Raw genomic sequence first — 144,179 nt, forward strand, 5'->3', positions numbered from 1 at the left:
AGATGGGACCAGAAAAGGAATTCCTTCCATCATATAAAAATCAAAACACCAAATGCATAAAATAAAGACAGAATATTAAAAGCAGTAAGGGATAAAGGTCAAGTAACATATAAAGGCAGACCTATCAGTATGACACCAGACTGTACACAAAAGACTATAAAAGACAGAGTATCGGGGAAGAGGTCATACAGACCCTAAGAGAACATAGAAGGCACGCCAGGCTACTATACCCAGCAAAACTATCAATTACCATAGATGGAGAAAGCAAGGATGTCCAAGACAAAAACCAAATTTACAATACATCTTTCCACACATCCAGCCCTACAAAGGATAATAGATGGAAAACTTCAACACAAGGGGAAAAACTATACCCTAGAAAAATCAAGAAAATAATCTTCTTTTAACAAACCAAAAAGAAGATAGCCATATAACCATAATTCCACCTCTAACAACAAAAATAACAGAAAGCAACCATCACTTTTCCTTAATATCTCTTAATATCAATGGACTCAATTTCTCAATAAAAAGGCCTAGGCTAAGAGACTGGATACATAAACAAAACCCACCATTTTGCATCATACAGGAAATGTACCTCAATGACAAAGCAGACACTATCTCAGTGTAAAAGAATAAAAAAAAAAAATTCTTTTCAAGCAAATGGTCCCAAAAAACAAGCTGGAGTAGCAATTCTAATATCAAAGGAAATTAACTTTCAACCAAAAGTTATCAACAAGGGAAAGGAGGAACACTTCATACTCATCAATGGAAAAATCTACTAAGATGAACTCAATTCTGAGCATCTATGCTCCAAATTCAAGGGCACTCACGTTCATAAAAGAAAATTTACTGAAGTTCAAAGCACACATTGTACCTGACACAAAAATAGTAGGAGACTTCAACATCCCACTCTCATCAATGGACAGATCCTGTAAACAAAAACTAAACAGAGACACAGTGAAACTAACAAAAATTATGAACAAAATGGATGTAAACAGATATTTATAGAATATTTCATCCTAAAACAGAAGAATATACCTTCTTCTCAGTGCTTCATGGTACCTTCTCCAAAAATGACCATATAATCAGTCAAAATACAGGCCTCAACAGATTCAAGATTAACATAATACCACCCATCCCATAGGATCACCATGGACTAAGGATGGTCTTCAATAACAACAAAAATAATAGAAAGCCCACATACACGTGGGAGCTGAACAACTCTCTACTCAATGATAACTTAGTCAGGGAAGAAATGAAGAAAGATATAAAACACTTCTTAGAATTCAATGAAAGTGAATGCACAACATATTCATACTTATGGGACACAATGAAATCTGTGCTAAGAGGAAAACTCATAGATGTGAGTGCCTCTAAAAATAAACTGGAGAGAGTATACACTAGCAGCTTGACAACACATCTGAAAGTTCTAGGATAAAGAGAAGCAAATACATCCAAGAAAAGTAGACAGCAAGAAATAATCAAACTCAGGGCTGAAATCAACCAAGTGGAAACAAAAAGAACTATACAAAGAATCAACAAAACCAAGAGCTAGTTCTTTGAGAAAATCAACAAGATAGATAAACACTTAGCCAGACTAACCAGAAGGCACAGAGACAATATCCAAATTAACAAACTCAGAAATGAAAGGGGAGCCATAGCAACAGAACCTGAGGAAATCCAAAATATAATCAGATCCTACTACAAAAGCCTATTCTCAACAAAACTGCAAAATCTGGATAAAATGGACAATTTTCTAGACAGATACCAAATACCTGAGTTAAATCTGGATGGTAAACCATGTAAAAAGTCCAATAACCCTTAAAGGAATAGAAGCAGTCATCAACAGTCTCCTGACCAAAAAATGACTAGAACCAGATGGGTTAAGTGCACAATTATATCAGACCTTCGAAGAAGACCTAATACCAATATTCTACAAACTATTCCACAAAATAAGAACGGAAGGGACTTTACCCAATTCGTTCTATGAAGCCACAATTACCCTTATACCAAAACATAGTGCAGTAGAAAATCTCAAGAGTCTATTAGGGTGATCCTAGTGAGGAAATATGGAGACTGAACAGGCCGTCTTCTATAACCAAGCAGCATTCAATGGTATTATTTGGATTCCAAGCCAATCAGAAAACCTTTGACCTAAAATTTACCCTTCCTGGAAGATGTGCTGGATCAATATGGGAATGGCCAACCAATAACTGCTTTTTTTGTTTGTTTGTTGTTTGTTTGTTTTTCACTGCATATTTCACCACATGGATGTCCCCACCCCTCAACCCACCTGACCTCTAAAGTACCAGGGGCCTCCAGGCTTCTGAGGGTTAGGTACATCTTCTCTGAATGAAGAGAGACCCAGAAATATCTACTGTAGGTAAGTTAGGGGCCTCATATCAGCTGGTGTATGCTGTCTGTTTGGTGGTCCAGTGTTTGAGAAATGTCTGGGGTCCAGATTAGTTAAGACTGCTGATCATCCTACAGGATCGCCCTACTCCTCAGCTTCTATCAGCCTTCCCTAATTGAATAACAGGGTTCAGCTGCTTCTGTCCATTGGTTGGGTGCAAACATCTGTCTCTGATTCTTTCAGCTACTTGTTGGGTCTTTCAGAGGGCAGTCATGATAGGTCAATTTTTGTGAGCAATCTATAGCCTCAGTCATAGTGTCAGGCCTTGGGACCTGTCCTTGAGCTGGATCCCATTTTGGGCCTGTTGCTGGACCTTCTTTTCCTCAAGCTCTTCTCCATTTCTATCTCTGTAATTCTTTCAGACAGGAACAATTATGGGTCAGAGATGTAACTATGGGATGGCAACCCCAACCCTCCCTTGATGTCCTGTCTTTCTGCTGAAGGTGGGTTGTAGAAGATCCCTCTCCATACTGTCCAGCATTTCATCTAAGGTCCCTCCATTTGAGTCCTGAGAGTCTCTTACCTCCCAGGTCTCTGGTGCAGTCTGGAGGTTCCAGGCCAACCTCATATTTCCTGAGGTTGCTGGTTTCCATTGTTTTTGCTGGCCCTCAGTGCTTTAGTCTTTTTCCCTCACCCAATACCAGATAAGATTACACACACACACACACACGCGCACACACACACACACACACTACCCCCCACTCTGCCCTCCGTCCACTTTACCTCCTAGGTTCCTCTATCCCTCCCTACTTGTGATTGCTTTCTTCTCTCTCCCAAGTGGGACTGAAGCATCCTCACTTGGGCACTTTAGCTTGTTGACCTTTTTTAATTCGGTGAACTGTACCTTGGGTATTCTGTAATTTTATGGGGGGTGGGGCTAATATCCACTTATTGGTGTGTACATACCATGCACATCCATTTGGGTCTGAGTTACCTCACACAGCATGGTATTTTCTAGTTCCATCCATTTGCTTGCAAAACTCAGAATGTTCTTGTTCTTAATAGCTGAGTGGTATTCCATTGTGTATATGAACCACATTTTCTGTATTCATTCTTTTGTTGTGGGACATCTAGATTGTTTCCAGCTTCTGGTTATCACAAATAAGACCACTATGAACATAGTGAAACAGCTGCCCCTGTGGCATGGTGAGGCCGAAGGCCTGGAAGCACTCATGAGGCAGGGAGTTTCAAGGAAACTCAACCTCCTGGAACCACAAATTCTCATAACCCGTATACTCATACCCTATCCCCACGTTAGTCTGGTGTATGGATCCCCATGCTCTCTTTTAGTATTATTTTATTATAAGTGCCTTTAAAGATTGAATTCTGACATAGGTAAGCCTCCACCAGTGTTCCAAAATCCTAGAAAATGCTTGAAGCCAACTAGCTTGGAATTCAGTAGGAACTCAGTAAGAAGGTTCTCTATTCAGTAACACTCAAATTTACTTCTAGTAGAGAAGGTGAAACTAGTTAGGCATTACAAAGAACAGAGCCAGAATAGCTCAGAGCTGGTCTGCAGAGTGTTTACTTGGGACAATAGCCATTCTTACCCAGACAAGCAAATTCACAATGGCCTAGCAAATAGGTGGGTTTACCATGAAAGAGTTAGGGAATCCCCCTGAGAGAGGTTTCTTCACTAGGCCCAAAGAAACAGCATAAATCAGGCATTTACTAAGAAGCCCTGGTGGTGGGCATAACAATAGACTAGCATTACACCTGGCTCCCTTCTTAGTGGTAAATAGCAGCAGCCTGGTCCCCACCTTTTTTGATGTATACATTCCTTTTGTATTGTGTCACTGTAACTCTCCTGGTTTCTTGTCACTATTCTGTATAAAAAGTTTGATGCTTGACTTGAAAAACTTACATTGAGATCCTACACAATCTCTTGTGACACATCTGTATGTCATTCATTTGCCGACTCCTTGTCCACCTGCAACTAGAGACCCGCTCTATGCAGACAGGGGCCAAAAAGGGTCTGTGGTAAGATCTATTTTCAATTATCTGAGGAACCTCCAGATTGATTTCCACCAGTTTGTAATCCCACCAGCAATGGAAGAGTGTTCCTCTTTCTCCAAATCCTCTCCACTATGTCTTGTCACCTGAGGTTTTGATCTTAGCCATTTTGATTGGTGTAAGGTGGAATCTCAGGGTTATTTTTTGATTTGTATTTCTCTGATTACTAAGGACTTTGGACATTTCTTTAGGTGCTTCTCAGACATTTGAGATTCCTCAGTTGTGAATTATTGGTTTAGTTCTATACCCCATTATTTGATTGGGTTGTTTGGTATTTTGTTGATTAATTTCCTGAGTTCTTTGTATATTTTGGATATTAGCTCTCCATAGGATGTGGGTTTAGTGAAGATTATTTTCTAATCTGTAGGATGCCAATTTGTCTTATTGACTATGGCCTTTGCCTTTCAGAAACTTTCCAGTTTCATGAGGTTCCATTCATTAATTCTTGATCTTAGAGCGTGAGCCATTGAAGTTGTGTTTATGAAATCTTCCCCGTGCTAATCAGTTCAAGGCTTTTTCCCACTTTCTCTTCTATTAGATTCAGTGTATCTGGCTTTATGTTGAGGTCTTTGATCAACTTGGACATGAGCTTTGTACAAGATGATAATTATTGATCAATTTTCATTCTTTTACATACAGACAGCCAGTTAGACCAGCACCATTCATTGAAGATGCTTTCTTTTTCCATTGTATATTTTTGGTGTCTTTGTCAAAGTTCAACTGACCATAATTGTGAGGTTTCATTTCTCAGTCTTCAATTCTATGGCATTGATCAACATGTCTGAATCTGTAACAACACCATGCAGTATTTATCACTATTGCTCTGTAGTAAAGCTTGAGGTCAGGGATGGTGATTCCCAGAGCTTTTCTTTTATTGCTAAGAATTGTTTCGCTATTCTGATTTTTTTGCTGTCCCAGATGAATTTTAGATTTGCTCTTTACATACATGTCTTTGAAGAATTGTGTTGGGATTTTGATGGGAACAGTATTGAGTCTATAGACTGCCTTTGGTGAAATGGCCATTTTACTATGTTAATTCTGCCAATCCGTGAGCATGGCAGATCTCTCCATTTTCTTAGACTTTTCTTTGATTTCTCTCTCGAGACACTTCAATTTATTGTCATATAGGCTTTTCACTTGTTTGGTTAGTGTTATCCCAAGATATTTTATATTGTGGCTATTTTGAAGGAAGTTGATTCTCTAATATCTTTCTCAGCCTACTTATCCTGTGTATAAAGGAAGGCTACAAACTTATTTGAGTTAATTTTATGTAAGATCACTTTGCTGAAGTTGTTTATCAGCTGAAGATGTTCTCTGATAGAATTTTTTGGGTTGCTTATGTATACTAGCATATCATCTGCAAATAGTGACATCTTTATTTCTTCTTTACCAATTTGAATTCCCTTGATTTCTCTTTGTTGACTTATTGTTCTAGCTAATATTTCAAGTACTACATTGAATAGATGGGGGAGAGTGGGCATCCTTGTCTTGTCTCTGATTTCAGTGGGATTGCTATAATATCCCTACATTCTATTTTATATTGACTGTTGGTTTGCAGAAAATTGCTTTTGTTATGTTTAGGTATGGACCTTCAATTCTTGACCTCTCCAAAACTTTTAACATGAAGTGGTGTTGTATTTTGTCATATGATTTTTCTGCATCTAAGGAGATGATCCTGTGATTTTTTTGTTTGAGTTTGTTTATATAGTGGATTATGTTAATGGATTTTCATATATTAAACAAACCTTGCATCCCTGGGATGAAGCCTAGTTGATCATGGTGAATGATAGTTTTGATGTGTTCTTTGATTTGGTTTGCAAGAATTTTATTGAGTATTTTTGCATTGATATCCATAAGCAAGATTAGTCTGAAGTTCTCTTTTTTGGTTGGGTACCTGTGTGGTTTAGGTTTCAGAGTAATTGTGGCTTCATAGAATGAGTTAGGTAGTGTTCCTTCTGTTTCTATTTTATGGAATATTTAGAGGAAAATTGGTATCAGGTCTTCCTTGAAAGTCTGGTAGAATTCTGCACGAAATCCATCTGGCCCTAGGCTTTTTTTTTTTTTTTTTTTGGTTGGGAGATTTTTAATGACTTCTTCTATTTCCTTGTGCAATATGGGCCTGTTTAGATAGTTGATCTGCTCTTGGTTTAACTTTGGTATGTGGCATCTGTCTAGAAAAGCATCCATTTCATCTAGATTTTTCTGGTTTTGTTGAGTATAGACTTTTATAATAGGATCTGATGATTTTTTTTGAATTTCCTGCATTTCTGTTGTTATGTCCCCCTTTTCATTTCTGATTTTATTAATTTGTATACTGCATCTTGGCAGTATCCTTTGGTTTGGTTGGCTAGGAGTTTATTTATCTTATTGATTCTCTCAAAGAACCAGCTTTTGGTTTTGCTGATTCTGTGTATTATTTTCTTTGTTTCTATTTGGTTGATTTAGGCCCTGAGTTTGACTATTTCCTTCCTTCTACACCTATTAGATATGGTTTTTGTTTGTTTGTTTGTTTGTTTGTTTGTTTTGTTTTTTGTTTTGTTGTTGTTGTTGTTGTTGTTGTTCTAGAGGTCTCAGGTGTGGTGTTAAATTGTTAATGTAATATCTCTCCAGTTTCTTTACCAGAGCACTTAGTGCTATGAAATTTCCTCTTAACACTGTTTTCACTGTGTCTCATTAGTTTGGGTATAATGTGTCAACATTTTCATCAAATTCCAGGAACTCTTCAATTTCTTTCTTTATTTCATACCTGACCAAGTTATCATTGAGTAAAATTGTTCAGTTTCCATGCATATGTGAAATTTCTGTAGTTTTTGCTTTTATTGAAGACCAGCCTTAGGCGATTTTGATCTAATAGAATTCATGGTGTTATTTCAAACTTATTTTATCTGTTGAGGGTTGTTTTGTGACCAATTATATTGTTGATTTGGAAAAGGCACCATGAGGTGCTGAGAAGTAGGTGTCTTCTTTTCTTTTAGGAAGAAATGTTCTGTAGATATCTGTTAAATCCATTTGGTTCATAACCTCTCTTAGATTTACTGTGTCTCTGTTTAGTTTCTGCTTCAATGACCTGTCCATTGGTGAGAGTGAGGTGTTGAAATTTCCCATTATTATTGTGTGGGGTTCGATGTGAGGTTGGGGACGTTTTCTTCTATGATTTTGTTGAAAACATTTTCAGGTCCCTTGAGCTGAGAATCTTCATTCTCCTCTATTCCAATTATCCTTAGATTTGGTCTTCATTGTGTCCTGTATTTCCTGGATGCTTTGTGTTAGGAGGTTTTTATGTTTTGAATTTTCTTTGATGGTTGTGTCAATCTCTTCTACTGAATCTTCTACACCTGAGATTTTTCTCTTCTATCTCTTGTATTCTGTTGATAATACATCTGTAATTCATGACCTCTTTCCTAGATTTTCCATTTCCATGTTTGCCTTCATTTGCATTTTCTTTATTGTTTCTACTTCCACTTGTAGGTCTTGGATTGCTTTATTGAATTCTTTCACCTGTTTTACTGTATTTCATTCAGTGAGTTAATGATATTCTCCTTAAAGGACTCTGTTATCTTCATGACATAGGATTTTAGGACAGATTCCTGATTTTCAGCTTTGTTGATATATTCAGGGCTTTATGTGGTGGGAGAATTGGGTTCTGATGATGCCCACATATTTTGGCTTCTGTTGAGTATGGTCTTACACTTGCTTTTCACCATCTGCACATGCCTGGGGTTTGTTGTTGTAAGTGACTGTATGGAGTCTGCCTCTTTTGTCCCTGGGTTGCTCCAGGTCTCCCAGTAGGCCTGAGACCTGGACTTTATCAGACCTCTTTTGAGGCCTTCCAACTGGGGGCTCATCACAGAGGCAGAGAAGCTATTGATCTGTTGCCCTGACTGCAGTAGAACTCCTAGGTTGCCTTCAGACTTTTGGTTCTTCAGTGGAGCTGTCCAAGCTCTTGTCTAACTTCCTTGAGTGCAGCTGATCCTTGACTGCTCTAAATGAAGTAGGTCCAACTGCTTTGAATGCAGTGGGTCCTCAAGGATGGATAAGGATATGGTGTCTTCACAGGAGCAGACCAACCAGGAGTCTGCCCCAGCAGAAATGACCAGGTGGAAGTGGTGGAAGTGATGGAAGGGGAGTGGTATTTGGGAGGGTGGAGGTTTTGGTGGGTGATGAGTCCCAAGTCTATCAGGCTCCCAGAAGCAGTTCCTCAACTTAGGGGTAAGGTGGGGGGTTCTTATTAACTGCTCTGAATGCAGCAGGTTCTCTAGGTTGAATAGGGCTATCCCAATAACTGGTCTTATTTGACGCCCACAGCATGTGAGGTATGGCATCCCTGACACTGCATATATGACTAAGAACCAGAGACTAGGTAGCACAGAGAGGCCTAGGATAGAAAAGAAACCAAAGTTAATAAAATAATTCCTAATGCTATTATTGCCTAGCCCAATTGTCACCAGAGATGCTTCCTCTAGCAGATGATGGGAGAAGATAAAGTGTTTGACAACCATACATTAAGCAGAGAGTCCAAATTGGAGATCTCCATCCAAACTTACCTTTTGAATCTTGGGGAATCCTGTAGAGGAGAGGGAGAAAGAATTGTAGGAGCCAGACATGTCAAGGACACGAGGATAAAACAGCCATAGAATGAGTTATGCAGGCTCATAGGGGCTTAGGGACTGAAGTGATAATCGCTGAGGCTGCATGTTCTTTGCTAGGTTCTCTGCATATATATTTTTCAGCTTGATACTTTTGTAGGACTCCTAACAGAGGGAGTGGGAGTGTCTCTGACTCTTTTACCCGATCTTGTAAAGATTTTCCTCCTACTGGGTTGTTTTGCCTAGCCCTGATATGAGGGTGTGCTCCTAGTCATGTTATATACTATTTGGTTGATATCCCTGGGAGGCCTGTGTTTATTTTTTATTTTTTTTTCATTGGCGGGGGGGGGGGGGGTGAGACAGGATTTCTTTTTATAGCCCTGGCTGTCCTGGAACTCAATCTGTAGACCATGCTGGCCTCAAACTCAGAAATCCACCTGCCTCTGACTCCCAAGTGCTGGGATTAAAGGCGTCTGCCACCACTGCCTGGCATGTTTATTTTTAAGGGAACCAGAGAGGGGGTGAGTCTAGAAAAGAGGAGGGTTTGTGGGGAAAGGTCTTGGAAGAGGGGAATACAGGGTAGAGTGCCAAACTGTGTTGAGGGTGTGTTGCATGAGAGAATTCAAAAATTGTAAGAGAATATTTCATAGCTTAAAAATATAGATAAATAGAAATAATTTCATAAAATATATGAAAACTCTCATCACTTCCTTTCTGGAGAACTAGAATAATACAATGCTCTTAATAAATACTTGAGATAAATGAAAATTGTTGTAGCAATTGGATCCCCAAGATCCAAGAGGAGATATTCAATTTGGGCTTTCTCCATCTAGAGACAAGGAACAACAGACAAATTAAGAATACTGAGATTCAGAGAAGTGATAATAATCTTTCCCAGGAAGGAGCCACTTAAATGGATATATACTACTAAATAAACAAACTCAAAATCATATATAGTATATATATATATATATAAATATATGTGTGTGTGTGTGTGTGGGAACATTGCACAAAGAGTGAACATTGCATTTATTTATTTAAGAATAATTTGATCTATTGATATTGATTTGGATGATTTCAGGACTGAAAGCTTTGTCACAGAGGCTGTCTCCTGTGTCTCTATATGTGCTGCACCTTTGGTGATCTAAATGTTGATTTGGCGAATAAAATGCATATATGAAAATTTGGTATTTGAATCCTAGGTGTAGATCCTGAAGTTCATTTACTGTTGAAGATAAAAGATAAACAGTATTAGAGATACTAACTCTCAGTAACTCACTCCTCTAATTCTGATAATTTTGTGATATATCTGGTATTTAGATCATTGAAATATAAAATATTTTTCTCTCTGTGTAGAAAGAGGAGAGAGAGAGAAAGAAAAAGAGAGAGAGAGAGAGAGATCAAAGAATTGAGTATTTACCTATAAATAGTTGCTGCCTTCTTTAAATGACATGATGCAGAACCTGCCCAAATTTTTCAGAATATTTTCTAGGAAGGGAGAAAGGGGATTTGTTTTCTTCAGAATCTGAAAAGACTGCATGATAGCGTTTAAATAATTCAGAGCAACTCCCTGACATACAAACCAGAAGGGAAAATATAAATATCTAAAATGAAATGCCATTAAAGATTTCATCTGCTTTCTTGGTTTAGATAATTCAATAATGACTAGAAGAGTCTCTGTCATGACAGTTTTCCATTTTGCAGTGGCATAAATCCCAATCCCACACATACTTGGATTTTTATAGGAATAAGAAGCACATTTATTCCAGAAGAGAGGCTAACTTGCTGTGTAGCCTTAACTTCAAGTCTTCTCCTGAGTCTCCATGTGAGCTGCTCTTTTAGCGAGCTCAGTGTGGGTTTGAAGAATATGTTTTTATTATAATTTGCATATATAAAATTTCAATCCTTGGAAAAGATTTCCTGAAGTTTATTCACTATTAAATGTAAAAGCTACATAAGTCCTTTTGAACATCAACTGTGTACTGCAGGACTGGAAAAATTAGTGTTTGTTTTTTTGTTTTTTGTTTTCAAAGGAAGATTGAAAGTAGAGGGAAGGATCATGTTGTATTCTTACTGGAAAGGAATAAAAACAATAATGGCCTAATAATAGGCTTCTATCAGAGCCTAAAGAAATAAGCTAAATAAATTATTTCAATGAGCATTTAAAATTAAACTGTAACACCTTGACTGTTACAATTACAAGACTGTACAGTTCCTCAAAAAACAGAAATAATGAATTTTGTATTATTTGTAACTATATGAAGGAACTGAACAGACTTAAATAAATGGTATAGGTATTTTCTAATTTCACTCCAGGGCTGAAATTAAATAATATACAAATAACATTTTTATGTCCCCTGGATATATGAATATTGAATTCTATATAATGGTGAACATTTGTGTGTATAGTGTTTTTTTTGCAGTGATCTTAAATTATTTTCTTATTACAATTTTCTTTCAGTGGCAATATATTGAATTTTTCTTAAGTAATAAACATAATGGCAAATTCCAAATGAGGTTGTGCACTGTAGCACACATCTAGGATTCTAGCTCTTGGGTGAAACAGACAAGGAGTGCATCCACACTTAGAATCTATACTTGCATATACAATCTCAAGCCAGCCAGAGATCTATTAAGATCCTTTGTCCTAAAAATAAATATATTTTAAGTTAATAAAAAATTCTAATATGTTGACAATATTATACAAGATATTTTAAAGATTTCTTTAATGTGTTCTTAGGTCCCCAATGGAGGAGCTAGAGAAAGGACCCAAGGAGCTGAAGGGATTTACAACTCCATAGGAGGAATAACAATATGAACCAAATCTCCATCCCAAATATGCCCCAGCAATGAAAATACTACTCAATTAATATGAATGCATGCTGTGCACCTAGATTGGGCAGATCTACCACTACACTACCATCTTCCACATCTATGAGACCCCTTAGAACTTTTGGTTTCTCCAGGCCATGTGCTTCAGCTCTGCTTTTCTTTTTCCTCCTCCTCTGCATCCTCTCTCTCTCCCATTTTCTCCTTCTCTCACCCAACCTTCTGCTCCACCTTCCCTTTATCAGCTCTCCTTTATTTTACAAATTAAGGTGTGAAGCAGGTTTACAGGAAATCACTTGAGTGCTGACTCATTCATTGTTTGAAGTCCCTCACAGGAGAATAGAATTAAGATCAAATATAATTAGCCCCAGGGCTATCCACCACAAACCTGACTCCCCTCAACTTCTAACCTGAATTGCTCTGCTTGATCTCAAACTAACTCTGGCAATTTGTTTTAATCTTCTGGCTCTGAAAGAATCTAGTGGGGAAACCCCCACCCAATTCCCGATTCGGCGTGCACCCAAGAATCACGAACAGACATCTTGTTGTAATTACATGAGGACATTTAATTACGGAGCTCAGGACCAACATGTATCCCACACAGGAGATAACGGATGTCGGCCACGAGGCTTGAAAGTTAGGGGGTTTTATGGGTTAAGGGGCTCAGGGGTGTGGAATTCAGCATAGCGACACACTATTGGCTTATTCAAACATTAACAGAAAGAACACAGGGCATCAGGACTTTGTTCCTGTGGGCTGGGGGCTTATCTTTGTTCACATAGCAACCAGTTGATGTATGACTTTTACCCGGCGCCAAGGGGCAATAGACAGAGGGGAGATTCTGGCCAGATGGTGTTGACTTAGATAATATAGCCCTGCTGGTCCTTGCATACCTTTTTATCTTTACAGTCAAGATGTTCTTAGGAATGCCTTAACAACAGCCCTGCTCTGGCATGCCTGGGGGCTGTTCTGCTTTGTTCTTAGTCCCAGGCCGGGGCCGTGGGCTCTTAAACTCACAAGTTACAATATTTTATTTTCCTTCAGCTCCTTCTCATTCTCTAGCTCCTTCTGTCCTCACCTGTGTTTAGTTGGTTCTCTCTGCAACCCATCTCTGTAAAACTGTCTCTGTAAAAACTGCCTCAGAACTCCATGAACTGAACTGCCACAAACTCCATTCCATTGCAGTACCTCTCAATTCACCAACTCAATTGAATTGACTGACTGAGAGATCTGGAGGCCTCTGCTGATCATATTAAAGGCATGTTGCACTATGCCTGAACCTAAACTTTACCTGAAACTTGCTTTATACAAGGTTAGCCTTGAACTCAGTGATCTCCTTGCCCCTGACTCCTGGTATTAAAGGTGTCTGTCTGTATTCTAGCCAGATCATACAGACCTAGAGGGTCTTTGGTTATGATCCGTTGCCTGAGCAGCCATATTTCTGGATTACAATTTGTCTAGAATGGACCAGACATTAGGAGGTAGCCCCATACCCAAGAGTATACTGATAGCAAAAATTAGAATCACTGAGTAAAGAAAAAAGAAAAAAGAAACCGGGTGTGGTGGTGTATGCCTTTAATCCCAGCACTCTGGAGGCAGAGGCAGGCAAATTTCTGAATTTGAGGCCAGCCTGGTATACAAAGTGAGTTCCAGGACAGCCAGGGCTATACAGAGAAACCCTGTCTCGAAAAACCAAAAAAGAAAAAGAAAAAGAAAAAAAAGACAACATTAATTGATAGAGGTCTTAAAAGATGGCACTTACTCTGAAAAAGAGAGGGGCAGGAGTAGAGGGTGAATATAATCAATAAATTATTAAAAATGAATTTAAATAAAAAATAAAAAGGACTTGAAGCTGAAAAGTTGATATGTTAGAGGTATGAGAGAACAGAATACTTGGAGTGAGGAGTAAGTATATTAATGTACACTGGATGCATATGTACAAATTTCAAAGAATAAACGGAAACATATTTGGCTATGACTGTAAACTGACATAGTCACTATAGAAATAAGTATGATTGTTTCTCCAAATACTAAAATATAGAATCCCTATGTAACCCAGCTATACCACTTCTAGGCAAATACCCCAAGATGCTCTATATTCTATGACAGAGACACTAGCATATTCTTGCTTACTATTGCTTTATTTGACAGTAGCAAAGGAATCAGCTTTGACATTATAAAAAGATGAATGAATAATGAAAACAGAGTAATATAAATAATACAATTTCAATCAGCCATAAAGAAAAATAAATATGAAAATAGTAGGAAAATATATGGATCTGGAAAATATCATACTAGGTGAACTAAGCTAAGCTCAAAAGGAGCAATAGTATATGATGCTTCTCATATACAAGTCCTAGTTCCTTCTTCCTTTCTTTTGTTCTTTCTTTTTCTTTTTCTTTTTCTTTTCTTTTCTTTTCTTTTCTTTGGTTTTTCGAGACAGGGTTTCTCTGTGTAGCCCTGGTTGTCCTGGAACTCACTCTGTAGACCAGGCTGGCCTCAAACTCAGAAATCCATCTTCCTCTGCCTCCTGAGAGCTGGGATTAAAGGCGTGCACCACCACGCCCAGCGTCAAGTCCTAGTTCCTAATTACATATGCATGTTCACATAGAAGTGAGTGTGGATAGAGATGGAAGGGGATCATTATAGGAGGTAGGGCTTTCTGGAGGAATAGGAGATATAGTAGATGATGCAGGCCAAGAATGTGGAAAGAGGAATAAATGAATAGGCAGAAAGGACAAAATGGTTCAAGGAGGGAGCACAGGGAAGAAATATGAAGAAAAGCAGAGATGGGAAATATCACTCTAAATTATTTTCTGAAAATAACACCAGAAAATCTCTGATTCTGTGTGCTCATATACTATATGAATTTCAATTTTGCATATTGAAATTATATATATATATATATATATATATATATATATATATATATATATATGATGAATATAATATATCAAAAGTGAAGTAGCAGCCTTGTGTCACTTCATGCTAAATCTTTTCAGCACATACTTTGTTTTCAGTTGTTACTATCAAAGTATATAAAAATAAAGTAGCTTTTAAGTTAAGACAAAGTGTTTTTTTTTTTCTTTTTTAAGGATGAAAAGTACAAATGATAAATGCCAATATACATCCATGAGGAAAAATTCTCCTAGGATACTGCACAGTAGGGTGATTCTGTAGAAAGCAACGGGGCACAGTTGTGTTTCCAAAATACTCAAATATTTCCACAACAAATATATTAGGATTTGTGTGTAGACATTCTGTGATGCAAACTTATTGCAATATGGCACTCTATTAGCATGTTTAATTTTGTATATTTGCCAGCTTTGAAAAGAAAAATATCATGCACAAAATACTATGTATATATAATCAAACCAGTAATAGTATGCATAAACAGTACATGCTTTGGCTTCAAATGGCAGAATTCTGAAATGAGTGTGAACAGTAAAACTCAGTGTCAGAAGAACAGCATGCTTGGGTACTGCAGCAGAAAATTTAGTTTTTGACCTTTCTGTTTCACAAAATGCTTATAGTATGTATGAGTTCCTGTTTCTATGTGTGGTATGTGTTTTTGTACATATGTGAATATGTGTGTTTGTACATGTATACATTTATATGCAGGTATGTGTGTGTGTGTTGTTATACGTGTATATGCATGTGTGGGGTATTTACATATGTGTATATGTTAATATATGTATTTGTCTGTGTGTAAGTATTATGTGTTCCTTTTTCTGTGTGAGTGTGTGTGTGGGGAGGTGAGGCTCTTTTTGATCTCTAAAGAACTGTTTTTTCTTACTCTGCTTTTAAGGTCCTTAAAAATCCCTCTCATTATCTTCAAAAAGTTCTCTCATTTATTATGTCTCCATCTCAAGGTCTGTTTGGTAGAAACTCTCCTCAACCTTGATGATTTTTTAAACTTATATGCTCACAGATTGTAGGTTTTGGCCATGTATAAGGGACATTTTTCTGTTTATCACAATTAAGCATTATAATATAGAAAAGATTAAGGCTTTTTTTTTCTACATAAAAAGTTTTACGAGTCTTTGATTGATGTGTCTTGAATTTGCCTAAATTTACAAAGCTGTATTTCAAAGCCAGGGGCAAGAAGTGGGAGTGGGTGGGTTGGGGAGCAGAGCAGGAGGAGGGTATAGGGAAATTTTGGGATAGCATTTAAAATGTAAATAAAGAAAATATTTAATAAAAAAGAAAGAAAAATTTATTAAATGAATGACTTACTATAGAAAGAAAGAAAGAAAGAAAGAAAGAAAGAAAGAAAGAAAGAAAGAAAGAAAGAAAGAAAGAGAAAGAAAGGAAGGAAGGAAGGAAGGAAGGAAGGAAGGAAGGAAGAAAGAAAGAAAGAAAGAAAGAAAGAAAGAAAGAAAGAAAGAAAGAAAGAAAGAAAGAAAGAAAGAAAGAAAGAACAATAGCCAAAACAAAACAAAATAACAAAAAACAACTGTATAGTGTTTGGATGTTTCAGGGTATTTCATTCTTAAATATAAAACTAGACATGAAGCACTTCACATATTTTGTTCCTTCAGCTTTAGAAAATGTTAAACCCTGTTCTACCTTTGAAGACAACTTCACTAACATGAACATAACCACACAAATACATTAGTAAAATAAGTTATTTTTTGTCGGTAAAAAATTTATTTGCAAATTTTAATTCAATACAATATATAGTACTTAGAATTTAAAATAAACCTTTGAAAAAAGAAAGTCGCATGTAGTATTTTTAAATTTAATCTGCATATCTCTAATCCTAGTTATGGCATGTCTATTTCAAAAATAAACTTACTTTCAAGATTTAGATATTATGTATATATAAATATCATATATTGACAATATGGTTCTAGTTTGAGTTAAATGGTTTACACAAGATTTTAAGGTAACTAAATTAAATGTTACTCACACATAAGTCTAATTTTTTACAAATGGTTATTAGATATTGTGAATGTGATTTTCACTCATATGGTATAACACTCAGGTAGCTGAGCAGTGAGTTTCAACTAAATGCAGTATTGTAATTCTCAAACTACTGATAAGCAAGATATCATTTGAAGGACAAAGTCCACAGTGAAAACACAATTTATAGAGCTATTTTACTAGTATCTTTTTCAAAATAACATAATTGTGATTGCTAAATAGTTTTGAGGCTCATGCAAAACCCAAGAAGAAGCTGAGTAGGAGGGCAACCCCACAGGGAGACCAGCAGTCTCAACTAAACCAGACCCCTGAGATCTCTCAGACACTGAGGCACAAATCAGGTGGCATACACTAAGTGGTTCAAAGCCTCCAACATATACAGCAGAAGATTGCCTGGTCTGGCCTCAGTGAGAAAAAAAGACTTGAAGTCCCATGGAGCGGGGAGATCTGGCTGGGTGTGGGGTCTAGGGATGGGAACATCCTCTTGGAGTCAGGGGAGAGGAGGAATGAGATGAGGAACTGTGGGAGTGTGGGCTGAGAGGGAAGTAATGGCTGGACAGTAAAACAAAAAAAGTGAAATATTAATTTGTATCAATGTTGTACAAAACATTTAAACAAAGAACGTTAATTTATATTACAGTGGCAGGAAAGATCATGAGGAACAAAGTTATCATCTTAACCAGGTTCATGACAAGATAAAATTGTGAAAAATAAGAAACAATATTCTGGTGACTAGGGGGAAATTATGTGACAGAAAAGCTGGTATTCTCAAATGCTAGTTGGTATGTTATATCTCAAGGTTTAGACAGTAATACCCAAATGTAATGGTTCAGATTAATTGTCAATTTGACAGGCTCTAGATGAAAGCAGAAGACAGTCTTCTAGTTATGTATGTACAAGAAGTTTGCAAATTACACTAATTGAATTGTGAAGGCTAGACACTCCATGTCACTTTCTTGTACCCAGAAGATACTAGCTAGATGTGGCTGGAACCAGAAATGCTCCATATTATCTGCATGTCACTAATGACTTATTATAATGCTTAAATTCATGACTCTCACTAGAGATTAAGATCCTGTTGGAACATGTAGAGGAGAAAATTATAGGACTTTACTAATTAATCTTGGCCCACAAAATTATTGTTTTGAATGATAAGTTCAATATTGTCCTTAGGCACCCTAAGAAGACAGATGCTTAGTTTAGACTTCATGCTTTGCTATTGTAAGGCAACATGATGTTGGTAGTGGAAATACACAGTGTCAAACCCATTTGAAGTCAATGACTGAAAGGGGGAAGGAAACAAATATTGGCACCATGCAGTACCTCTGAGAGCAGTTTTGGGGAGTCTCTGAGAAATGGGGTTGTGCTATGAAATTGGAGGTGGTTAAGGATTCAAGGCAGATAAATCTTCATAATTCAGTATAATTCCATTATAGGTTTTTCTAACTAATTTTTTTCAAGGAAAAAAAAAACTATATAGTTGGACAAAAGGTCAGAGGTTTGCATCAGAAAGGAGAGCAGTTGATTGGTGTTAGTTTAGCTTATCTTCTGGCTGCACTCATGAATAAGTAGACAACGGACAGATGAATCAGCAGTTAGTTCTTACTGCCTTTGCACAGGGCCTAATGTAGATGGTCAGTATCTGCTCCCAATCACCTGCACTTCAGGATATCCAGTCTCTTCTTCTGACCTTCACAACAGTTGGGCACACATACCATACATTTATATACACATACATGAAAATAAAAAGCAAGGTTGAAAAAACATGACTTAGTAGTCTTGTTTATTTCTTACTCAATTGCGGTTAGAAATGATCTTATCTGATAGTCTATTTCTTTTTCATCCTACATAACTAGTTGATACTGCAGGTATCTTTTGGTGCCCATGCGGGAGCATCTCACATTTGGGACTCAGGATAAAGGGAATGCAGGCATATAGTGGCACTTACTGTAAGTGCTCATTCTACAAAAATAATGGTTTTGTAGCTCCACATGCAGTATCTGTGAATTCTTTGCCCCAATATTATGATTTACTGTCTGTTAATTCCTCTTAATCAGAATAAAGTGTTTTGAAAATGAACTGAATATTATTATATTTATTCCTATGTTCTTCTGTCGTACTTGTATTCTGAGTTACTGTAGTGAATATAATTTTAACTAACTAATTATAAGAAAAAAAAGAGAGATCGAGTCATTCAGAATTAGTTTTGCCTTGATCATAACAATCTCTGAGTAAGTGACATCATGAATGAATATGTATTTTGACACAAGCACAGACTATTTGCCTCTGACAGACTCCAGGAACAATTGGCTGATGGAAAATTGGCATAGCTTAAGAGGGATGACAAAGTTTCTTCTAGAGTCAAAGTATGAGTGTGTGTGGATAAATGATCAGTGCATGTAAAGACTAACACTAAGGCCTGCTGCTCCTGGATCTTTATATATAGAGACTGCTGTCCTACATAGACCTTGTTCCCCAATGAGTTAATTTACCCCTACCCTCTCAATGTTGCATCTACAAAACTACTGAGATGCTAGGTTGTAGTGTTTTAGGTTAGAGAAATCTACCTGATAGCAGCTTCAATGAACAAAAACAAATGTTGATGCAAGTATGGTTGTTTTGTTAGTTTCTGGACTTCAGAAGAAGGAAGGGAGGGAGGAAGGAAAAAACAGAAGGGAACATGAGAAGAACATATTTGATGTGATAGTTTTGAAGATAAAATGGAGACATGGAAGCATCACTAATTAAAAATTATACTCCCTAAGTATTCATCTTTATTCCTATAGACAATTCTGTTCTGAGTCTTGCTCCAAGAAGCTGCTGTGTGCCATGGTTGATGTAGAAATTTAGAGCTGCCCAGTGTGCTGAGAACAGGAGATTATTGAATATTCTGTCCTAAAAGAGACATCTATACCATTCCTCCAAGGTTCAGGGAACATAAGAAAGAAGGACAGGTTGAAAAGAAGGTAAAAGATGGAGGATTGGAATGACATGACTGATACACTGCTAAACTCACGGAGACAGTGGCTCCCTGCAGCAAAACAACACAAGCCTGGGACCATCAACATCCATCATGGGTGGGAGAGGAGGTTATGAGGCCTAACTCCTCCTGAAGGAGTCATAGACAGTAAAGGTTGTGGAGCTGGGGAGGGCACATTACTTGCTACTGATGTGCATGCAGATGACTCTCATTAAATGCCAGTGAGAGAGAGAAAGGGCAGGGAGAGGAAGGAAGGAAGGAAGGAAGGAAGGAAGGAAGGAAGGAAGGAAGGAAGGAAGGAAGGAAAGAAGGAAAGAAGGAAAGAAGGAAAGAAGGAAGGAGGAAAGGAAGGAAAGAAGAAAATAAGGAAGATAAAAGACCATGAGAATTAAGTATTTGATGCAATAGTTTGGAAGATAAAAAGGAAAAATGGAAGGGACAGTAATTAGAAAATTACACATACACTCATACATACATACGTATATACATATAAACATATGGAATTGTTTTTAAATGGGGACAAATGGGGAAGAAGGAAAGAGTAAAAGGAGAAACAACTGGAATTTGGGGAAATTGGGAGATGGTGTGGAAACCAGATGCAGTGGAAAGTTCTGGAATCTATGAAGGTGTGATCCTAATGAGGACTCCCAGTAATGGGAGATAAGGAGCCTCAACTGGTCATCTCTAGTAGCATGGTGAGGCTTCCGTTGGAGGAATTAGGGTATATTTAATTGAATGGTTTGTCAAAGAGGTCCTATGCAAATCCCCAAACAACCCAGGCTGTTGCTATAACAAACCAACATCAGGCCCCATTGCTGAGGACAATAATCACACAACTAATCGAACATGGAGATGATGATCTATGCAGAGATTTCACCTCTAAGTTCTAGTTTCTTTAATACATAGAAGCACTCTGCAGGCTACTGACAGAGAAATATTGACATAAACTCAGCCATAAAACCTTTAACCTTTATCCTGCCTGCAAGATGTGGTTAAGAGCACTAACTGTTCTTCCAGAGTTTCTGAGTTCAATTCTCCACAACTCCATGATGGCTCACAAACATCTATAATGGGATCTGATACCCTCTTCTGATGTGTCTCAGGACAACTACAATGTGCTCAAATACATTAAATAAATGCTTTCTAAGACTGAGTTTCATGGTATAAAAACAATATGCTAGGGCAATGGTGGCATAGAACTTGTGGGAATAACCAACCAGTGTCTGATTTGGCATATATCCACTCCATGAGATATGAATTCATACAAGGCACTGCTTGAGTAACCAAGAACCAGATACTAGATAACCTGGAATGAGGATAAAACCAACTAATCTTTTACAAATTAATATAAGATGATTCTTAATGTTATTCGGCTACACTCACAGATCAAAGTTTTATCCAATTATCATCAGAATGGCTTCCTCTGGAGGGCATGAGAACAAATGCAGAGACCTCTAGCCAGACATTATGCAAGAGAAAGTCGAAATTACAGGTCTCTATCAAGACACTCCCTCAGGGAATCTGGCAGAAGAGGCAAAATGTTTGTAAGAGCAAGAGGGTGTGAAGGTCACCATGAGAAGAAGGCCCTCTGAACAAACTAAGCAAGGCATTCATGAACTTACAGAAATTGAAGCAGCAAGCACAAGGCCTACGTGGGTCTAGACCAGGTCCTCTGTGAATATATAATAGCTATTAGTTTAGTAATTTTATTTGACTTTTGACTTTGAGAATGAGTGAGTCTCTGATTTTGGGGGCTATTCCTGGGACTCTGTTCCTCCTGTTGGGTTGGAACTCTAGTAATGTAGCTTTGCTTCATATTATTATGTTTTATTTGTCAGTAAATCAGTTTATACTATATAAGAAAAAATCTATTTTAAATAAAGGAAAAATTATTCTTAAAGCTTTAAAATATTTTCCCAATTCTTTTCCGAAGAAATAATGATTATTTAGGTAACATGTTAGATAAAACAAGTCATAATTAAAGTTACAGGTTTGTTTTATAAACAACAGAAAATAAAAATATTATCCAACTTGCTTTTCTACTATTTTCAGATTTCTGTGATAATTTTGTATTCTGTTCCACTAACTTGTCTATCCTTTTAATTCCAGTCATGGTGCTGATTACTGTAGCTATCTTAAAATGTTTAAACTCAAAAACAACATGAATGAGTGTCTGGACAGGCAGGAATATCAATGGAATAGAATTGAGGACCCAGAAATGGACACACACACCCATGGTCACTTGATCTTTGACAAGAGTGCTAAACCAAGACAACATTTTCAACAAATGGTGCTGGTTCAACTGACAGTCAGCACGTAGAGGAATGCAAATGTATCAAGTCTTATCTGCTTGTACAAAGCTCAAGTCCTAGTGGTCAAGAACCCCTACATAAAACACATATACACCGAAACGAAGAGAATTAAAGAGGAGAAGAGGCTCAAATACATAGGCTCAGGGGAAGAATTCCTGAAGAGAATGCCAATGACTTATGCTCTAAGATCTAGAATTGATATGTGGGGCCTCATAAAATTGCAAAGCTTCTATAAGGCAAAGAATACTGTCAATAGGACAAAATGGCAAACAACAGATAGAAAAAGTTCTTTTCTAATCTTTCGTATGATAGAGGGCTAATATCCAGTATATACAAAGAACCCAAGAAATTAGACTCCAGACAATCAAATAGCCATATTACAAATGGGGGTACAGAGCTAAACAGAATTCTCAACTGAGCAATATTGAGTGGTCGAAAGGCACCTAAAGAAATGTTCAACATCCTTAGTCATTAGAGAAATATAAATCAAAACAACCCTGAGATTCCACCTCACACAGGACAGAATGGCTAAGATCAAAAATTCAGGTGACAGCAGATGCTGGTGAGGATGTGAAGAAAGAAGAACACTCCTCTAGTGTTGGTGGAATTGCAAGCTGGTACAACCACTCTGGAAATCTGTCTGTTGGTTTCTCAGAAAATTGGACATAGTATTAACTGAGAACCCAGCTATACCACTCCTGGGCATATACCCAAAACATGTTGCAACACATAACAAGGACACATGTTCCCCTATGTTCATAGCAGCCTTATTTATAATTGACAGAGCTGGAAAGAACCCGGATGTCTTTCAACAGAGGAATGGATAAAGAAGATGTGGTACATTCACACAATCGAGTACTACTCAGCTATTAAAAACAATGAGTTTATGAAATTCTTAGGCAAATGGATGGGACTATAAAATATCATCCTGAGTGAGGTATCCAAATCAAAAAAGAACATACATGGTATGCACTCACTGATAAGTGGATATTAGCCCAAAATCTCCGAATACCCAAGATATGATTCACAGATCACATGAAGCTCAAGAAGAAGGAGGACCAAAGTGTGGTCACTTCTTAGAAGGGGTAACAAAATAAATTCAGAGCAAATTTGGAGACAAAGTGTGGTGCAGAAACTGAAGGAAAGGCCATCCAAAGACTGTACCACCTGGGGATCCATCTCATATACAGTCACCAAATGCAGACACTATTGTGGATGCCAACAACTGCTTGCTGACAGGAGCCTGATATAGCTGTCTCCTCAGAGGCTCTGCCAAAAACTGACATATACCGTGCCAGATGCTTGGAGCCAGTTATTGAACTGATCACAGGGTCCTGAATAGAGTAGTTAGAGAAAGAAATGAAGGAACTGAAGGGGTTTGTAACCCCGTAGGAAGAATAACAATTTCAACCACCCAGAGCTCCCAGGGTCTAAACCACCAACCAAGCAGTACACATGGAGGGTCCCATGGCTTGAGCCATATATATATAAAACAGAGGATGGCATTGTAGGGCATCAATATGAGAAGAGACCCTTGGTCCCATGAAGGCTCGATGCCCCAGTTTTGGAAAATTCAAGGCCAGGGAGGTGAGAGTAGGTGGGTGTGTGGGTCTACACCCTCATAGAAGCAAGAGGAGAGGGGATGAGATAGGGGACTCCTAAAGGGGGATAACATTTGAAATGTAAATAAATTAAACATAAAAAAAACTTCAAAAAATGAGTCTCTACATCCTGATTATTTAAGAGAACACTATTTTCTTCCCTCGTGAAGATGTGCAACCAAACAAAGAAAATGATTTTTATTAAACATTGGAGTTATGACAAGTGTATCTCAACCACCAATATAATGCCATTTGGAAATGGATCGTTGGGTATAGTAATTAAGTCATGGGGGTAGAGTTCTTGTATGAGTATTAATACCCAGTAAAGTAAAGATATGAAGAAGATCATTCTGCTTTCTTCTTTGCCATCTATCAATAAAAACTATATTGTGCACTGAAGGATCTGCAGGCACTTTGTTCTTAGACTGAAGTTCTGGGAGTATTTGATATTCTTGATTAAAACATCATGTTGTAACATCTCATTTTAGCTTCCCAACCTGAATGCATTAACTTCTTTGAAAAATAACGGAAAAAAAACCACATACTAATGTATTTATACAACTTTTATTTTCTGTTTCGTAATGACGTATACATAGTACAAAATTATTAAATGTTGTGATTTGTTAAATAAGTTTGGTCTACACAATTGATTGTATTATTATGTATACTTTATACTTACAAAAATTGTGTTTATTTAAAAATTACTTTCTTTAGTCTTATCCTAGTTACATGCAAACAAGTTTCCAGGTTTAGCTGTTGCTTGGAAAGTATTATAATTATTCAAATCCCGTTAAGCCTGCTGAGCAGGTGACATCCAGGTTGCATTCATAGAACTAGTTAGCAGTTCTTTTGATGCATACAATGGAGAAATATTAGATAAGGAGTGTGAAAATTCTGTTTTAAAGAAAATAGGGAGTCAGGAAAGTAGAACCGTGGACCGGATATCAATTCCTCCTCAGGAATTCAAACTGATGGTGATCTTCATGACCAGCTGATTTGTATTGGTTCATCAAGAGTAACAGTTACATTTTTCAGGTCAATTGTTAGTATCTAAAAACAGAAAGTTAAAGTTTAAATTAATTGCTTAAGTGTAACTATGTTTTTCTTGTCATTCTTTTTTAACAAACACTATTTTAATCTCAGTCTATCTCTACATAAGATGTCGCTTCTCCTAATTTTCATGTTGGTATTCATATGTGCTCTTTGTTTTATATACTCAGGTAGGGTTGTTTTAGCCTACAATTCAGTTTATAGTTCAACATATCCAGGAATTCTGCATGGCTGGAACTTAAAGGCAGCTAGTAACACTCCCCTCATCATGTCATGTCACATCACAGATCACATCCTATTGGATCGTTTCACATTCTCACATAGTCTTCATATACTCTAGGACACAGACTCATGGAATGGAATGGTGCTGTCAACAGTGTACTGAGTCTTCCCATATCAGTAAACATCATCAAGATAAAGTCCCACAGATATGCCCACATGTGTCAAGTTGATTATAAAATAACATACACGTGTGTATATGTATACATTTCTTGGGATTACAGTTACCTATTTACTTAGTTTTTCCTTCTTCCTCCTTCCTAACTTATATACTCCTTTTGGCAATTTTTCAAATTCATGCCCTCTTTTCCCATTAGTTGTTTTTACTGACAAATATAATCTAAATACAGAAACAAAACCTTTTTATTCTGTATGCTATGATCTGTCTGTTTTCAGTGGTGACTGTTTAGTATTGGATAGTAACACATGTGACTTTGAAGTATGTATTTATGCATGAGATTTACAGACAGAGACTTATAAGGAATTGCCAATAGTTACTATTTTAAATGAAATACTTAATAAATCTTTGAAGTATTTTCCTCAGCATTGCAAAGGTTTAGAATTAGTGACTTCTTTTGAAAGACCATTTTTTAACATGATATAATTATCCTGAATAAACTTGTTATAACACTTCGGAATACCTCCTTTGACCCTGACCAACTATCATTAGGCACTTCAATTTTATACTGAAATCATGAGGCTTATTTACTATTGTTAACTATATATTAAGGAACATAAATGCATGTCATCTCTTTTTCAATGTGACTCAGAAAAGAGAAATACAATCCAATTTATTTTAAAGAGTGATTAATGGTGAATAAAACCTCCATCTTGGAAAACCAATTTGCCTTTAAAGGAAACAATTGGTTTTTCTTCTACCTCTGACAAAAATACTAAATCAGTATTATTTTTACTAAGAATTTTATAAGCCAGGACAATGTTTCCAAATAACATAGATTTGTAGGATTAAATAATTAACCCAAGAAAGGGCAATAAATATTTTAAACTACTTCCCTTACTCATTGCTGACATAATTAAAAAAAAGTAAAAAGAGTTTATCACTGAAAAAGTAGAAGACTAGATTCTAAGTTGAAGAGTAAATCTGACAGGCAGACTAGAAATTGACAGCACAGCTAGTGTTCAGACTCAAGTTGACGAGACCATGGCCCTGGTGAAGTTGAAAACTAACAGCTCGGGGTCCATTAGAACCTCAACTTGGCCAAAGCAGTCTTTCTTTCAAACTAAAGATAGACAACCTGTAACTCTGTGAATTAAGTTATTTAAACTGACTGTTTGATGACTAGCTCTGTCCAAACAAATTTAAATTTGAAAAGCATGTTTTTCTCATAGTTACAGACATGAACACATGACCATGCCTGGGGGAAACACAGGAAACAATTTCTTAAATATACATTATTATTAAGCCCAACCTTATTGGTCATGAATTCACAGAACTTAGATGAGAAGAAACTTAGAAGTTGCATTTGTGTATATATTTTCCAAATTTGGAGAAAGGCCCAAAATTATAGGAGAAAATACAGAGCCGTTGGGGCAGTGGTGCTGTTCTGACACAGAATTTTGATGCTTGGCTCAGAGTCCCTATTGTTTTTCCTGACAATATTCATTCACCTAAATGAAGTTACATTAATTTCCAAACAATTTCAGAGAATATTTATCTAAGGTATATGCAATGCTCAAATGTAAATCTTACTATTAAAAATAGTATTTGCGGAATTGTTCCAGGTGATAGCAATTTGGAATCTTGTGAAAGAGAAATTGTAAAATAGCTGCCATTAAATTATGTGTATAAAATGTTACTAAGGATATTAAAACATAAATAATTATGTAAGCATAACAAAATTAAATAACTGGCAAATCCCACAGGTTATTAGTAATTCTGTTTCTGTAGTCCTGGCAATGACCACGAGGAATCATGTAGATGTTTTTCAGAGGCATACGTAAGTAGAGCACATTTTTATGTCACTCACCTCCTTAGCTTCGTCTTGAGTAAATGAAAGCTGTTGTTCATTCCCACCATAAGTCAGATTAACCTGACTGATACTGGTTGTTCCTTTTCCCCATACATAGATACTTCCAAGTTTCATCTCACTTTTGTTTCTATATCCATCTTTCAATACAGTACTTGTTAAATTTTTCTATAAAGCCAAAGAAAAACAAGTAAAGTCTCCATTGAATATTCAAGTAAATAGACAGAAAATTCATAGCTGTGATCTAACATGAATCTCATTGGATAGCAAATAAGTTATTCAAGTATTTTATGTAATGTGCTTTATATACTGAATCGGGAGTAAAACTCCACACATTATTTAGTAAAATTTAATATAGAAGATATTACACACCTGATTTAAATTGAATTCTATCAAGGTATATTGATTTTTTTCATATGTGTCTGGAGAGAGAAAAAATGTAAGTCATTTTCTTTTCAAAGAACAGTAATAAATTATAGCATACTTATTTTTCTTCTCAGGTAAAAATGATATCATATTCTATTGATGAATTTCAGGATAAAGTCAAACATACACATAAAACAAATTTTAAAAGTTATATCCATGAATTTATCTAAAGACCATCTTGTCAAAATAATAATATAGCTAACACTTACTAATGACTTTCTATTGTATTTAATTATAATAACAGAAATAATAAAGGAGATGAACATTGCCATTATTATAATAATCACTATTATTAAGGCTATTCTCATTATACAGTGAGGAAATTTGCCACTAGACAAAATATGAAGAAACTTAAAAACACATTATTTTTCTTGTACCCATACAAGAACTGAGGATTTATAAGATGGCGAAAAAAGTTACAGTCATATATATATGATAGATACATGGACTGTCATAGCATAGAAAACCTGATGTTTTCCAATTCCTCATCTAATCACACAAGGAAAAATGTGCAAATTGTGGTCCAATTGTGTCATTACTTTTATGAAAATTAACTTGCTAAAAATTTTGCTGATTCCAAAACCGATATTATGCTATGAAAATTTTTTCTGTATATTCACATAGACATTTAGATTTTATTTATTTATGTATGCATGTATGGCTTCATATATGTATTTGTGTTTATGTATTTGTGAAAGGTGAGTTATTCCAACTGTTTTATGTTTTGGAGACAGCTTCTCTCACCAGTCTAGAGCTTGTTACATAGACCACAGACTACAATGTTTACACCTCACATGGAAGATAAGTTTCTCTCTAATTCCTCAGTCTAGGATTACAAGGGCATACTACCATTATTTGAGAAAAAACAAAACAACACAAAAAACATACAACAACAAAAAAAGCCACCTAGCGGTACAACTTCTTGCCACAGAAATCAGATTTTCCTGTTTTCAAGGCAAGCTCTTTACTAGTTGAGCTTTTCCCCAACTCTCAGAATATGTACTCTTAATAAAATCTTTAGGTGTATCTGATGGCAATGGAGAGCACATCATATGTAGTGAGAGGCTTAGCGCTTTAGTCTAGTTATTTATGCTGAGAAAGCATCATGAATACCATAAAAATAAATTTAGCTGTAAGATAGGTTTTCAAGTTAAGGTAAAAATAAAACAAACAACAAAACATAGAATGTTAAAAGGATAAGCAAAATCAATAGCAACACAGTGAGGAGTCTGAACTAATTTCTGGCTTTAGAGTATATTTCTGCATTCATTATGACACATGGAATATAGCTTACGTTGCTCATTGACCTATCAGGTCCATGCAAATGTCACTGTGTAGCTTCTTAGGTATCTAAACATCTTTATACTAAGAAAGAAAAATTAACTTTTAATTTTTAAACTTTTTATGTGTACTGTTTCCACCAATTATTATACTCCTTGAACATTAAATTATATGTCTAGCTTTATGTTCAACTTTTAAAGTACAATAGCTGACACAGTGTAATTTAAGAATATATGCGATCTTCAGCTCCAGACAGCCGGCCACCTTCCTGGTGAGAGCATGGGGGTCTGCCCGGCCTGAGAGGTTTGTGGCACAGGCGCCGGCGGGAGCCTTCTTGGCTCCAGGACTCCGCGGAGGGCAGGCTGCACGGGTGACCGTGTGGAATACAGAGTGCCAGCCGTTTCTAGGACGGGCGAGAGTCGCAGAGCTTCTGGGCGGCGCCATCTTCAGCTCCAGACAGCCGGCCACCTTCCTGGTGAGAGCACGGGGGTCTGCCTGGCCTGAGAGGTTTGTGGCACAGGCGCCGGCGGGAGCCTTCTTGGCTCCGGGACTCCGCGGAGGGCAGGCTGCACGGGTGACCGTGTGGAATACAGAGTGCCAGGCGTTTCTGGGACGGGCGAGAGTCGCAGAGCTTCTGGGCGGCACCATCTTCAGCTCCAGACAACCAGCCACCTTCCCGGCAAGAGCCACAGAGCTTCTGAGGCAGCGCCATCCTCAGCTCCAGACGGCCGGCCTCCTTCCGGACAAGAGCCACAGAGCTTCTCAGGCGGCGACATCTTCGACTCCAGACAACTGGCCACCTTCCTGGCCAAAGCAACACAGCTTCTGGGAAAGATCCTGTTTTGGGCCTTCACCTTCAGCCAGGAGGAGGTCCAAACACCAGATAACTGTACACCTTCCCTGAAAGAGGAGAGCTTGCCTACAGAGACTGCTCTGACCACTGAAACTCAGAGAAGAGAGCTTGTCTCCCACCCCTGCTGATAGAGGGTAACAAAATCAACAGAGGAACAATCTCTTAACAAAGACAACTATAACAACTAACTCCAGAGATTGCCAGATGGCGAAAGGTAAACGTAAGAATCCTACTAAAAGAAGCCAGGACCACTCACCATCATCAGAACCCAGAACGCCCACTTCGCCCAATCCAGGACACCCTAACACACCTGAAAAGGTAGACCTGGATTTAAAAGCATATCTCATGATGATGGTAGAGGACATAAAGAAGGAATTCAATAACTCACTTAAAGAAATACAGGAGAACACTGCTAAAGAGTTACAAGTCCTTAAAGAAAAACAGGAAAACACTGCTAAAGAGTTACAAGTCCTTAAAGAAAAACAGGAAAACACTGCTAAAGAGTTACAAGTCCTTAAAGAAAAACAGGAAAACACAGCCAAACAGGTAGAAGTCCTTATAGAAAAACAGGAAAACACATCCAAACAGGTGATGGAAATGAACAAAACCATACTAGACCTAAAAAGGGAAGTAGACACAATAAAGAAAACCCAAAGTGAGGCGACGCTGGAGATAGAAACCCTAGGAAAGAAATCTGGAACCATAGATGCCAGCATCAGCAACAGAATACAAGAGATGGAAGAGAGAATCTCAGGTGCAGAAGACTCCATAGAGAACATCGGCACAACAGTCAAAGAAAATACAAAATGCAAAAAGATCCTAACTCAAAACATCCAGGAAATCCAGGACACAATGAGAAGACCAAACCTACGGATAATAGGAGTGGATGAGAATGAAGATTTTCAACTCAAAGGACCAGCAAACATCTTCAACAAAATTATTGAAGAAAACTTCCCAAATCTAAAGAAAGAGATGCCCATGAACATACAAGAAGCCTACAGAACTCCAAATAGACTGGACCAGAAAAGAAATTCCTCCCGACACATAATAATCAGAACACCAAATGCACTAAATAAAGATAGAATACTAAAAGCAGTAAGGGAAAAAGGTCAAGTAATATATAAAGGCAAGCCTATCAGAATTACACCAGATTTTTCACCAGAGACTATGAAAGCCAGAAGAGCCTGGACAGATGTTATACAGACACTAAGAGAACACAAATGCCAGCCCAGGCTACTATACCCAGCCAAACTCTCAATTACCATAGATGGAGAAACCAAAGTATTCCACGACAAAACTAAATTCACCCATTATCTCTCCACGAATCCAGCCCTTCAAAGGATAATAACAGAAAAAAACCAATACAAGGACGGGAACCACGCCCTAGAAAAAACAAGAAGATAATCCCTCAACAAACCTAAAAGAAGACAGCCACAAGAACAGAATGCCAACTTTAACAACAAAAATAACAGGAAGCAACAATTACCTTTCCTTAATATCTCTTAATATCAATGGACTCAATTCCCCAATAAAAAGACATAGACTAACAGACTGGCTACACAAACAGGACCCAACATTCTGCTGCTTACAGGAAACCCATCTCAGGGAAAAAGACAGACACTACCTCAGAGTGAAAGGCTGGAAAACAATTTTCCAAGCAAATGGTCTGAAGAAACAGGCTGGAGTAGCCATTCTAATATCGGATAAAATCGACTTCCAACCCAAAGTTATCAAAAAAGACAAGGAGGGATACTTCATACTCATCAAAGGTAAAATCCTCCAAGAGGAACTCTCAATTCTGAATATCTACGCACCAAATGCAAGGGCAGCCACATTCATTAAAGACACTTTAGTAAAGCTCAAAGCACACATTGCACCTCACACAATAATAGTGGGAGACCTCAACACACCACTTTCATCAATGGACAGATCGTGGAAACAGAAACTAAACAGGGACACAGTGAAACTAACAGAAGTTATGAAACAAATGGACCTGACAGATATCTACAGAATATTTAATCCTAAAACAAAAGGATATAACTTCTTCTCAGCACCTCACGGGACCTTCTGCAAAATTGACCATATAATTGGTCACAAAATAGGCCTCAACAGATACAAAAATATTGAAATTGTCCCATGTATTCTATCAGACCACCATGGCCTAAGACTGATCTTCAATAACAACATTAAGAATGGAAAGCCAACATTCACGTGGAAACTGAACAACACTCTTCTCAATGATACCTTGGTCAAGGAAGGAATAAAGCAAGAAATTAAAGACTTTTTAGAGTTTAATGAAAATGAAGCCACAACGTACCCAAACCTTTGGGACACAATGAAAGCATTTCTAAGAGGGAAACTCATAGCTCTGAGTACCTCCAAGAAGAAACGGGAGAGAGCACATACTAGCAGCTTGACAACACATCTAAAAGCCCTAGAAAAAAAGGAAGCAAATTCACCCAAGAGGAGTAGACGGCAGGAAATAATCAAACTCAGGGGTGAATTTAACCAAGTGGAAACAAGAAGAACTATTCAAAGAATTAACCAAACGAGGAGTTGGTTCTTTGAGAAAATCAACAAGATAGATAAGCCCTTAGCTAGACTCACTAGAGGGCAAAGGGACAAAATCCTAATCAACAAAATCAGAAATGAAAAGGGAGACATAACAACAGATCCTGAAGAAATCCAAAACACCATCAGATCCTTCTACAAAAGCTTATACTCAACAAAACTGGAAAACCTGGACGAAATGGACAAATTTCTGGACAGATACCAGGTACCAAAGTTGAATCAGGATCAAGTTGACCTTCTAAACAGTCCCATATCCCCTAAAGAAATAGAAGCAGTTATTAATAGTCTCCCAGCCAAAAAAAGCCCAGGACCAGATGGGTTTAGTGCAGAGTTCTATCAGACCTTCAAAGAAGATCTAATTCCAGTTCTGCACAAACTATTTCACAAGATAGTAGAAGGTACTCTACCCAACTCATTTTATGAAGCCACTATTACTCTGATACCTAAACCACAGAAAGATCCAACAAAGATAGAGAACTTCAGACCAATTTCTCTAATGAATATCGATGCAAAAATCCTTAATAAAATTCTCGCTAACCGAATCCAAGAACACATTAAAGAAATCATCCATCCTGACCAAGTAGGTTTTATTCCAGGGATGCAGGGATGGTTTAATATACGAAAATCCATCAATGTAATCCATTATATAAACAAACTCAAAGACAAAAACCACATGATCATCTCGTTAGATGCAGAAAAAGCATTTGACAAGATCCAACACCCATTCATGATAAAAGTTTTGGAAAGATCAGGAATTCAAGGCCCATACCTAAACATAATAAAAGCAGTCTACAGCAAACCAGTAGCCAACATCAAAGTAAATGGAGAGAAGCTGGAAGCAATCCCACTAAAATCAGGGACTAGACAAGGTTGCCCACTTTCTCCCTACCTTTTCAACATAGTACTTGAAGTATTAGCCAGAGCAATTCGACAACAAAAGGAGATCAAGGGGATACAAATTGGAAAAGAGGAAGTCAAAATATCCCTTTTTGCAGATGATATGATAGTATATATAAGTGACCCTAAAAATTCCACCAGAGAACTCCTAAACCTGATAAACAGCTTTGGTGAAGTAGCTGGATATAAAATTAACTCAAACAAGTCAATGGCCTTTCTCTACACAAAGAATAAACAGGCTGAGAAAGAAATTAGGGAAACAACACCCTTCTCAATAGTCACAAATAATATAAAATATCTCGGCGTGACTCTAACTAAGGAAGTAAAAGATCTGTATGATAAAAACTTCAAGTCTCTGAAGAAAGAAATTAAAGAAGATCTCAGAAGATGAAAAGATCTCCCATGCTCATGGATTGGCAGGATCAACATTGTAAAAATGGCTATCTTGCCAAAAGCAATCTACAGATTCAATGCAATCCCCATCAAAATTCCAACTCAATTCTTCAACGAATTAGAAGGAGCAATTTGCAAATTCATCTGGAATAACAAAAAACCTAGGATAGCAAAAACTCTTCTCAAGGATAAAAGAACCTCTGGTGGAATCACCATGCCTGACCTAAAGCTTTACTACAGGGCAATTGTGATAAAAACTGCATGGTACTGGTATAGAGACAGACAAGTAGACCAATGGAATAGAATTGAAGACCCAGAAATGAACCCACACACCTATGGTCACTTGATCTTCGACAAGGGAGCTAAAACCATCCAGTGGAAGAAAGACAGCATTTTCAACAATTGGTGCTGGCACAACTGGTTGTTATCATGTAGAAGAATGCGAATCGATCCATACTTATCTCCTTGTACTAAGGTCAAATCTAAGTGGATCAAGGAACTTCACATAAAACCAGAGACACTGAAACTTATAGAGGAGAAAGTGGGGAAAAGCCTTGAAGATATGGGTACAGGGGAAAAATTCCTGAACAGAACAGCAATGGCTTGCTCTGTAAGATCGAGAATTGACAAATGGGACCTAATGAAACTCCAAAGTTTCTGCAAGGCAAAAGACACCGTCAATAAGACAAAAAGACCACCAACAGATTGGGAAAGGATCTTTACCTATCCTAAATCAGATAGGGGACTAATATCCAACATATATAAAGAACTCAAGAAGGTGGACTTCAGAAAATCAAATAACCCCATTAAAAAATGGGGCTCAGAACTGAACAAAGAATTCTCACCTGAGGAATACCGAATGGCAGAGAAGCACCTGAAAAAATGCTCAACATCCTTAATCATCAGGGAAATGCAAATCAAAACAACCCTGAGATTCCACCTCACACCAGTCAGAATGGCTAAGATCAAAAATTCAGGTGACAGCAGATGCTGGCGTGGATGTGGAGAAAGAGGAACACTCCTCCATTGTTGGTGGGATTGCAGGCTTGTACAACCACTATGGAAATCAGTCTGGCGGTTTCTCAGAAAACTGGATATAGTACTACCGGAGGATCCAGCAATACCTCTCCTGGGCATATATCCAGAAGATGCCCCAACTGGTAAGAAGGACACATGCTCCACTATGTTCATAGCAGCCTTATTTATAATAGCCAGAAGCTGGAAGGAACCCAGATGCCCCTCAACAGAGGAATGGATACAGAAAATGTGGTACATCTACACAATGGAGTACTACTCAGCTATTAAAAAGAATGAATTTATGAAATTCCTAGCCAAATGGATGGACCTGGAGGGCATCATCCTGAGTGAGGTAACACATTCACAAAGGAACTCACACAATATGTACTCACTGATAAGTGGATATTAGCCCAAAACCTAAGATACCCAAGATATAAGATACAATTTCCTAAACACATGAAACTCAAGAAAAATGAAGACTGAAGTGTGAACACTATGCCCCTCCTTAGAAGTGGGAACAAAACACCCTTGGAAGGAGTTACAGAGACAAAGTTTGGAGCTGAGATAAAAGGATGGACCATGTAGACACTAGCATATCCGGGGATCCATCCCATAATCAGCTTCCAAATGCTGACACCATTGCATACACTAGCAAGATTATGCTGAAAGGACCCTGATATAGCTGTCTCTTGTCAGAGTATGCCTGGGCCTAGCAAACATAGAAGTGGATGCTCACAGTCGGCTATTGGATGGATCACATGGCCCCCAATGAAGGAGCTAGAGAAAGTACCAAAGAAGCTAAAGGGATCCGCAACCCTATAGGTGGAACAACATTATGAACTAACCAGTACCCCGGAGCTCTTGACTCTAGCTGCATATGCATCAAAAGATGGCCTAGTCGGCCATCACTGGAAAGAGAGGCCCATTGGACACGCAAACTTTATATGCCCCAGTACAGGGGAACGCCAGGGCCATAAAAGGGGAGTGGGTGGGTAGGGGAGAGGGGGTGGGTGGCTATGGGGGACTTTTGGTATAGCATTGCAAATGTAAATGAGCGAAATACCTAATAAAAAATGGAAAAAAAAAGAATATATGCATACTGTCTATCTCTCGACTATCTCAACCTGACTTACCAGCTTCCCAATAATGACCCAGAAACTTACTATTATTTAATAAGCATAGGTCTTAAATGACTATCTCTCAGCTAACTTGTATTTCTTAAATTAACCCAACTACTCTATTCCACATCCTGTCCTGTAGCCTGTTACCACTGTCTTATGGAATCAGTCCCAGCACTGGTACCTTTCACCTTCATGTTCAGCTGAAGAAAAAAACCACACACACAAACATCAACACCTGATTCTTTCCCAGAGTTCCTATCTGTGACAAAAAGTTTTGCCTTTTCTCTCATGTCATGTTATAGGCAGTCAGATCATTATTAAAAAAATCAGAAGATCAAGGTGAAGAATATTTACAAAATACACAAGTGGATGATTATCCAAGGAAAAGAACAACACCAAGGCCTAGCCTGTATTCAACTCTCCTGAAGGTAAGAAATCAACATTTAAATAATACAAGAACAACCTTTACAAAAAACACAAGAAAAGATTATCTCAGAAGCTGTCATTTACATATATCTGAATGGAAGAATTACCTATCGACTCTCCATCATCCCAGAATAGAGTTCCTTTTGCTGTTTGGTTGTCATCTGCAGCTACGATGAGTTTCATGTATTTCTGTCGACTACAAGAAAAAATATAATTCTATGTTTTCAGAGGATATTTTATAATATGCAGTCATGTAAGAATATGAATTGTAATGGAAGTTAAGAAAACAAAAATCTAAATAGAAAATGGAGAAGTTTACTTCTGTAAAAGGAAAAAATGACTTGCAGAAAAGAAATTCATCCTAGTCAATGCGAAATATCTCAAAAGTCATTTAGCTTTAAGAGTTCAGCTACCACCATTAATCAGAAGTGGACTCATTCATAGTAATTGAAAACACTAGGTTTACAAATACACGTACTTTCATGCATCACTATTTCAATCGGTCTCTCCCTCCCATCCTCCAATGCTCTCTCTTCCTTCCATCCCTCTCTCATATACCAGGGTCAGACACATGTATGTCCAACATTCCACAACTGAGCTGTAGTCTCAGCCCGAGTAATACAATTTTTTAAATACATTCAATGTAAAGTTTCTTCACATTTCAATATATAAAATATTGAGTTATAATTGCATATGACTAATAATTAAAAGAATAACTATATAGTTCTAAGTTCATCCTTTTTAACTGATAATGTCTCTCAGCTTATGCCTACATAGGTCTATTTATTAATTAGACACAGATCACTATATAACAGTGTGTGAGAAATAACTTGGTTTGACAGCATCAAATTGTTAGAAAAGGCATTTCCTTAACAAACTATTCTTTTCTGCTTTAATATAATCACAGATACTGAAATACATCCTATTCTTAAGTTTCCTAACATATCCAGAATGTTACAGCTCAATTTTTCAGCAACTTCACATTCGAATTATAGGTGAGTATGGAAAAGCACAAATGTTTATATGCATATTAATATTTACTCAGACAAAATGAACTATATCTTATAAATATAAAAATCTGCTTAAATTGTATGCATAGTGGCATATTACTTTAATCTCATATTCCCAGAACTTGAGATACTGAGACAGGAACATCACAAATTCAATGTTCACTTCTACTACGAAGCAAAAATTCTGTCTTGGAAAAATAAAGTCTGATTGAGCCCAAAATTTACAAATATATATGAAAAATTATGTTAAAGTGTCTTACAGCTTATACTCTTCTACTTTGTAAATGTACTGGCAAAACTCCATATAACTTGAGACATTCAGAACAGAAACAAAAAATTCGTAGAAAAATAACCTCTCTCAGTGAAACTGAGAGTTCTTTAAGACACACACACACACACACACACACACACACACACACACACACACACACACACACACACATATATATATATATATATATATATATATATATATATATATATATGGAAAAATGTCTTAAGTAGTTAAGTGCTCTTTGTTCATGGCCTCTGGGATGCCGTCCTGTAGCTTTCCAGGAATTAGCCACAGTTGAGAGTTTGAAGCGAAATTAGAGTCATTCTTACATCGACCATGTCACAGAATTTACTCATGATTCTTGGAGATTGAACATATCAGTAGGAGTCCTTAAAAATTATAAAAGTAAATGGACCAGGCATTTTATTACATGATAAATAACAATAGTGAAATTCAAAACACTTATATATCTACCAGTCCCCACTCAGGGTAAGGCTAAAGGAGAATGGAATTGCACCTTTACCCATCAGGAACTATTATTAACTATATTGTTAATGGATATTAACCACAACCATTATTAATTGTTAATTGGCTTTATTGTTAATGGATATCTTTATTTCCACAAAGTATCAGTCAGAAAATACAGCACAGAATGGAAATGAGGAGGTAGAGGCAACGAAACAAAATGGGAATCAAAGGGAAGTCATCAAATAATAGGGACTCTGTAAGCTTCATAAACTCAAATGTCATTCAGTGACAAATCAATAAGATAAAATGTTGGGAGATGGGAGGATTATGCAATGGAGTCTTAACTGAATGAAAGTACACTGAAAAGGCTCCTTGCCATGTCGTTCCAAAACCATGTCACCCTATGAGCAGCAAATGCTGAACGCTAAAGGCTGTGATTGCTATGGGTAGCATGGGATTGGTCAGATAGAAAATAAAGACTGTTTGAAATAATGGGTCTCCTCTATGTGATATTATTCTTAAGGCCACAGATCAAAAAAGAAAAGGCAGGAGCCCTGTTATAAACTACTGACAGTGGGTGAAAGTGATATGTCCAGGCAGGTTCAACAAATATGTTAGAGCTGTTTGTGATACAGAGGCGGTGAAAATGGCAAAGACATTGAAACCTCTATACCTTCCTCTTGCTTTTCTACAATTCATATTTGTATTCTAGAGAGTCTTACAAAAATACTGTTTTCAGGTCTGGGAATGTAGCTCAGTTAGACAGCTTGCCCAGTATTCTCTTATGGCATGAGCTCTTGCCCTGCACATGCTAAGCAAGGTAGAAAACACCTGAAATCCCAGCAGCACCCAGAATGCAGAGATGGGAAGATCAGAATTCAAGGTTACCCTTTTTTGCTACATGAGAAGTTGAAAATCTATTTATATTATTTAAGTCCCTGCCTCAAAAAAAATCAGAAATGAATATTTTTATGAAGTGTCATTATTTCCATGTCACAGTTAAAAATTATAGCCTCAAAAGACAAACTATACATTTGTGAATACTTATGCATATTAAGTACAGAAGTCAGGAAGTTTTAGTTTGCATTTCGTAGGGAAGCCTCACTTCTAAAGGGATGTATCACTGGAAGACAATTTTGCATGAGTCTTCAACATTTATTGCATGTGGAGTGATAACAGCAGCTTTTCATTTGAAATTATATTTACGTTATAGTGAATGTTCCTCTTAAAGAAAAGAATGGACAGGATTATTTGCATCTCACAAAAAAATATGCAACTCCCCAGATCAGCAGATACTCAACTGCCTCAGAGCTTTAAGGGTGCCATCTACCAGGATGGCTCTCTTCATCCCAGTTGGATTAGGGAGCAGGGAAACTGAAGTTCTTCAATAGCCCCATTTTCTGCCATGCCTTCTGTTTATAACTACACACCCGTGTTACTACAGAAGTATTATGGGGGAAAAGCTCAGACATTTCTATCTACTGACTTTTACAGCCAGGTAGCTTATAAAGTGCAATTACAGTTCTAAAAATAATTTACTTACCTGTAATATGTGTTCTGTGCCGGTTCTTGACATGGGAGAATATAACCTCCCCGGACATGTAGATTTATTGTATCAAAAGGAGCTGAAAATGTTTGAAGTTTTCCTCTGACCTTTATGTCTTCCCCCTGGTAATGAGAAGAAAGGGGGTAGTGATAAATGGCATAATCAGTAATGTAAGATGGAAGAAAGCACACTTATGAAATCAAACGTCACAATTTTCGACTGAAAAAAAATGAAGAAAACACACATTTTAAAAATGTTCTGATTTAAAGTGTATCCTAAAGTCCTGGTTACACTTTCATTCTCAGATGTTATTTGGTTTCAGGTTTCCTAGACATTGATTTCACAAGGTCACAAAGAATGGGGAACTCCATTATTCTTAGTGATCATTTTTTTGTATAGCCAAAAAGGCAACAAAACTTTGTCATATGATATTCATTTCTGTGCTTATTTGCCAAAATAAATCAATTGTACTATGATATGTTAGTTTAATTCAAATATATTTAACTTCACATAAACAATTCAAAATTTTTAAAATGGAAAATACACAGATTCATAATTTATACACACACACACACACACACACACACACACACACTGTGTGTGTGTGTGTTTGTGTGTTTAATTAACTTCCCCAAATTCTTCCAAAACTTACTGTATGGTAGTCAAACCATCGAGCCTTAGGAACATAGCCATTCACAGCTGTCTGGAACTGGAATTGAAAAACAAAGTCATTGAAATAATCTGAAATAAAATTCTAGAATTTTGATAATGCAACAAATGATCATACTTACAGGTCCAATGACAGGAGTCACCATAAAAGCTGGACCCCACAGGAACTGCTTGTATATTTCCCAGGTTTCTTTATCATCAAAGAACCTGGACAAAAGAATCACAAATAATTCAATTAAGCCGGATAATTTAATTTCTTCTGAATAACAGAAAATATTTATTGATATCCCAATTTGCTGTATTTTTTTGTTTTTTGTTTTTTTTTAATTTTTTATTTTTTAGACTTAACTGAAAACCACGCTCAAATATATTTAAAACAAAAGGTCATTCATTACTTGAGACACAATGTTGAACAGTACAGACTTTTTGGGTAAAACCAAAATCCAGGACAGCTCCAGAGAAGCAGCCTCCAGATGCTACAATCTCCTGTCACAGACTCATATGCTTCTACTGGACCTGTTCCTTCTGACTGCTCCTCACATGGCTCCACAGACCCTGGACAGCAGGGAACAGCCTACTCTCCTAAGACTGGACAAACATCCCCTATACCCATTTTTCTGGGATCCCTAGAGACATATCGCACCCAAAGCCAACCAGAAGTAGTCAGATATTACCACTACCCTATTCCTGCTTCACCATCACCTTTTTCTAATTTTTTTTAATTAAACCAAAACACATTCTGTCTAACCTCCACCCACACCGTTAGCTGACAAGAGCCAGGTAGGCCTGACCCACTATAAAAAGGGCTGTTTGCCCTCTCCTCCCTCTCTTACTCTTCTCTTGCTTTGCTCTTTCTCTTTTTCTCCACTTCCCATTCCCTTCCCACCCCCTCTCTCCACGTGCTCACGATCAGCCTTTATTTCCCTTCTCTCTCTCTCTCTCTCTCTGCCTTTCTCTGCCTCTACTACCCTTTTAACTCCCCTCCTCATGCCCTGAATAAACTTTATTCTATACTAAAAAAAAAAACAAGAACAAACAAACAAAAAACGAAAAAAGATTGTTAAAAAATATTTGTGCAATTTAATAACAAGGCACAACGGAGGAGCGTTTATAGAGGAGAGTTAATACAGGTACTCAGATATTAACTTTGTCTAGTAAATAACAAAATTGAAAGCAGCAATAAAAGACAACTTGCAAAAAGATTATAAAACTGTCACTGCATGGATTTTTTTTTAATTTAACAGAAGAATTTTTAGGACAAGATATGTAGGTTTACACCTATAATCTGAGGCAAAAGGATTGCCAAGAGATAAAGAAAAATCACAGGGGATGTGAGAGAGGGCAGAGGGGGGAAAGATTGCCTATCTTAAAGCTCTGCTTATTGGCTGACACGCCATTATGTCATCAAAGATTCTTACATATGTAAGTTGATGTCTAATACTGAAAACAAATGACCATAGTAAAAAAAAAAGTTACATATTCAGAAATAGTCACCGGACAATGTTATGCTATTGAAATTAAACGTTAGATTTAGTTTTGCTTTTGTTTCATTAGCAAACATGCATAGTGGTAAACTGGCTGCTGGGGTTTAGCCCTCTCTGAACTCCCTGTGAAACAGGCTGAAGAACTCTCAGCAGGACAAAGAACTGTTCAGAATCCATAATCAAAGCTTTAAATGTTAGCGAAGCAAACAGATTAGCCTGAAACATAAGAGGAGTGTCAGGAGATGGTGAGGGGAAAAGTGGGGCAGCAGCAGGCAGGTGAGCTAAGAACACAACCTCCGTGTTCCTCAAATAGAAGCGTCCTTTTTTTTTTTTTTTTTTTTACTATGAACTTTATTCATTTTTTTCTAAATATACTTTCCTTGAGATTTTCTTTTTTCTTTTTCTCATATTTGCAACTGCTAACTGCTTCCAATTATCACATCTTTTTTTTTTTTGTGCTCCCAAACCTTTCTCCACCTTTTTTTATTATAAAATCCCATTGCGTCCAAATAGTGCTGCCTCTATACTGAGTCTATGACAACCCCCTGGGACATGTTCAACCCTCCAGGAGTCAAACAAATAAAACTGACTCTCCATCTGCTAAGACTCATATATTACTGAGAGTTCATCAGCCAGGAGTAGGATTCCCTGTCTATTTTCCCATTCCATGCTTGGATTTTTTGTCTGGCTTGAGCTTGCAGAAACTTTGGAGAACACTGTCCAAGCACTGTGAGTTCATTTGTACAACATCCCTGTTGTCTGTGGAAAACACTGTTTTCCTGTGTCATTTGCAGTCTCTCTGGCTCTCATAGTCTTTCTCTCTACCACACAAGGATTGCTGAGCCTTAAGAGGTAAAAGTATTCCATTTAGGGCTGGCCATACTGCTGTTTCTCATTTTGCTACATCTTTTAATATCAAATCAAAAGTGAATGCATACAATTGAAATTTATTATTTTAATAATTTTATTTTGAGTATTAGGTCTTAAGTTATAATAGACAGTTGTGACTTTTTATGAGTTTATCATTGGTGAAATTTGGAGGCCACCTTATCTAATTACTCAATTAATACAGGAGATTTGAGAAGCTACGTGCCTCATGAATAATTTAAAGAGGTTATTTTAAAGTATTACTTGTTTAATTATTAGGGGAATTTATATGCTAACTGAATACACAAGTGGGCTTATTAGAATTATTTATGTAAACCCTTTATTAGCTCAAAATATATAATAAAGCATCTATGAAATATTATACTATAGTAGATAATAGATTAAAGTAATCAAAAGCTACTCGTTGAAGAAAAAATTAAAATTCACACTTACTCATGCATTAGGGGTCTGATGACAGTTCCACCATGAATATGGGCTTCATGCATCTGTGTGTAGAAATAGGGCAGCAATGTGTATCTGATTTCTAAAACTTTCTTTGACATTTGAGCAAAAGTTTCATTCCAGGAAACAGGATCTTGCCTCTGAAACAAATCACAATGCAAAAATATATTATTAGAGATTATTAAGTTATGTTCTATATACTATCGTTATAAAAATTTCCCATGCTGCCTTAATTCTATTTTATATGAATAATGAAAGTGGTAGAATATTAGTATTTTAATAAGAAAATGAATATTAAATCCAAAGCTTGATTTGATGGAAGTAAATATATATAAAGTATAGTTCATATTTTAAAAGAAAATAAATATATTGTCAGCTATGATAATACTCAATCTTGGGTTGCAAAATTCAGAAAGAAAAGATATGGTTTGCTAGACAAATGTGGCCTGAAATGTCAAGAGATAAGTGGATCTCATCATATTAGGCTCACACACCACCATACAGTCTCATATGAAATGAACAAATTAATATACTAGTAACATCCCAGGAGGAATGTGCACACTAATCTTGAATGAATTTCAATCTCCTTTGGAATATGCACTTCAAGTCAAAGGAGTAATATTAATGGTGCAGTACTACTTCATAAATATCCTCAACTGCATTCCCCATAACTCATACTTATTTGACTTTAACACAGTTTTAATTATAAATGTGTTATAAATAAATCACATTATAATATAATGAAACATTAGAAGAAAGCCTACATATTTAAGCATATATATATACATATACATATACATATACATATACATATACATATACATATACATATACATATACATATACATATACATATACATATACATATACATATACATATACATATACATATACATATACATATACATATACATATATACACTCTCCATAAATATTCCCTAAACCCTCCCTATCCAGACCTTTTTTAATACCTGTCCTTTTTCTCCAGTGTGGTAATATCCTAAAAGAGTAACAAGTTTCTATTTCAATGTTCATAATTCTTCAAAATATTTCTCCATAGTTTGCTTGCCTTTAAAATTGCTTCAAAATGTAGTCCTAACTTGCTTTGTATCCTTGTAATTTGATTATTAAGAAAATAAATCCACTCCCCCTAGTTCAAGTAAAATTTGAATAGTACAATCTTTTCTCAACACACTCTCCATCTGTTGATCCGTAAATGTGCTACTACTGTGTCTTTCTGACACTTTCGATTGTCAACGTTGGACTGACCTGCTTTCTGACCAATTCTCCTTTTCTCTGCAAATTAACTAAAAGTTTAGCATAAGCTAGTGCATAATAGTATATTGCTTCTTACTGTTCACAGTTTTCCATCAAATTCATCACTAACACTCAAAAATTGTGTACAAATAAGTTAATAACTCTCAGCGATTGCCACTGCCCAGAAATCTGCTCCTACTAACCATGCTATGTTTTCTTGTTTCTCAATTTCTAAACTTGCCTTTTCAACATTTGCTTTTAGATCTTCCTATTTCATTCATTATTGCAAATGCATCATACTTCAAGTTAATTCAGTTTCAAGTTGAAATTCTTGTTATAACTCTGTCCCAGTTTGAAATACGTTCTACCGTAAAACATATTTTCCCCCAACTCTTCCAACATCATATTGATCATCTATAGTATGTGTGTTCTGTAAGCAAGCCATGTTTTCTTGGTACAATTCAGATGATACATACTACTACTTCATTAATATTAAAAGATTTGAAGTATTCATTATAACATTGTCAAGTAAAATATAATTGAAGCGACAACAAACAACATAAGGCTACATAGGGAAAATAAGTAAAACAAAATTGATATAAATGTAGTAATTACATACTCTAGTAAATTGAATGTTGTGATTTCTTGAATATGGATAAAAGGCTCCAACTTGCATCCAACGAGCACAGAGGTGGTATTCTGAGTCATTAAAGAAACCACAGATATCTGCTCCAACCTAAAAGATAGTTATATTTAATGCATCTCAAGTACTGTTTATAAATAGGTAGACTACAAATATAAACTGAACAGATCTACTTACATATGGTATTCCAAAAAGATTAAATTCCAGCATACCTAAAAATTAGAATAAAATTTTATATTGATATTTTCATTTATTTTAGTATTTTACTTTTATCAGTGAAGATATTCTCTTTGTATATTAGTTCTTAGAAATGAAATATTTTGGTATTAATAATAAATTATTCTCTTATAAAACTTAAGATTATAGTTATTGTACTTATGAGTGTTAATGATATTCTTAAAAATAAGATATCATATGTGTTAAGATAATAACACTAGGGGGCAGGTGAGATGGCTCAGCGGGTAAGAGCACTGACGGCTCTTCCGAAGGTCCTGAGTTCAAATCCCAGCAACCACATGGTGGCTCACAACCACCCAGAATGGAGTCTGACACCCTCTTCTGGTGTGTCTGAAGACAGCTATAGTGCACTTATTTATAATAATAAATAAATAAAAATCTTTAAAAAATAAGATAATAACACTATAACATAATTTAAGCACAAATAAGGTAGAAATGTAACATAATGACATAAGATTAAGAGAAGTGTTTTGTTTTAATTTTATTTTTTAAAATAAATGTTTTTTTGCTGGTATTTAGTCATTTATAGTCATTTATTTTACCATATGGAACAAACACAATTACTTTTATTAAGTAATACAACAAATGAGAACTTCAGTAAAATAAATACATATAATTTCTCATCTATTTGGTAAAGATATTCTAAGCATGGTTTGAATCTATCATTACTCAATAATGTTCAAGTCTAGAATCAAAAGAGTGGTTGTCTGTTCATGGTTTGAAATGTATAGCCTTTTGCCATGTATTTACTGTCAGAAAATACTTTAGTTGGATGCTTTTTTTCTTTGCCATCTCTCAGTGATTTTTATTCTCTAGCAGATAATATATACTAATTTCTTTCTTTGCTATAGAATACTGTCTCTTCAAGCTATTTCATTTTCAAACTGGAAACAAACCAAAAGGGATAAAGATATTTCTATCCAAATAAGCTAGCTGCGTATCATCAGTCATTTACTTCTCTAAAATATCCTTGATTATGTCTGCCTGACAAGTGAAAATTCAGTGGTGTCCTGCTTCACAAAAAAAAAAGCTTATATTGTAAATCTTACAATTTAGCAATGATATTTACCTAGTACAAAACGAAGTAAATATTTTCTTGAAAAGTATAAAAAGTACTCATTAACTAAGCAACACATACCAATGAGTGATTTTTCCAAATTCTCCCAGTTTGCATAGTTGTCTCCCAACCAGTGTCCTCCCCATCGACCAGCTGTGGGATATGTGGACCGAGAAATGACTATCCCTCGAAGGCCAGTGGTGTTCCGTAATGCACTGTACAATGAAGAGAGAGGCTTCATGTTTACATCATCCATTTTCCTTAAATATTTCTTTTTTGTTTGCTTTTTAAAAGAAAGAGTCTCTTTGTGTCGTCCTCACTGCTCAGGAACTTGCTTTATATAACTCACTTGCCTCAAACTCAAATATCTGCTTTCCAGGTGCTAGAGTTAGAAGCTTAAATATTTCGACTGAGACAACCTTATAAAACATACTATCTACTTTATGGTACAGGTTTCCTGTCACAGTAACACTTCACTCACTATATACTAAAACTCTTCCAGGCATGACAGACATTGTTCTTCTCTTCTAACATTTACTAGAGTGACATGCACGTTTAACATGAAAATTTTCTTTTTGAACTTTTATCGAACGTAAGTTAACTATAAATAACATTAACTAAGCTTATAATCAAATAGAGCATATAAGTCTAAATGTATAACTCAGTGAAGCTCATCTCCTCAGTTATACCTTATCCATATTATTTTACATATAACTCCGAAGATTATATTTGCTAAAGCACCCTTTGCATAACAGCATAGAAAGAATGGGAAACTTTAAAGGATTGTTTGTTTTTTAAAAAAGCAATCATTGTACTTTACTTCTGTAATTTATCGCTAGTCAAATCGCATCAAGAAAATGTATTTTACAAATGTGTTTATAATTACGCTTCTTTTTCTCTTCTATCCTTAGAGAGTATTGTTAATGACTTTGACTATTAAACTATATTTCAGTTTAAAACATAATGCAAAGATACATTAATTTGTACAATCTGCATCTTTTTTCACCTTTCATTTTTCATCTTTCAACATGCAAGTACTTCCTTACCTATCTCTTTCTAATAAGCATATATATATAGATATGACATATATAAACATATGCACACACATATACTAGCATATATGTATATGTAGCATATACATATGTGGGATGCACATATGTATGACATATGACATATATGTGTATATATACATTTCAGGCAATATATATATGTGTGTATATATATATATATATATATATATATATATATATATATATATACTAGCTCACACACACATATATGACGCATACATGTGACATTAAAATGGCCTAAAATTCTTTGGACTTACATGAACAAATTAAAAAATAATAACATAATAATGATAAATAGAATGGCCGATTGCTTACCTGATTGAGGGAAATGAAATTTTTTTCTAAAATTTATGAATAAAGTAATTGACAAAGAACAATTGACATGGAAAGAAACTCCTCAAGATTCTTGAAGTATTGAAGCTTGAAGCTGATATCATCAATATGAATTGAACCAGTAAAACAGAGGGGAAATTACAAACATAACTTACTCCAGAGTGGGTTTAACTTGTGACCATCCATATAAATTGTGCACATCATAATGCAAAACTGATGATCCATCACTAAGGATATGTTCTGTTTCCATGCACATGGTTCGGAAATGTAACCCCTCATTTCTTTTTGTGAGTTCTGGGAAAATCAGGGAAAATATAGTAAAAATTTGAAGATCATGACTTGAAATATGTAGCTCATAACTACATATGCATTAATTTAAATCTTCAGATTTATTTTATTAATGACATAAAAGATTCTCATGAAGTAGAAAATAATGTTTGAATTCATGAATAGCTGGATACTAATGAACGCGGGCCCAGTATCACAATGACCACTCAAAGCTTTCAACAATTTGTTACAGTGAATATGTGAAAAACCTGTTCTTACAAATATTCTGAAATACTATATACCTCAGCTATATTCACCTGATGTTCCATAGTAAATGCATATACTTTCTACCAAATGTTAAAATTCCATCCATTCATATATTCTTAGGGTAAACAAATTATGAGGTTTTAATTAATGATTTTAATCATTTGTACAGTTTGTGTATACTAATTTTAAAAATCTATAGTGATCTGTGGAATTGTAAATGAAACTTTATAAACTTTATAAACTTTTTTACCTAAATTATGAGTACATTTTCAGATTTAAGATTTATATTTATTTCTTATGTATGTGTACTTGCCCACGAGAGTCAACAAGTAGTGTTGGATCCTCTGGAGGTGGGGTTATATAGACAGTGTTTAGCTACTGCAGGAGAGGACTAAGAACCAAACTTTGGTTCTCTAAAAGAGCAGTAGGCACCCTACCATTAACTCATCTCTCCATGGCTAAAATTTCTATTGCTTTTTATTCATATAAATAACAAACATGGATTGAATACATTTTCATTAAAATAATCCACAAATATCAGAACCAAAGCTGCCTTTGTCTTCAACAAACTTAGTGTTTGCTATCTCCTTTCAGACATTAGCTGTCACTAGACCACAATTGGCAGAAAATGATAACTTTCTTCCTATTTCCCCTTCCCAGGAAAAATTGCAAAGCAATTTTTAATGAATAAAGGAATTTAATAATTTAATTTAGAAAATTCTTATAAAACCATAACAGAAAGTTAAATTAAGTTAGAATTATGAGTACAGAAATGGAACATTTACTTTTATCTTCAAAAGAGTGTTGAGCTGTTGGATATTGGAAATTGGGTTGAACATATTGGTCTGTGTGACTGACTATTGAAATTTTAGGATAAATTTATAATTACTATAACTTGAGGTCTGTGAAAATAATAAATGATACTAATGATACACTATTATAAAAAAAGTATAACCATCAAATTTTACCTGGAAAATAAGGTGGATAATTTAGTGTATCATTTCTGCATTTATTTGTAACGGTTCCATTTACAAAGCTGGAAGGCTCATTCATGTCCTTAAAGAGAAAACAACAAGTTGAATAAATAGTTTGGTAGGGCAAGCTTATAATGCCAGAACTCAGAAGACGGGGTTGCTACTGTCATTATCTTTAGGCAATGGGCGTTAATTGGGAAGTAGAGAGTACTATAGAAATTAATTTGGATTGCTTTTTGTTTCCTCTGTATTTCAAAATTATAAAACAGTCCATTAAAACGCCTTACTTAGCTCAGAATATTCAAAGAGATTTTATAATTTATGCCTCATTAGAGAAACAGAAAATACTATATTTTTCATGTAGATTTATTCCAATAAGACTGAGTGGGATATTATGCTCCCATAACATAATTTATGATTGTATATGTCTTATTACCTCCACTCACTCTAACCCTACTTCAAACTGACATCAGTTGTTTTATGTTTGAAAATACAAGGTGTAGTTTACAATATAAACAACTTTAAGGGGCATCTATGTACTTGAGCTCAGCCACAGAGCCAATAAGCAACAAGTAGCCCCTCTACTGAGCACATGGCTTATAGATAGCCTCTATAGCCAAGAAAATGGAGAGATACTTTAACTCTCATGAAATGACTTACTTCGCTTGAGAAAAAGTTATCTTTTCTGACCCATGTTTAATTGTCAAGGACATGTTTATGAAATACTTCTTATACTTCAAATGTTTGAATATCCAATAAATGATTTTGAATTATATATTACGCATCATGGAATTTTGTATCCTATAGGTATGTTCATACATTAAATTTTCCTTAGTTTAAGACTAAGTAAATGCAAGTATCTATGTTCAAGGCATCGCAAAAATCAATCCCAATCAAAAAAGCTGGACAAGAATTGTGTACATTCTCCTGGATTAAATATTTACTTATAAAAAAGGAGATTCATTTTATTCTATCTCAAAACAATACCGATAAAATTTGTAACAAGATTGTAAAGTTTCTTCTAAGATAAGGGAGGCATTTGAAAAACCTTACCTTTGTTAATATTTGAGCATGACATTTTGTGAAAGGTAAAATAAAGTGAGTGGTTAATGTATTTTTCATAATTAAAAGTGGAGGCTACTTTCTTAAGTTGAAAAACCCAGGAAGTAACAGTCATATATATATATATATATATATATATATATATATATATATATATATATATTGAAATTTAAAGGTCTATTTGAGCAGACTTTTGTATAACAATGTTCAGCAACAAAAGAGTGAGCTAAGCTATAAGTCTATATATATAGGCATTATAATATTTGCAAAACCACTACAGAATAAACATAAGAAAAAAATCTTAAAAGCTCACGTACAATCCACAAGCCATCAAACTTCATTTTTTCATTGTAGAAGTCATAAATTTCTCTTGTCCACCACTCTGATGTGGAATTCCTAAAGAAGTCTGGAAAAGCTACATGTGCTCTGGAAGCCTAAACAAAAGAGAATGGAGATGCATGCTCTTAATTGAAAAAGTCCTCAGAGAACGTGTATATGTCACCAGAACTTTGTTTTCAGATTCTCTAGTTACACATGAGTAATGATGAATGTAGTTTCTCTCCAACATCCAATGGCAATGAAGGCGGGGATGAAATTGCACAGAGGAAGAAAGTATACCTCCCAATCTTAAGTGGGTGATGAGAGAATAGCAGCTCCAGGAACTTGTGGAAAATGGGGTACATGATTCTATGAGTCTGAGGAGGCAGATGACTACAAGCATTTTTTTTTTTTTTTGACAAAATTGAGTTGTTTCGTTTCACAAGGATTGTGCAAGCTCAAGCCAGATTAAATCCAAACACAGAAAAAGGAAACGTGCACAAACCTCCAACCCACAAACTGGGGAGGTTTTCACCATGGATGTTTGCTGGGAGAAGGAGATCCAGATAAAAACTCTGTCTTTGTGATAGATTGTGTCTTTTTTTTTTTCCATTTTTTATTAGGTATTTAACTCATTTACATTTCCAATGCTATACCAAAAGTCCCCCATATCCACCCACCCCCACTCCCCTGCCCACCCACTCCCCCTTTTTGGCCCTGGTATTCCCCTGTACTGGGGCATATAAAGTTTGCAAGTCCAATGGGCCTCTCTTTCCAGTGATGGCCGACTAGGCCATCCTTTGATACATATGCAGCTAGAGTCAAGAGCTCCGGGGTACTGGTTAGCTCATAATGTTGTTCCACCTATAGGGTTGCAGATCCCTTTAGCTCCTTGGCTACTTTCTCTAGCTCCTCCATTGGGAGCCCTATGATCCATCCATTAGCTGACTGTGAGCATCCACTTCTGTGTTTGCTGGGCCCCGGCATAGTCTCACAAGAGACAGCTACATCTGCGTCCTTTCAATAAAATCTTGCTAGTGTATGCAATGGTGTCAGCGTTTGGATGCTGATTATGGGGTGGATCCCTGGCTATGGCAGTCTCTACATGGTCCATCCTTTCATCTCAGCTCCAAACTCCGTCTCTGTAACTCCTTCCATGGGTGTTCTGGTGAGTGGAACACAGCGCCTACCCCAATCCAATCGCGTGGAACTTGAGACTGCGGTACATAGGGAAGCAGGCTACCCGGGCTTGATCTGGGGCACAAACCCCTTCCACTCCACTCGAGCCCCGGCTACCTTGCCAGCTGAGTCGCCTGACACCCGCAAGGGCCCACACAGGATTCCACACGTGATCCTAAGACCTCTAGTGAGTGGAACACAACTTCTGCCAGGAGTCTGGTTCGAACACCAGATATCTGGGTACCTGCCTTGCAAGAAGAGAGCTTGCCTGCAGAGAATACTCTGCCCACTGAAACTAAGGAGAGTGCTACCCTCCAGGTCTGCTCATAGAGGCTAACAGAGTCACCTGAAGAACAAGCTCTTAACAGTGACAACTAAAACAGCTAGCTTCAGAGATTACCAGATGGCGAAAGGCAAACGTAAGAATCCTACTAACAGAAATCAAGACCACTCACCATCATCAGAACGCAGCATTCCCACCCCACCTAGTCCTGGGCACCCCAACACAACCGAAAATCTAGACCCAGATTTAAAAACATTTCTCATGATGATGATAGAGGACATCAAGAAGGACTTTCATAAGTCACTTAAAGATTTACAGGAGAGCACTGCTAAAGAGATAGATTGTGTCTTAAAACTTATTCTCTACAAGCTAAGCATGATAATACTTCCCTTTACCACCACACAGTCTAGGAGTAGTGTGCTGCGTGCTATAGGAAAATCAAATTCAAGACAAGTAAATTATCATCACAATGACATCCATGTTAAGTGAATGAAATAAGAAAGAAAAGAAATCAAAAGGAAAGGCCATGAATTGATCCTTGGTATGGTAGAGGGAGAAGTTTATTGCAGATAATGGGAGAACAGAGCAGGGATATCCTGGAGAGTCTGGACATGATCTTGGACTAGGCAAGGAGAAGGGTTGGGGAAACAGGAGGCAAAGGAGAGTTAGGGAGCAGTTGCAGCAGATTACAGAAAGAAGGAAAGTTGGGGAAAATGCAGCTCAGCCCCTGGGCTGGAAAAATCCAGGGTAAATTGTGAGTTAGGCCAGCCAGAGGGTCCTGTAACTAGTGAGTGAGGGATTCCAGCTAGAGCCTGGCAAGCCAGAGTCACTTTGATATACTAAATAGTCGTCTTAACATTTTGACCTGGGTTTGAAACGTAACATTAACACTTGTGATATGATAAAAATCCTAAATGCGATTTAAATCTTACAATCCCTTCATTTAGTTAGTCATGAGTTGTAGTATACTGGAAAATTCAGGTAAAGACAATGAAAAATGGTCCAAAGGAAAATATTTTTTAAAAAGCTTTCTCCTTTTAAAGAGAAATCTTAAAATTTAAGTAAATGCTAATATAATATTTAATTTCAAAATCTGAATTTTGGAATTTAGCAATATAAGACTTACGTTAACAGCTTCATCTTCTGTTATAGTCTCATCTATTGTAATATTAGGTAAATCTGGCCAAACCTGTAAAAAAAGTAGTAATGGAATAATATTTCAAGATGAATAGGGTCCGATTGTTGAATAAATTGGGAATGTATTATTAGAGGCAAAATCTAACATTTATATTTCTGTCCCTGTAATCCCTATACTTATAACTTATCCATTTTTTACAATATTTTTAAATCTAGAGAAAAAATGTCTGACATATGTATATTCTCCTCATCCACATTTCCTAAATTTTGGCATGTACTCTAACCACCGTGAATGTGATCGAATCATTTAACTGGTGTTCACACTATGCTTGAACTCAATGCTTTTGTCACAATTATCATAACTTGGATCCAACAACCTACAGGAAGAAATATAGGAAAAATATAGGGAAAAAATTAAACTTTAATAAATTATGTCATCAACATAGGAATTTGGAAATTTTATTTTATTTTAAATGTTATTATTAGATTTTTTTCCTTGAGTATTAAAGAAATAAAATCTTTCTAATCAAGGAACCCAAAACAGGCCCGAGGTTCTAGGACATGTGCTACTCACAGAAGTCAGAGAAAACAACTAACTTTGCTCCCGAAGCCTTAAAGCCCAGAAGTGGCAAAAATGGGCAATTTGACTTATCACTCTTTCAACCCAGTTTGTACAGGAAACCAGTTTCCGTGTCTGGGAAACTCCCTCCTTCCTACTAGGCTACAGTCTCTGACACATTATCCTGCACCCTCAGGGTATTCCTGCTGGTTCCTCCCATAGCAAGGAAGGTCTTATCTTGCTGTAGAGGTCAATCTCACGTTTTATTCTTTATTTCTGCCATTCTTTTTAATCCTTAAAAATACTACATGGAAATCAAATCTAGATATTTTCATAACTCTCTTGGATCTCAGTATCACTATAAGATTCAGAGAGTGACTTTCCTTATTCACTTTAGTCAGATAGGCTGAGTCCTCAAACAAAATAACAACAAAAACCTAAACCATTACTCTTTTTTTTAATCAATGAGATGCTTTTAGCAAAAGCAAGAAAACATAAGTATTTGTCACAGCATAACATCAGGAGCAGCTGCTCCACTATGGGAAGCTTCATTATAAAACACAAAACAAATTCAGATACTTAATAAAACACAATTTAATCATAAAATATTTAGTTTTAGGATTTGTATGAATTCCTTATTTGTATCTAACACTTCAGCTTTAAATCAGATAGTACATATAACATTTTAATTATTAAATATATATTTTTATCTCTCATTCTGAATGTTTTAAAGTATTTAAAGACATAAAATATCTAGCATTATCAAAATTATTCAACTTAGCAGTATTGAGTACCTTTGCCCAGCAAATGTCATTTGTGTTAGGCCATTTGACAAAAACATCTTTCTGTATTCCTCTTTCGAAGGCAGGATAAGGCTGGGTTTCATTTCCTGAAATTGCTGGATCCTAAGATTAAAAGAACACAAAATTAAAACAAATTACATACCGAGCCAATCTCCAATGTGTTGGGTGGCCAATCAGAGACACTGTAACTTTCTACCTTTGCCTTATTGCAACCGTCTGCTCCCATTTGAAGAAATGGTCAAGCAACAACACCACAGCAATATTCTAAAAATTTCCTAAAACAATCGGTTCAGAACTCAAGCAAGCTTATTGAATGCTTTTGGTTTCATTTTTACCTGATGAATTTTTTTCAGTTGTCTAACTTGATCCAGAAAAATATATTGATAAACTTAACTTTCCAGTGACCATTTTTATTCATCTCAGTGGAAAACAAATTTTAAATGAGAAAAACAGAAGAAGAAATTCAAAAGAACATCTAAAATTTATATGGGAACAAAAATAGCCTCATTTGTCTAAGTTGAAGCCATCTGACGAGAGTGGTGAGGAGACCACAGTTTGCTTTAGTATCTGTCATGTGACTTTGCAATTATACACGGAACTTACTCTCAGGTAGCCGGAAATAGCCCAAGTAAATACAATAAAATAGTAATAGGAAAAAATGTCAATAGATAGGAATAGAGTTTGGGAATTGTTTTCATTATTTAAATTTTGTATTTATGTTCGGTTTGTGTGTGTGTGTGTGTGTGTGACTGCCATGGGTGCTGAAGTGGCCAGAAGAGACCAAAACTGGGCTTTTCCTAAAAAGAGGAAGTTCTTTTAATTACTGAGTTATCACCAGTATCCAAATTCAAAGGTGCCCTCCTTTTTTCTTTTTAAAGTCTTTTGTATCCTCATTTTAAAAAATAAATATAAAAAAATAATAGAATTCCCTTAAAATTGATACTGACCAGTATAACAATATATTTCATTCCCTCTTTTCTTATTTTTTCAACAAACTGAGGAAGAGTCTTGAATCGTTCACCAATTGTGAAGTCTAGTTGTCTTTCCATATAATTGATGTCTGTATACTGAACATCCTAAAATACAAAATAGTAACAATTTGGAAGAGCACTTTGGAGGCTGTGCCTTGTATAGCCTGTATAGAAATACCTGTATTAAAGAAGTTAGAAAAGGAGACAAAGAATGAAAAGTAGACTAAGAACAATTTTACATGCATGATAGTTTGGTCAATGGTTAAACAATAATTCTGTTTGAGAAGTAAGCATTCTAAATAAAAAATACTTCAATGTTGGAAAACTGAGACAAAAGGAATTTAATGCTATGAAATTATGGTAATATGACCACTTAAAACTGAAATTTCAATGCATATACAAAAAATGCTTTTGTAGTCTTGTCAACCATAAATCACATCAAGATAACTTACTGAATTCTAACAATAACAAAAGAAACAAAGTATTTAAAATTTTATCAATTATTATTAGTGTTTTGATTTTACATAACTTAAACTGAATTTTGAAATAAGTTAAATGACTAATTGTTTAAATTTTAATATTTGGAAATATTTTAAAGCACCAAATTTGAAATTTACCATCAGACATTGCAAGTGACTCTTAAACAACTAATTTGACAATTATTTTCTGTCAATCTACACTTTCCTAAATTATTACAGTATAAGTAAACATTTTAACTGTCATGCTAGTATAGTACTAGAAAAGCTCATTTTCAAATACTTATTTCAGTGTGTGTAATTCTTTTTCTGATAGTAATGCAGTCAGCAATATTAGATTCTGATATACAGCCAATGTTTATATATATATATATATATATATATATATATATATATGTTCTTAATGTAAAATGAACTGTTACATTGATAGCCTTATATACTGGTGTGCTTATGTGTTACAAGAATTCTTTAATATAAATATAGTTTAAATTGATTTCCTGATCATTGTGGAAACAACATATTCTGTAAAGTTTGCCATTTGGCCTTAACTGATCCAACTATATACCTTAGGCCTCCATTCACAAAGCTCATGTTAAACTTCATCAAACTTGTCACATTAAATGATTCTACAGATTACTCAAACATAGAGACCACAGAACACGTATGACTAAGCCATCCACAATGTATGCTATACAAAATGGTAGAGGCTTGTTTAGAACAGTTCAGGATCTTTAAAGTAGGAAAGTAAGCATAAGGGGAATATTATAGCTCCGTACTTCTGTATCTGACAAAAGCATGCAAGAAGTCCTGCTTCCAGTCCCAAAGATGCTACTGAAATATGACCATTCCTTCCTAATGTTTAATATAATCCCAAAGAATATAGCGTTTAAATATTTTATTCTGTCATTACGAAATCCACATGTTACTGATATACGTACATAGGGGATTTGAGCAGCTTTCATGTCATTGTACAGTTGCTCAATCTCTGAAGTATTTCTGTATCCATAACGACATAGTTGGAATCCCAGAGCCCAGTAAGGTGGCATGACTGGAAAGCCAATTACCTTTGAAAATATTATAAGTTAGATAAAAGAAATACTTTACACTGTAAATAAACCTTTGTAATTTTTAAAATAAATATCCATTCATACTTCATGATATTGCTTTGTTGCACCTTCTGGGGTTGGTCCCAAAAACATGTAAAAATCCAAGATTCCACCAATTGTGCGGTAGGTTAGAGCAGGTGTTGGCTGGAATGTAACATCTGAAAATCCAAAATAAGACCTAAGTTTTTATCTGCAAGAGATACTTGTTATTAGATCACATTTATCTATTTTATATGAGAAATTCATCAAATGATAGCTTTACCCATTCCATTGCTGTTCTGTAACAGGACTCCATGAGCATTGCCCTCATCCTCCAAAGCCATGTAATACGGATGGAATCCATAGGAATTAAGTTTATACTGAAATTTAGAAATATAATGTGTATTTAGGAACAATAAGGTATGAGCTAAATCAATATAGCTTAAATTCGTTAGCATAAAGCTTGGAAGTTAACGTATTCCTGATTAGAAAATTCAACTATACTTGAATAAAATAAATGCACTTTATTTAAATATTTTCTTTTATTTGTATTGATGTTTCTATTGAGTGTGCAATTAAATAAGAAAATATATAACATCCATAAACTATGTGACAGTAGCTGCCAAGGAACCCTGATGTTAGAATAGTTGTTTCTTGCAGAAAGTTAGATATTTCACTTTATTTGTAATTTAACACTAATCCTAAAATAAAATGTCCTGGAAATAAACATAGTGATGTATGTATTCAAACTATCAAGGACAATAAGTTTATAAAAAATAGACTTCCATATTCAGAATGCAATTTCTATTTTCAAACTCAAATTTTAGTAATATATTAGCATGTGAAATGAAGATCAAATTAATCAAATAATAGCTATATTAATATTAAATAGTTCTTTTGAAATAATTTTGATATAACATTCTTTTGAATAGATGCTGATATATTTTCAGTATGATAAAGATAGCATTGATTGTGTACCTTGTCACACAAATAAATGCAATATTACTATATTGTTACTGAATATATCCTGAATATATCCTTCAAGTAGCAACTACAAGTGAAACCGATGGTAAGCTAGTTTTTAAAACATCTTTATTCACGATATATTTGGAATTATGGCAATTAATATTATTTGTTTTTCAATATATTGGGTATTCAAGAAATGTGTTCTGATATCAAAACAGAACTCCAGGAAGTATCAGAACACATATAAATATTGTTAAGGATATGAGTAGTAGTTTGAACACATAATACAGTTTTATCTGTGGGATATAGAGGTATGGCATCATATCACTAATAGTGAAATATATATACCACAAACAGTTAGCTCCAGGAATACTGTAAGTGTTTTTGTTCTATGTGGCTTGAAAAGTTAAGAAACTAGTTAGGAGTCAATTTGAAATCAAGATCAAGTTAATCGAATAATAGCTATATCAATAATGAAGATTCCTATGGACATAATTTTCATATAGCCTTTGAATGTATTCTCTTATCTAACACATAAGTGCTAAAGAGGTGTTATGCAGATTGCTGGGGGTAGAAAAGAAATCAATACAAAATTTATACTGTCTACTTTTTTCTATATTTTCTAATATTATGCACTTATTTTTCAGAAAATCACTCTTTCATCATTGCAAGTCTCCCTCTTTATATTAAGTGTTTCAGACTTGAGTTATCAGCCTAAAAATAAGTGAACTAGATCTTTGTCACTATCATAGCTGCCTCATTTGGTAGCCAAAAATTGGTACCTACTCCAGGAGGTTGATCTCTTGTGAACATCCCCCAAGTATGCCAATTCAAATTTCGCTTGAATGCTGTGTGTTCCGCTTCCCCAAAACCATATAAATATTGTGATGGCAGACGTGTAGATATCTGAATGAATTGATCATTGAAGGCAAATCCAGGTAGGCAAGAATCCCAGCTGAAAATAGAAAGAAACAAACCAGTCTATTTCTATAAATATGTGTAAAATTAAAAAGTAATAACTATAATTACTTTATCTTCCAGAGAGCAAATAAATACATGTTATATGTGCATGCACACAGTAAGTAACATTTCAAATAATGATTGTAATTCTTTCTTTGTGGTCTGAGGAATTAACTTTTCTTATGCTCCTAATTATAGTTAGGTATCAAATGAATATAGGTAATTATTGTTATATTTTTCTTTGGATTAATTTAATGACTTAATTATTAAAATATATTTTATGTGCTATTTGAAGATGTAAGATGAGAATATCATTGTATTTTAGGCCAATATATCATAAAATATATTAATTTCTTGATTCATATCTTAAAAATAAACATGATCTATTTTATCTAGCCTATGGATTAATCATTATTTTATGTTTAATTCCTGTAACTTTAAAAACACATCTTATCAGGAGCTATAATCATAATGTGTATTTCTATGGTAAGTTCTTCCCAGTTACTACATTTAGTTGTTTTCTTACTATATTTTGTATTTATAATAAATGGTATGTAGGAAAAATATATTTAAAGAGAATGGATGGTTACTATAACTAATTGTGAGACAATACAAAAGAGGAGGAAAAGAAAGTGAGGCCAGCAATGAGAGATATTAATGTCATGAAAAATCTGAGATACACTCGAAGCTTCTGTGTAATTTTTTAAAAATATTACAAAACAGGAGTACTTTACTTGCCCCCAAGTGTTTGTTTCACAAATTATTTCATTTGTTAATTCTTCAAACTCCAAAAACTTCTTTAATAAAATCTTATTAAACCAGGGTAGTCAGGTTTTTCTTTTTTTGCATCAAGATTGCCGATAACTGCCAGCATTCTGACATCATTTTAAAGGAGGCATGGTGAACTTAAATGAAAATGCATCTTAACTTGGAGCAATTGGTTTACATGAAGAGAATGATATTTTAATAACTTTACACCCTATAAAATTAATACAGATTTTTCTCAATTTATTTTTATCAATATGGATCAGGTTCCAGATCTCACAAACATCTCAACTGTTTTAATAACTCATTTACATAGTGCAGTCCTAATTGCTTATTGTACCATCACATAACATGTATTTTTTTATTTAAAAACAGTACATCTTTATTGACCCTATGAATCTTTTTTTTCCCATTTTTATTAGGTATTTAGCTCATTTACATTTCCAATGCTATAACAAAAGTCCCCCATTGGACACATAACATGTATTTTAAGATGAATCTGCTATTATTATTTGTTTTATTATTAATATTGAATCTAATATTTATTAACAAAAGCTGTTGTGTGTAGTTTAGCTCTACTCCCCTTTGCTCTGAGATGGAGGATGTCCTACCAGCCCTTGCCCAACTTCCCGTGAATCAGTGGTTCTTTTTCAACTTGCCTTTGGACGTAATTGTTGGGCGTTACTATCTCCTGCCTGGAAACATGTGCCTTTAATAATACTTTTATCTCCGCCTCTCCCACGTGCCCTAAGCTTCAACTGCTAAACTCTCCTGACCACCCAAATGTGTGAGAAATGTGTGGTCACTACATTTTGAGGTCACACATGGTTCTTAGTTCTTCTCTCCCCCAAGCATGGTGAACTCTGTTTTCCTCCCTTGCATCTTCCTACCTGCCTCCAGAGACCAATCCCGTCTGTCTCTTTAGCCCAGCAATTAGCCCATTGATTTCTTTACTGACAGATCAAGAACAAATTGGGGAACATGACCTTAACATCAAAAACCACCCCTACAAAAAGTAATAATATCTATGAAGTAAACTAAATTTTTGGATTGGTCCTTTGTATGGCCCAATGAATATGTTGTTTAAAAGTGATAAATAAGGGAAAATATTTGAAACAAACAACTGTTAACATTTTGTTCTTTTAAACTAAAAATTTCCCTTTCATATCAAATTACTTAATCACTTACATAAGCTTTCCAGTGCTTCTCCTTCGAACCTGGATGCCAAAAGGATTTTCCTTGATTTCTACATCATAGAGTCTATTTTCCTCAGAGCTTGTAGGGGTGTCTGGAATATTTAGTGGTACAGGAACTTCGTATCTCTTATGATGTGCATCGTAAATCTGTTTCAAAGAAACAGTGACAATACACAAGTGTTTATACTTACTGTTAATAGAGCATGTTTTAAATAATATTTTCCAAAGAAGCACTTACAATTGTCCATTTCTGCATAGTTACTTTGTATCTAGCATTTGATAAAAAAAAAAACAAAAAACAAAAACAAAACACAAAAACCAAAAAAAAAACCAAACAAACAAAAATACAAAAAACAAAGAAAAACCTCCAATGAAATCAAGTAGAATACTAAATTCTTTCATTCTTTCTCCTAAGAAAGTTTATATTCAACTTACCTTAAACTGTAGCATGTCATTTTTGTGATATTTTACTTCCACGCGAAGAGTGGAGATGGGATTAGATGGAAGCTTAATTCTAGCACTTGCAGGATTCAACTGAAGTTCTGCTGTTATGCCCGTTGCCAATTTTTGAGTTGAAGTTAACAAATAGGGATTGTGGTTCGAAGGAAAGTAGCAAGGAGGCACATTGGCGAGCCCGCTCACCTAAAAGCAATGCATGTTTAACACCAAAAAGTGTAAGCATCATCATCATGAACTTAAATCAAACAGAAAGACCTTAACCAAGCTTAGTAACACCTTTTGTCGCACATAATAAAACAATCTATTATTCGTTCGAGATAAATTCTGAATTCATATCACATAGTGACACACTGAATCTAATCTTAGAACAGTAGAGACAAAAGATCAAATATTGCTCATCAATGAAAAATAACATAAATTATTTGTGTTGTTTTGACAAAAATTATATAAATGAATTTGCCTGTATTTTATTTTATGCTATATATTGCTACTATTTCATCTTTCTGAAAATAACTGTAAAATACATAGTTGAAGTTTATTTTTCTCTATTTATAATGGCATTAAAATAGTCTGTTTTTATGGCTTGTATTGAAAGCTGCTGATTCCATTTCTACAGGATTGTAAATAGGAAATCTTAACAAAGATATTTTTGTCTGTTTTTTTGACACAGTAGAAAATAGTACCTACAGCTAAATTGGTAACTTTGGCATTGAGTGTGAGATAGCTTACCACAGACTTTTCTATCAAATTTCCATAGTTATTAATTGATTATAGAATTTGAAGAGGCAATACAAATTTCAGTCTATTTTTTAGATATTGCATAAGCCCTAAATCTACTGAAAAGGAGATACAAACTAATTACAGCAAGATGATGTTTTTCTATCATCTCCCTTGTAGTGGGTAGCTTGCAAATATAATGCCAATAATTTTGATGAATTGTGAAAACAAAACCGTATGGTAAAGGTAGAAGAATCAGAGACACTGTTGGCATTAAAATGCTAGAAAACAACCTAAAGTTTCTGGTTAAAAAAAAAAAAAAAAAAGATAAATCCTGTTTGGCTTAATCAACAAAGATTTTAGGTGCTTACAGTCTCAGTTTAAAGCAATCCATCTCTAATGTGAACACTGTGATTGTCATTCAAAACGCAGTTTGTAAAATGGTCATCTTTAGGCACCTCTAATTTATGACTCTTTCAGAGATATTTTATTTTAATTTCACTACATCTCTTTTGTTAATAGTTACCATTAGAAATGACTTTTTTCCGGACTAACTCTATTCCAGTACTAGTAGTTTAGGCAGGCATGGAGAGCCAGCTAACCAGTTAAGACTACCAACTTCTCTTCTGTTACACTTGGGTTTGATTTGTAGTACCAACATAGCAGCTCACAACCTTTTGAAACTGCAGTTCCTTGGCAGCCAACACTCATTTTGGCCTTCACAAGCACTGCATGCATGTGGTTCTCAGATATACATACTTGCAAAATGCCCGTTCATGGAAAAATTTTTTAAAAAATGAAAAAAAAAATCAGGAAAACAGCTTAAGAACCCATTAAGTCTTCAAGAGAAAAATAAGTAAGTTGTGTTTCCCAAGAAATTTCTAACTGCCTAAAGATAAAATATGCTATTGAAAAAGTTTGTTTGTAAACAAAGCTATCTATATCTCAATAAATCTGTATTTTTAGAAGTAAATAAGTTTCTGTAACTTTAAGAGTAGTAGTTGTGTGTATTTTACATAGGATGTTTTCAAATGACTTTAGATTGGTCAGGACATTTAGGATTCAAGAAAATTGATGCCAGTTTAAGTACAAATATGAGCCTGCTAATTATCTGGTAGAATTAGAAAAATCACCAATGTATCTCAAGTTCTAGGGAAGATTTACATTTCCTGATATTATCAGTGATTTATTTCTCTATTGCCTCCTGAAGATATATTTTATGTTTGCTTTCTTATCAGAATCAACAATGTGATTTGTATAACATGAATCCAGCTGGATTAACCACACCATTCAATACTATCTTGTTACTTTCTTTTTGTCTTTGACTCCTTCCTTATCAAGCTTGCATTTTCCACCATCACTAAAGTTCCTTTTCACTTGGCATTAATGCATGAAAACTTATTAGCATTATTGTTAGCAATGTACAACTCATAGTCCTGTTAAAAATATTCGCATTCTGCCTCTGCAGTGCTAATGTACATGACTCCAGTAATAGAGCACCATGCTTTTCGCTCTTTCTTCCTAATTTCACAATTAACTCATGTTGCAATCATAGTGACTCCTCACTGTTCATCCTGTGACAAAATCTGCCCAAAATCTGCATTCTTCACTGCTGTCCAACATAACTAAAGCCTCCGTTAATTGCACATGTCCAACTTTTTATAGTTTGAAAATTTGTTTTGGAAATACTGGATATTACCGACGTATGAATTGCCAATTTAGCCAGTCACCTATAATAATTGTAAAGTATGAGTAAAACAAAATGCTATTTTGTAAGGGAAAAAAAAATATCACCCATTCTGCCTGAAAAGTGATTTGCCTGGTCACCTTGTCAGTCATCTGCTATACAATGTCTTTAAAAAATTAATTCATTTAATGCATAATTGTCTATTAAATATGCAGGTTTCAAATAGCAAATGATCACAAACGGATATAATTTCTATATTGGTGAACTTAAAATTTATGTGTTAATGTCTTACTGATGTGCTTATATGAAAATCACATATTTATTCACAAGAAACACTTCATTACCGGTTCCCATATGCAGCCTCTCTCTACGCAAGTTTTCTCAGTAGCTGTGCCTACATCTGGATAACAAGTGAATTTCTCATTGTCTGAGAAACTTTGCGTCGTCCATCTAACTATAAAGGTTTTGCCGAGGTTGAATGTGAGATCTGTAATTGAGAGAATCTGTAAAAAAAATAAATAAATAAAAATTAATTGTTTAAATTGATGATGTTTTAAACTTGATTTAAAACAATGTCAAAATCTAGCAAACGGAATTTTTAGGAGTCTTTATTACTTCGATATATTTTTTGAAGAGTAGATAAGTAAAGAAAAAAGTGCATTTAGAGCTCCAAAATGAGTGTTAGAGAACACAGAGAAGCAGATCAGACATTTTAAAGTGGTCCGTTTACCTTATTGAAAGCATCAAAAGTGAAAGCAAGATGAGGGTTCATTTGCTGATCATTTTCACCCACTGTAACCGCTGTGACAGTGGCGCTCAGCCCAAGGACTTTGATTGTTTTAAACACAAGGGTATTTCCCTCTGGATATGATGAATGTGTGCAGTTAACAATCAAGTTATTCTGAGAAGAATGAGAGTACAATGACAGATGTTAGGTCTTGGTAGTAACCAAGATGAGGTATAGGGAGAAGTCAATGAACGAACCATTCAGCTTCCCACCCCACTAGCTGTCCCGGTGCAAATAACTCCCTTTGTTTGTACATAAGTCATAAAACTTTATTTTTAGAATAAATGACAAAATCACATATGAGGTCAGTCATATGTAATATCTCTTATTCTAGTCCTTCTATTGTTCAGTGATAACTCAGTATTGTTAAAAACAATAAAGAATTCTAACTTTTCTGAAAATTTCTTATTCAATATTTTAAATAATTCAAATATGTTGAATATATAGAAATTATTTTCCTAGGGAGGTTGTTACAGTAGACTTTAAAACATAGAAAGACTACAATGCACAAGTTTCATCATAAATTGAATCTAATTCCGTTAATAAAACTTGTTTGCTCATAATGAAATAATTTAAATTTAGCAACTAATTCCACAAGTTATTCCTCTTAACTTTATAGAAAACAGGAGGGAAATTTAAGTACTTCTAAGAAGTTGCCTATTCCAAAAAATAATAACATGAGAAAAAAATGACAAAAATATATCAAATAAAAAAGAAGTAACCTATAATAAATAATAACTAGATATTTTAAAAACTTATTTTCCATTAAATGCTTACATTAGAAACTGAAAACTCATATAATATATAGATCTTCTTTTCTATAGTATCTGAAATTGAAAAATAAATAGTTATCAGATAAAAGTTAATTAACTTTTCTTATTTTATACTTACATAATACTTAGTTCTTTTAAAATTATAATAATGAAGAGCCATAAACAATTTATATTTTTATGTATCTAATAGGTAAAGGAAAAAGAGAAGAAATTTTAGGTAGAAATTGCTAGGGGAGTAGCAAGGGTATTTGAAGTGAGGCAGTGTGTGGAAGATGCTGTAGAGGAATTTTAATCCAGCAACATGGATGCTTTGGCAAGGGATCATATCCAATGACCTTATAGGTGTATGTGACCCAGTCAGAATGCAGACACTCCCTGGATTACAGTATGATTTGGCTGGAGTATAGTCATGCAAATAGTACACACTTTAAACCCTATAAATGAGCATAAATTTATAGAAGGAAGTGTTTGCAAGTGATATCTAATTGAGGGGCAGACAAAATTAGGAATTAGAGGACGATTTGACAGAACAAGTGAGAAATAGGATACACTCAACTCATATAAGAACATCACAGGCAAAAGAGGCTACTTAAGAGCAGCATGTGATTTGTGTGTATGGCATTTTGGTCAGGACAGTTTTACGGAGACAGGACGCAGAGAGAACAAGTTAGATGCAGGTGTCAACAGAATGAGCCAGAAAAATGGGGAGCCTGAAGATGTGCATCAGTTAGCCTGGAAGATCAGGAGGAACAGAGCCTAGAAGTTTCCAGTCATGGACCTAGGGATAGTTAGTACAGAGAAAGAAATGCTTAGGCTGTGTGTTCACTCAGCTTGGATACAACTTTCGTCTCATCCCTTCTCTGAGGAAATAAAAACTACTATTACAAGATGCAATTAAATTATATTGTACATCGTATATGGAAAACTGTCTCTGAAGCCTCAACCCTACACAAACAATTACAGTAAGTTAAGGAATGCTGAGAGTAGTAGAAAGCCTTCTCCAATAATTGGTATTTTGTATCAAATGGTCAGTCCTGAAAACATATATGTACAAGTAAGATTACACATAATGAGCAGAAGATATGCATATACACAAATATATGAACGTATGTATGTACTAAAAATCAGTGAAAAACAAAGTCATGAATTAGAAAGAGAACAAGAAGGAATACATGGGAGGAAGGCAAAAGAAGTGGTATAATTATAATTGTATATTATAATTATAGTTAAATTATAATAACAAAAATACAGCTATGTATTTTTCAAATAATAAGTTAATATTTTTGATGTTGTATTTCCTTGTTAACAGAGATATTAAATATATTTTCTGGTTTAATTTTTCTATGGATAGAAAAATAGTCTAGATATTCAAAAGGAAACATAACTTATTCTAGTCAGCTGTATTTGCCCAAGCATGTAATTCCAGTTTTATAGAGGCAAAGACAGGAAAGTCAGAATTTCACCAAGTTTGAGATATATAGTACCCTAATAAAGCACTCACAAATATTAACGTGTTGTTATAATTTACTATTGCATGCAATATTGATGCATAGGTTTTACCTATGAAATTATATATTTTTTCTATGAAGAAATGACACAGTACAGTCTTATTTCATTTCTCTTATTCATCATTTTTAATCATTTTGGGAAAGGGAAGGAATATAGAGGTATTCTAAAATTAAATTTAACCTGTAATGAATTTAATACTTAATGAAAGAAATGTAACAAAAAAAAATGATATCCGTATCAAATGTTTACCAAAACATTCCTCAGCCATCTTTATAAGGAAACTGAAGATTAGGAGCCAATTTTGAAGAAAAATAAACATAATAAAATTTAAAGAGATTTGAAAAGTAATGAGTTCAAATGGAAACTGTATGATAACACTTATATGAAATTATTATAACCTAAGCATGCCATATTAAAATAAATGAATTAAACATGTTAAGTAAAAATTTAGATGATTGATTAAATCTAAAAACATAAAATTAATATGCATGATTCACGTAGTATAATAAAATGGCTCATAGCTATTTTATTAATTATTTAGTTTGTTTCTAGTTGTACTAAATTCTCAAAATATAAACTAAAGGACTCTGAATAACAGAGAAGAAATTTCTTTCTGTTTTTTAAAAATTCATTTATTCTGTATTCAGTGGTCTGCCTGAACATCAGAAGAGCGTGCCAAGTCTCATAATAGATGGTTATTAGTAACTATGTGGGTGCTGGGAATTGAACTCAGGACCGCTGAAAGAGCAGTCAGTGCTCTGAACCTCTGAGCCATCCCTACAGCCCAAAAAGGCTCAAATAATTTGATATGACATTAACTACAGCTAAGGGCATTGATTTGTTTTTTTTTCTTTCATTAATAAAATGTTATGTTTAAAGATTTCAATTAATGGTTCAGAACATTTAAAACCATGATGTAATCCCAACCCTTGAAAATTTGACAAATTATATCAAACTAAAATATTTAATTTAACATAAAATCACATGCATTTGTCAGCTATTTCACAACATACCATTCACAAAGTTGATATAGTAATCATATACACAATTTAAATTTAATAAAGTACTATAAAAACCATTATGAATGGAACTTGTATGAATAAAGCTAAAATACTGTTATGATAATGGATAAGTAAGCATACAATACATTAAAACTTGCCTTTAGATTCACCATCATCCCAGAAGAGTTCTCCTTTTGCTGCCTGGTTTTCATCTAATGCAACAATAAGGCCTAGAGGATTCTTTCGGCTACAAAGTAAAATGTGGTTTGTATACAATTAAAAGTTATTTTTAATCAATTTATAACATAATAAATACATGTCAATCTAAGTTTTTAGCTGCATATTATCATAATTTTTGTATTTGGAGTTTTCATGTAAATATACTTTAATAAGTAAAGACAAATTTTATACACTTTAAGACATATTGTAAATCTGTGGTATTATTTAGTCATTGAAGGATATTCTATCTGCACAATTTAAATTATATAAGTCTTTTATAAGATATTTTCTTCATTTACATTTCAAATGCTATCCCCTATACCCTCCCCCTGCCCTGCTCCGCAAACCACCCACTACCACTTCCTGGCCCTGGCATTCCCCTGTACTGGGGCATATGATCTTTTCAAGACCAAGGGTCTCTCTTCCCATTGATGGCCAATTAGGCCATCTTCTGCTACATATGCAACTAGAGATACACTTCTAGGGGGTACTGTTTAGTGCATATTGTTGATCTTCCTATAGGGTTGCCAACCCCTATAGCTCCAGAAGATGTTCCCACTTGTAATAAGGACACATGCTCCACTATGTTCATAGCAGCCTTATTTATAATAGCTAGAAGCTGGAAAGAACTCAGATGTCCCTCAATAAAGGAATGGATACAGAAAATGTGGTACATTTACACAATGGAGTACTACTCAGCTATTAAAAACAATGAATTTATAAAATTCTTATTAAAACCAAAGAGTTAAATGTGTCTGAAGAATGTCTGGCTTGGAGTGCTGTGTAGATTGATTGGTGTTAAAAACACTCATGCTACTTGTGAGGATACATATTTGGTTACCAGTACTGACATTTCATGAATCAAAACTGTCTGTAACTTCATCAGGAATATTACAACCTCTTCTGCTCTCTGTGGGCACCGCATACATATTGAGCATATACAGAGAAGCAAGCAGGCATGTATACACACAAATAAGATATAAAACTAACTTACTTACTAAATAAGAATGTTCATTTCAAACACTATAACCTTAAATTCAAACATATTAAGCCTCCAACTTATATGATAATCCAGATGTGCTGGCTAAGTTTAGTCAACTCAGCAGACGTTAGCTTCGAGAGGAAGGGACCCCTTTTGAGAAAGTGCCTCCATAAGACCTGACTGTAGGCAAGCCTGTAGAGCATTTTCTTAATTAATGATTGATGGGGACAGTCCTGCCTATTGTGAGTTTTGCCATAACTGGGCTGGTTTTATAGAAACCGGGTTCTATAAGAAACTAGGATAAGGAAGCCATGAGGACCAAGCAAGTAAGCAGCACCCCTCCATGATCTCTTGCATCAGCTCCTCCCTCCAGATTCCAACTCTGCTTGTGTTACTGTTACGACTGCATTCAGGGATGGGTTACAATGTGGAAATTCCTCTCCAACTTGCTTTTGTCATGGTGTTTCATCATAGACATAGGAACTATAACCAAGACAATGGTATTTTTAAATGTTAAGAGAAATGTAAAATAATTTTTAAAATTAAGTCAGAGTTGTCATGGAAATGACTTGTGAGGTCAGTTACACATTTTAATACTGCATCAACATAAGATAACACTTCTGATGGTGTAGGGTCCTATCAACAATTCCACACAAAATATATTACTTTCAACACAATAATCAAAATTTGATTCCATTGTTTAAAGGGATCTGCATAATGAGTACTTTTTGAGAACATATTTATGAAATGGTTTTATAGGTAATCAATTCTGAAAAATCAAACTATGAAACTGCTAACACAAACTGATGGACTCACTAGTATTTCCTCAATAAACAGTTTCAGAAAACAGAGCCAGCCACTGTTATTCTTAGGATATAAATTTCTAAAACTGTAAGTCCCCACATACAACGAGATTTTACTCCAAGCAACAAGAATACCTCATAGAACACAAAATATTATGAACATATGTGATAGGCAATATTCCTTCATTTTACCTTGCTGTTGTTGTTACATCAGGTTGCTGGGTAGGGATGATATAACCTCCTCTAAGATGTAATCCTATTTTATCTTCTGGAAGGTACATGTCAACCCTTTGTTTTCTCCATGGTCTTTTTTCACCCTAATAATTAAAGAATAAATAATATTTTTTATTGTTAATGAATATTTAAATCAGCTTTATCATGATTCTGATTTATACATTTTATTTATTATTATTTACTAATTTATTTCTATGTGATGAAAATAATTCATTGAGATTTCTATGCATAGGAAAATAAGTTCATTTTCTTCTAAAATATAATATAGGATATAGATAAGTATTTTCTTATCCTATAATAATTACCAATTGTACATTTATTTTATACCATTTTTATTCATAATGCTATCTGCATTATAGAAAAAAATGTGTAGTATTCATCTGCAGCATGGCTCCTTATTCAACAGAATGCTCTCTACTCCTACCCACTGTACAGCAGATGACAGTATTTCACTATTTTAATATGCAAATCACATTTCTATATACATTGTTAAACTGGTATATATTCATCTTGCTTTATTCCTATAAGGATAGTACAGCTGTAAACATATGAGTATATAATTTTGAAACATTCCCACCACTGTCACGTGTTCATGACAAAGTAATATAATTGAGTCATAAGGCAAGTCTATCAATAAATACTGGAGAAATTTCTGTCTCATTTTACAGAAATTAAAATAAAGAGTGGTTCTGTAGGAGACACTAAAACACAATTTGATGGAATATGCGATAAATTGTACTACTTCTTTCTATACCAGAGAAGTATAACTATTGATCAAAATGGAGGATCAGAATTATGATTTTTTTCGTTTTATAGCAAAAATTATTATTAATGAGGAAAGCTCATAGGAAATAAAAAAAAAACAAGTGATGATAATGGAATGAAAATTGCAAATACATTCATTTGGTCAGCATGAAAACCCACACATGCAATGAAACATTGCACTGAACTCATATATATGCACATTATTGATGTGTCAATCAAACCATCATATGAAATTCTTGAAATACAAGTATCAACTTACTTGTTGAGTACATATCACATACTTTCATAAAGCTACCATGTTACTTCATAAATATACATAATTAAAATAATAAAGAAGTAAATAATAGGAAAATGATGCACACAAAATAAATTTTGCTTGCCTTAAGAACTCTTTCCTAATATTCTTTCAAACAAAAGTCCCACACAACCAGTCCCAATAAAAGTGAAATATAGTAAGTTTTAAAAATTTAGCTACTTTATAGATATTCTGAATCTGAAGTGGTGTTATTAAAACCGATTTCTAAATACATGCTGTCATGTTGGCTGTTCTAGTTGGCCATGAAAAACATTCAAAAGGATTTTTTTTAAAACATGTACATCTTTCTGACGAAAAGAGAAATGGAAATTATAAGCAAAGAATTAAATGTTTCCACTTCTTTCTAAAATACTCTATTAATTCCATTTAAATATAAAAATACATGTGGGTGCTGATATATGACTTCATATTTAAAATCTGTTTCAAGTGTAATGAAGTCTAATTGTATGTCAAATTTTAGAAAGCTTTCCAACTGTAATAACATCAGAAGTTCCAAGAATTTATATACTGTGTGTACAAGAACATATATATATACATGCACATACATATGTATATATACATATACACACATGCATGACTACATTAACATATATATTATATAGATAGATAGATAGATAGATGTAGATATAAATATTCATATATGTTACTTACTGTTTCATAATCATACCAGGTAGCATCAGGAATATATGCACTCACGTATTTTGTTTCCTAAATAAAGAAAACCAGTGTAAATACACAAAATTAATATGATATTAAACATATTTATGAAATTCCAATTCTTATCAAGTATTGTTTTAGATTTTTCATTTTTTAGGAGCAAAAATGCTTCTTGTTATTTTACACCAGTAGGTCTGAATTATAAACTTTACATTATAAGATAAAATCCATATTTAAGTGGCAAAGAGACTACTTTTTAGTTGGCAGTTATAATTCATATGTGTACTTTATTGCTATAAACCACTTGCTTATTGTGATGCAAAATGATCATTTCTGCATAGATACATGGACACTGGAGTTTAGAAACAAGAGACACATATTTCACTTCTCTTGTTTGTTTTCTTTTCTTTTCTTGAATATTTTCTTTATTTACATTTTAAAGGTTATCCCCTTTTCATGTTCCCCCACAGGAAAAACCCTATCCCATTCCCCATCTTCCTGCTTCTATGAGGATGATCCCCTAGCCACCCGCCACACACTCCCTGCCTCCCCACCCTGGCATTTCCCTACACTGGGGTACAAAGCCTTCACAGGACCAAGGGTCTCTCCTCCCATTGATACCCAACAAAACCATCCTCGCTACAATTGAGGTTGGAGCCATGGGTCCCACCATGTGTAGGTTGGTGGTTTAGTCCCTGGGAGCTTTTGGGGGTCTGGTTGGTTGATATTGTTGTTCTTGCTATGGTTGCAAACCCCTTCAGCTCCTTCAGTCCTTTCTCTAACTCTTCCATTGGGGACCCTGTGCTCAGACCAATTGTTGGATGCTAGCATCCACCTCTGTATTTGTCAGGCACTGGCAAAGCCTCTCAGGAGATAGCTATATCAGGCTTCTGTCAGCAAGCACTTCTTGCTAAAATGGTGTCTGGGTTTGGTGACTGTATATGGGATCCCCAGGGATTGGCTATTTTAAATGCCTATTTCACTACCAACTTAGCAAATTTGTAATGTTTGTGTCTTCCTAAGTGTGAGCTATTAATATTATTATAAGTTTTAATTGAATGCAATAAAATAAACTTTTCAGTATAAAATTGATCACACACAATCTCCTTTCTATGTTCTTTCATATATTTAATAGTCTAAGTGTATGAAAGAACTTTATTAAATATCAAATTTCTTTGGAATTTTAAATTTCATTGAGAGATTGTGAACTTGAAGCAGTTCCTTGAGCAATAAGAGTTACCTGGGTTCCTAAAAGGTATTTATAGATTTGGCTACACAAAATTGTCTTTAGCAATAAATATAATACATAGGTAAAGCCTACTGGTCTCAAAACAGGAGTGATCAGCAGTGCAGGGCCCCACAGGAACTGGGTGTCCTCAATCCAGCTGTTTGGGTCTTCATAAAACCTTTAAAACAATTAGAATATTTAATATATAACATTGCAAAACAATTGGAGGTAACTTGCTTATCTCACCAGTTCTTTCCTAAAATACTTATTTCAATTTTATTTTAACATGTCATCCTGCAGCAATAGTTCTAATGCAGCTCATATGGCTTACATGAAGACAGACAGACATAGGGGAATGAAGGGAAGAAAGGAGAGCAGAGAATGGCAGGCTTGAGTTATTTCCATTCTTACAAAAGTAATACCCAAAGTATACAATCAATATATATGTATAATAAGCAGCTTGTTGTTTATTATTTTCTTGTAAGGCAGGTTCATAAATTCCAATAATTATTTCATTAACCACTTTCAAACTTTTTGCACTAAAAATCTAGTATGTATTTAAAAGAAACATTAGGTCATTTCCTAAAAACTTCCTGTTAGTTCATAACAAAAATACAAGTACACAATGTATCATTTTATAACTATGTCACACTATTGGCAGGTTGTAACAGTATGTAATTACTATATTCTCAACCTTTCTTACTAGTATAATCTCCCTAATATATTTTATCTGTACTTTCTGATAAGTCCTCTCACTCATGGCTTAATCTTTTCTACCAGAGGACTAATTTCATTTAGTACAACCAATATACATATCCTAAAACTTCATTCAACTAGAAAAATAATAATCTTAGATTCACTTTGGATCTAGTGTCATTACTGTTAGTGTTTTATTACATGTCTGAATATACTTGTTATCACTATTTCTCTGTCTGTGTGGTATGATATCTATGTTTGTATATATATATGTATACATATATATGTGTGTGTAAAGATATATATGTATATCATGTGGGGGGTTGAATAATTGTGTATCTGATATGATGTATATATGTGATATGAATGTATGATATATTTTTGGATACTATTTGTATCTGGTGTGTGTGTGTGTGTGTGTGTGCATACACATGTGTATAATGTATTGGTGTTATATCCATTGTACAAAATTGAGCAAGTTGACATGCCCATTATCACATGTTTTCCTCTGTTTTGTCTTTGCTTAATTGCTTTGATCAAGGTATCACACTGCACTAGTAGCTCATTATTTAGACTAAGCTAGATTGGCAGATCTAAGAGTACTTGGGACCCACCTCCCTCTGATTCCCTTAACACTGCAGTTAAATTCAAAAGTAGCTCTGTCTGGTTTTTTTTGTTGTTGTTGTTGTTTTGTTTGCATGGGTTCTTGATATTAGAACTCAAGTCCTGTTGTTTGCAGACAGAGATCCCTCTGATACAGCTTCCCAATACCTTACATTATAACTCTTACTTATAATTCTCAATACTCACTCATGAAGAAATGGCCTTGCAACTGTCTCACCAAACGCGTGGGCTCTATAGAACAGAGTGTAGAGGAAGGGAAGTAAAGTGTAGCGGATGGTTAGGTAGTGCCTTGATGTGTTTACCAAAAGAGAGTCTGCTCCCCAAAAGGCAGGATCTTGTTCCTATACCATAGCAAAAGAAATAAAAATAAGAAGAGGATATGTAAATAAACATTAAAATTAGACTATTCTAATCATTATTTAAAACAAGTTGTTTTAATTTGAACTCTTCTATGAAAAAATTTAAAATTGACCCGAATATAACCTCTTTATGCCTGAATGTTTTAGGCTTTGTATCCTAAGTTATATTTTAATTAATCTCTATGTTAAAGGATACGCTTTTCACTTAAATACACAGTTTTAAAGAGGTGAAAAATAGCCAGATAAGCTTTCAAACTCTTAGTTTTCTTTAGACTGTCTCCAATTTTATGTTCTCAAAATATTTGCCAAATAATCTGAGGTCCTTTCCAGTTTACATCAGCATGCCTGTACCTGAATTTGTGCTCAGGTACATGGCATAATGTGACCAATAACCTACATGTCACCCATTCAAGTACAGGCCTGAGTGTGCTTAAGAATTCTTTCCTGTGCATTATCATTGACCTCAGAAGAAACAGAAACAGTCTAAGGGTCCAGAAAACCAAAGAACAAAGTTTCCTGGATAGTTAGCTGACTTCAGCTTTAAAGTTCAACACTCTTCCTGTGACCAGATCTAACTAGGTGACAACTTCCTCCCAGTGCCAAGCTTGTTGACACAGTGTGCTAGAGAGTTATAGAATTTACTGAGCCTCCTTAAATTTACAGTGAAATCATGCTTTCCATTCACTAATCTCAGACACAGAATATACTGAGGGCTGCTATGGCTGAATGTTTTCTGGAGATTCAAGGCTCTTCTAGTGGTCCTGTACACTTTAACATCTTTCCTAATGACCTGTCAGAGCCTGTTGGAACCCAGCTGTGGGATGACTCTCCCTGCCAGGTCACCATCCTTCCATCAGTTTTCGGAGGTACAGACTTGAACAGTGGGTTGACGACAAGTCTCACTATTCTGTTGGCTTATAGCCATTCTGGTATCCGCCACACACACTCTACTAACTAGGCACAATACTCATCCTGGCATACCATTTACATTTTAGAAACTTCAAAATGAGTGCAGAGTATTTGTATAAATCTCTTCTATGAAACTGGATTCCTCAGAATCTTCTTTGTGCCCCTTTTGGCTGTGTTCCCTGAAGTTCCTCACAATGGGAGCTCTGCAACTGACATGTCTCAATGGAACTGTGGTTTTTGTATGAGAGTAACTTATAAACACTGAATGAAAACTGTCTTGATCATCATGTTCTTAATTGACTGGCAGGTTTAAAAGGATATTACTATACTCTCTTAAAAATATATCTATGATAGCTCACAGCACACAGATTTCAGATAAGAAGAGCTGTATTCTCCAGTATTACTATTCCTACCATTTTAGACTAGTGCTTTAAGTTTTGAGTTTACTGGCATGTTCACTGAACTCTTATTAATCATACTAAAATGTCTTTGGACTCAAATCATATTATCTTGAATCATTTTTTCTTTTATAAAAACAGCTAACAATCTTACATAGAAACTAACCAATAACCCCCAGAGCTTTTGTCTCTATTTTCATATGTAGCAGAGGATGGCCTAGTCGGCCATTAACTGGAGGATAGCCACTTGGTCTTGTGAAGATTATGTGCTCCAGTACAGGGGAATGCCAGGGCCAGGAAGTGGGAGTGGGTGGGTTGTAGAACAGGCCAGGGGTGGTGGTATAGGGGACTTTCAGAGAGGAGACTTGGAAAGGGGATAGCATTTGGGCCATCAATGGAAAGAGAGGCCCATTGGTCAGGCAAACTTTATATGCCCCAGTACAGGGGAAAGCCAGGGCCAAAAAATGGGAATGGGTGGGTAGGGGAGTGGGGGGGGGGAGGGTGTGGGGGACTTTTGGGATAGCATTGGAAATGTAATTGAGGAAAATACATAATAAAAGAAAAAGAAATAAAATACCCCGTCCAAACAAACAAATAAACAAAAAAAAGAAATATAAATGAAGAAAATATCTAATAAAAAAGTTATATTTTGTTATAAAGTAAACTGAAACACAGTAGTTAAAATCCAAGATAAAAATATGGATACATTTCGTTTTGTAATTTCCACATGTGTCCATTTTATACATAAAATATAATTTCAAAAATTTATCTATGAAACATGTTATATACTTTAGATCTTACCTTATGTATACAGATGGAAGTACATTGCTTTAAAATACAGTTGTGTTGGTTTCAAAACAAACTTGGAAGGAACAAGTGTCACTTACCGCATAGCCTTCAGCATTGTGGTTTCTAGAAAATGGATAAAAGGCTCCCAGTTGCATCCATCTTCTGCAGAGTTCTTCTGTGGTGTTAGCCAAAAATCCACAGATGTCCGCCCCTACCTAAAGGACAAGGTTGTGCTTTCTCAGTGTAGCCCTTCTAATTTACCTAGGACATCCCATTTTATGCACCAGTTAATCAACATTGCTCATGGTCTACTTGCACTTTTGCCTTTATACACATCCCCTAAAATGATTTAATCTCCATATTTGCTCCTTCTTTGTATCTACCTACATTATTATTATTCTCTGCTCTCGACTGCCTTCCTTTCCTCACTTTTCTCACCCAGAGTTTTCCTATTGCAAATTGCAGACTCCTTTGTGATGACCAGACATTTTTTTTTTTTATCAGCGGTTTGCACAAAGCAATTCTCACCAATAGTTAGCTTTGATTTCTCTCTTTCTGTTTAGAAAAAATAATCTTTTGAACTTTCTGAATATATGGGGTTTTCTCATTTACTATTTCTTATCAGACATATTCTATACAATATTCTATTCTTGTTTTCTATAGATTTACACTAGATTTTTAAATTCAATATTAATGATTTAGGATGTATAAGCTGAAACTATCATTTCCCAGATGCTGGCTGTTTTCTACTTTTAATCTTTAAGATAGCTTTCAATTGGCTAAATGATTAATTTCTTTTTAATCCAATTTACATATCATGTTCTGTAAATTGTGTTCATTGCATTTTGAGACATTATTTTTCTAGCATGCCAGGAATTATCTTCTTACATTTTCTTCTAAAATAATTAAACTTTAATCACAAAATTTTTATATACCTGGTACTTTGTTTTTTACAGAATATGTGAGAAATAGCAGTGTGTTATATTGTTTTGTTAAATGTGTAATTAATCACCCATCTAAATATTTGATAAGTTTCCTTAGATATTTGCAAAGATATAAATCACTTAGACAGTATGTGTACATATGCATGTGTACATGTACATGAGCCTGTATATCTTTTATAATAGTTATATATAAAATGTGTGTGTGTGTGTGTGTGCAATGTGTTATTTCCCCTTTCTTTATGTGGTAGGGTGAAACCCTGAGCAGTGATATTGAATTTCAATTGCAAGTCTTAAAGGTAGAAAAGAAAAAGAACAGAGAATGTAGGTACTGGAAGATATCTGTCATGTTCAGATAAGAAAGGTAAGAAGCAAGGTTGACTTTAGGAACCAAAGTCCCAGCATAGTGAATGGTGAATGGCCTAACTGAGGTACTATTGATAGTAAATGCTCTAGAGGAAGAGCCAGTTTTCTTCTGGAATATTACCACTGAGAGGCTCTGTATGCTTCTATAAATTGCCCTATACCAATGTACGTACTAGGTGCATAAGGGGGACTCAGTATGTTTTAAAATTAGCACATGATATTGGGATGGAAAAGTTGTGGGAAATAGAGGAGGAAACAGAGATAAAGGAATGGAGAGATTTGACCAAAAGACATTATAGACAGATATAATGTTTTCAAATAATAAAAGATTGAGGTCAAGAAAGATGGATGAGAGCAGGGGCAGGTAAATAAGAGGAAAATATAGTGACATATATTAAATGTTAAGTAAAATATTTCAAAAAATTCTTGAGCAGGGGAGGGTATGGGGGCTTTGGGGATAGCATTTGAAATGTAAATGAAGAAAATATCTAATAAAAATTCTTATATTTTTATTATAAGTATTTATTTTTGAAGAGGTTTTAAATTCAAATCCTATGTTTGTGCGACTTTTCAAATAATCACTTTGCATATTTGGTCATATTTCACTTTGTTTCATTGAAATAACTTATTATCATACATTTTAGGTTAATTACTTTTCTTTGCCTATTTTTGGATTCACACCATTTGTGTCTTTGACTTTTCTTTTAATTTGATTATATTTATTTACTTCATTTTATTTTATTTCATGTATTTTTACTTTTGAAAATGAAGGTCTTGCTATGTAGTCCAGTTTGTTCTTATATGTAATACTCAGAAATTTAGTCTGATCTCATTATACATAGCTTATTTAATGCTGAGGTTGAAGACATGCCCACCATGTGCATCTGTTTTTTTTTTTTCTAATTTTTTATTTACCATTTATGACTACAACTTTTCCCATATGGTTTAAACCATACAAACTTTGACCAAGAATTTTAAATTACTAGCCTTCAGTTGTAAATTGATTTTCCTTCCCTTTCTGAAATTTAGCTTGCTATTGGGTGAATTTATTTATATATATCATGCTAAAATATTTTTTAGCCGTCCAACTACTATAGGTGCAAGTTATTCTGTTTCATTTGACTATATATGCTAGAAAACTTAATAATCATTATAAATTCATTTAAAATATTTTGTGATGAGTTTCTATAATTTTGACTGGGTTTTATGCTATTTTTAAAATTATTATCAGGCTTTTCATATTCCATATTTCAGATTTATTACATTTGCTCTACCTTAAGAGTTTGAAACATTGCTCTGCCCCTTCTCTTCACTAGTAGTAAACCATCTTACCAAAGGCATACCGAACATGCCGAACTCCAGCATTCCAGTGATGGACCACTCCATCTGCTCCCAGGAGGCTGTGTTGTCTCCAAGCCAATGAGCAGCATGGTGTCCCGAACCAGCAAATGTTGACCGGGTAAGGATGAAGCTTCTCTTATTAGGAAAAACTTTTTCCACAGCTCTAAAAATATAACCAAGTTAAAAAAATAACTACTACCTAAAAGTAAAATTGAACACATTAGTTAAAAAAAATGCTAGTTTCAAATGTGTATTTGGTCTTTTCAATGACACAAGGAAATATTTCAAAAATTTTGTGAAATTTTAACATCTATTTTGCATTTAGCTACCAATATATTCTGATCAAACATATAAAACAAATATCTTTGAAAAAATATTAAAGTTTGAATAATTTCACCTATCAATTACTAAACTGAAAGTATAATATGTATACTGGTAATTAGCATAGCTGAGAAACATTTGAACATTTTTCTAATAGTTTCTAATAGTCTACTATTTTTCTATCCTCTATCAGTGCCTGTTCATTAATGGTAATTTTCCATCAAAGGGAATTCATTAGAAAAATAAACAAACAAACAAAAGCCCAGGTGTCCTTCAAAATATGAAGTCAACGATGCTCCCTCTGTAAAAATATGGGATTCTCACATTCCTTTTTCACAACATAAATTGTTTTATATTGAGCCATAGATAGTGCTGGTTTTTAATCTGATAATTTACATAATTTAAAATGTAATGATCCACATTTCATTCATGCCTTATTTATTTATGTTTAGATATTATTAATTAGAATAGAATTATAATTATTTCCTTCCTCCCTTTCTCCCTCCAACCTGTATCAAGAGTGCTCCCTTCAAACCATCCTTTGTCCTTCACTTTCAAGTTTACAGCCTATTTTTCTATTATCGTTGTTGTTATTATTGTTGTTATTATTATTATTACATAGAGGTTTGTATAATTAGAAGTAACAACTTTATAAAGACAATATCCTATAGTTTCGGTGCATTGTATGATTTAGCACCAGTAAATTATTAACACTTGAATATACACTTAAAGATAATGTTAAAAAAAATAGAAAAAAAGAAGAAACTTATATCAACAAAGATTTGTTTACCAGAAAAATATTTCTGAAATTATTATGTAATTAACTCCATATATATGATAAAATTATCATATATGGTTATTAGTGTTCCTTTAAACATAAAGAAAGCACATCAAAAGATTTAAAAAAACAATGAATAAAGAAAATGATAAAAAAAAATACTGAGAAGGTCTGTGTATTGTCAGTTGCTGCTCTCTAGAAACTTACAGAACACTAGCAAAAGAACTGAAACTCAATATGTGCTATATACCTGTTTCTGTTTTATGCCATGTTCCTTATTCTATTGTGCTCTACTAATTAGAAACTAAATTTTAGTTGAAACACTTATTTTCGAAGGATAAAGAGCAGTCACTGCATCACCGTTTTAAGCCAGTTGGGAATGTCATGATTGATAAAAGCAACTATATTGTACTTTTCCATAGAAAACAGGAAAACAAAATTTCCAAAGAAAGTCCTCCGGAATAAGCAAATCTTTGCTAAATACACAATTTGACTTACTTCTCTGTGGCTATAGCCATGCTGTATCCATACAGGCTGTGTACATCATACTGATTCCCCCAGTGCTGCACAGCATCCATGCAAAGCGTTTTGGAGTACATGATTTTGTCAAGAATACCTTAGAGAAAATAATATCACAATATTTTCGTAAGATATTTTATCACAATATTTATTTCTGTTTTTATAGTGTGTTCTATATACCTAATCAAAACAAAACAAAACAAAACCCACAAAAGACCACATTTAGTTAATATTTGATAAGGTTCCTGCATTTCATTTCTTTTGAGACTGGACAAGATTTTTTAGCTACAATAAGTATAAACCCATTACACATTAATTGTATTACATGTAATGTGTTGTATTTAATTAAATGATACTTCATTGTTTTAATAATACATAATTCTATGGGGGATAGTCATTGATAGGTACATTGCAATTTACACATTGATGCTGTGCAGCATTTGTCTAAATACTAATTTTCATCATTTCTAGCACACTAATTGATTTAAATGTGATAATGCTTAGGAGCTGGTGAGATGGCTCAGTAAGGAAAGCTGAGGCACACAAGTATAAAGACTTGAGTTCAGTTCTCCAGCACCCACACGAAAGCCACACATGGTGGTGACCACTTGTCATCCCAGCCCTGGGAGGTATAGACAGGTAGGTCCGCAGAATTCTCTTGTCAGGTTGTCTGTCTATATCTCCCATACCCCCTCTCTCTCATTTAGTCTAGCTTTAAGGAATAAGCCTTGTTTGAAAAAATGAGTTTTGAGTAAGGTTGCTTACTCAATAATTAGTAAAAATTGTTGTGACAACCCAAGCACTAGACTTTAGATTCCAGCAGCCATATAACATGATGGATGTTCAGGGCAGTTTTATAATTCTGTGAATCAGAACAAGAGTCATTACATTATGCTAAGAAAATATGAGTGTCAATTTCAGGAAGAAAACCTACTTTAGTGGAATAAATGGAGGGTGATAGAGAAAACAAAAGTTTTCTACAGGGTTCTGTGGGTTGGCACAAGTAAATATGCCCATGACCATAAGCATATACTGGTATAGACATAGATACAGCACAAAGAAACAAAATTTACAAAATAGTATGAAGAGGAAAAATTAACATCTAGTTTTAAATGAGGTCATGTAAACTCATGCAATTATATGAATACACAAATGGCACACACAGAAAGGAAATAAAAGATATTGTATTGATTGAAAGAGAATACCTTGAGCATCTCATATATGAGCATGAAAAGATGTATACATGCATAGAACACAAACTAATAAGTGGTATGTTAATGCAACAATAGGGGTATTATATTTGGCAAAGAAGAAAGAAAAATCATTAAATCTCGGATTAAAAAGTATAGCAAAATTTGTGATTATACATATACCTTATAATTTATTAGTTAATAAATATTTTGGCTCAGCATTGGGTATTCAGGTAAGCAAATGAAATTTACCGGGAGTAAAAGGAGGGTAATTCAGTAGATTGGGAGCACATCCTTTCTGAGAACCGTGGATAAAGCTGGAAACTTCATTCATGTCCTAAATAGAAAAGGAAACATTGCAAAATTTTTAAATTGTGAATAACAGATTTCCTATGCTATTTAAATGTAAGTCATTATTGAAATTGTTTTAATCCTGGATGTGCTCTATCTGATCTATATCTATATCTATCAGATCAGATTAAATATATATATGCACACAGATATGTGTCCATTAACAAAAGCATTTATTCATATAGAAATAAATAATACATAAAGAAATATAATGTACAAAATAATATGAAGAGAAAAAAATTAACATCATATATATGTATGTATAAACATATATATACATACACATATTAAGACAGGCACTTTAGACTTGAGTGAAAGATTGATGATTGTAAGTATTGCAAACGCCTCTCATTTTACAGAATTGTAAACCTATGAAAACTACATCTTTACATTTAACAAATATTTTTCAGAGTTGTGTCTGCCTTCTCACTGTAATTTACTTATACCCATTTTCAGTGTAGCCATTAATTATATATCTTTGATGGTGACAAGCAGTTTTCTAGTGTCTATCATGCTTCAAGCCTATGGCTTGTAGCAATATTCACTTAATCTACATCACTGTTTGTTCCTTTCTTCCACATGTATGGTGTTTACATGTGCTAGTAAGTGATAGAAAATGTTTAAATTTCACTTAGAATATACTCTATAGTGTGTGTGTGTGTGTGTGTGTATGAATTGGTGTGTGTTTCTGAGCAAAACATTTTCTGCTCACCAAATAGAACCACTTGTTTACAAGAGTTACTTACAATCCAGAGTCCATCATATTCCACTTGCTGATGGAAAAGATTGCATTCATTTGCCCACCACTCCCAGGTTCTGGGATTAGTAAAATCTGGGTACACTGTTAATCCTGGCCATACCTAGATAAATAGATTATTCACATGTAAAAAAGAATATTTTTTTACTTCAGTAGTATCTCAAATGCATGTAGTTAATAATATTTCACACTGTTCAATCTCTAATATTGCACTTCAGTAGATGTGAGACTCGTGTATATGAAAACAGTTAAAGTAAATATGAAGAAATATTAAGTATTTAGAAAAAAAGAAAAAGAGGGGAATAAAGTTGTCATATGAAGTAAAAGTAAACGTTTTTCTGAGTATCCTTGTAGATACTCAATTAATTATCCAAAGTAACATATCTCAGTCTCATTAATAAAACAACTATTATTACATACAAACGCATCTACCTTCAAAACCTCAAGAAAGAAGTTTCATTATTATGGCAATACTTTCTAAATATTGTCTGAATGTTCTAAATATTTTTATAATGTCATATGATTTACTAGAACTTTGGGAGGCAAATATTTTTATTTTCATTTTGTAAATAAGGTAGACTATTTAAATCCATCCTACAAAGTGTTACAAACGACACACAGAAAAAGTAAACGGGATGTTCAAGTTCATATTCCCAACAGCTGTTCAGCAGGATTTAAACTCAAGGTAGCAAAGATCTGATCCTATTGTGTCACAAATGAGATATAGTATATGGCCTCTTTATTACGCATGCAATAAAGAGTATTATTTCTTTATGTATTCCTCAAATAACAGCATTCACAGGCAGGCAGAATTTACTTCTAGTTAATTATGACAAGTTTACATAGCTTTAAAACCAGATAAACACTATTTATTATCTTTTGATCTGGCCAGGATAATAGTGACAAGTGTCCAAAAAGCATGGTCTGTGCAATGCCAGGGACTTGTGTGGGTCTGGTGGAGCTTATTGTCACAGGAGAAAGTGCTGTCTTGGAAATTTTAAGGTTGTAAGCTACAGTAAGGATAGATACAATATTTATCATTGTTATAAATTATGTTTTAATAAATACATATTTACATTTTTTAGTTCCTCACAGTTTTATTTATGGTGTTTGTTTGTTTGTTTGTTTGTTTGTTTGTTTGTTTTTAAACACAGCAGTGAATTACCAATGCTATGTGTCTAGTAGTTATTTGCTTTTGCCACAAGGTATGGCTATGCAACTAGTAACATTTCTTCTGTACAAACATATACACCAAGGGCTGGGAAGGTGCCTCCATCCGTGAAATCTTTGCCACAAAAGATTTGCATTCAGAGTCCCAGAACCATAGCCATTCTGAAATCCCAGTACTCCTAAAGGAGGAATGGGAAGATACAGAAACAGCCTATGACACTTCTGGAACAGCTTGCCTCACAAATGCACCAGGAAATATGGGACCGTGTGTAAACATGGTAAAGACAAGAACTGACATCCAAGTTATTCTCTGACCCTACATACATGCAGTGGTGCACTTGTGCCTGCACTTACTTGCATACACATATCGATTGACCTACAGGCCTATGTAAATACATAAACATGCAAAGACTTCTACTTATAATTAACTCTCTGATCTCTGAAATTTTAATCCAATTTTGGATATTTCAGTTTTCTTCCTTGCAACAATTTCCATAACTTCACATTATTTTGAGTTTTAAATGTTAAGTCATAAAACTAATAGTGTAGTTTATATTTACTTGACTTGCAAATATTTTATATTAATTTCTTAATGTAAGCATCAAAGATTTTTCACAGGAATTTAAAAAGTATATCAGATTTATTGGATTCCGTTTTGATAATTAAGTTTAAATGATCTGTTACAGAGTGTTTCCTCTTGCTAGTTTCCTTGCAAAATTACAAATCATATCCAAAGAGAAAAACCAATAAACTTACACACATACACACACACACACACACACACACACACACACACACAAACACACACACACAAACACACACACACACGACATTTACACCAGCACTACTTGCAAAATACAAAGTCAGAGCCCAAATAATTTAATGAATGTGAGAACTTACCTCTCCAATAAGTGATGTGGTTCCATCTGACTCTTTCACCCAAACATTTTGCTCATTCCCCCTCACATATGTTTGATATTCGGCACCATTTGCACGTTTGTTTATAGAGATTGCAGGGTCCTGATGAAGAAATAATATTCTGTAGGCAACATGTTAATATACAAATGCATAATAATAAAAATGTGTTATTACACAAATTATCTTTACCAGGATGATAATATATTTTTGTCCATGGTTATGTAAATCCTGAGCAAACTCAGGAAGTCCTTTAAATGCCACTTCATCATAAGTAAAGTCCTTTTTGTCTTCCATGTAGTCAATATCAGTGACTTGTGCATCCTGAAAAGCAGCAAAGCTGGTTTCAGTGTGAGTAGGAAGAGTTTTCTAGTAACCTCAATATTTAAGCACAAGCCTTTGTTTTATGCAGAGAGTGATCAAGTTGACAGTGAATTCAAACTACTCCTTGGAAAGCATGCTAATGTAATTTAATCTCACTATTTGGAGGGAAGTAGGAGAGTTTCAAAATGCAAATCAGTCTAAGCTACAGAGACAGACATTGTTTCAGGAAAGAGCCATAAGTTAACTTGCAGTTTATGAAATGAAAAAAGTAGAATTGCTTATCAAACTGTTTACTTTCATTCATTCGTATTGTTTGCTTAGTTTGTTTCATTTTTAAGTGCTTGTTATGAAAGCTAAAATCTAAGGAATGCTCTATTACAGAACTACTCCACTAGCACTAGACTATCCCATTTTTAAGTGTTAAATTCTTAATGGGCAATCCATTGAGATGTCTCATTGGTAACGTGTATTCAAGTCCTGTGTGTGTGTGTGTGTGTGTGTGTGTGTGTGTGTGTGTGTGTGTGTGTGTGTGTGTGTATGTGTGTGTGTTTGTGTGATATCTGGGTTATTTAAAAAACAATGCTATTCTGTTTACACACACATATTTGTTCCATACTACTGATATTTTCCAAACATGTCTAATTTCCTATTGCATTCATTTATACCCACAGATAAGTGCAGCTTTCACTCTGAATCAAAGAAACATTTTTTTTTCTTTTGCAGCCAATAGAGACCTCAACAGCAATGCACAACTGGCAAAAATACATAAGTTCATAGAAGAACTGATAATGGTGTTCTTATCCCAGGTTGATATACCTACAATGCTATCCCTACAGACTCAATGAAGTGTTACAGAAGAGTGGACAGGAAGATTGTAAGAGCCAGAGGACCAGGACATTTGCTGTGACATAGTGTCACTCTATGTGACAGGAAGTGGCAACATGAATTCTTAACAAGATGTTTGCCTAAATGTGAGCTGTCCAATGACAGTGCCAGTTGTTGGATCAGCATGGAGGAAGTAATCACACAAGTCCCAGTTCTAGAAGCACTTTCCTGGTAATGAATGGCTGTTACTAGAGGGTGAATCTGTTTACTACAGGCTCATGCCCTTGGATACTTAATCCTAAATGGTCAGCCCTAAACAGATACAGGCACCATCAAATGTGCTAGACAAGACATGTTTGTGTGTGTGTGTGTGTGTGTGTGTGTGTGTGTGTGTGTGTGTGTGTGTATTAATAGTAATTAAATAAGTGATTATGAATTTGAGAAGTTGTGGTATGAGGTACTACTGAAAGGAAGAGTGTAAATTATTAAATATAGCACTCATGAATGGATTTTCAAAATTTAAATGAAAATATAATAATAACAAAAGATTTTTACTAATACAACTTCTGATAAGTTCTTCAAAAGAATATTTTGACCAATTAATAAAAAAGAAGTCATTAATTTTTAAAAACAAGAAATTGGAGGGTCTGGAGGATGGAAAGGAAAGCTAAAAGTGATGTAATTATAGTCTCAAAAAAAAAAAAGAAAATACAAAAACTTAACCAACTTATAGACATCAAATATGGATACAAACTAAATTTACCATTAAATCAGTTTTATAAGTATAAATATTCTAGACTATTGATCTAACATACTTTATGTATCCATGTATCATGACACTTTGAGTCGTTTCCTTGTATGTGACCATGTTTGCCCTACAATCCCCCAATCCCTAACACCCTCCACTCTTCTTACATATGGGATGCCAGCTTCCCGGTTTCTTCTTACTACTTCTTTCACTTTATCTAAAGACACGTAATTCCAGCGACTCAGTTGAAAGCCAAGGTTCCAATATGCTGGCATTGCTGGTCGTCCAATGAGCTTGAGATGAATGGACAGTTAATTAGTTTCAACAAAGAGAAATTTGTCTTTAGAATCATTAATATTGATGTGCTTTTTATTCTACTACACCTCTAGCACTCATTTAACTAAATAATGTAAGATCAGAATCATATCTAAATTCTATTTATATCTGCCAAATCTGCTAGAATTTTCTTATAAATACTTATCAAAACACTTACTAAGTATATGTTCTATACTACATATTTGAGTGTTTTGTGATAAAGAAACATTCAGCAAAATAACAGTTTCAAAAATATACTTGTATATCATGAAAAATTAAAGACAGGAATAGAAGTATAGTAAAGGAAATTATAACACAAGAGGAACAATTTTTTTCATATCCCATTTTGATTAAATTCATAGATGATCCACATTTTTATTGGCTATTTCTATTTTCCCAAATTATATACATACTTTTGCTTTATTCTATCAAAAACAATCATAACTAAAGGTTGAGTATGTAACAGCTCCAATGAGTGAATTCTGAGCTCAGTGATCTAGTCATAAAATTAATCTAAATAAAAATATACATTTGCATACATGTAAATGTCATTATACAGAGGAATAATAAATATCAACTCATCAAATTTTGATAAGTAAAATACATGTAGATAGGAAGTCCCATAGGTGTAACAAATTTTTTAATGACTTCTTAAAGTAAATTATGGTGGGAAATAATTTACAAATTCATCCTGAAACCAACCTCTTGATATTGTTGAACAACTTGTTCTGGTGTGTCTCCAAGAAATATATAAAAGTCTAATACGCCACCAGTAACTCTGTAAGTAATTATTGGTGTTGGCTGGATGAAAACCTCTACAAAATATAAATAGGAAACAAATATACATAATTTGTAAAATGTTTTCAATGGTAAAACAATTGTGAAACATGTTTAAAGAACATCTTGTTAGCCATATCAGTGTATAATATTCAATTATTAAGCTATTGACAGTAGGAATGTCTTGGTAGAAAAACAGAAGGCTGTCACTTGTAAGCTATATGAAGGATTGCCAAGATGCCCTTTTCCAAAATTGGCATGACTTCTCTGAAAATCTTATAGCAAAGCACAAGTTTCACACTCCTAATAAGAACAAATATCTTGTTAAACCCATATCTCAAATGCTTATTGCAGCTTAAGATTAATTATGCATCACTACACTATGTACACTTTCCCATATAAAAACAAGAAAATACCTAATAAAAAGTAAAATGAAATTTTAAAATCATCTAATAATAATTTCACACTATGCCATTGTTTACAGAATAGGTTGGATTTTTTTGTGGAGTCAAATATCTATGACTGCAATAAGAAAAGTACTTATATTCCAGTTTTATACAATGTATATGGAAATTTCACACAAGCATATTATCAAATAAATTGTACTTGCCCATTGCATTGCTGTTCATAAGGAAAACACCATAGGACTTGCCAGAGTTATCTTCAATGCCCATGAAGAATGTCTGATGCCCATAGAGATTATGATTATTCTGGAAGGTGAAGTTTCAAATTTTAAATATATAACTGGATACAACGTAAAGATGTTTTAAACCAATATGAATATATTTGCTAAAATGGATTTTACAAACTCAACTGCTTTTGTAATTTACCCTTCTACAGCTCTACACTATTTCCTCTTATTTTTTGTCACGTAAAAGTTACAAAAATAATATAATGTTCTTTAGTTAATAACTTTATATTAGCAAAAGAGACATTGACATGTGGTAATATGTTGCTTACTTCTCTTTCTTTTATTAGAATTAAATTTATCTGAATAAGCTGTGCTGATTTTAACACACACACACACACACACACACACACACCCTTTTTTTCCCATAGGACCCAGAACAATGTCTATACTAGATCTGTTTTCGAAGAACAGATGAGAACATGGCATTATCCAGCCAAATCCTAAACAACTCGGACAAATGGAAATGTAAGACTTTCTAATTGGTTTTAGACAGAAACATAAGAAGAGCCTGGATAGAAAGACAGAAGGAAGAGCCTGGATATAAAGACAGAAGGAAGAGCCTGGATAGAAAGACAGAAGGAAGAGCCTGGATAGAAAGACAGAAGGAAGAGCCTGGATAGAAGACAGAAGGAAGAGCCTGGATAGAAGACAGAAGGAAGAGCCTGGATAGAAGACAGAAGGAAGAAGCTTCCTGCCTGGTGTTTACTTCAGATGGCAATGCTGTCAACACTGAAAACAAGAAGTGCTAGAATTTATCTGTCGTTCTGTACCAACTATCCACTTATTCATTTGGTGAAAACATAGTATTAGCATTGGTTTTCAAAAATAGTAGCGATAACTAAGTAATAAGTAAAAATAACTTTAGTGGTTTATCTTTTAATCTTATAAATTTCACACGAATACAAGAAACAAATCTACACAAAAGTAAAACAATGTGACTACGATCCTTCCATGAAGTGTTGTAATATGTAACATATACTTTTCTATAACTTATTATGTGGAGATATAGTATTTACAAAAACAAAACGACAAAACAAACAAACAAACAAACAAAAACCCCACCTCCCCTCAAAAACCAAATGTCTAAGGTGATTTTATACTGTGGATCATCCAAAACTGGGCAAACTGCAAGTGAGTGTGACTAAAAGAAGATAGATACCTCAGCCTATGGACAGCTTATATTCGGAATTATTCCAACCAAGCTTTAACCACAAGAGAGCAAAAAATAGAATAATAAAATACAAAAATAAAAAGGCAACAGTCACTATCTTCAGATACATATTCAAGTACTGAAAAAAGTCAGAGAAGTTAAGATTTTTCTATCAGGTGAATTCATTAAGGTGAATTAGATCCATGCAACTTCTCTGAGTAAAATTCACATAAATTGAGTCAAACAGGTTGAAAGAATGCTAAAATTAGTAGAAAAAATATCAGAAAAAAATATTTCAAGAGTTCGGCACAGAAAATACCATTCTGAACCAGTTCTTAAAGTGAAATTAATATCTTCATTGCAAAAATAATTAAAACAACAAAGCAATAGTCTTAAGAACTGCAGAAAACACTTTCCAGCTATACTTAGGATAGGGTAGTTAATAACTACAATAAATAAAGAATCGAAAGATAACCAGAGAATTAATCTGATAGTAACTGAGATAATGAATTAAATAGGTGGCTCTGGCAAGAGGAAACACAAAGGATTGGTAAATACCTTAAAATGTATTAAATATCCTTATTCACTTGGAAAATAAAAATTAAATTGTATGTTAGATTCCATTTCTATCAAATAAGATTTGTTATCTCTAGGAAAACAAATACGAGCTGGGGTGTTGGCTCAGCGGTGAGAGCACTTGGGTCGCTGGCAGAGGGCCTGAACTCTACCCCCAACACATGAAAGCTCAGAAATATTAGTAACTCAAGTTTTAGGAGGAAGTATGAACTCTTCAGATCTCTGCAGCTATCAGACATGCACATGGTACACATCAACAGGTGCATGCAAAAATATATACACATAAAAATAAAATAAGTATTTAAAAAAAGTTTTTTAAAAAATGGCTGAAACCTCAGATGAGGATGTGTAGATATAGGAACAGCAATCACTGATCTTGGCAGTGTAAACAGCCACCAGAGAAGTCAGTATGGAACTTCCTCAAAACAGATAAAAAAGAAGTTATCATATTTATGACATATACCACTTCTGGGCATATACCCAAAGGGCTCCATATCCTACCAAAGAGATCTTCACATCCAGAATTACTGTTACTCTACTCACAATAGCAAGGAAAAGGATCTGACTAGATGCCCAACAACTAAAGAATGAATGGCAAAAATATAATAAATATGCACAACACAATTTATTCCGTTTTAAAGAAAAGGTTTTTTTTTTTTTTCAGGAATATAAGTGGGGCTGGAGAATACGGTAATAAATTAGATAATCTAGACTCAGAAAGACAAATGCCACATGTCCTAATGTCCCCTCTCAGATCTGAGACCTGGCTTTAAACTTACACCCTCTCTCTTTGTGTTTTCCTTCACTCCTGTTACAGGTCATGCAATAAAAAAATGAGCATGATGGGTAGAGGATTAATGTTGAAAAGAGAAAGCAGTAACAGAACACATAAAACAGAAAAAGTTGAGAGGTTATGGGGTGTCAGAAGGTACAAGTTGGGGTACAGGAAAGTAAGAGGGTTCTAGAAAGGTGTAGGAGGATCAACCGGAACAAATTATATTTGAAAATGTTATAATAAAGTTAAGACTTTTCTAAACAATTTTTATTTTAAAGCAATTAGAAACAATTCTAAGGTAGGTGTTTCTGTTGTATAAATAATTTAATCAACATTCTCACAAAAATAATAACATCAAGTAAAATTGATTGCATCAACTTCTTTAGTGTGATCAGTTACTCTATAAATACTTATAAAATAATATCGTACATCACCAGGAATCTCGTCTCGAGTAAAGATTGGCCATGTTTTCCAGTATAAGTCATGACGAAATCTCTTATGAATATGTTCTCCAAAGCCATAAATATATTCACTTGGAAGTCTTGTTGAAATCTGCAAATATTGGTTTGAGTACACCAGAGGACCAATACTGGTATCAAACCTGAGCAAAAGAAGAAAGAAAGAAAAGAAAGAAAGAAAGAAAGAAAGAAAGAAAGAAAGAAAGAAAGAAAGAAAGAAAGAAAGAAAGAAAGAAAGGCATGTGTATAAATGTATAAACACAACACTCCCTTGTTTTAGTTTAATGTTGACATTATCCAGAATATTTGAGTTCTTAAGTGCTGCAGTCGTGAATGGGAGAAGTACAAATTGTCACACAGACAGAACTTATTTATGGTATCAATAGATCTCTGTTTTCATCAATAAAGGTTTTCATAGGCATCTTACTTACCCTCTAGTCCTTTTCAGGCTCAGAATATACCTACCAATATTGTTCATGTTACACAGGTGCAACATAATATGTAGATAAATAAATAAAGTTGTGATTCAAAAATTATAAATCATGCTCTGCAGACTCCGGTTTAAACTACTCTCATTGTGCTGGGTACTATGTTTGTATAATACATCACTAAACTGGTTTCCATTCACTTTAAAATTAAATTCAAAATTCAGTATTTCCCAAATCAATAAAAATATCATGCAAAAGTCTTGAAAACAATATTTTTCCATGTGTAACACGTTAGCAAAAGTCTCTTATCCTCCACTGCCCTGAGCCAAGATATACATCCCTTTTACGAATTCTATGGTTAGACTCGTTGAGAGTTTTTTTTTTTTTAATTAGATGTCTTCTTCATTTACATTTCAAATGCTATCCCTTTTCCTCTCAGAAAAGCCTCTATACCCTCCATCCTCCCTGTGCTCCCCAACTCACCCACTCCCATTTCCTGTCCCTGGCATTCCCTTAAACTGGGGCATAGACCAAGGGCCTTTCTTCCCATTTTGGCCAACTAGGCCATCCCGAGCTACATATGCAGACTCAGGCTCTGGGCGTACTGGTTAGTTCATATTGTTGTTCCGCCTATAGGGCTGGACTTGAGACTTTTGCCTGTAAGTCATTCAGGGAAGAATGTCTTTCCCTGTGCTGGACTGTTCTGCTTAGAAGTAAGTACATTTTATAACATAGCACAAAGCAAATTAGACACATGTCCAAATATATTCACTAAAAGTAAATTTATAAGATTTGATTTTCAACATTGTTTAATTAACGATACCTGTTAACAAGCCCATATCTTGACATTTTCTTTTTAAAAAATTATTTATTTTATTTCTATAACGGTTTCTTATATATATTATATCGCATAATTTCTTTCCTATTTCTCCCACCAATTTTCCCATATATCTCTGCTCACCCTTTTGAAATTCATAGCTTTATTATTTATTATCATATGCATACATATGTACATATGTGCATATTTGCATAGTGCTACCCGTATAAATGCTGACTTTTATAGAAATTACTAAATTTTACTAAATTCTTTGAGACAATTAATCCCTGCCCCAGACAATACATTCTAAATGAAAATGTTTAACTCGTATTTAAATTTTTATGTGTGAAAAAGAATGATTTTGACATTGTCATGGAAATTCATACCTAACTCAACAGAAACCATCCACTTCTGAAAATTGTTTCAGAGAAGGTGCGATAATGAAGGGTACATACATAGCAACCATTTCCACTATGAGTGGATATTGGCAAGGCAAACATTTTTATCACTTGTTCCTACCAGGCATTTGGTTGACATGAACTGATGTTTTTAAATTTGTTTTAGTTTCTTTCTTCTATGAGAAGCACAATAATTATTCTATCATAATATTCATAGATCTAGACTTTCACTCTTTTGGGAGAAATTTGTATATTCTTTATGAACTGGCTATCTATTTGGATTGATATGAGAGCAAGACACAAGCATAACTTACAAGACTTTGTTGTTGCTTTTCCTGATGACTTTGATGCTGAACGGGTTTTCTGAGACCTTGACATCATACAGTGTGTCAGCTGCTGGGATTCCATTTCCATCTTTTACAAACTGATGTGGCACTTCGTATCTCTTGTTATTTGGATCTGTGAGCTGCCCAGATTTTTAATACACAAACAGTAAGTGATTGTGATATACCCATCCCTGAATGACTGCACCCAAGCTATGAAATTATCTATCTCTATAATGTTATATCATATTACATATGTAACATAAACATGTCATACAAAATATCAAGAAATAATTATATTTAATTGGTTGAGAATTATGTATTGAGTAAATATACTTATTGACAGAAGAGATAGGGTCACTAAATATCATTGAAAACTGGGATCTTACATATAATATTGTAAGGGCTTTAGTATACACTTCTTGAGTTGTTCCCAAGAGGAGAGTGATCATTTAATTTTAATTTTTAAAAATACTTTATTAAAAACTCACAGATGAAGTAAATCAAACTGAAATTAACCAGACCCCAAATCTATAAATCTCAATGAAACTCTAAACTCTAAATAACCACTAGAAAGGAAGCTGTAGAGCTTCAGATTGTATTTTAAGCTTGCAGTATAGAATATTTCCTAAGTATACACCTTGACAGGAATATAACTAGAAAATAATTAGCTATATATCATTTTCATAACTCCTGTTTAATTCCTCTGTTCAGTCCTTCCTTAACCCATTATTCCTTTAAATTTTGTGATCTAAATAGCAAACAGTTATGTATAAATAAGTAGGACATAACATATATCATATGTATAATATCAATTTTTTGTTTGTTGGTTTTTCAAGACAAGGTTTTTCTGTATAGCCCTGGCTGTCCTTGAACTCACTCTGTAGACTCAGGCTGGCCTCTGCCTCCCAAGTGCTGGGATTAAATGTGTGCCCCACCACCGCCTGGCTTATAATATCAAATTTCAATTATCAATTATCCTGCTGTTTTGCAGTGGCTTTTACTCCAGTTTTTTTAAATATTGAATAAAGATATTGGAAATGTATTTTTTATACACATTCTGGTAATACAGTACATTTTCAGTATAGTCATTCCGGTGGGTTCTATTCTTATCAATGGAAAACTCAATATATAATAATCTAAGTTATTTAATATTTTTAATATGTTCTAAAATGTTGCAGAGTTATATTCTTCTCCAAATTATAGGGGTGTGTGCGTTCACATACATGTATGTGACTAACTGCTTCAAGTAAACCAGTAATCTCTTGCTTTAACCTAAAGTATGAAGTTTTGCACTGCATTTATATGGTACTATTAACTTATCTCAAAACAAATTTTAAAAAAGCATCCTGGAAAGATGTTTTCGTGGTTAGAAATAAACACTACCCTTTTAAAGAAGAGACTCAGGTTCAATTCCTAGTATGCACTAGGTGATTAACCAACATCTCTAACACAATTCCAAGGCTCTGTATGATAACCTCATCTGGCTTCAGTGGTCAGCAGACATACAGAAAATTTAACAACATTCACACTGGCAATGAATATATCCATATACATAAAATAAATAAATGTTAAAAATATTTTAAATAATAATACAATGTAGTCTACAATTTAATACAAACACTTATTGAGCTCCAATCCTTCTCAAGACAATAGCCTAAGTGTTTTAAATAAAACATGTTTTGTTTTTTTTTAATTCTTGAAAAATTTTTGGAGAAGAAATTATTGGTATTGTCTTCAAGAAGAGAAGGACACATAAGGGGATAACTAGTGTTTTAGTTGTCTTTTAGGAATAAACATTTCTGAGGGTGGACAATATACTGGAAGGAGAAAGAATATTTTCTTCCACTACACTTAAAACAAAAGTTTTCTTAGAAGTATCACAAGCTGGAAAGATGGTTTGTAATAAATTAATATCTCTTTCTGTTCCTGCAGAGGACCTGGGTTCAGTTCTCTGCATACTCATGGTTCTTCAGAACCATCTATAATTTCAGTTCCTGGATATCTATCGCTCTCTTCTGGACTCTGCTACATGGCTACTGCTCTCCTGCCTCCGCCCCTCCCCAAGACACACAGACAAAATTTACATTCATAAAATCAATACAAGTAAATTTCTAGAAATCATAAAGGTCAAACCTTGAACCGGAAACGATTACGGGTCTGACTCTGAGTCGTGAGGAGGACGCTTTTAATGTCTTCTCCAAATAGAGTGGGAGAAGGGATTCTGCTCAGTGTGGCTTTAAGTCCTTAGACAAAGGAAAAGAAAAGCTCAGACACTTAAAATAGTTTGTATATTGACAATTATTAATAATTTATTTCATATTAATAATTTTATTATACTGCTACAAATGACACGCTGAAAAAAAAATCCTCCATACATTGTTTCGTGTACGGCTATGCCAGTGCCTGGCAAATACAGAAGTGGATGTTCACAGTCATCTATTGGATGGAACACAAGGCCCCCAATGGAGGAGCTAGAGAAAGTACCCAAGGAGCTGAAGGGGTCTGCAAACCTATAGGTGGAACAACAATATGAACTAACCAGTATCCTCAGAGCTCATGTCTCTAGCTGCATATGTATCAGAAGATGGCCTAGTCGGCCATCATTGGGTAGAGAGGCCTCTTGGTATTGCAAACTTTATATGCCCCAGTACAGGGGAACACCAGGGCCAAGAAGTGGGAGTGGGTGGGCAGGGGAGCAGGGCGGGGGTATTGTATAGGGAACTTTCAGGATAGCCTTTGAAATGTAAATAAAGAAAATATCTAATAAAAAAAAGATTTTAAAAAAGTTTTGATGTGTGTACTTATTGAAGATGCTCTTTCCAAAGAACATCTTAAAATAGAGCCAACTTAGAACATGTATTGGGCTATCATGGTGGCAGCACCCTTACCACTGTTGTCATTCGTGACTGACGCAGCAGTATAGCCATGGTTATCTGCAAAGAAGCACCAAGGAATAATAGTGTTGTTCCATGGACGCCAGCAACAGCCACGCTCTTCACATTTTGCCTGGAAAAAATATTTTTAAACAAACAAACAAGCAAACAAACAAAAACGTAATTGGCAATGCAATCAGATGTACTTAGTCTGTTTTCTTATCATTAATACTCTAAGCACACACCTTTTAAGACCCTTTGCACTCTCAATAATTACGTTTGTCTTTTTTTCCTCTTCGTCATGATAATAAGAAGATTTTGAATACTTATGCTATGATAGCTATCAAGTTCAGGTGAGGTTACGTAACTCAAAATCTAGATTTAATTCAGTCACATATACCTTTTGTAGCAATGACTAGGGCTTATTAAAAAAATAAGAGATTGTCAACTCCAGATAACTGCTTGACCACTTAAACACAGTCTCAGTCCAGAGTTTTATAGCAGGTTTTCAAAAAAAAAATTATTAGCTGAACATTTTAGCAATTGAGTTATTTTAAGTAGTCACAACAAGTTACGATACTTTAATAAATATTAGAAAATAAATATTGATTACAGTAATTTTATTAACTACATGAAAAAATTCACAAAAATTGGAAGTCATAAATGCATACTTAACATGTTGAACAACATGGTGATCTGCCTTATTAACAGTGTAACTAAGTATCTATATAATAAAAGTTTTAATTATGATACATACTTCTTGGTACAAAGTTTTCATATCTATTTTTGTGAAAATAATTTTAAATTGTACATGTTACAACCAAATGTACACATTAAACTGTCTTCACATCCAGTAAAATAGCTTCATTTACAGAAGCATACAAATACATACATTGCAAACAACAGTGCTAAAGGATCAGTTAATATATTTTATAATATCAGGTATGGGAAGTCTTTATTTAGACAGTTTTATCCCTAGTTATGTAACCTATCAAAAGGTCCCCAACAACACAAAATCCTACTGGAAAATAATGGGCATTATTGCAGCCTTTCTATAATGTTTTGTTTTGACTTAGTTCAAACACAAAAGTAGAACCAGACATAGGTGTAGTATCCAAACAGGTGTATGGGTTTCTATTAAAAAAAAAAAAAAAAACAAAAAAAAAAAAAACAATACTTTATAGGATTAGGCTAAAACTATTAGCTTTAAAGGTAACCAGAATTAATTTTGGTTTATCTTTTGGAATTTAATGTTTTTTGTTTGTTTAGCTGTTCCTCCTATTATTTACAATTGTGAGAGTTTGTCGATATTTTTATTTATTTCTCTGATTTAATATTTCTTTCTGATTTGCTTAAATGACAGAAAATTAAGGCACACTCAATCTATTAATGGACATAATTTCAGTAAACTCCCATAAATAAAATTGCAATAAAACCCCTCAATACTTATTTTATTATGTGGCATGAGTATATATGTATATTACAATTAGAATTCTAATGTATACTTATATATGTATTAGTTTGAATCAGTGGTGTAACATTTTCTTTTCAAGCTAGAATAATGAAGGAAGGCCTATTATTCTCTCCCTGTATTACTATATTTGATAATAGGAAACTTAAGGAAGAATAGATACAATATAGTCATAGCATAGACCCTCATTTAACTCATTCAAGACTACCGACGTCATTACAAAACCAACTTCTTCCTTCTGGTCTACATATTGAAGAAATGTTCTGTAAGAGTAACAAGAAGAACCATCTGCAACATCAGTAGAAAAGTTCTCTCTAGATAAACTCATAGAGAGGCAGAACTAACTCCTGATCAAGTGTCTTTTTGAATTGTACAAAGAAAGCTACAAAGTGTCAAAATAAAGAGAGCAGGTAACAATGTGGTGCCTAACTCCATTTGATATATCTATCAACCCTACACCTAAGGCTCATTATGAACCGGATCTCTCTACTATGTCACAGTGATTACTAAATATGGCAGGGAAGACACACCCATGAAATCTAAACAGTATGGTTGCCCACACAAAAGCTGAACAATAATGCCAGCATTGGATAGACCAGTGTGAATGGAGCAATCTCACAAAATCCCACTCCTAGATGAAGAGTTACAGGTAATCAATGACTTCTGAGAGATGGAAAAATGAATCTTCCTCAAAGATAAGCCATATAGATGGTTATCCAATACCAAGTGGGCAGCTCTGAAAAGATACACAGGCAAGCAGCAACAAATGGATCTAGGAAGCTGTATTTATTCATTTATATATGTGTATGTAACCATAATAATTAAAGAAAAACAGAGGCCATGTGAAGGGTATAGGGGATGGAAGTTGCTGGGGGAAAAAAAAAACAAATGGAGGAGTGGAGATGATATAAATACACATATATACTTAACAAATTACAAATCCTCACTAAAAATTGGTGAAAATGTCTGCTTTTGTCTCAGACAGCTAGCCTTAAGAGCAATGGAAAATAGTGCAGAAGTAGAAAATGTAAGATATTTGCTATTGCAACCTATGCTAACTAAAACAGTTTCAGTAAGAATTTATCTGTTTATTACATTATCATTTTGACTCTTCCATACTTTGTTATTATTGAACTTTTATATATGCATGCCTTCTCTATACAATATGTAGCATATTTCATATTTAAATATCCTGTCAATCATAATAAATCTTTGAATATATAAAATGCAAGAGAACTTTTATAATTAAAAAAGTTATGGAAATTAACCAAAAATAATAATTTTGACTAATTTATTCTTAAATGCCTTGTTTGAGGAAATAATATTCAATAGATAATTTCAAATTTACAGTTGTATATACATTGTTAATAAGTTATTGCTTTAGGTTATCACTGAAAATAATGGAAAGTTAATGGTTTAAGTATCTTAAAGATTTGATAAGGTACTACTGAGAAAGTATTATGGAAAATACATATAAAAATCCATGAAGCATAATTTGAATAAACGTTCCCTTTAAAGTGTATATTTAGGCCACTTCCCTGATTTCTGAGACTTTTTAGTTTTCATTCATTCAGCATTTATTTATCAATTTTCTGTAATAAAATTATCTTTGAATATTAACTAATTAAAACCATTTTAAGACACTGATTAATGACTCAGACCTATTGAATTTATGGAACATGTGCTAAGATTGAACTTTGTACCCACTTGCAGAAATCCTCTGACCTATTCACTTTATCTTGATAAACTCTTTGTATTTCCAGTTAAATCTAAAGTTCAATGAGTGAGAGTACATTTAATAACAGAATCTCATTTAAATCATCTTGACTAATTTTTTATCTGAATATCAAGGAACTCCTTTTCTGTTCCTGCCATCTTCCAATTTGACTATATTTCCTATCCTTTGAATCAAATCCAGACTGTGAAATGCTATGTATGCACTCTACCACAAAGATGCATTGCACATATGTAGGTATACACTTGGATCATTTAACCAAACTAGTCCTGGACTTTTCTAGTAGGAAGAATTATAGGCATGCAGCATGATGTTGGGCTTACTGTGTCTTCTTGAATGACAAATGTCTTCTTGAATGACAAATGTAAATATATTGGCTGAATTAGAATTTGTTTACTTCATGAGTTTGGTTTATTACTGTTCTCATGAATATTGAAAAAGAAAATATTTTTAATCAACTTAATAGATAGAATTAACAATAAAGACCTAGGATGACAAAATCAAATCACTGCCTGTTTATATATCACTTTCCTAGAATAGTCATTTCTTTTCTAAAAGGATTCACTATTAATCTTCCATCAATTCTTGAAAATAACAATGATCAGAATACCTACTTTTCTCAGTGTATAACAGTAAGCACTGATTTAAGTCGCTGCTTCATCAACTGATAAAAGAAGTCATTATTGTAAGTTTACTGATAAATACTTCATTGTTTTGTATAGTTACTGATAAATTAGAACATGCTGTGCAACTTATGATGCATAAAAGGACTGGCAAATCGTTCATTATTTCAAGTGACAGCAAGGGTGGAATTGAGATTTAAACACAAATATTATAGAACTTGTCAAATATGAACATAAAACACATACACTCATCGACTTTTATTTTCACAAATTTTATGAATTAAAGAGTCTGAGTCAACTTATGGTTACACGAATCCAACAAGTTTCTCCGCTTATTTTCATATAATGAAATATAAATACATTTAGAAAGGTGAATCATATATACTTTTCTAGAAATTCTTCTGAAGACTCCCCACTACAAATAGTGTAATTTAAACCATGCAAGTGTTACATAAGGTCCTGAACATTAATGGATAGAGATGGGAAATAACACTTTCAGGAAGGCATGGTAAGCTAGTTATATAGCTTGTTGAGTTTGGATGGAAAGTAACCTCTTAATTTGAAATAACCAAACAAATTGAAAGGGGTTCATTAACATCAATTCTGTCACAAATTTATACAGAAGAGTAATGGGAGCATAAGTGAAGGTTATCTTCAAATCTTTGATACTATACAGTCATTCTATATTGAGTAGATATCTTCATATAATGCTGTTTATATTTCTAAAATCATCCAGAGGATTTTTGGCAGACCTTTGTTGGATGCTGTTCTGGAATGCAGTTTATTCTCTCATTGAGAGGTTCACCTTGCTCAGGCGGACACCTTCCAGGACTAGGGGTTGAAGTTGGACTTTTTACTTCTGGAAGAAGAAAACATATAGAAACCACTTTAAGTAATGAATACTTTGTTTAAAAAGTGGGTTCATTTCTTTTATAATTAAAGCAAAATCAATTTGTGATTCCAGAAGATCCCCCCAAAATCAAGCTTCAGTCAGTATAATAATAAGAATAAATAAAAATTTTAAATACTATTTATAATCTGACTTTTAGAAAAGGGGAATGCTGAATTTAGAGCTGTCAACAACTGAAAGAAAGTATAATAACACAGAGGATCTGCAACTGGTGTTTGACACAAGTGCAGCAGTTAACATCCTTTTCAGTCCTTATTTGGCAAAATATAATGATAGAGAGACAGTTCAGAAGTCCACAATATGCTGATAATACACACATACTCTGATAAGAATAAAGATCATTGGGAGCCTGAAGCCTTCACTCTCATTCCTTGTAGTTTTTCATGTATTCTCTATCTCACTAGTCATAACAAGGATTAAAAGAATATTGATTACACCATCCATGGACTGTTCATATTTTTGAAAACCAAACCAAAAACCTTGGCATCCTCAAGGGTGTCAGAGAGAGGGAGAGAGAGGGGGAGGGGGAGAGGGAGAGGGATTGGGAGAGGGAGAGCACACTGGCAATTCATTTAAGTTATTTTAACATTTCACCTTTTCCCCTCATATTCCTTTATTTAATATAATGTATAGTGGGACGTCCGCCATTGTCAAAGTGCACAAAATCTTTAATGTAGTGACTTTTTATTGAAAACATGAGACTTCCCTGCACACAGAAATGTTGTGATTTTGGAACTTACACCAAGTTCAAGTTCTTCACATTTCAAGTCATTTCACAGACTTTATCTAACAAATATTTTAAATCTCATTTATTTATGCATGAGTCACTCTGGGGAAGGGTTTGCTTTGGTGCTGTAGCATGGTTTAGGAAGTAAGAGAACACCGTACAACTTGTGGGAGTTAGTTCATTACTTCCCCCTAAAGACACCAATAAAGCTTTAAACCCACAGCTACTGTGGAATGACGTTCCCATGACTTCACTTCACTGCTTAAAGCAGACAGTGTGACCTACCTTCCACAGCAGGCACCTTTGTAGCCAAAACCACAACAAGAGCGATAGCTATTATCGTTACTATGATGAAGAGAACAATCAGAGAGATTTCTAATCCACTGAATTTCTTCTTTGCCATCTGAGGGAAGAAAGGAAACTGTGTTTAAATGGACTTTTTTTTTAACTAAGCCACGATTAATTATGAATCTCTATGCGTTGATTTCTAAGATAACAAAGCTGTGAGCATTTATACATGCAACAACAATCACAGATGAAGTCAAGGATTTCAGAGAAAACATGGAGAGAGTGTTAGAAGGAGGAAAGGGGGAAGCATGTAAGGTAATTATATTATAATCTCAAGAAAATTTAAAAAACTATTTTTACAAATCAAATTAATGTAAAAAAAAGACTTGAAAATGCATGCTATATGATATCAACCCTACTTTATGAAAGTAAGAATAAATATTATGCATAAAACAAGGATAAAGTTTATATAAAAATACAAATTAGCTAAGCATATTCACAGACAATGAAGACTAATATTATCCATTTTTTGAGGCTAAAAATTACAGCAATTATTTTTCAGATCATACTAATTTTAAGCAAAGCTTCAGGAGAAATTAAAATTGATAAACAATTTTTGCATGAATAATATTTTATTAGATGATATTTTGATGTCATTTTAATGTTCTGCTAGTAACAATTAAATATTTAATAAATCTAGAATCTCTTCTGCCTATATAAATAATCCTAAATAAATTCTTTCACAATACCTAGAGTATCCCAATATTTTTCAACAAAAATTCAATTATATTCTCTGCTATTAAAAATATTTAAACCAAGCCAAGATTAGATTTCTATTTGGACAAAAAATATTAGAGCATTCTGGAAAAAAATCTATTTTATAAACCTTGAACTTGTTTTTCTGCCATTAGAAGAAGGAGCATACTTAAAATGAGAATCTTACTATTTGACTATTTTTAAAATAAGCAGATATAACAAGCATAATTAGCATAAAACATATTTTGCTTAGAAAAATGATCATAATTACATACTGGGACCTAAAGACTTACCTTAGCTCATAGCCTGTAGTATCTGCTGTGTTGTGCTGGAGTTGGGCAAGGCTGTTAAAGTAATGATCAGAGAAAATTGCTCAGGTATATATTGACTACTCATAAAGTTTTATTGCACTTTCACAAGCCTATCAATGTTTAATATTCTTCTGTTCAACATTCAATGGCTGAAGCCTTTGCCCTGAAAATAGTTTATATAAATATATCTCTCTGACATGCCAAGTTAATTAATAACTGTGTTTTTTCTATAGCCTTTCACTTCTAGATGGCAGAAAATATTGAAACAACACATAATCCACGTTGAAAATTGGGTTTCTTACTTGAAAAAATCTGTACATCCTTCAATAATTTTTAAAAATGATTTCGTTTCATGAAATTTGAGTTTATTTGAGAAAGTAGGAATGTTTTAACTACGTAAATTTTTGAAATTTTGTAAAATATTTGAAAGAATAAACACTTAACTGGGAAAATTTTACAATTATAAACCAGAGGCTGGAGCTTGTATCTTAAATGACAAGTGTTGAAATGGCCCAAGAGAATGCAAAGAATCACAGGATACAGCACAAGAAGACTCTCAGGTTACTTCTAAGGTTCCTTCATTTTCTGCTCTATGGGCTATTGGAGCTGTTTCTTTCCTGACCTACTGTATGGAGAAATAATTAAAATCAAACCCATCGAAATAAAAAAATGAAAATAAGAATTACATAAGAGTTAATCGTGTAGAGAATTATCTCCAAGACTATAGAACTGAGAAAATTCATAGAAAAAAATAAGTGTAGGGTCCAAATAGCGTATATTTATTTTAATGTATGACACTCATTTAATTTACAAAACCAATGTATATGTTTCTCAGTCCATACTGAAAAATTTAGAGAATTGATTATGCTGCTAGTTGAAGATATTATGAACGTGGTTTTGTAGAGCAAAATGATGTACATTGCCTACAAAATTATGGGCAAAATTTATTGAAGAATATATGTCTTTATCCCAAAATAGGCTAAATGAACTGCCTAATAGTGTGCTCAGTGAGAGAATAAAATCATTTGCCATGGCCTCTTACTTCTGTTTCACTTCTACTGTCACAAGGAGACTCTATTTTGACTTTTACCTTGTACTTGGATTCTGTACACTGTCTCTCACTCTGTTTTCACCATAGTAATACTAAAATAATGTGATCACAAAGGATCGAACAACTCCCTTTCAAGGCAATCTGAGTACAAATATGAACATAAACAATCAAAGGCCAGCATGACTGAATCATTATAAGACTCAGCGGAGAGATGAAAAACTTCTAGTTACAGGGAAATAGGATGAGAATTGCCCTGGACTGGCCTTCATGAGCACAAAAGCAAGTTCAATGTAACAGAGAAATCTGAGGCTAATACTTCTGACATATAGACTTTGTGAATTTATGCAGAAAATCCCATCAATTCTTCCCATGTGCTCTAAAAATGATGTGTGAATGTATCCAAGGTAAAAAGGCTGTTGCATTACATTCCAAAGTAACAATGACCATTGGGAAGCTGGAACTAAAACAAATACGAATATAACTAAAAACGACATTCAATCACCTTATAACAAATAAAAAGACATACAAATGGGTAGATATATTTTTAAACTATAAAAAGATAATGTATTCTGAATACTTCAAACTATTGATGAAAGAAGAGCCAAATAAAGGGGTAGGTAGCATTCTCTTTTATTCTCAAGCTCTTGCTTCTATAAAATAAGAAATTAAAATTAAAAACTACTAAAATAAACTTTCATTTCTACTATTTATCTTATAGATGTTGTATCATAGATGTACTAATTAGGACTGTGTACCCCATAGTCCCTTATTTTCTGTACTTTGACCAGTTGAGGATCTCTGTAATTGTCTCCATCTGCTGTTGAAAGGAACATGTTTAAGAAGTGAAATCTTCACTAACCTGCTTGTATAAATATATATTTTAGAATAAATTTAGAAGCTATTTTGCTTCAGAAAAATGGAAATAGTAGATTATCTTCTGGGCCTATGAGCTCTTCAGCCATGAGTAGTTGGCTGCATTTTTAGTGCAAGGGGTGAATTTCCTCCTATTGAATGGACCTCAAGTCCAATTAGAAAGTTATTGACTACTCCTTACATAAAATGCCCACTATTTAACCATTGGGTATATACTGCTGGGACAGTCATTCTCATGATTCCTAGAATTTTCCACTATTTTTCTGAAAATTGGCAGCTTGCACAGTGCTTTTCAACACGATTACAGCTTGCATTCAGAGAGGATGCTAACAAGTCATCTCCACATGATTCCTTCAAATCCTGTTTACAAAGTGTATTGTTGCATTTACGGTGTTTGGAACTCAAATTCTGGGAGTCAACCAAAGATGTCAGAAATACCCAATTATTTTGGAAGTGTCCAAAATAGTCTAAGAATTTAAAAGTAAATTTTCATGATAGGCAAACACTAATAATTTGTTATATATATATATTCATTCTATGGCTGTTGTGGTAAGATTTATTCCTCCAAATGTTTTAAGTTCACATAAATTATGTATAATCTATCTATCTTTCTGTCTCTATCGATCTATCTCAATATATTTCCTATTTCTAACCATATGCTTACAGATTTATTAATTTTAATTTTCTTTAGAGTTAAATAGACCTATTATAAATATAACCATGTTTTCATTATCCATTCTTTAGTTAAAAGACAGTTGGATTATTTACATTTTTATTACAAATAGTATATCAATGAACAATATTGAACAAGTATCTCCTTAGTAGATAGAATCCTTTAGTTATTCACTGTCAATAGCTAGGTCATATAGCAAAAAGATTGGTGGAGCCAGATGAAGGAAATGTCTAAGGGAGTTACATTCATGAATTCTTAAGAATGTGGTTGCCAACAAGTTATTATGCAACAAGTTCTGCATAATAACAATTCCAGGTTATATGTCAACAATGTTGGGGAAATTTTCACAAGGTTTCACCCCTAGATGAAGGCAACCAATTGCTATTGAGAAAGGGTCCCATTTTCTTGGTACTTTTCTTAAGCTCCCTGATAAGTTATCCAACCCCACATGGCAACCTATCCAGTCATAAACAGACATGTGCACAGTAGCAACTATACATAAACTATAGAACATGTGTATGTATATAATATATAATTTAAAATTATATAATTATTCAATTATAATTAAAAAGAAATCATGAAGAGGAAAGGAAGTTTTGGGAAGCAGATGAGAAGATGGAAGAGGAGATGACAGAATTGAAGTAAATACAGGATTCATCTATAAGTTAAGAAAAATCAGTTAAAATTCTAGAGAATAGACATAGATGAGACATACATGAATTTTATATCATAGTTTTCATAATGACGATTCATATTTTCCTCTACCTGAAGTAAATTAAGTAGTCACTCCAACATATCCATAAACTGGAAAATTACTCATTAAAAATTACAAAGCACTGGTTTATGAAATTACATAGATGGTTTTTAAGGTTCAGTTTAATCCATTAGCATCAGTTTTAATCCTCTGTGTACATCAAGGAAACCAGTTCATTTTCAGTCCATTGTTGCATCTCTTTTTATTAACCCTATATTAAGATCAGTACTTTTACAGTCAGTCATTCAATACCTTTGGACAAAATGTGAATTTTTGTTCATTTTTCTTTTATGCCTTCTTTTGTGTATTTAATACATCTTAAGTAGTAGCTTTTGTTTTTTCCAATTTTATTGAGTTTATCCAGATTTACAAACATAAAAATCATATTTTCTCAGTCAAAGGTAGATCTTAATTTCAATCTTTATGTGTATGTTTAAAGTCATACAAGACTGAGTATGTACTCTGATACTAACTAAGATATGACTGAGTGGAATGGATAACAGATATTGAGGAAGAGGGAAGCCAAAAGGACACAAGTAAGGTATAGGAAACTATTAAGTGTAGGGCAATAGAAGATGGGAAGGTGGAGATGAAGAAAATCCATGGAAGATTTGCTTAAGAAATATCAATAAGATATCTAATATTTACATACTAATAAAAATCTTCATAGAATGTACATGATTGCACTTTAATACACTCTTTTTCAATGCCAACTCTCTGTCATTATAAGGTGGCTTCAGCACATTTGACTACATGTGTTTAGTTGAGAATCCTATCATACCTTCACAAAAGAGCTAATACCAATATTCCTCAAATTATTCTACAAAATAGCAACAGACAGAACACTACGCAATTAATTCTATGAAATTTAGGTATAATCTACGCTTATACCTAAACCACACAGACTGAACAAAGAAAAAATAAACCAAAACTTCAGAACAATTTCCCTTACGAATACTGATGCAAAAATACTCAAAAAATTCTTGCCAACCAAATTCAAGAACATATCAAAACCATCATTGAACACAATCAAGTAGGCTTCATCCCAGGCATCTAGGGATGTTTCAATATACAGAAATCCATCAATATAATATAATCCACTACATAAACAAACTCAAAGATAAATAACACCTGATCATTTCATTAGATGCTGAAAAAGAATTTGACAAATTCAACATTGCTTCATGTTAAAAGACTTGGAAAGGTCAGAAATTCAAGGCCCATAATTAAACATACTAAAAGCAATATGCAGTAAACCAGTAGCCAACATCAAAATAAATGGAGCGAAACTTGAAGCAATCCCACTAAAATCAAGGACTAGACAAGGTTACCCATTTTCTCCCTATCTATTCACTACAATACTTGAAGGTCTAGCTAGAGAAATTAGACAAAAAAGGAGGTCAAATGGATACAAATTGGAAAGGAAGAAATCAAAACATCACTATTTGCCGATGATGTGATCTTATATTTAAGTGATCCCAAAAATTCTACCAGAGAACTCCTAAACCTGAAAAACAAATTCAGCAAAGTGGCTGAATATAAAATTAACTCAAAGAAATCAGTAGCCTTCCTCTACTCAAAGGATAAACAAGCTGAAAAAGAAATTAGGAAAACGACACCCTTCACATAGTCACAAACAATAGAAAAAAAATACCTTGGCGTGACTCTAACTAAGGAAGTGAAATATCTGTATGACAAGAATTTCAAGTCTCTGAAGAAAGAAATTGAAGAAGATCTCAGAGGATGGAAAGACCTCCCATGCTCATGGATTGGCAGGATTAAAATAGTAAAAATGGTCATCTTGCTGAAAGCAATCTACAGATTCAATGCAATCCCCATCAAAATTCCAAATCAATTCTTCCTAATGTTAGAAAGAGAAATTTGCAAATTCATGTGGAATAACAAAAAACCCAGGAAAGCGAAAACTATTCACAACAATAAAAGAACTTATGGGGAATCACCGTCCCTGACGTCAAGCTATACTACAGAGCAATTGCGATAAAAACTGTATGGTATTTGTATAAAGATGGGCAGGAAGATCAATGGAATAGAATTGAAGACCCAGAAATGAACCCACGCACCTATGGTCACTTGATATTTGACAAAGGCGCTCAAACCATCCAGTGGAAAAAAAGACACCATTATTAATAAATGGTGCTCCTTCAAATGGTGGTCAGCATGTAAATAGACACATTCTTTTTTTAATGAATTTATTTTTTACATTCCATATTTTACTCCCCCCTCCCTTCTGATCTACCCTCTGACTATTCCACATCCCATTCCTCCTCCCAGCCCCCCCCCCCGTCTCCACATGGATGTCCTCACTCCTCACCCCACCTGACCACTAATTCTTATCTCCATGTCCCAAGTTCAAGTCCAAGTGGATCAAGGACCTCCTCATAAAACCAGATACACTGAAACTTATACAGAAGAAAGTGGGGAAGAGTCTCAGACACATGTGCACAGGGGAAAATTTCCTGAACTGACCAGCAATGGCTTAGGCTCTAGGATCAAGAATTGACAAATGAGAACTCATAAAATTGCAAAGCTTCTGTAAGGCAAAGGTCACTGTCAATAGAAGAAAACAGCAACCAGCAGATTGGGAAAATATCCTTACCAGTCCTACATCTGATAGAGGGCTAGTATCCAATATATACAAAGAACTCAAGAAGTTAGACTCCAGAGAACCAAATAACCCTATTTGGGGTACAGAATTTTCAACTGAGGAATATCAAATGCCCGAGAAACACCTAAAGAAATGTTGAAATTATGGAGTGTCTCTATGTATATTAAGGGAATTTATTGTAATTATTTACAGCCTGTAGTCCAACTAACCCAACAATGGACAGCTGTGAATGGCAAGTCCAAGAATTTAGTAGTTGCTCAGTTCCACGAGGCTAGTTTAAAATGCTCTTCCATAGAAAGTAGATTTCAACAGATGTGCTGTCAAGGAATCCAGCAGAAGGTGTGGCTCATATACAGAGACACTCCATAAATTATATGACTCTAAAGAACCCTGACTAATACACCACTATACCCCAATTATCAAAGGATTTTAACACAGTAAGAGGAAACAAAACAAAGTCACATCTACAAAATATTTTCACAGCAATACTTAGATTGATGCTCCCTTTAAAAAACAAAAAAGAAACCACAAAAAACTATGCATTGTAACCAAGCCAAGATGACAAATGAAATCATTAGTATATCTTTGCTAAATATAGCATAATAAAACTGAATGTGTTATACGGAGAAATGATGAAATAGTCACTTCTTTGGGAAAGTTCATGCACCTTGTTAGTTTTCCCCACTGCGATGAAACACTTGAGGTCAACAGCTTTGAGCAGGGAGGTTTACTTTGATTAATTTTCCCAGATGATTCAGTCCACAGTCCTTAGTCTGCTATCACTGGGTCTGTGGAAGGTAGAACCACAGGATGAGGAGAGTGTGGTGCAGCCAAGCTTCTCACTACATGGTAGTGGGAATCAGAGAGAAACACAAAGGAGCCAGGGCACCAACATCCATTTGGAGAACAAAGTGCAGAGACCTAAATTCCTATTAGTCCCTCCTCACGTATTAAAGGTTCCACAGCTTCCTAAGAGGACTCCTCTCTGAACACCAAGCCTGAACACACAGGATTTTAGGGGGAAAGAAAGTTCAACATCCTTAGTCATTAGGGAACTGCAAATCAAATCAACCCTGGGATTCTACCTCACACCAGTCAGAATGACTAAAGTCAAAAACTCGGGTGACAGCAGATGCTGGAGAGGATGTGGAGAAAGAGGAACACTCTTCCATTGTTGGTGGGATTGCAAGCTAGTACAACCATTCTGGAAATCAGTCTACAGTTTCTCAGGAAATTGGACATAGTACTACCTGAGGACCCAACTATACCACTCCTGGGCATATACCCAAAAGATTCTCCAACACATAACAAGGACACATGCACCACTATGTTCATGGCATTCTTATTTATAATAGCCAGAAGCTAGAAAGAACCCAAATATTCTTCAACAGAGGAATGGTTACAGAAATGTGATACATTAACATAATGGAGTACTACTCAGCTATTAAAAAAGACGAAATCATGAAATTCTTAGGCCAAATGGATGTAACTAGAAAATATCCTGAGTGAGGTAATCCTATCACAAAAGAACACACATGTTATGTGCTCACTGATAAGTGGATATTAATCCAAAAGTTCGGAATACCCAAGTTACAATTCACAGATCACATGAAGCTCAAGAAGAAGGAAGACCAAAGTGTGGGTCCTTCTGTCCTTAGAATGGGTAACAAAATACTCAGGAGAGCAAATATGAAGACAAAGTGTAGAGCAGAGCCTGGAGGAAAGGCCATCTGGAGACTGTCCCACCTGGGGATTCATCCCATATACAGTCACCAAAACCTGACATTATTGTGAATACCAAGAAATGCTTGCTGAAAGGTGCTTGATATAGCTGCCTCCTGAGAGGCCCTGCCAGTGGCTTACAAATACAGAGGTGGATGCTTGCAGCAAACAATTGAACTGAGCATGGGGTCCCCAAAGGAGGAGTTAGAAAAAGGACTGAAGTAGCTGAAGGGGTTTGCAACTCCATTGGAAGAAAAACAGTATCAACAAACCAGACACCCCATAGCTCCCAGGGACTAAGCAACCAACCAGCTACATATGCAGCAGAGGATGGCCTTGTTACGCATCAATGGGAGGAAATGTCCTTGGTCCTATGAAAGTTTGAAAGATGCTCCAGTGTAGGGAGATTGAGAACAAAGAGGTAGGAGTGGATGGGTGGGTGGGTGGGTGGGTGGATAAATACTCTCACAGAAGCTGGGGGGGGGGGGGTAGAGGGATGGGATAGGGTGTATCTAACAGGGAGGGAACCAGGAAAGGGGATAACATTTGAAATGTAAATAAAAAATTATCCAATAAAAATGTATCTTAAAAAAAAAATACATTGAGCTTTCACAATTAACCTAAAACAGAGAAATAGGCTTGGAACAAATTTGTGATCAAGGAAAAAACATTCAGTTTGTGTTGGTTCTGAGGATGAAGCCACGGGTGTGCACTATGATAAAATGCAACCATGTGAAATTGTTGCTTTGAATTTATAATGAGCTTAAAGGAAGAAATACTCCTGAATTCACCGCATCCTATGAGATCATTCTGCAGCTCTCCTCTTGGGTAACATGTAATTTATGGGGTAACATTTCAAAGAAGCTTTGCCTAAGAAGGTATAAGGAGGTCAGAGTGAAGGAATAATGTGTGGAATTTGTGTTTCAGCCCATCTACCAAATATATATATTTTCTATACATACATGTGTAGGTATATGTGAATGTATGTAAGTATGCATGAACATTTGAGAAGTTGATGAAACAGGTTGTGAGTCCTGACCAGATTTTGTGTGTGTATGCATGTATGTGTGTTTGATCATTGTCTGTGTGAATGTTTTTTCTTTTCCTTTTCTTTTTTCCTCTCTGATTCACAAAGAGTTAACTAGTTCTAAGCATCTTGCTTGGCCAGTGAGAGGTCCTTGAGCTGGAAAGAAAAGAAGCCAGCATAAGCATCCGGAAGTCATCAACTTCTAGCCCACAGAACTGTTAAGAGAGATTTACAAGGCCATAGATCATCAGTCTTTGGCCTTCCTCCAATGCTGTGCCCCACCTCCTACAGTTCATTCTAAGAACTGGGCAAGGCCTCTGGCATCTTCTCACTGAGCAAGTATTACCTCTGGGCAGATAGTCCTGACGTTCTGAGTTGTATAATAAATCAGTTTAGCAAGTCTTTGGGAACAATTTCGTAAGAAGCATCCTTCCCATGTTCTGCACTTCTGTTCCTGCTACAAGGTTCATTCCTTTGTGAGTTCCCACTTTGATTTCCCTTCAAGAAGAACTATATGTGGCAAAATATACACTGTTCCCTTCTATAAATTACTTTCGGTCATGTTTTATTCCAGCAATAGGAAAGATTGAACTTAACTTATAAAACATTTACGTATTATCTCTCAGTGACCGCAAAGATTTTTTTCCAACGATTGTCAAAGTAAAATATTAACAGTCATATGAAAACCTTTATAAATGACCACGTCTATAAGATATTTCTAATGTTACATAAACTAATTTAGGATTATGTATATGCAAATAATCAGTAGTTTCAAGAATAAGATTCCAGAAAGAAAAGACTGTCATAAAGGATTGTTTAGTCTGTAGACTTTATAAGCCAATGAACAGTTACTGGACCAAGAAACCTGCCCAAATCAAATATTAATAAGTGCTACATTTTGAGATTTTTGTGACCATGATTACATGTTAATGTACTAGGAAAAGTCAGTTCTGTGTGAGAGCGGAGGGAGGAGAGTAATACTCTCATCACCGACTTGTTAACTAGGGAGGAGTTTGCATTTGGAACAAAATCTCAAGTCACATATTTTTTTTGGGAGGGGGGGGGGGAAGAAAACTGCTACTATAAATGAACACAAACACTGTAGAAGACATTTTGTGATGCCAGTCTTTTCCTAGAGTTTTCATCGGGAATATACAAAGTATACCTTCTTATATTAACTTTGTAATTATTCTTCACAGAATATTTGAGAGACTGTAGCTATAACACAAAGTCAAAATGATATTTGAGAGTGAATTTAGGTTGAAACTATATTGTGTGTAATGAATATGTATTACAAATATTCAAATACATACTTTTGGTGAGTAAACTTTAATATGATTTCCCAAATAGATTGTTTAATCTAAGATTTCAAAATCTAGCTTCTGATAAAATACAGAAAATGGGAAAAATCAAAATGTTAACTTTAAAAAAAATACTGATTGCTTTCTTCTCCCTCCCAAGTAGGACTGAGGTATCCTCACTTGGACACTTCAGCTTGTTAAGCTTTTTGAGTTCTGTGGACTGTATCTTGCGTATTCTGTACTTTTTTTCCATTGGCTAATATCCACTTATTAGTGAGTACGTACCATCCATGTCCTTTTGGGTCTGAGTTACCTCACTCAGGATTATATTTTCTAGTTCTACCCATTTGCTTGGAAAACTCAGGATGTCCTTGTTCTTAAAAGCTGAGTAGTATTCTATTGTACGAATAAACCACATTGTCTGTATCCAGTCTTCATCATTGAAAATAGATAATTCTCTCATTCAATACATTCTAACCATATTCCACTCCCTCCACTCCCCGTAGATACACCCTACATGCAATTTTCCCAGGCCCATTCCCTTCAGTTCCTCTTCAGAAAATAACACGTGTACAAAAGAAGACTGCCAAATAAGACAAAACAAGATGCAATAAAGCAAGCCAAAGCCCCCTCATATCAAGGCTGGACAAGGCAACCCAATAGAAGGAGAAAGGTTGAAACAGCAGGCACAAGAGTGATACACTTACTCTCACTATAAGCTATCTCACAAAACCTCCAAGATTATCATAGCCAAAACATATGCAGAGAACCTGGTCCGTGCTAACTCCTTAAATGCTGCTTCAGTTTCCATGAGCCCATTTGTGCCCTGCTGAGTTGAACAGTGTTCCATGTTCTCTTTGTGTCCTCCATATTCTCTTACTCCTATAATCATTTCTTTCCATCTCCCACAGCTTTTCCTAATATCCAAGAAGTAAGACCTGATAGACACCACCAATATAGACTTTCTCTCTCCATAATGTCTGCCTGTGGGTCTCTGTACCTCCCCAACTCAGTTGCCAGAGGAAATCTCTCTGATGAGGACTGGACAAGGCACTGATCTATGATTATAGCATGATGTCATATGCATAATTTCATTGATATTTTTTTCACTTGTGCTTTGTTCTACCCTAGGTCTCTGAGCTATTCAGTCTCCATTTCCTGACCATCCAGGCAATATAGGTCATAGGCTCCCTCTCTTGGTGTGGGATTTAAGGTAAATCATACATTGGTTTCTACCAAAACTTTTCTACACCACCTTTGCCCCAGCACATCTTTTAAGTAGGTATAACAAATTGTAGGTTTAAGGTTTTGTGGCTTTAGCCTTAGAGTATCTTCTTGCATGCCAAAAAGAATATAACACAGGGATGGAGGTTCTATGCAGGCTTCATCTCGACCTCTCAACATTTAATAAGATATGTAGAAGTTGTCCATGGCAATGTCCTTGACACCTCTGTCAGAATTTGAAGAGTAATGCTCTGTCCTACCATCAGTCTGGGTTGCTTGAGCATCTCCATGGGATACCCACATACAATAACTCAACAGACTGTAACCCAGTCTTACCATTTGAAGCTTTGCCTGGCTACAAAAGATTGCCAGTTCAGACTGCATACACTCCATTAACAGGAGACCTCACTAGGGATACCCTAAAATGCTCAAAGAAGTGCCTACTCTACTAGGTTTCCACACTACCTCTAAATACCCCTCAATTACAGCTATCTCTTTTTTTCACTCTTTCCTGTATCCCTCCATGACCTGATCCCTCTCACTGTCCCACCTGCCCCAGTCTATCTTCAAAAATCTATTCAATTTCTCTTTTCCAGGGAGATCCAGACATCCTACCTAGAGGATTAGGATTGTTGCTTGATTATCACTTACTCAACAGCTAATATCTACTTAAAACTGAATGCACACCATATTGTCTTTCCGAGTCTCCCTTTCCTCACTCATTGTGTTTTATTTCATTTTCTTGTTCCATTCATTTGCCAGAAATTTTCAAGTCATTGTTTTAACAGATGAAAAGCACTCTGTGTAAATGTATCACATTTTGTTTATTTCATGGATATGTTTCCGGATACTATGAATAAAGTTCCTGCAATGAACATAGTTGAACAAATGTTACATCTTAAAAAGACAATTTGGGAGTTGTTTCCCTGATTTCTTTGTTGTTGTTGTTGTTGTTGTTGTTGTTGTTGTTGTTTTGTTTTGTTTTTCAAGACAGGATTTCTCTGTAGTCCTGGCTGTCCTGGAACTCACTCTGTAGACCAGACTGGCCTCAAAAACAGAAATCAGCCTGCCTCTGCCCCCTCAAGTGCTGGGATTAAAGGCATGCACCATCACTGCCCAGCTCCCTGGTTTCTTTCTCATCATGTTTAGCATTTGTATAAAGGAAAGATACTAAACCACTCCCTTCAAAATAGCCACAAATAATATAAAACACCTTGGGGTAACTCTAACCAAACAAGTGAAAAACCTGTATGACAATAAGTTCAACTACCTCAAAAAAGAAATCGATACAATTTGCTAAACACATGAAACTCAAGAAGAATGAAGACTGAAGTGTGGACACTATGCCCCTCCTTAGAATTGGGAACAAAACACCCATGGAAGGAGTTACAGAGACAAAGTTTGGAGCTGAGATGAAAGGATGGACCATCTAGAGACTGCCATATCCAGGGATCCACCCCATAATCAGCATCCAAACGCTGACACCATTGCATACACTAGCAAGATTTTATTGAAAGGACCCAGATGTAGCTGTCTCTTGTGAGACTATGCCGGGGCCTAGCAAACACAGAAGTGGATGCTCACAGTCAGCTAATGGATGGATCACAGGGCTCCCAATGGAGGAGCTAAAGAAAGTAGCCAAGGAGCTAAAGGGATCTGCAACCCTATAGGTGGAACAACATTATGAACTAACCAGTACCCCGGAGCTCTTGACTCTAGCTGCATATGTATCAAAAGATGGCCTAGTCGGCCATCACTGGAAAGAGAGGCCCATTGGACTTGCAAACTGTATATGCCCCAGTACAGGGGAACGCCAGGGCCAAAAAGGGGGAGTGGGTGGGTAGGGGAGTGGGTGTGGGTGGGTATGGGGGACTTTTGGTATAGCATTGGAAATGTAAATGAGCTAAATACCTAATAAAAAATGGAAAAAAAAAGAAAAGAAATCGAAGAAGATCTCAGAAAATGGAGAGATCTTCTATGCTCATGGATTGGCAGAATTAACATAGTAAAAATGGCCATCCCACCAAAGGCAATCTATAGATTCAACACAATCCCCATCAAATCCCAACACAATTCTTCAAGGGCATGGAAAGAGCAATTCTCAGATTCATCTGGAAAGGCAAAAACCCAGAATAGCAAAAACAATTTTTAACAATAAAAGAACAACTGGAGGAAACACCATCCCTGACCTCAAGTTTTGCTACAAAGCAATAGTGATAAAAACTGCATGGTAATGGTACAGAGACAGACACATTGATCAATGGAATAGAATTGAAGACCCAGAATTAAAAACACACACTTACCTTGATCTTGACGACAAGGAAGCCAAAAATATACAATGGAACAACAACAACAACAACAAAAGCATCTTCAATAAATGGTACTCTTCTAACTGGCTGTCTGTAGAAGAATGTAAACAGACACATATTTGTCACCTTGTACAAAGCTCAAGTCCTCCAAGTGGATCAAGTACCTTGACATAAAACCAAATACACTGAATCTAATAGAAGAGAAAATAGGAAAGAGCCTTGAACTCATTGGCACAGAGGGTGGGAGGTGATTTCCTAAACAGAACTCCAATGGCTTAAGCTCTAAGTTCAAGAATTGATAAATGGGACCTCAAGAAACTAGAAAGATTCTGTAAGGTAAAGGACATAGTCAATAAGACAAATTGGCAACCTACAGATTGAGAAAAAAATCTTCAATAACTCCACATCTAATTGAAGTCTAATATCCAAAACATATAAAGAATTCAAGAAGCTATACCTCAAAAATGAGGTATAGAGCTAAGCCAAGAATTTACAACTGAGGAAACTCAAATGGCTGAGAGGCACCTAAAGAAATATTAAAGTCCTTAGTGATCAGAGAAATGCAAATCAAAATGACTCTGAGATTCCACCTTTCACCAATTAGAATGGCTAAGATCAAAACCTCAGGTGACAACACATGTTGGAGAGGATGTGAAGAAAGAGGACCACTCCTCCATTGCTGGTAGGATTGCAAACTGGTACAACCACTCTGGAAATCAACTTGGAGGTTCCTCAGAAACCTGGAAATACATCTGTCTGAAGACCCTGCAATTACACCCTTGGGAATATACCCAAAAGATGCCCCCACCATCCCACAGGGACACATGTTTCATTATGTGGCCACTATGAAAGTGGCCTTGTTTGTGACAGCCAGAAGCTGGAAACAACCTAGTTGTCCCACGACAGAGAAATGGATAAAGAAAATGTGGTTCATTTACACAATGGAGTACTACTCAGCTATTAAGAATGAGGATATCCCGAGTTTTGCAGGCAAATGGCTGGAACTAGAAAATATCATTCTGAGTGAGGTAACTCAGATTCAAAAGGATATGCAGGTAACTCAGACCCAAAAAGACATGCATAGTATGTACTCATTAATAAGTGGATATTAGACAAAACAAAAACAAAAAACAAAAAACAAACAAAAGTATAGAATACCCAAGATGCAGTTCACAGAACTCAAAAAGGTCAACAAGCTGAAGGGCCCAAGTAAGGATGCCTCAGTCCTATGTGGGAGAGAGAAGAGAGCAATCACAAGTGGGAAGGAAGGGAGGAATTTGGGAGGGAATATGGGAAAGTGGAAGGAGAGGGAAGAGGGGAACCTGATCTGGTATAAGGTGAGGGAAAATGAATGAAACTCTGGGGGCTAGCAGAAAGAATGGAAATAGTTAATCTCGGGAGGGGGGAGGTTGTGGAGACCCTCCAGAGTGCACCAGAGACCTGGAACTTGAGAGACTCTCAGGACTCAAAGGGATGGACTTAGATGAAATGCCCAACAGCAGGGAGAGGGAACTTATAGAACCCACCTCCAGCAGGAAGATGGGGCATCAAGTGAGGGAAAGGGGGGCCATCACACAGTCACAACTCTGACCCATAATTGTTCCTGTCTGAAAGAATTACAGGGATGTAAATGGAGAAGAGCCTGAGGAAAAGAAGATCTAGCAACAGGCCCAAAGTGGGATCCAGCACAAGGGGGGGCCCCAGGTCCTGACACTATGACTGAGGCTATGGAGAGCTCACAAAAAATGGACCTAGAATGACAGCACTCTGGAAGACCCAACAAGCAGCTGAAAGAGTCAGATACAGAGATTTGCACCCAACCAATGGATAGAAACTGCTGGCCCCTGTTGTTGAATTAGGGAAAGGCTGAAAGAAGCTAAGGAGAAGGGTAACTCTGTAGGAGGACCAGCAGTCTCAATTAAACTGGAGCCCCAAGATCTCTCTAGCACTGGAAAACCAAACTGGCATCATACAACAGCTGATATGAGCTCCCTCCCCCCTCCCAAAACAAACAAACAAACAAACAAACAAAAAAACATACAGTAGAGGACTTCCTGGTTTGTGTTCATTCAGAGATGATTTTCCTAATCTTCAGGAGACTGTAGGCCCCAGGGAGTTTACAGGTCAGGTAGGGTGGGGGTTAGTTCTTCCTGGCATTCATCTGTATTCTGTGTATCTGAACTCTTATCTTCATGCTTGTACATGCTTTACCCGTTGAGCTGTTTCACTAGCCATATCCACTAATTATTTAGTTCTAAGGAAAAAAAAATGAAAATGATAATTATGGAATTATCTAGCATTTCTTTTTACTGTTTATGATACAAAAGTCAGAAAACTAAATGCAGTCTAAAAATAATAACCACAAACATCATTTTAGTATGCCTATCTTCATACACAACTTATCATAAAGCTCAGAAATGGATGTAAATCGGATTCTCCCTTACAATAAGAGAATGAAGATTAAGGACCTAGGAAAAATGGGCCTGAGAGATGGTTTAGTTATTAAGAATGCACACTGTGCTGGAAAATGTACTGGACTTGATTTAAAGGCATCTTTCCTTATGACTCACCACTGGCTATAACTCAATCTGCAGGAGATACACCAATTTTTGTGGGAACCTCTACTGACTTGCACATCCCTGCACTTAGATATGTATATATGCTTAATATCATAAAACAAATGAAAATCATTTAAAAAGAACCTATGGAGGAGCTAGAAAAAGTACCCAAGGAGCTAAAGGGATCTGCAACCCTATAGGTAGAACAACAATATGAACTGACCAGTACCCCGGAGCTCTTGACTCTAGCTGCATATGTATCAAAAGATGGCCTAGTCGGCCATCACTGGAAAGAGAGACCCATTGGACTTGCAAACTTTATATGCCTCAGTACAGGGGAACGCCAGGGCCAAAAAGTGGGAGTGGGTGGGTAGGGGAGAGGGGGTATGGAGGACTTTTTGGATAGCATTGGAAATGTAAATGAGGAAAATACCTAATAAAAATATTTTTTAAAAAAAGAACCTATGAGAAGACTGAATTACTTGAAAATAAACCTTCTATCAAGAATTAGTAATGAAAACTAAGAGATTCATGTTCACATCCAATCTTGATCTTGAATAAAATGTTCTCTGTATGAAGTTTACCTAAAAAATAAATAAGTATTTGTTTCCTTTTTCTATGAAAAAGAAATAAAGCATTTGTATGAAATAATTTCTTCCATAGAAGAAGATGTGGCTTTTTTATATATTGATGTGGCTTTTGCTATATATATATATATATATATATATATATATATATATATATATATATATATATATATATATATATATGTGACTTACTGCTTTGTTAAAAGTAGTTGGTTTAAATGGAATTTGATATAAGCCTTTGTTTTTGAGAAAGGTGTTTGAGGAAGCAGCTTTTGCTTTCTGAACATAGACTCTTCATATTTTTAATGATTGTCAAGAGAGTATTGAGCTAGATATCAAAAGATAGATCAACAAAATTTTTATTGGCTTTTAAAATTACTTTAGTCCCATGTTTTTTTTTTTAACAGTCCTATTTCCTCAGAGAGAGGAATTCTTCAGTTGTCAACTCCTTGTTGAAAACAACTAAACTTTTTTTATACTTTTCCTTCTCACCTAAACTCCAGTATGCTGAACTCTCTCCTCTATTTTTATTTTCATCTTCTCACCATAAACACAAATATATAACATTCCACTGTAAATTTTTTCTTGAATATGTTTCCATGTCTCAAGTTCAGTCGTTCTGGAATCAAGTTCTCTGTCTTTCTCTTGGCTTTCTCCTAAAACATTACAAGAATGTTTTGTGCTCCAGTTTTAGAGAAAGCTGTAATGATCTACCCCTTTCAAGTTTTCATTATTTCATTAAGATTTAATCATCCAGGCTAGGAGGATGAAAGGATTCCTGTTGCTAAGTCTTCATTTGGTCCTTGAAGACAAGTATCAGAAAGAAGGAAAAAAACTCCCATATTCAAGTTTGTCTCTGACTGCCACATTTACTTTACAACACAGGTACATAATCTTATCACACAAATTCATATACAAACTCCAGCTTACAAGGAATTTTTCTTCTCAGAAATTTCACTGTATCACTGTATGCAGGTGTGTGCATGTGTGTGTGTGTACACATGTGTGTGTGTTCATATCAAATCCTCAGGAGAAATTGTAATTTCTGCTATACATAAAGTTAAATGGTGTATAAGGATATTAATATATCTGTCTCAAAATCACAGGAGGAAAGGTTAGTTTAATACTACTGTGATTTACATAATGTGTTTTTTAAAAGTCTGGAAAACACATTATTAAACTGTACCTCTGAACATAATACATATATTAAATTAATGGCTATTGTTAATCATTGATGGATGTGAGGCTTGGAAAATGGAAATGATTCTACTGGACAATGAAGAAGGAGATACCAGCCTGCACGGATAACAAATCATTGTGCATTCATGAGTATACTCTGGGTTATTTCTAGTCACAATTAAGAATTGTTGAATCATAAATAGTATGCAGAAAGTAATAAAATATGAAATCACAAGGTAGGTTTCCAAATGCCAACCTGTTAAAAGTCTATAAAACATGATATTGGAGAGGATGTTAAAGGACAACATCGATCAACTTTAAGTGTATACAATATTTGATGTAAGATATCAGTTAAATTCACCATTTTAGTAAAGCGTGCAACATAACAGTTTTTACCTCAAACAGAGACATTCAGAGGAGAAAGTATTATTTCTAGTATCTTAAAGTCCTTTCTGTCCAAGACCTTAGAGATAAGGACCATTTCAGAGAAGTCTCCTTTGAACTCAACAGCGACATTAACTGTAATGGACAGAGTAGCAGAGCTGTGAGGCAAGTAGAATGGGCAGAATTCTCAGTAAGTCCTTCCTGGAGCTTTAGCATGGCTGTATTCAAACATTAATCAAGCTACTCTGGATTCCAACTATTGCCCCAATTTTCCATTCATAAAAACAACTGAACTAATTCCTGTTAAAGAGTCCATGTAAAAGCTGTCTTTGAGATCTAAGTACGTGTGCATAATACCAATGTTAAAGCAATGTGGAAAATTTTGCATAACAGAAAGTCATTCATCCCATATGATGATTACCAAGATGTGTCAAGTTCTCAATGTGACTTCAGAGTTAATACTAAAATTTTACAGGACGTTCAATCTTTATCAAAAATATATTTATATATAAATGTATTAATTTATACTGAAAATTAGTATTTTATCTAATATTTCATTGAACATGACATTCTTTTTGTAATCCACATCACTGTCTAGTTTAGTTACTTCAGCAATCATAGTTTCAAACATTCCTTAAAATAGTCACAAAAGAGATAGGAAGCTCCATGGTTACTAGAATCACATAATGTTATTCCTAGTGAGGAGAGTTATAGAACATAACACACATTGAACTTCAATGTCATGGTTTTAGTAAATCAGGGAAGTTAGAAGTCCATATTAGACATATAAAAGTTAGAAAAAAAACAGCTCACTTAATAATAGCTACCAAGTGCCTTCTGGTTTCTGATTCAGACTCCAAGTGGTACCAGATGGGTATGGTGAACAGGGTGGCAGATAAATAGACAAGCAGGTGAATAGGGAGGGTACTGACTTCGGGTGTCTGTAATTAGAGTTCTAAATCAGGGTCCATATGATACTACGGCCTAGTTGTGCTGGAATTAGCTAATGTAGGGGAGGTAAACTGGCCCTGGGAACTCCAAATTCTTATTAAAACTCCTAATCAGACTCTAAGAAGTCTCAGATCAGTGCATTTTAAAATGAATGAACGAATGAATGAATGAATAAATAAATAAATAACAATACCTGTTAGGGTAAATGTAAACAACTGACCTGTTATTTGTACCAGATGGGAGAGAAAATCAATTTTTTCCAACGGAATGACATTGAGAATTTCAACGACTTCAGGAGTAGTTGTCCAAAATATAATAGACTCCACAGTAATTTGTGTGTGCTTTTACTTGGTTACAGTTAGGTGGGTTATTTGTTTCTTTGTTTCATTTGTTTGTGGGTTTGTTTTTGTTTTTGGTCACAGTAAAATTTTTTCTTTTGTATGCAAATTTGTAGTAATTTTCAACATAAGCCAAGTGTGGGCACAAGCTTGTTGGTCCAGGTCTTAAAAGGTCGATGAAAAGTCAAGAAATTAAAATCTTCCTTTTGCTACCCGAGCCACAAATGACTTAACAAATAATGCCCATGCCAAGCAGAAAAAAGACAGTATTAGAATATACTTCCTCTCTTTTATTACCTGGCTTTTCAAGAAGTTATTTAATGAAAGTATGTGCATTTAGCACTGCTACGGTAATAGCATAAGGAATGTCCTATGTTTGGTAATAGAAGGTAGCAAAGGCACATTAGTGTTAGAGAATTATAGCAGATGAAGCTATAACATGAACAATGGAAAAACACAAGAATTGGCTTAATGGTTAATGCAATAAAATTTTTAAATAAATTATGATCATATTTTAATCTCCAGAAGCTATAAAACAGAGATTTATATGAAATGATGATTAATTAAGATAGAAAACTATCATTGACTTCTAGAAGCCACATATTCACACATGAGCAAAAATGTCTGCATTTGTGTTCATAGACACACATAGACCTGACACATAGAGGAATACTTCTATATTGTTGGTGGGAGTGAAAGCTGGTAAAACCACTTTGGAAATCTATCTGCTGGTTCCTCAAAATATTGGAAATAGTTCTACCAGAAGACCCAGGTACCACTACTGGGCATATACCCAAAAGATGCCCCAACATATAACAAGAACACATATTCCACTATGTTTATAGCAGCCTTATTTATAATAGGCAGAAGCTGGAAAGAACTCAGATATCTCTCAACAGAAGAATGGATACAGGAAATTTGGTACATTTACACAATGGAGTACTACTCAGCTATTAAAAACAATGAGTTCATGAAATTTGCAGGCAAATAGGTGGAACTGAAAGATACCATCCGGAATGAGATAACCCAGTCACAAAGAACATACTTGGTATGTACTCACTGATAAGTAGATATTAGCCCAAAAGCTAAGAATACCCACAATACCATCCACAAACCATATAGAGATTGAGAAGAAGGACATAGTACTACCGGAGGATCCAGCAATACCTCTCACGGGCATATATCCAGAAGATGTCCCAACCGGTAAGAAGGACACATGCTCCACTATGTTCATAGCAGCCTTATTTATAATAGCCAGAAGCTGGAAAGAACCCAGATGCCCCTCAACAGAGGAATGGATACAGAAAATGTGGTACATTTACACAATGGAGTAGTACTCAGCTATTAAAAAGAATGAATTTACGAAATTCCTAGGCAAATGGATGGACCTGGAGGGCATCATCCTGAGTGAGGTAACACATTCACAAAGGAACTCACACAATATGTACTCACTGATAAGTGGATATTAGCCCAAAACCTAGGATACCCAAGATATAAGATACAATTTGCTAAACACATGAAACTCAAGAAGAATGAAGACTGAAGTGTGGACACTATGCCCCTCCTTAGAATTGGGAACAAAACACCCATGGAAGGAGTTACAGAGACAAAGTTTGGAGCTGAGACGAAAGGATGGACCATCTAGAGACTGCCATATCCAGGGATCCACCCCATAATCAGCTTCCAAACGCTGACACCATTGCAAGATTTTATTGAAAGGATCCAGATGTAGCTGTCTCTTGTGAGACTATGCTGGGGCCTAGCAAACACAAAAGTGGATGCTCACAGTCAGCTATTGGATGGATCACAGGGCTTCCAATGGAGGAGCTAGAGAAATTACCCAAGGAGCTAAAGGGATCTGCAACCCTATAGGTGGAACAACATTATGAACTAACCAGTACCCCGGAGCTCTTGACTCTAGCTGCATATGTATCAAAAGATGGCCTAGTCGGCCATCACTGGAAAGAGAGTCCCATTGGACATGCAAACTGTATATGCCCCAGTACAGGGGAACCCCAGGGCCAAAAAAAAAAAAAATGGGAATGGGTGGGTAGGGAAGTGAGGGGGAGGGTATGGGGGACTTTTGGGATAGCATTGGAAATGTAATTGAGGAAAATATGTAATAGAAATATTAAAAAATAAATAAATAAAATAAAATAAAGAAGAAGGAAGACCAAAGTGTGGATACTTCATTCCTACAAAATAATGACAGGAGGTAGAGGAAGGGAGGGATCTGGGAGGTAGAGAGGATGCAGAGGGAAAAAAAAGAGGTGCAGGATCAGGTATTGGAAGGGACAGGAGAGAAGTACAGAAAATCAGGAAATCTAATAAAAATATGTAGCAGTGGGGCATGAGGAACTGGGGGGGGTAGCCACCAGAAAGTCCCATGCCAGGAGAGCAAGAGGCTTTCAGAACCCAACTGGGATGACTTTAGCCCCAACACCCAAAAAAGTGTAGATAGAAGCTGTAGAAAGCATCTCCAGTAATGAGGCATCGTCTCCATTTGAGGGCCACACTCCTATCTCAGAAAACTTAACCCAGAAAAGTTTCTGTCTAAAGGAAAGACATGGACAAAAAATGGAACAGAGACTGAAGGCAAGGCCATCCAGAGACTGCCCCACCTAGGCTATCATTTACATTTCAAATGATATTCCCCCTTATTGTTTCCAATCCAAAAACTCTCCATCCCACCCCTCCTCCTCTTTGCCTCTATGAGGGTATTTACTTACTGATGGTATTTACTCCCCCACCCACTCATCTACTCCTGCTTCACTGCTCTAGCATCCCTCTATGCTAGAGCATCAAGTCTCCATAGGACCAAGGACCCTCCTCTCATTGATGCCAGATAAGCCCATCCTCTTCTACATATGTAGCTGGAGCCATGGATCTCTCCATGTATACTCCTTGGTTGGTAGTTTAGTCCCTGGAATCTCTGGGTGGGCAGGTTAGTTGATACTTTTCTTCCTATGAGGTTGCAGTCCCCTTCAGCTCCTAAAGGACTTCCTTCCCCTAGCTCTTCCAATGGGGTGCTCAGGCTCAGGCTGATGGTTAACTGAGAGTATCTGCATCTGTATTAGTCAGGTGCTAGTAGAACCTCTAAGAAAACAGCCATACCATACTCCTGTCAGCAAGTTCTTCTTGGCATTAGCAATAGTGTCAGGGTTTGGTGTATATATTTCTAAAGCCAGAGCAAACTTGGGATAGTTTTAAGTCTATTAGAATTGGTTATTCTAGTCAGTTAACTGACCTGGAGACAGGTGATGTTGTTCTGCAACTGAGTCCTTACATTTGAGACTGAGCAACTCATTTCAGAAAAATCTGTTTTTGAGTTGATATGCTAATTTCTAGTTTTAATGAAGGTCTGTCAGCTTAATGCATAAAAAAGAAACAAAAACAAAACTACTATATTCTTCTCACTTTTTACTCTATATCCAAGGAGGGGGATGGACAGAGAGATATAGGATGTGAAAAGTAGAGAAAGAAAAGAATTCTGTAACTAAAAATGTGTATTAATTTAGCACTTGTTCAGCACCTCTGTAGTTCAACGTCCATGGTCAACAGAAATGTTATAAACATATCTCTAAAGGCAATGTTCTTTCCTTCAATTATGAGCAACATTGGAATTTAACCTGTCATATATTTTCAATAATAATTGTAGATTCATGTACTCTATCAATATTAGAAAGCTTCTTGGCTCTATTTGAATAACCTGGGTAAAGTTCCAAAGTTCCCTAAGTCACATTTACGTAGAAGAAGTCTTTATCTTGATGAGATAACTTACATGCAGGAAGCACGTGTTATGATGGACTAGTTTCCAACCAAGCTATCTTCCAAGACAACTAAGTTTCATTTCCCCTTTCTCATAGTGCTTGAACTACTGAAAAGGGTGATAGTTTAGACTTAAGCAAAGATGACTGAAAAGGCATTTAAATCACAGGTGTGTTGGGCCAGTGATCTGTTTTAGTTGGTAGAGTACCTACCTCTCATGCATGATGCCCTGGGTTTAATACCTAGCACCATAAAAACAAGGCATGGTGGTACAGTGCCATCATATTAGCACTAGGGAGGTGGGAGATGACAGCAGGAATAGAAGAACCTCGAGGTCTTCATCAGCTTCTTAGCTAATTGGTGATCAGCCTGGGAAATAAAGATGTTGCCTAACACAAAACTAAAATTAAATAATATAACTTACTATATACTCAGGAGTGTCATATACCCTAAGTTCATGAAAGACTACGAGCAGATATTTGTTATATTAGAGAAGCCTAGAAAGTTTCTAGGTCAAGAATGCTTAATGTATTATTATATTTGTTCATGTTATTTTATTTGAGGTTATGAGATTGTGGCCCAGCTTTCTTGTTATTGTTATTGTTGTTGTTGTTGTTTTGATTTTGTTTTTGTTTTTATGGTAGCCTGCCACTTTCTGTATATTCCAGGCTGTCTTCACAGTCAAAATTACCTTTTCTCTTAGCTTCCCATGGTATGGAATACGGGCATACACCACCCCATTGCCTAATTTAAATGTTTGTGTTTTATGGAGTTTAAATTTCAATGAACTCTTATCTAGCAAAATAAATGTAATAAGTTCAACCCATGAATTGCTTACAAAAATAATTTCTAAGGAATAATGAAATGATTCAGTAGGTAAACGTGCTTATTACCAAGTCAGAAGCCCTGAGTTTGATTCACAGAACACAAAAGGCAGGAGAAAAGAATTGACTTCTGGAGTTTGTCCTCTGACTTCCTTGAATGTACAGTGGCATTTATGCCCCCACCAACAAAATTAAAAATAATAAATTTAATATATCCTTAAAATTTTCCCAGGTTGAAAAGGCATCAAGATTATTAAACTATAAATGCATAGAAAACTATCAAAACACAATCTTACTTATATTTTACTTTATTAAAGCAAACACTTGATCAGGAATGTATCTAAATGTGCCTCAGAACTAGGGTCCTACAAAGAAAAACATTGATAAATAGATTTAAAACAGATCTTCATGATTCAAAATACTGCAAGTCAGTAGACAATTAACTGAAAAGCTGAAAAAATTCTCGTATCACAATTCTCCCATGAATTTTCCTGGTTTAGTTACTTAAGCTGTGCCTCCTTAGTTTTTCAAATCTCTTATAACATTAAGATACAATAGTATCTATTTGAAAGCATTTCTAAGAAAAACACAAAGACTTAGAAGGTCTAAATACATTTTCCTAAAGGAGATTGTTACAAGCGTATCTCTAACATCATAGAATATACATTCAAACACAGTATACATTCTGGTATTACAAAGAGATTATGTGCACATGTACAATTAGTTATGTTGCTTTTGACATGATCCTTATAGCTAGTATGTAATTTAAAATGCTTTTAAGGACTGTAATATTATCAGTATAATGACTTTAGAGTTTCTTATTAACTATTGATTGTGATAAACAGGGTAGGCTAAAACATCTTGTCCTTGTTTTTGTTACACATTTTTCCTTAAGGTAATGAGTAAAATTTGGTTTTGTCTTAGATTTTGGATTGTGGAAGGGATAGAATTTGAATCTAAGTTATAGGACAATAGCACAAAATCAGGAGTTTAAAATTAAGAGCTTGAAGATTTGTATTAATATTGACTAAATTTATGCTCCTCCTGTATCTTATTTAGTTCTATCCTGGATGTATATAGCTTGGAATACTTTCATGATAATTCCCTGTAAGTTAATCTGAACTACACTACTGAGATCAACCTAGCAAGACTAATTAAATCTATGTGATAGACTAATAAATATAGTCTTTCAGAGGAACCCTCTCTGGACATCATGAGCAATTATTTACTTGACTAAGAATCTATGCATTAAACACAGTCATAGTTTCCTAATGAATTTGTATCTGTTATTGTACAATATTATTGATGTCCTGTCCAAACTTTAGTCCACCAAATAAATGTATCTTTAAATTTTCCTCTTTAAACTGGCTAATGTTTTGCCAATTTTGTAGATTTTTTTCTCAAAAAAATCAATTTTTAATTTCATTGATTCTTTGTAAAAATTTTGTTTCTATTTTATTGATTTCTACCCCAAAATTGATCATTTGTTCCTATCAACCAATTTTGAGTATAATCTCAAATGAGTTTTTCTAGAACTTTCAACTGTTCCATGAAGCTATTTACATGATATTTGTCTAGTGATTTTTGGTAAGCACTTAATGTGATAAACTTATCTCAAAAACATCTTCATTGTGTCCCAATGGACTGGGTATATGATGATTTCTTTTCAGCTTAAGTATAACAAGGTCTTTATTCATTTTTTTTACTTTTATATTTTTACAGTCCAGCATTTACCCCCTCCTGGTCTGCCCTCCCACAGTTCAACATCCCATTCCTCTTCCCCAAGTCTTTAAGAGAATGCCCTCCATCCACACCATGCCTGCTTCTCCCTGGGGCCTCACTTCTCTCATGAGTTAGGCACATCTTCTATCTTCTCTCACTGAGGCTAGATCAGATAGTCTTCTGTTGTACATGTGTCAGGGGCCCTCGGACCAGATCATGTATGCTGCCTGGTTGATAGCTAAGTGTCTGAGAGACCATGGGTGTCAGGGTTAGTTGAAATTGCTGGTCTTCCTATGTCCTCCTCCTCAGCTTCTTCTAGCCTTCTCAGAATTCAACCACAGGGGTCTCCAACTTCAGTCCATTGGTTGAATGTAAGTATCTGCTCTCCATCTTTCTCAGTCAGCTTATTGTTGGACCTCTCAGAGGACAGTAGTACTAGGCTCCTGTCTGTAAGCACACCATAGCATCAGTAATAGTGTCAGCCTTGGAGCCTCCCCTTGAGATGGATCACAGGTTGGACCAGTCACTGGTCCTCCTTTCACTCATTTCTTCTCTGTTTTTGTCCCTTCATTTCTTTTAGACAGGAACAATTCTGGTCAGTGTTTTTGACTGTGGAATGGCAACCTCATCCCTTCACCTGATATCCTGTCTTTCTACCAGAGGTGGAAAGTTTCCTCTCCCCACTGTAGGGCATTTCATCTAAGGTTCCTCCCTTTGAGAGTTGCTCACCTCCCAGGATTCTGGTACATTCTAAAGGGATTCCCAACCTTTAAACCTCCCCCATGAGGTAGCAAAATTCCACTGTTTCTGCTAACCCTCAGGGCTTCTCTTCTGTTCTGCCCCAATACCTGATCATGTTCCCCTTTCTTCTCCCCATTACCCTCCTCCCTCCCACCCAGGTCACTCCCTCCTGCTGCCTCATGTAATTGCTTTCTTCTCCCTACCAATTGGGACTGAAGAATCCTCACTTGGGAGCTTCTGCTTGTTAACCTTCCTGAGTTCTGTGTATTCTTGGTATTCTGTACTTTTTTGGATAATAACCACTTATTAGTGAATACATATTATCAATATCAGTTTAGATCTGTTACCCCACTCAGGATGATATTTTTTCTAGTTCCATCCATTTGGAAAACTCATGATGACCTTGTTCTTAATAGGTAAATAGTTTTCCACTGTGTAAATGAACCACAGCCATACCAGTTTATATCCTGTTTACACTACCTAGAATAACTTTTTCCATCTTTTTACCTTAAGATGATATTTGTCTTTGATAGTAAGGTAATGTTTCTTGGAAACCACAAGAAGATGGATTCTATTTCCTAACCCAGTCTGCTATTATCTGTTTTTATTTGAAAATTGAGACCACTAATATTGAGTTATTGATGAGTGGTTTTCATTAGTTCCTATTATTTTGTTGTGGTTGTGTGGATTTTTTTCTTCTCTTCTGGTTGTCTGTTCTTTGATTATTTGTTCTTTCTGTTCTCTAGTAGTGTTATAAAAAGTGCATTTCTCCTCATTGTCAGTATATCTTTCAGTCAGAGTCACCTTATGCCTAACTCTTTATATTTTGAAAAGATCATCTACATTTCTGTGTATATAAATGTTAGTCAAACATCAAATTTAGGCTATAAAATGTTATCCAATTAGAAATGAGTAAAGGGAATGCATATCAATATCTGAAGCATATTTAAAAAAATGCTTCCCAGCTTCTCTGATAATCAATTAAGTGCAGTTTATTAATAATAGAGTTACTCAAGATTAGGATGGAGTTAGTACAAAGTCTTCAAAACAACATGAAATGAAGTGAAAATTGTATTCTTTCCATTCCTAGAAAAGTTGAGGAGGCTGGTAATGGGGGCTTACACCACAAAGTAATCTGAAGACGGAGGCAAATATATTTTGTTAGTGCAAAGAAAAAGTCAACTTTATAAACATAGGGCGCTCCAATCCAGCCAGTACTATATAGAGAAGACCAGCCTGGCCCCAGAAGAAAACCTACCACTACTACTCTCTTAAAGGAACAAGGCAATGACTTCCAGTGGCATATTTCTATACCCATATATTGAAAGGTCTCCATCAGAAAACCATCTGCTTGCAGTGGAAATTAACACAGTGACTCACAACTGGACAATATCCCATGAGTAAGGGACTTTGGAGCACTCAGTCATAAATGGGGTGTTTTTATTAAATCCCTCCCTTCAGATCTCTGAGATTTATGTAGAAGATGAGGCAGAAAAATTGTAAGATGAAGACGTAATGGCTGACTCTATAGAAACAGTGTCTTTCAGGGACTTGTTAAACAAATATTCACCTAAGACTAATTCAGTCCATGTCTGTCAACAATATCAACTGATTCCTAGATTGCGTTAATTTACAAAACTATTTTCCTTTAGTCACTCCCTCTTAAACATCAATTATTCAGCACCAGTTTTGAAATAAAATCAGCTTGCTCAAGTTTCTATTACCTTTCAAATTAACCATCATTACATGGATCTGTTTTCTGAATTTCACATAAAGCCTTCTACATAGATCCATTGTAATCAGAAATTCAAGAAATAAATAAATAAAAGGAGAGAATAAATATGAGGAAAGACTAAAGATCTCCTTTTTTTTGGTTCATTACATCAGGTAATGGAGTGAAAGAAGAGAAAAATATGACACCGGCACTTCCAATGTCACCTTCCTAAGCTTAACAGAGCAGTAATAGTGGCCTTCCTACCTCTCAACTTATAATATAGTTTGCCAGAAAAAGTTAAGAACAGACGTAAAACACCTTGAAGGTGAATTACTATCTGTACAGGAAACTGAGGATAAGAAGCACAGTGTGATGGTGCCTAAGTATTGCACTGGTCATTAGGAAATGGATATTTTGCAGGGATGAGAATTTATCTCAGTAGTAGCATGTACAGGTCACTGTTTTGGATCTCTAGCACTACACATAAAGAGTGAATATGTATAAATTCAAAATTGTAGTCTAATGGTGCCAGATTATTTACTTGTGTCTCAATTTAAGGTGACTTCTGTGGTTATAAACAATTATTATAGTTATATATGCAAGAATATGACTATCATAAATAACCATTAAATTTTTGTCAATATTTGTCATTTTGACAGATTCCAAATAGTTTGGATAATTTAACTGTAGTTAAGAAAATGTCTAGTCTGATTATAAAGGGTAAGAAATACCTGAAGTTTGGGGTTCCTGAATCATTAATAGACAATCAACCTCTATGTTTATAGGCAGCAAGTCGTTAAGATTTTCTTAAAATAGACCAAATATACTATATCAGAACTGTCTATGATTTCATCAAAACCAGCCTTCCAGGCTCCAACCATAATGTTTCAAAACCATGAAGCCAGCACATCCCAGATCTGCAACTTCGTCAGATTCCTAGGCAAGCTTTGTTGCAAAACCCCTAAGAGACTCTCTCTCTACTTAGAAATTTCTGGTGCTTTTCCAGCTAAGTCTGTTAAGGCCACTTAGTTCACAGTGACAATGCCAGTGACTGTCATCTACAAAGAAAACTGTGTGACAAAGTAATGCACACTGTCTTCAAAGATATCTCTCTCAGATAATAACTAAATTATGAAAACTTACCTGGGAATCATTTAACATTGATTTTTTTAAATTTAATTTCATTTTTTGCTATGACTTCGAAGGACTTACTGAAGAAACTGATAGAAGAAACAATTCCTTCTTTAAATCTCACAGTAATATATGTTTCCTATTCAACACATTTCAAAGTCCTCTTTCCCCATAACTTTCTGACTCTGTTTTACTGTATGCTATACGAGTTTCTCATTTTTTGTATTTCCTACATTGTTGCAAAATGATTAATCTAATTTCAAGTGATAACCTTATCAAACTTTATGACATAACTTTCATTCCTGTTTTGTAGAAAAGGATTGGAGCTAAGTCTGTCTTCTTTTTATAACAATCCACACTGTAACATTTTCCTGGGCTGGATTTAAATTGATCTTTGACCAGCTGGCAAATTGTATGATAATTGCTATCATAAAACTCTCTAGATAGCGCAGACAACTGTGGGGCAGCCTTTCTCCACGTGAGGCAAAACGTGCTTTCAGGTAACATAAGTGCTAATTCAAACAAAAGTATCAGAACAAAATACAAAAGCACATGACAAGTATGGTATCTACTCACCAGGTCTACTAAGAGAAAATCAATTTAGTTCCTTATTCTAGTCGTTCTTTCTGGTTTTTAATAGCAAGGAAAAGCACTAAACACTGGTATGCACAGTGAAATTGATGCCACAAGATGAGACCATTTACTGAAAAGCACATTAATGACCCAAGACATACAGTGTATTTCAGATGGAGAGTGTTCCAGGAAGTAGCAAAGGGTCACCAGGATATTTATGTGGTGCCATTTTAAAATGGACTAAATTATTGATATGACCTAATTTCTTTCAAAACATTTTGGGAACAAAATGCTTTCAAAACTGCAGAATTGTTTCAGTAAGCTAAATTCTTTAATGATAATGGAAATAATTAAACACCTATAATTAAAGTATGAGAAAGCTACTAACTAAAACTGGCATGTATATATATATATATATATATATATATATATATATATATATATATATATATTATTGAGTATAATTTCAAAAATAAACACATTATGCAGCATTATTACTAAATCAGATAAGCTCACTATTTTATTTTTACTTGTAGATAATGAGTTTACAGTTATGCTATTTGTGTTATAAAAGTACTTTCCAGCCCGAAAAGGGTTTTTAATTTTTTTTTAATTTTTGAGATTTTTATGTAATTACTTTATTTCCCACTTCCATTTCCTTCTTATAATCCCTCCCTCACACATATCTCTTCTTAATCTTTTTATAGTCATGTTCTCTTTTCCTTAATTTTTGTTACATACATATGCATGTTTATCTATTTTGAAAGTATATATGTATATTCCTAAATAAATAAATACACCTTGCTAGGTCTGTATGTTACTTGAATTTATATGGTCTCAGGTTGGATAAATAGGTATTCTGTAACCAAATGGTGTATTCTTCCTTCAGAAAAACTATCATTCTCCTTTTTAGCATTCCATATTTGTCCTGTCTGTAGTTCTTTGTGAAGGGATAATACATCCTGAGCCTTTACCCTTTCACTTTAGCACATGTATTGTTACTGTTTTTGTTCAGTTCATGTTTGGTCAGTTGTGTTGATGAGACTGCATGAGTGTGTATTCTGATATTACTAGGTGACACAGTCTCACAGCAAACTCAATCCTCTGATTTTTAGAATCTTTCTGCTCCATGTTCCATAATGAACCCTGCACTTTACATGTAGAAGTTAAGAGTAGATGTATCAGTTGGGATGAGCTCTACAACTTTCTGTTTTGGTTGGTTGTGATTTTCTTTAATGGTGTCTATTGTGAAGAGAAAGCTTCACGATCAAGAGTGAGGACTACATTTATCTATGTGTACAAGGACAAACATTTATTTAGGGATTATGTCCCTTTAGTAAAGAGGCAGATGTTTTTGTTTGTTCAGTGTAGTTAATTTTGTTTTGAGACATTATCTCATACAGCCCAATATAACTTCCAATTCACTCTGTAGATAAGACAAGCTCTGTTTTCCAATCCTCCAATAAAGTGCTTGGAATTAAGGATGTCCCCAACACACCTGGCTTCAAAGCACAAAGACATGTTTCCCATGTTTATTCATTATGATTGAGTGTTCCTTTTAAATCACCTGCAATACATATGTGTAAATAACTGCATATGTAACTGGGGTGTAGCTGATATAAGTAGTTACAGTCTCCTTTGGAAAAACTTACTTGGTCAGATCAGGCAAAGGCAGGCACAGGTATATGTTTTATTTAAATTTAGGACTCAGTTTTCTCTTCTTCAGCATTCATTTCCGTGTGTAAAACTTGTAATGGAATGGCCATAATCATATGTCCTCCCTTCTAGACTAAACCGGCCATATCTTTTAATTCACCAGTGAACCAGTTCTTTGGTCATACCTTCCTGCAGTCAAATTTAGTTTCCTCTGCTTCTGCTGTAACACCCAAAGGTACCTGAGAAAGATATAGTCACTCCTCAGGCTTAAAGAGAATAAAACATCTTCACTTTCTATGGTTTTAAAATGTACAACAGCAAGAATTCTCTGTCATGGTTTCAAGCCATCAGAAGGCCAGGAGACCTAAATGGTGGTAGGTAAATCATAACAGGATCTGGCTAACTCCATTTAAGGACTTATTCCTTTTGTATTGATAATGTGTCATTGGCTACAGTGGTATGGGTATAGAAAGAAAATGCATAGTTGAAATCTGCTTTTAATTAACTAGTGGTTATCATTTATTTTATATTGAAGAATTGTGTCATAATAATTGCAATCAAAACCAAATTAGGGTATTGCCATTGCCCTGAGTTTCCTCCCACTATTTGAAAGTTAATTTCCTTTGCTGACAACACCATAAACTTCATATTCTCCAGACACAAGTTTTGGAAGAATCAAACTGGATCAGGTATGGAAGCCTCCACCCAAAGAGGTGACTCTAACAGAATTTGAAGATGTTATGCAAGCTGAAGGAGAAGAAAATCAATCAATATATCTTGTACAAATATAAGGTTCCCAAACCACAAAACTGACCATTACTGCAAGGTATCCTAAAAGGTGGAGAGGAATCACTTAATAGCGTTGGAATAACCAATAGACATGTATTTAGACTTGCAGTCTGGTCTGCTAAACAGAATGGAATTCTTGCCTAGTACCTAACCACCTCCCTATGGTCAGTGAACTCACTCTTCCATCCTTTATAAACCATTATCATTTCTAACTGTATTCTAAATTCTAAACATAAATATCTTTTCACAGATGTACCTCTCACCCTTATTAAAAGCACTTTAATTGCAGCATGCAAACTATTCAAAATGCAGTGAATTTTTGGGTGCCAAGCCCCAAATGATACATCTAAATGCAATCTTTATAACTATGGATCAAGGAATATCCTAGAATAGGATGCAGAAAGATTGTAAGAGCCAGAGGAACAGGAAGTTTGCTGAAAGATTGTGTATTCTAGAAATGACAGGGAAGCTGCACCCATGATTGCCATTATATGCTTGCCTAAATCAGAACTAGACAAACATCACTCAATAAGCCAACATAAAATGGGAAGATCTCACAAGGAACCATTACCAGATTAAGAACTTCAGGGATTAATGGGTTATGAGAAATGGAGAAATAGTATTTTTTTATTTAAATCAGTTTTATTTAAGAATTTCCAACAATGACAACTCTTATAAAAAAGCATCCAAGCACAGGACACAGAACTGCAGCAAACAGCATTCTTATGAATAGCTAACAGACATGAGAACTTCCACCATTCTTTGAGACACCTGAGCTCACTGGTGAACTCTGCTTCCAAGTTCTCCTGCAAAGCACACCACAAACTCAGTCCATGTTCCCAGCCCATCAGCTTCAGTTCACGTTCCCACACTTCCAGATCAGTAACAGAGGAGAGCACACACCATACAGCATTCACAGCAGTTGACAGAGGGGGAGGGAAGTACAAGTATTTCACTTAACACATTCAACTAAAGTGGATTTCCTAAGAACAAAACTCAAAGTCTTCCAACTGATGTGGATGTCCTTTGATGTAAAACATTCGTACGTTATTTGCTATCATTGCTCTCTGCACACTCTCTCACCAAAGCCACAGGATTGAGTGACACATCTCTCCAAGTTAAAAAGTATCCATTTTCCACCACCAAGTCTCTGCACGCGCTCTCTCCTTTTCTCGCTCATACTAGCCTTTCATGCCTCGGCACCACCATCAATCCCACACAAGGTTTCAAAAGTTCAAACAGCCTTCTAGTTCCATATCAAGTCATGGTGTTTGATTCTTTTGGTTTTGTTTTTAACACTTGTCTTCCTTCATATATGAAAGTACAATATGAAGCCTTCATTTAATCTCTACAGTTCATCTCATTTCAAATGTTTATGGAAGAAGCACTTCATTGAAAGTAGTGCTGTAAATATTCTTCCATAGGAATACTTCTGTCTACATGCTTTATCATCCAAGAATTCGTCATCACGCTGCACAGGCTGCGTCTTTGACGGTGGGTGTTCCATTTTTATCCGCTATTCTTTATTTCATGGAGAAATAGTCTTTTTGAAGGAAGAGCCCTTATTTGATCATCACACCACCAAACCCCAAGAAATCATCCTTATAAACATACAGGTATAATGCAAAATGGACTCAGCAACAACTAGTATTTAGCACACATACACGTCTATGTGTGTTTGTGTGTGTGTGTACAAGTAAAGAAGTCATCAACTGGAAAAGGAATTGTGTAGAACATGGATGAAGTTCAGAAGGGAAAAATAATATAAATTCAGTATTTATTTAATTAAAAAATATAAAATTAAAAAAAATAAATACAGAAATACTGGTCTTGTACATGCTACTATAACTGACTTTATTTCATGTGTTACCTCTCTGTTTTATTTTTCTTTCTTAAGATTAAATCTTCACTACTGTTCATATTTGGAAATTTATATTTAGTCCATTTTCCACTTTTATATCTTCAATCTCTGATTCTCTAGTTACTGAAACTTTCATTTTTTTTCTTCTTATATTATACATTTTCCATTTTCTGGTTTTGTTTTATGGGTAGAATTTTCAATGTGTTGGTAAAGAGGAGTTTTCATGTCTTTTTTTTTTTTAATCTTTCAAGGTTTATGAGTGCCTCCGTGAGCATTTTTTTTCATGCCAAATTTGTCATAAAATTAAACCATTCCATTTCTCTTGTTTGAATGCTGACCACCATTTATAACATTCTTACATTCAGTCTCAAAATTTTTCTAGTCTTTTGATGTTGAATGGTTTACATTTGTCGCCTAAACATTTTATATCATATCACATCTTAAATAATATCAACGTATCACTATGTTATAAGGGAATATTTCATTATAATTGTCTTTTCCTGATACTGTTGATTCCTTGGAGAAGAACGGAAACTATTCTCCCTCCAACAGGGTAGAGGTAGGTGTTCAACTTATCCATAGGTTCTCCATTGTAGCCTAGATTGAACATAAATTCATGGTCATGTTCTCGACCTCCTGTGACACAACAGACACAGAACAATGTAATTCTCCAATTTGTTTTTGTGATTCTATAGAGAAGATCAAATATAAATAATATCCCATGGAATTAATGAAGCAAATTCAACAAATATCAGTAAAATTTACCAAGAATTCAATGTTAACTAAAGAAAAATTTGGGATATGTTTTTCTCCTTGTACATTGTCATTAAAATATCAATTCAAAATAGTGATACAATATTTTGAACCACTCAAAAATGTATAATACATATCACTGTATTTTTATCTGCTGGAAGTTTTGCTATCAAAAAGTAAACCATTACCAATACATTGAGTACTGGAGAACAAAGGATTAAAAAGACTCATCTCAGTTGAAAGGACAAAGTCCAAAGATAACTTTCACATGTCAGAAAGCACCCCTTAAATGTCAGTAAGATGTGATGTTTGTATCATTTGAAGCCAAATACCAAATTATTTTTGTAAATTTAGCTTTGTTACTCATATACAATTTGACCTTAGATAACCAAAATTTCTCTACTTCCTGAGTTGTAACATAATGTACTATTAACAACTCTATCTCAACTATCAACTACGCTTTAAAAACTTTATGATTTTATGATCCAGGTCTACTTATTATAACTTACCTCTTTGTGTTAAATTCCAAGGGTCAAAAATCTACCACTCATAGAACATGTTAGACTGCCTTATCGCAGTCATATGTAGTTCTATTTACCACGCTGCCACTTCGCCTTAATGCCACTTCCAGCACCTTTGCTTTACAACTCTAGAAGCCCCAAGCATTCACAATTCACATGCACAGTTGTCTCTTTGACCTGACTCCAAACTGCCTTACTTCCTTAAACTAAACTCATAGTTCTTCTCCCCACTTTCATCTTCCCAGCATTCTTTTGCCCACAACTACAGACTATGTAATCTCTTTTTATATTATTTTACCTATTAGCACACTAAAGGTCCAAATCAACAATTCCTGAACTGCAGTGGTGTGTGTGTGTGTGTGTGTGTGTGTGTGTGTGTGTGTGTGTTTCCCGTTCCATTAAATTTGTTGAGAATACTAGAATGTCAATCAATCGCTCAACCTGTCACATTTGTATGAATTTCTCTTAAGTAATCATGTTTGATTTCTCCTGCTATCCTTACCCTAAGACAAAATCTCAAAGGTCAGAAACTCAATGTTTAATAAATTAGTGAAATTAAAATAAATATATACATAACTAGTTGGGCAAAGACCAGTACGTTACGTCAACAATTTAATACTGTTGGAAAAGGATTAGGCTACATGGTTATTCTCTGCAAATTATAACAAAAACCAGTTCATATAATTTGAGCCTATCAAAGAATATTTATTACACAAATGTTTTCTCTTGGGCTTCTTTTCTTCTGTTTGACTCTTCTAACTTCAAAGTGTTGGGTTTTATTTTTTCTTGTTTTGCTATGTTTGGTTTACTCTTAGAATATTAGAAACCTGGTTTGTTTGTTTGTTTGTTTGTTTTTTATTGTTTTGTTCTGTTTTGTTTTATGAGAGACAGAAAGAGAGTCAACCCAAATGGAAGCGGTTGGTGGTGGGGAGGAACTGGGAAGCATAGATGAAGGGCAAAATGAAATCAGGATGTATTATATGAGAAAAGAATTTCTTTTCAATAAAATTTAAAAAAATATATGCCAAATGGAAATTGCATTATATCTGTCTTTAAAGTCACTGTCAATCCCCAAGTTCTTCTAGGCATAAAATTCCCACTGAGTCACATAAATGTAGGTCCTCAGAGTTCTGGTTCGTTGACTTTTTATTGGTTTGAATCTTTTAGAGATTTCTCATTAAAATGAGCCATTAAAAATGCTCCTTCTTCTTTACTGTGAAAGTCATGGATGATATTCCCCTAACTATATACTGTTTACTTACTTCCCATCCAAATTTACTACTGACCCTTGAAATATAATATTCCCAAATTTAATTTTTTTCTTAAGTTAGCTCATTCTCCCATAAGCCCTTGTTACTCTAATTCTCGTGAAACTAATAATTAATTCCTTTCCTGTTATTTAACACAAAATACTTCCTCCAATAGTCCAATATAATATCATATCTTCCTGTATTTCTACTGCTATTCAACACAGATAAAAACATTCATAAAAGAAAGGCAAACATCAATCAAAAACTCAAGAGGAAGTGGATTTGAAATAAGGTCATAAGGAACTGGTATTAGAGAAGTTTGTGCAGAGAATTAAGATGGAAGGAACTAAACTAAATATATTTTACATTTATTTTAAGATAAAGAATTTGGGGAATACAGTGACAGATTCAGAAATAAAGATCATCGCTATTGACTTATTCTGCTTGGGGCATATGTCTTGTGTTGACAGAACTGAGCAAAAAATTAAAAAAAAAACCAAAAACAAACAAACAAACAAAAAAACATGGAACTTCAGAGACACCATCTATCTAAATTTCTGAAGCTCCTGGGTGATGTGAAACTTGTTTGGACTTCATTTTCATGAAGCTAGATAAGTAGACAGATAGGTAGATAGATAGATAGATAGATAGATAGATAGATAGATAGATAGATAGATGATAGAGACATATTCTTTACTCTCTATATATGTATGAATATACGTATAATCAGTATATAAGTTTTAGGTGCCAGCAGAGGTAAAAGATTAATAGTTTATCAATTGGAGCTGGAGTTCTAGATGTTGGTCATCCAACTGTCATAGGTGCTGGTAATGTCATTTGTGTCCTCTGGAAAGGAAGAGGATACTCTTATCTACTAAAACATCTCTACAGCCTATTTATAAGTGATTATAGTTATCTTTAAAATTATCATGATTGTTATAAATGAAATAAATATGCTCTGAACAGAATTTAATTCAATCTAGGTAAATACCAAACCACATAAAGCTGAATAAGTATTTATTTATACCCACCTCCCCTCCTATCTGAATTCACTATCAGTCTCCCATTAGAAAAGAACAGATTTCTAAGAGCTAACAACCAAGCATAATAAAAATAAAACAAAAAAAAAAAAACTATCACATCAATGTTGGACAAGATAGAAAAACAAAATAAATGACCAAAGAGAATGACCCAAAGAATCAGATTTGTACTAGTTTACACACTCAGGAGTCCCCCTCCCCCGCCCCCCTCCAAAAAAACCAAAACCAAAACCCAAAAACCCCCCACTAAACTGGAGAAGTCATAATACATGTGCAGAGGCCCAGCATGCTGGCTCAGTGTCTATGAGCTCATAATAAACTTTGACAGGTTGATTTAGAGACTGCTTTTTCTTGTTTTACTCCTTCCCTTCTAGCTTTTATTTTTTCTCATGCTTTTCCTTCTGGCAGTTTCCCCTTCCTCCTCTCCTCCCAGTTTCTACAGATGCCCCATCTACACTCTCCCAAAGACCCGCTAAGCCTTCCTTTTTTTTTTTTTTTTCCAGAAAAGAGCTGGCCTCCCAGGAATCCCAACTCTGCATAACAATAACCAGGCCCCTTAACTCAGTCTGCCACCTCTTTTGGAGTGGGTGTGTGCTGGGGGGGGGGGGGAGGGGCGGGGCGCGGGGGGGCGGGGTAGGGGCTTTAGTTCTGCGAGAAGGAAGAATTTGATGGAGGCATTCCATTTAGACCTGAATATTAAGGAAGATTCTCACCCTCTGTATATTGTAGGTTTGATGGTCTCTGAATTTAATTTTCATGAATAAATTCACCAGTTAATTGAAAATTCCTTTGTATGGTTTTCTTCCAACTTGTGAAATAATCTTTAAGATGAAATAGCTTTAAACACATATGTTTACTAAATATCAACTATTTTCCAAATATATGTTACATGAAAATCAAAGTCAAATAAAATAATTTCTGTGGGCTCCAAAACTCAGTATCTAACATAAGAAAATAACCAGCTCCCTTCACCTCTAGTATGGCCATATTCACAAAACTAATTATATGAGCTCAATTGGATTCAAGGCTTTAATACACAAATATTATCCATGCAAAAGCGAGATCATCCACTTATCCCCTAATAAAATAAACAATGGTATTTGAAAACTTGCTGAGTATTAAACCAAAGGCATATATTTCATATTTTTATAAACTATTTTCTTCTTTTTTATTAAAATTTCTGATTAAATTATAAATATATCAGCCCTCTTCCATGCCCTCCCTCTAACTCCTCACATATCTCCCTCTCACTTCCTCTAAAACTGGTGGTAGCCTCTTTTGATTATTATTTTCACATAAATATAAGTACATGAATATATAAATACAACATGCTGAGTATACCTATTGATAATATACCTATTGATAATATAATTCTCAGGTCTGTTTAGGCACAATGTCTTACATGGCATGATACCTCTAAAGAAGGAAGAGTGTAACTCATGTCTTGGCAGAAACTACACTAGAATGGGTCAGGATCATGTTTCAGCCTATATTGCTGCTTGCGGTGTGATCATGGTGCACCATTGAGAAAACACACGGCCTTGCAACCACAAGATTCAGTCTATTATTGCCAAGCTTATTGTCTAGTGTTACTCTGCGTATATGATTTCAGGGCTGAAAACTGTGTTTTGAGTAGCTAATAAGAGGACTTATCCATGGAAGAAGCTAATTATTCTTCTCTCAATAGCTATTAGTTGCCTATAGTTCTTTGTCTGGGTAAGGGGTCCAATGAGATTTTCCCCTTCTGCATTAGTATATCTAGTGATAATATAATTTTCAGGTATTGCTTAGGCACAATGTCTAGCATGGCATGATACCTCTAACTTTGGAAGAGTGGAACTCATGTCTTGGCAGCAATAATTGGGCATATTGGGGGGGCGGGGTTGTAGCCAATCAACTACCTTGGAGTCATGCATCTTAGAAGAGAATCTACTACCATCACTTTACTAGACCAGAATAATTCCTAACTGAACTTTAAGACATACTCACCCACAGAGAAGTGGAGGTCATATCCCTCTACAAAGAAAGTTTTGTTTACAGCAAACAGCAACCATAACAAACTAAAAAATCACAGAAAGTCATAATGCAGATCATGGGTTGTCCAGAGCCATTCCCAATGAATATATCCTTAATACATGTTGTGCATGCTATTTTGCAGTGGTACCAAGTAGAAGAGTTTTCCTGCATGAAGTCATCTATTGAAACTTATGTTCCCCTGTGTTTTAATAAATTATTTCATAAAAAGAAAAGTAAAACAATGAAAATGTAGTTAATAATAATAAACCCTATCCACTTGAAATATAATCTAAGTTCTTTATTTATATGCAGACTTTAAGAGATGCTATTAATACTCTATAATATTCTGCTGAACAAAGTTCTTGTTTTATATGATCATCATATCTTTTAGGCTTTCCACATCATATATTTAATTAATAGTTAATTTGGTGATAAACTTAAGTATAAGGGTATATACCTGCTGATGCAGAAAAAATGATTTTAATTTGCCTAAAGAAATTGGCTAAGAAAGATGGTGGCTACATAAAATCCTCCAGAAATTATTCTCTATAGACATACAAAGATGAAATCACTTACCATATTACCACCAAAACAGTGGAGGAAAACAGATGAGAGACACCATCCTTGATATTAGGAAAAGACTATTTAAGAGCATATGACTGATAGAGCACTCTACATTAAACCAATCATCCATAAACAAGCAAATTCCACGTTGGGTAAAAGACGGCTAACAAATTTTCAAGTTGAAATCTAGTATAAGACATATGACTGTACAACTAGTAATCAGCAATAATCT

The 144,179-nt window shown here is 34.9% G+C and overlaps 1 protein-coding gene across 1 annotated transcript; it reads right to left on the bottom strand.

Moving 5' to 3' along the window:
* Positions 1-24,205: 24,205 nt before the first annotated feature.
* Sis (sucrase isomaltase (alpha-glucosidase)) lies at positions 24,206-103,512 on the bottom strand. The gene is made up of 48 exons (NM_001081137.2): positions 103,450-103,512; positions 102,398-102,515; positions 101,228-101,334; positions 96,662-96,779; positions 95,907-96,016; positions 93,762-93,913; positions 91,776-91,947; positions 88,765-88,864; positions 88,080-88,192; positions 87,230-87,355; positions 85,358-85,489; positions 85,151-85,270; positions 83,070-83,183; positions 82,225-82,309; positions 80,762-80,879; positions 79,156-79,327; positions 76,615-76,731; positions 74,248-74,402; positions 72,835-72,919; positions 71,508-71,564; positions 69,734-69,858; positions 67,696-67,784; positions 65,032-65,081; positions 64,198-64,368; positions 63,812-63,970; positions 61,040-61,246; positions 60,597-60,751; positions 58,470-58,638; positions 57,001-57,097; positions 56,784-56,896; positions 56,571-56,696; positions 55,133-55,261; positions 54,177-54,287; positions 52,813-52,875; positions 50,224-50,340; positions 48,839-48,926; positions 47,492-47,630; positions 46,015-46,148; positions 44,817-44,851; positions 44,616-44,732; positions 42,731-42,879; positions 40,049-40,133; positions 39,910-39,966; positions 39,255-39,379; positions 36,067-36,155; positions 27,347-27,396; positions 26,975-27,142; positions 24,206-24,707 (listed from the first exon to the last, which is right to left on the bottom strand). The coding sequence occupies exons 2-48, from the start codon at positions 102,513-102,515 to the stop codon at positions 24,639-24,641; spliced, it is 5,457 nt and encodes a 1,818-aa protein (NP_001074606.1). The 5' UTR covers positions 103,450-103,512; the 3' UTR covers positions 24,206-24,638.
* Between the last annotated feature and the right edge of the window lie 40,667 nt (positions 103,513-144,179).

The sequence above is a fragment of the Mus musculus genome, chromosome 3 (assembly GCF_000001635.26).
Source record: "Mus musculus strain C57BL/6J chromosome 3, GRCm38.p6 C57BL/6J".
NCBI lineage: Eukaryota > Metazoa > Chordata > Mammalia > Rodentia > Muridae > Mus > Mus musculus.

What these genes read in the sequence shown, in the direction of transcription:
- Sis (NM_001081137.2), bottom strand. Translation starts at nt 102,515, where the DNA reads ATGGCAAAGAAGAAATTCAGTGGATTAGAAATCTCTCTGATTGTTCTC. An exon ending in GATGTAACAACAACAGCAAG is followed by an intron (nt 67,785 to 69,733) that starts GTAAAATGAAGG and finishes TTTACTTTGTAG; the next exon opens with CCGAAAGAATCCTCTAGGCC. An exon ending in ATCAGACCCCTAATGCATGA is followed by an intron (nt 40,134 to 42,730) that starts GTAAGTGTGAAT and finishes TCTTTTGTCCAG; the next exon opens with GTTCTTTGATGATAAAGAAA.